General features: G+C 43.7%; 2 protein-coding genes across 2 annotated transcripts; one reads left to right on the plus strand and one right to left on the minus strand.

Moving 5' to 3' along the window:
* Window positions 1–17,483: 17,483 nt before the first annotated feature.
* On the plus strand, window positions 17,484–81,743 carry LOC147903648 (ubiquitin-conjugating enzyme E2 8-like). Its single transcript, XM_087400433.1, has 4 exons — window positions 17,484–17,697; window positions 17,955–18,082; window positions 64,237–64,341; window positions 80,881–81,743. Exons 1-4 carry the CDS (start codon window positions 17,628–17,630, stop codon window positions 81,022–81,024), a joined length of 447 nt encoding a protein of 148 aa, XP_087256559.1. The 5' UTR covers window positions 17,484–17,627; the 3' UTR covers window positions 81,025–81,743.
* A 52,871-nt stretch (window positions 81,744–134,614) lies between these two features.
* On the minus strand, window positions 134,615–135,037 carry LOC147903649 (uncharacterized protein At5g01610-like). Its single transcript, XM_087372962.1, has one exon. The coding sequence runs from the start codon at window positions 135,035–135,037 to the stop codon at window positions 134,615–134,617; it is 423 nt and encodes a 140-aa protein (XP_087229088.1).
* Between the last annotated feature and the right edge of the window lie 9,142 nt (window positions 135,038–144,179).

The following is a 144,179-nucleotide window of genomic DNA, read 5'->3' on the forward strand; positions in this document are numbered from 1 at the left end:
CTACAAAGAGGCTATGATGTGCGAGGATCAACGCAAGTGGGAGTATGCTATGCAATCAGAGATGAGTTCACTTATGAAGAATAATACTTGGGACTTGGTTTCTTTGCCACATGAAAAGAAAGCATTGCCATGTAAATGGGCCTACAAAATGGTGGTCACAGGTGATGATGTGCCTAGGTACAAGGCCTGTTTGGTCGCTAAAGGGTTCAAGCAAGAGAAGGGTGTGGACTTTGATGAGATATTCTCTCGGGTTGTGAAGATGACCATACTTAGATGCATGCTTGGACTAGTGGCATCAGAGGATATGGAGCTTATGCAGATGGATGTCAAGACAGCTTTCTTGCATGGGGATTTGCATGAGGAAATTTACATGGTGCAACCGGAAGGCTTTGAAGAAAAGGGCAAAGAGCATTTAGTTTGCAAGCTGAAGAAGAGTCTCTATGGTCTTAAGCAAGTGCCTAGAGAATGGTATCAGAAGTTTGATGCTTTCATTCGGTCCCAGGGTTTTAGAAGGAGTGAAATTGATCACTACCTCTACACTAAAAGGGCTAAGGATAATAGCCTGATAATCCTGGCACTATATGTGGATGATATGCTATTGGCTAGCAAGAATACTTATGAGCTAGATGCATTAAAGGCCAAGTTGCATGAGGCCTTTGATATGAAGGATTTGGGACTTGTAAGTCATATTCTTGGTATGCACATCACGCGTGATCGGAGTAGGAAACTCCTTTGGCTTTCACAAAAAGAGTATGTTACAAAAGTATTGCAGCATTTCAATATGGAGGGGGGGAAGGCAGTGAGCACTCCATTGCCTCCATATGTGAAACTGAGTCATATAGATAGTCCCAAATCAGATGAGGAAAGGGCCATAATGGCCAAGGTTCCTTATGCATCAGTAGTTGGGAGTCTTATGTATGCTATGATAGCTACTAGACCAGACATTGCATTTGCGTGGGAGTTGTTAGCCGGTATATGGCTAATCCAGGAAAGAGGCATTGGGAGGCAGTTAAGTGCATCATGAGGTACAAGAAGGGTACCAAGGAGATGTGCATCTGCTTTGGTAGAGGAGACATGCGTGTACTTGGGTACACAGATTCAGACTATGCAGGGCATGTGGATAGTAGGAGATCCACTTCTGGTTATGTGTTCACCTTTGCAGGTGGTGCAGTGTCATGGATGTCTCGTGCACAGAAGTGTGTTGCTTTGTCTACTACAAAGGCTGAGTATGTTGCAGCCATAGAGGGTTGCAAGGAGGCTATATGGCTTGATCGGCTAGTGGGAGATTTGGGAATTCATACAGGTGTACCGACATTGCATAGTGATTCCATGAGTGCTATTCAGCTAGCACGGAATCCGGTCTTTCATGCAAAGACCAAACACATTGAGGTCAGGTACCATTTCATCAGGGAGGTACTTGAGGACAAGCGCATAGAGCTTGTCAAGGTTCATACACATGATAACCCTACAGATATGCTGACAAAGAGTGTACCTAGTCTGCGGTTTGAGTATTGTCGTGTATTGATGGGCATTGGATAGTATGCTCACTGGTTGTTCTCCCTTAAAGGCACATTGTCCTTTAAGTGGGAGGTTGTGGGGGTTAAAGGTCACTGTGCCTTTACCCCGCTTATGTACAATACTCAAACACATATATAAATGAATGAACAAGAAGATTAGGGTGGTTCTACACCCACCAAAACTTGTGTGGCTCTCTGTCTTTCTCTCTCCTCCTTCTGTTCTTGCTTCCGTTGAGAGCACTCTTAGTTATTGACCCGAACTTGCAGTGCAAGGCATTGCTTTGTAAGGTGGTGGTGAGGGGACTCATGCCTAGGCAGGAACCTTGGAAGGATTTCTTTTTTGGACGCATTTAGGCTTGCACACCAACCTTGGGAGATGATTGGGTGGACAGCCTTCGCTGGATTTTCACTTCAGCCCCTCTCAGATCTCCTGCCTCTCCTCTCATGACTGCCATCCTAAAAGCTTGGGGGAGCTTCAAGAACACTCTTCGAAGGATTCCACCTTCTACCGTCGAAGAGATTGATAGGCAGCCAATCATTTGGAATGATAGTATTCTTAACGAGCATGCCAGACCACTGGGCACTTCCCATTACATGCAGTGGTGTAAATGGGAGAGAGGCCCCGCCTACACAGTAGGCACTTGGAAATCTTTTATCAGGCTACCTGAAGATTAGAGACTGCAGTTCGTGAGTCACCTCAGAGGGGTAGCATGCAAGATTTAGCAAATAGATGCAGCCATCCTGGTGGAATGGACAGTTGAGTTGACTATTACTTCCACCACTTGGATGGGGGCTTTTTCGAGGACATCAGTTCCTTTACAGGTGATCGCTCTCCGAGGTCTCGAGAAAGACGCATTGGTCTTTGATGTTGGGGATGGAGGTTTACTTTCTACATCCAAGGATAGCATACTTCTTGAGGTTGCCTTTCAACCTGTCAGGATTGCTGGTTTTGTGGACCATGGAGCGGGCTTGCAGTGGTACTTAGACCCCGACCCTCTGCTCTTGGCCTTGGGATCTTGGAGGTTGTGGTTATATGGAGGTGCACCTATTAGGTGCTTACAGTGGGACCCAGGAGAGTGGTAGTGGATAGATCATGGGCACCGAGAGAGGGGGATTCCCTTCTTTTGTTTCACGGTTGGTAATGCCAGGATATTTCAGCTGAACAGTAGGGGTTGGATTCCCTGCAGAGCCCCCCATTGGGAAAGATTCTTCATCACTGCAGATTTGCATAGAACTTTTTGGAGGAGGCTCTGGAAATCCCTCAGAAATAGAAAGATCACTCTTTTCTTTTGGCTTTCTATTCATGGAGGGATTGCAGTGAACCTGTGGAGATCACGATTTGGGGCTGATGATTCTTTGTCAAGGTTTGAGTTGATTGATTATCACAATATATAGTAGGTGGCTTTGTCTCATCAAATCATATAACTTCACATGCTTTTGTTGTGAGAGCTCTATATTCTACTTCTATTGAGGACAAAGAAATTGTGGGTTATTTATTGGTAGATAAACAAGATAAAGTACCCTAAGAAAATTGCAAATCCTTGTGTTGATCTAATGAAAAATAGTGTCTAGAATTGACATCAGAGTATGTAGCAATAAGATACCTAAATATGATCAAGAGTGCCTAGAAAAGACACCAAAGATAGTACTTTTCCATGTGCGAAACCATGGTTCAAGCTAATCCAAATTGGATATATATTGACCAATGTACGAAGCACTAAATATAGGTAATTTCATGCTCTTCGGAGCAAACTTAGTTGGATAGCTATCTATCCCCCTAGGCTTTTGTAGAGTTTGTTCTCTAGTCAAAGTGGCCTAAGCATTCACTAATGTGCATTAAATAATCTAAAAATTGATGCAAGGTACAATGTGCTTGAAAAATGATGATGTTGCATTCATGTGCACATGCAAGTGTGTGCTAGTAGAGGAGTGTGCATATGGAGCACTATCTTGACATGGTAGTGTCTTACACATGCAGAATGAAGATTGTGCTTAGATGGCAGTGTGCATGTTGTGCTAAGGTGAAAGGACACTAATTGGATACTGATGTAGACTTGTTGAGGTAGTGGATAAGTTGATCATGTGCTAGTTGCTTGCCATGTGTGATTTTAAATTAGGTACCTAATTTGTCATGTGTCAGTCATAGGGTGGCTTATCCCGTTCTACCATGTGTCTCTTTCTAAGTGGGGTTTGATGCCCTTATTTGCCACGTAGCTGGCCCATTTGCCACATGGCAGATGTTGACCTTGTGGATTGTGGTCTGTGAAGAGGCAGTGCATGGAGTTTGCAATGTTGAAGTTGGTGATGAAGACTGTACAGTTGAGGAATGGAGATGGCCATGTGATCAGTTACAAATGTTGTGCGATGGTAAGGACTGCACGAACAACACACGAGATTGTGGTAGACGGATAGCTCTCGTTGGCTGTATGAATTGAGATCGTACAAGCTTGGAGCTTTGTGTGCTAAGGCTTGGATAGATTTTGTGGGCTGTCAAGGCTACTAGAGTGCTGCTCGAGGCTAGGAGGAGATTGGCAGCGAAAATGATGTTGTCTCCCTCTGCCATTCTTGGTGAGCAGACTTGTTGGTTATAGGAGTAACTCTTGTTGACGTCTGATGACCCCATGAGGGCCCTGCCTTGTGGCTTGATGTTAAACAAATTCGTCTCTTCAATGTGTATATAGTCTCATCCCGGCCAACATTTTTGCCGCTCTTGGTGAGTAGACTTGTTGGTTATGGGAGTGACCCTTGTTGTTGGGTGTGTTGAGTACAATCCAAAGGATCGATGTCTGCTGACGCTACAAAAATTATTCTCTTCTTCTTCTGCTATGCACGAAGAAATAATTACTCTATCCTAAGACATGATCATGTGGGTTGACGAGTAGCTCGTTGTCATTCTGCAGAGGAGTCAGTGTGACATTGCCTTTGGGACTGTAGTCAGGCGAGGACTATTTGGAAAGGGGTTGCTCGGATACTCAGTATCTTTCACACTTTCCCTTTCTTCATGACTTGGGGCTCGGTCACATGGTTATCTCTTACTGGGCCCCAGGTGTTTTATGAGGGTGAGCCTTCTTCTTGGGCACTCTCGGTCTGCCGGCAAGTGATAGAGCCCTGCTCTCTGCAGGATGTACCACTTACTCCCTTCAGAGCTTCTCATGTTTTAGTGGACACCTCTTGGGAGATTTTGGCTAGCATTTCCTCTTGGCACATTTGGAGAGCCAGATGTACTGAGGCCTTGGATGGCACCCAGATACACCCATCACAGGTGTTCATAGTTATTTGGACTGACACGGTTCACACTTTGATAGCCATATGGGCTAGCATGCAGGGCTCTTCATGGGCAGCCTCTTCTAGAAGGACTATATTTCTTCGAGTCTGGAGGGGTTCTCCCTTTTCCTCGGAGGTTTCTACTGGATTGAGATGGCATTATCAGCCTCAATCCTTTCTTTTTGGCTCTTGAGCTTTTCGTGCATTGCATGATGTATCCCGTATGCAGCTTGCTCTAACGGTTTTTCTTTAATACTTAATAGAAGTCTCTTTTTGCCCAAAAAAAAAAAAATCAATCTCAGTGAAATACTTCATCGCTCCGGCCAAACGGTCTATCAAATCATCAGAATGAGGAAGAGAATATCGATTCTTAATTGTCACTTTATTCAATCATTTATAATCTATTCACATTCTCCATGAATTATCTTTCTTCTTTCTTAAGAGGACAGGTGCTCCCCAAGGTGATTTACTTGGGCGGATGTAGCCCATATTCAGATAATCTTGTAGCTATGAAGCTAACTCATCCTCCTCAAGGTGGCTCATCCTATAAGGTGGAACACTAATAGGTTGAGCCCCAGGTACTAAATCTATGCGATGGTCTACTTGGGCGGATGTAGTCCATATTCAGATAATCTTGTAGCATTGAAGTTAACTCATCCTCCTCAAGCTGGCTCATCTTATAAGGTGGAACACTAAAAGGTTGAGCCCCAAGTACTAAATCTATGTGATGGCCTACAACCCGCTTTGGAGGTAAACCTTCCGACAGTTGAGCAGGGAATACATCATCCAACAACGTTCTCAATTCACGGTGTTCAAACACACTTAAATCATTTTTGTTAGTAACAGAAACAACAAATGAAGAAAGCAGAATCAAAACACACTGATACACATCATAATGAGAAGTGTTTATTATATTCCGAAGCTGCATTGCAGATACAGTAGGTCCCTGAGAAGAGGGAATATTATCACACTGAATACAAAATTAGGTGTCCTTATCCAAAAAAGAAAGGGTATGCTCTTTCCATCTAATCCGAATATTGTGGGTTTCAAACCACTCTATTCCGATTAACAAGTCCACATGTTCCAAGTGCATGACATAGCATGTAAGAGCAGCTATGTAGTCTTGAATCCAGATAGAAAGCGCTTCGATCTTGCGATCCCAAAATTGCTTCCCAGTTGGAAGCTGCATCTCGTAGGTGTGATCGCTAGGTATCGTGGACAACCCCATCTTCCGATTAACAAGTCCACATGTTCCACGTGCATGACATAGCACGTAAGAGCAGCTGTGTAGTCTTGAATCCAGATAGAAAGTGCTTCAATCTTGCAATCCCAAAATTGCTTCCCAGTTGGAAGCTGCATCTCGTAGGTGTGATTGCTAGGTATCGTGGACAGCCCCATCTTCTGCACAAGTTTATAATTAACAAAGTTGTGAGAGCTACCTGGGTCAAGAAAGTGGGCAGGTAATGACATTTAGAGAAATACTTGTCATCGAAACTTGATTAGCTCCCTTAGCTTTGGTACCTGGACCCGCATGGAGCTTCGGTCCCAGTGCTTGCATCTGGTTCTTGCACTTAGGACAATCATTCCTAGTGTGGTCCCACTGCTCTCATATGAAGCAATGTCCTTCTTCCTTTAGCTTCAATGTACGAAGGAAACAGGCACGACCATTCTTCGTCTGAGTCGAATGTTTCTTGGAGGCATTGTCTATAGACTTTGACTCCCCGGTACCAGTGGTAGACTGGAAGAACTTCCTCTTGTTCTTCCCACTCGTGTCAGCAACTATGGTTTCCTTTGCACTGGCCATGGTATCATCATAGATGCGCGTGTAATTCATGGCCCTCTTGCAAAGTGGTACACTTGTTGTTCTTGATCTGTAACTTGTACAAGTCAAGCAAACCACCCACAAAGAAACCTAACAAGGTCACTGGATCCATCTTTGTAGCTCTGGTCTGCAAATCCCGAAACCTCTGAAAATAAACCTTAAAAGTTAGATTCAGCTTGGACATATCGAGGGCTTTGAGCTTGCCTACGATATCGTAATCTTTCTCCTTTAGAAACTCTTTCCTTAAGACCCCTTTGAATTCTATCCATGTTGCAAGCTTGGGTTGGAGTTCCTTCCACCACAATAAAGCCTTTCCTGACATAAACCCTGCTGCAAGCTGTATTTTCTTGACATTTGGGTAAAGGTGAAACTAGAAGTGTACTTGCCACTTGTGCAACCAAGTGTCAACAACTTCCTTGGTATGAGACTTCTGATCTTTGGGAAAAGGATCTGGAGTGATGTTCGGACCTAACACTGAAGCCATGGCATCCACATGTGTGAGTGCCTGAACAGTGCTAGTCAAAAGTGTGAGTGTTGTCTGAATCCCTTGAAGTTGTTGTGTCAACCCCATTTGATTCGTGTTAATCTGCTCAAACTTTTCATCGAGAGCAATGATGAATTCACTGAAGACTTTCTTCGTAATTAGATCATCGTAGAGACCTTGGTCATCCTCCACATGGTAGTTCATATCCTGGTCTCCCATCGAAAGCTCGAGGTCTACGGAATCAGCCATGACTGAAATCTGATCTGAAAAGAAGATAGGCTAGAGAAGAGAAGCAAGCAGGTGGCCTCGGAGCTAGGAGGTAGGAATGAAGTGAAAGCTAGCCAGAAAGGAGGCAATGGAAGAAGAGAAAGCTGGTCCATGGAGAAGGTAAGCTGGCTGTGCTGAGCTGATGTGGCAACTCAAATTCTTGGACTTGGGATTCCCCTCCTGGCTGTCTGTACGAAGTGCTGCAGCAGGCCGTACAGGTGGTCTGGCTCTCGAGCGTGAAGGTGTAGAGGGGCTGGGATGCTGCGCAATTTACAGGCTATGGGAGAAGGCAAATCGGTCAAACTAGTAGCGGGAGAAAGGCTTTTAGTAAAGCCCTACTTTTCCAAAAGCTCACCCTCCAAAAACGGAGGGATATGCTTTTTGAAGCCTCCAAGCCCCCCCGAAAAGCAACTGGCCTAGATTGCGATCTAGCCCTATCCTGCTGCACACCTTCCTGCGCTCCCCTTCTACCTACCATCACAATCCCTGAGCAGCTAGCCGATGCGCAGGGTCCCCTTTGGTTTGCCCCAGTAGTGCACTCTCTCCTGACTCCCTTTTGACGCCTCTACCCGGACCTCACTACTTCCTTCTAACTACACCTCTCTCCATCTCTCTCAACCTATCACTTCTTGCAACGAAATCACCCTGCACTCCCTCTCTCTCTCTCCTTCCTTCTATCCCAATCTAATACCACTTCCCTTAATCGATGAACCAGCAGACACTTGTAAGGTTTGAACATGAATTTCGAAATTAGGGCATACCTGGAGAAAAAATTGTCCAAAGTTCTCGCAACCAGAAGTTCCTACCTCAAGAGTTGGCTCTGATACCAATGGACATGACCCCAACACTCCTGAAACCTCTGACTTGCAAGAAAACACAAGAACACACCAAACGTGAGGAAATTGAGCAGGCTGCTCACCACCCAACCATGACATCTACGGGATGCAATCTCGAAAAGCCACGAGCTGACCTACTGGCATGAACTCCCAACAAGATCCTAACCAGCCTGGTGTCCCATACCACCAGGTGGTGCTATGAAGCTTGGGATCTGCTGTTGGGCCTTGGGCTACACTATGATGTAGGCGCGTGTCCGTGACTCAATCCAAGATCAGACCTAGCACCTGGGAACGAGACTTGCTCCCATCGGCTCCTTGAGAACTGAACCTTTGGGCCCCTTATATAGCCCCTTATATAGACTTGAGCCCCAAGCGTCAAAAATAGCAAAGACCTCTAACTGGTTCATACCCTTGCCACTCAACCCGAAAATCAAGCCTGCCTAGCTCTAAGCCTCCCCAGGCTACCTGAGCTAGTCTTGTGTACCCAGAACATGATGGATACCCATCTATGCACATGACACTGAATATGGTGATGAGGAGGTTAGGAGGCTACAAGCCCTTCACACCTTGCTGTCCCACCCTTCAAAAAACCTCCCTTCAAATCTAAAAACAGCCTTCAAAAGTCTGCGTACCTTCCTTGACTCCCAAACAGTCCACTCCAATCCTCCTCACGAACACCTCCAAAAAATAGCCCTACTGCTCCTCTCTGTGTGTTGGTTTAACACTCCCTCAACACCTTGGGTCTCTAGCCATCAGTAGCTGTGATACCATGTGAGAAGTGCAGTGGAAATGAATGGGAGTGAAGAGAGAAAGAGCCAACCTCACACACATATAACAAGAAAGGCGAGCAAGAGATGAGAGAAACTGCAAGTGATCTCAGGAAAAACCCCCAAGCAGTGGGGAAAACTTATGCTATAAAGAATTGCTCAAGGGCTGCTCAACCCTACTGAAGAGATACCATACTGAGATGGCTAACAAGTGAGGTAGGTGGGCTATAAATAGACTCCCACCCCCTCCAGGTTGGTTGGAATATGTGGGACAACCCACTATCCTAAAAGGGCTGAATGCACCTCCTAGGGGACTGACCCCCTCAGGCTGGCACTTAGTCCTAAAGGGCTGTCTCAAGGGCTGACTACTGGGCCAGCTACAGCCCTAGGTGGCTGACCACCTACTGCTCCATGTGGAGGCTGCCAAGCTGCTCTACAATGGCTGGAGCCTTAGCTCTAGGCCCAACTAGGCTGCACTACCTAGCCGACCCATTCCTGCCTCATATGAGGTTACTGCACAGCCAACCCCCCCTGCCTATAGGCCGATCAACAAGCCTAAGTGGCTGACCAAGTCAGCCCCCTTAGCCTATAAAAGGCCTCATAGGGGAGGGACTGTAGCAGAGGAAAATGGCCTGACAAGCCCCCAAGGTTGGCTTGGGTAATGCGTCTCCATGTGAGCTCAGAGAAACCTCTCTACCTTACTCTACCCTCATGGGGTGGGCATGCCCACAACAAGGCCCTCACTTAGTCTAACTAGCCTCATACTGGGCGGGCACACCCACAACACTGGTCCTCTCTCTCTAGAGTTGCATCAGGAGATGTTGACCTCCAACACCCTTGAGGGTTAGGGTAGGGCTTTCCAATCCTCTTTCCTTTTTAGCACTAGGTTAGTTCTTATCCACTATATGAGACAGTGTGTTGAGATTGATCCTCAAACACTTCCCTCAAAATCAATTAATGTGTCTCCCTGTGAGCCCGGAGAAACCTCTCTACCTTACTCTACCCTCGTGGGGGTGGGCACACCCACAACATTGGCCCTCTCTCTCTAGAGTTGCATCAGGAGATGTTGACCTCCAACACCCTTTAGGGTTAGGGTAGGGCTTTCCAACCCTCTTTCCTTTTTAGCAGTAGGTTAGTTCTTATCCACAATATGAGAGTGTGTTGAGATTGATCCTCAAACACTTCCCTCAAAATCAATGTCCTGAAGTGCACTATATATTAGTTCTTATCCACAATATGAAACATGGTGTTGAGATTGATCCTCAACACGTTCCCGCAACATTAATGTCCTGAAGTAGGCCTTTCCTCAAGCTGATGATTTTAGATTTTGAAGAGTGGCTGACCATTATTGCTTTTTCATGTCTCCTTAATGGGAACGTCCCTCCTGAACCAGCAGTCTATTGGTGTAGAATGGTAAAAATGTATGCATCATTGTCTTTGCTTACACAGTGCTATAGTGTAATATCTCCATTGAGCACTATTTCATGGATGAAATGCTCTCTAACTTCAATATGCTTTGTCTTAATTGATATATGAGCTCAAGCTCCAGGTCTTGTGAGCTTTGAGCTCCTTGTTGAGTGCTCTCAAGAGCTACTGCAAGCTTTAGAGAGCCCTCAATGAAAACCCTAGGGAACTAAGTGGTTGGCAGGTCATCCCCCTAAGCAAAGGAATCACATAGAGGCCGAGACTCGTCGAGCAAGCTTGTGGAGGTCATAAAGTATCGGAGGAGCTCATTGAAGTCACCGGCTCAATGATTGTTCTCAACCTGTGCACTTTGAGCTCTCCTTTTTCAAAGCAAAGGTCCAAAAAGGAATGCAACACTCTCACATAGAAAAGCACTTTCTTACTATGAACTCACAAGAAACACATAAGCTTCAAGATGCAATATCTCTTCCACCGAAGCTCCAATCAAGGAGTTCAATGAAGCTCTCATCTCCTTTGCACAATGACATGAAAAGCTATAGCAATGAGCAAGAAGAAGGATGCCTCAGCGGAAGGCAATCTGCTCTAATACCATTATAGGGAGTGTCATGACAAGAGAAATGATTATTTAGTTAATTAATAGTTATTAAAACCTTATTATTGCTAGGCGCCAATTTCATAGTGCGGTTATATGTTCATATTTATGATTGATCAAGCGGTGTAAATAGTACCACTAAACTATGTAGATTAGTAATAAAGATGTGCACACACGTATCTAGGTCCTAGGGGCAATTGGAAAGGGAAGGGTGCATTAGAGTGCAATAAATGGTAGGTACATGGGTCATAGAATAAGGGTAGGTGTAAATGGGAAGATGGAACTTGAGTGATCTCAAAGGGCATTAATGAAACTATATCACCCTTCATTGTGAATCTCACATAGCATTCTCTCTCCCACCTTGCATGTAGGTCGAAATAGAAACAAGTACTCTCATGAGGGTGCTCTTCCTCATTGGAGGGCCAATCGACATTCAAATTCTGCATGCATCACACACATTTGCATTCTTGAGAAGTGTGGTTATTCACATTTGATTTCAGAGCGGTGACAATCCAAGTCTGGGACAGGAACAGAGGAGTGAAGGAACGAGCAGTAAAGGGAGAGGAAGGTAGTGTGCAGGACAGGCAGAGATTGACGTGAAACAATGGGAGAGGAGAGGCACGGTCAAGCCTGGTAGCCATGATGGTGGGAAGAGGGCAGACGGCATGCGAAGGCAGAGGCAGAGGCAAAGGTGCATGACGCGAGCAGCGACAATGACCTGAACCCGTCTGAGGGCGATGGACCAACAAGCAAAGCGTCTGTGCTGCAAACGATCTTTGCATTGACGAAAGAAGAAACAACGCATATGCGCTGCAAATAGCCCGTCTAAACAACCCTTTTTGTTCTTTGCCTCCAAGCCTTGAATTTCATGGGTCGAAGGTAAGGGCCTTCTTTAAAAATCTTGCTCTCGGATGGGGAATGGGGTGAAACCCCCCCCCTTCCCCCCATGTGAATGTACCCTTACAATCCTTAAACTGTGAGGAAAAGAGACCCCCCGTTGTCCCCAACGTAAAATTTATCCTAAAGTACTCCAAAAATACATATAAAAATGGATTTGGAGGGTGCACTTTCCAAAAATACTTATCAAAATTAATTTGGAAAGTGCACCAATCCAAAATCAATGAAATACATGTTATTGTCATACACTTAGATTCAAATACCTACATTGCACGTAGGGACCTAGTGCTAAAAACTTCAATCAATTAGGTGTAACTACTAAGCATAGTAGTTAATTTCTTGTTGATTCATTGTTAATTATAACATGAGAGTGATCATAAACTAAGATGCATATAATTCAACATTTCAATGTTCACCCTAATCCCCTAATAATACAAGTAGATGTATCATCTACATTCAATTTGTACTATAATTGCAAAGTGTTTCTTTGCTATAGTCCACCTTGATGCATAACCATGATGCAATCTAGTCCACCTTGGGGACAAGCATCTTAAAATCTATTATAAAGTCATTACTTAGTACACCATCTAGCATTACAACACGTAGCATTGGACTTCATAAGCTTCAATGATCCCTTAAATATTTTTTAGGAGCACACTGTAATCATTTGTATGAACCAATGTACATAATAATATTGTCATGTTTTGGAATAACTACACTTTTATTTGGATTGACCCCTCGTAGTTCTCTCTCTCTCTCTCTCTCTCTCTCTCTCTCTCTCTCTCTCTCTCTCTCTCTCTTTGCCAAGACAAGGCCAGAGATCATAATATTTGTGAGGATTCTGAGACTCGTGCCATAGTAAAAGATTGATTGATATATTAGGTATATATAATATACGAGTCTTGGAATGGATGCAAGCAATCATGTGATAGGTGCTATCCTTATCCAAGGTGGTCAACCTATTGAATTTGAAAGCAAGAAGCTGGATAGTGCACACTATAATTATTAAGCTTATGAGAGGGAGTTGTATGCAATTGTCAGCAGTTGAAAAAGTGGTGGCATTATTTGTATGGTGCCCACTTTAAGATAGCCTTTGAATCAAGAGAGTATCAAATGGGTGTCATCTCAAAAAGAGTTAAACGGTCGTAAATCTTGCTAGGATGACTTACTCTAGGAGTTTGACTTTGAGCTCAGGTATCGCAAAGTTTGGTCCTACATAGTTTGTTGACATATTGAGTCATGCACCCACGGTTAATGAGTTGAGTTTTACTCAACTGAAGAGTGATTTATTTGAATCACTAAAGGGTAAGTGCGAAGCTAATCCGCATCATTCCTAGGTGTGGCATGTAGGGATCCTTCATACTTGGCATCTACTTTAGAGCAAGTTATTGATGTTGGCCCCGATCATGAGACAAACATGTCCACAAAAAGTGGTATGTCTCAACTTGTGTCTTTGGACACTTCATTAACGAGCGATTAAAAGGTTCAGTGGAACAAATTTTCAATCAAAGACAATTACTTACTCTACAAAGGTAGAGTATATGCACAAGTGGACTTGACACACAACACCAAATTCTTTATGAATGTCAAGATCATCTAGGCGCAGGTCATCTGAAAATACGAAAGACATATGCTCTGATTAAAATGTAGTCTTATTGGTCTAGGTAAGGATGTCCAAGATTATGTTATGAAGCATCATGAGTGTTAAACCAATAAGGCTAAACATCTTTAAAAAGGTGGCCTTTTGAGTCCAGTGAAGGTTCCCGATGGAAAGTGAAAAAGTATCTCTATTGACTTTATGGTGGGATTACCCAGAATGGACAAAGGCCAAAATTTGGTATGGGTAATCATGGATCAATTGACTACAATGTGTCGGTTTATTCCATTGAAGAGTACAGTGAAGACACTAGAGTTGGGCTATATCTTTGTTGAGAATATATATCCCTCATATGGCTTACCTATTGATATTGTAAGCGATAGGGATCCACAGTTTAATAGCCACTTTTGGTGGATAGTGTTCAAGCGACGCTCAGTTAAGTATGAGTACTGGGGACCATTCACAGAGTGATGGGATGACTGAAAGAGTCAACCAAGTTCTCAAAGATATGCTTTGTGCATGCGTGAGTAAGAAACAAACCAATTGGGAAGTGTATCTTCCTCTATTGGAGTTTGTTTATAACAATTTAAAGCATTCAACTACGGGGTATAGTCCATTTATGTTGATGTAGATTTCCAACCTCGAAGCCCATGGCATTGGTCTCAAGAAGGAGAAATTAGGTAAAGTAAAAGACTTTCTTCAATATCTCAATGAGATATTGAACATAGCCAAAGACAAGCTTAGATAGGATCAGAATCATGCTGACAAGATTTGTCATCAAGTGACCTTCAAAGAGGGGGAATAAGTTTTGTAAGGGGGCTTGAGCATTTAGAATCCTCAAACTCAAGCTCAAAAAATCATTCAAATCTCACAGTTACTCATTTCTTCTCTCTTTCCTCTCACAACCAATACAAAGAAGATCTGAATGAGTAGATATCCCTTTGAGAAAGCATATCTTTTACATCATGGCTCCAAATGGAGAGCTTGTTGAACTGAAGCAAAGGGGATATCACCCTCTATAACATGTGGGAAGAGAAAGACTACAATGTCTCATTAAAGGCAAAAAATTCAATGGAATGCATCATGGAGTACCCTATTGGAAGCCTATGCTTGATTGGAAGGCAAGACAATTACAAACTCTACACCTTCTAGCTTTTAGTACAAGCATAAGGTTGGAAGGTTCTAATACCATGTGAAAATGGAGGGGAGAGAGGAAGAGAGTAACCACACAAGCCTACAATGTACATCTATATTTTAAAATGAAAAGAAATGGTGTTGTATACATGGATTCCCTTAGGTTAGGGTTAAGGTTTTTGTCCCTTATCCCCTATGCCTTTTTAGTCACTATTCACATAGAATGATGTTGAGATTGTCATCTCCAACATAGATTGTACTCAAAGCACGACAATGCAAAATTTTGTGACATAGTAGTTGACGAGGAATTAAACTTTTAACTTGGTTAGCTTGATTGTATCTGCCTATGAAAAAAGGGGAGATCGGTGGGCCTTCCCCTCTCTTTTCTTTGGGGGGGTTCTTTAAAAAAAAGTTTGAGAGCAAATATTTTAAAAAAAAATCTAGGCACATATACATACAAAAAAAAACATCTAGACACATATACATACAAAAGAGGGAAACAATCATGCAAAAACATGTATACATGCTCTCTTGCATGCATAGATTTTATGAATGACCCCCTGAGATATAAATCCATGTAGGGGTTAAGTGCCCTTAAAATACCATATACAAATTATTCTCTTGCACTCCCTAATTGTTCTTAAAAATTGGTATCCATCTCCATGCAACACTTACAACCCCAATTGTTGCAACCCAATCTTCTGTCATGCATTGCATTGCTTGGCTTAACTTCTTATCCTACTCCTTAAGTCCTTTCTTAGACCCTTAAGTATTTTCTTATTTTACTCTCTAAAAGCTTTCGTTAAACCTTTAATCTATTTTTGCAACACTACTCTCCTTATATGTGGGAGAAGTGCACACTTGAGCTCATTCCTTTCATGATTGGATGACTTGAAGATCCTAATTCCCAATAGGGTGATGCACTATACTATTGTGCAACACCTACACATATGTCCATAGCCAACAATAGAGTGAACAATGATAGAAATTTATATTGTTGAACTCTATACCCCACTACTTTGGGCATTGGTACGTAGCAAGGAGAGAAAAGAGTAGCAATTTTGGGTATACAATGGAGCTGTGGCAAAATCGAAGATTAATAATAGCTCACATATTGGCCACTAATCGATGACTATGTTGCCCATGCAATATATCTACATAGTTGAGCTATATAATATTAAATGGGGCTATATATCTACATAGTGGAGCTATATATTTGATCTATGGGGCTTTAGCTCACAAAGTGAATCATATCATTGGTGGCTACATATCCCCTACATATCAACCATGGTGAGTTAAAAATTAGAAGCGTTAACTAGGAGTGTGTATGTAGTTTTGTCCTCGCCATTACTCCTTCCCTATCTCTTTCTCCTTTCCTCTGCCTAGACGTGTGTTAACTTGTACAAGGTGGTGGTAGATTCAATAAAAGAAAATAAGTAATGGAAGTGAAAATTCAAGCAAAGAATGAGGAAAACAGAAAGAAGATTCAAAAGAAGAAAACAAGAGGAAGCTAAAGCTAAAACTAAGATTGAGCAAAGAATGAGGAAAAAAGAAACATGACAAAAAGTGGCCTTAAAAATAAGTAACCAATCTTATACTATAGGTAATGACATTGACGTGAACCATCCTTGGGTGGATGTATACGGTGAAGGGAAATCCCACAAGGCATTGAATGTAGGTATGAGCCTCAATGTCGAAGCTTGAGGTATTTGCGTAAGATGTGGTAGATAACGATAATAAGGTTGTTGAAGTTGGCTCTTGATGAGAAGAAGTAGATAAAGATGTGTGTACCGAGTCCCTCTGAAGCATTGAGGGTGCCCACCAAGTTGAGCTAACGTGGTAAACATGTCCACTGTGCAAACTTGATAGAGTGGCCACCATTGCCAACCCAAGCTCGGGCATAAGCCCAGTGTGTAAACTTCCTAAGAGCAACTCCCCACACCAGCTAGTGGCGCTGGGGAAGCCTCACTAGCAGAACATTTTCATAGGCCCATGGCTGGAAAATGCTGAGAGTTGTAGTTTCTTGGTGGTGGAATGCTGGCATAGCTGCCTAGGAATTCCTAATTCCTACCCAGCATTCGACTACTCGACTGGTTGAACCTGTTGGATTGGGCATTATGTTTGAAACTGCCTCCTTTACAGCCTCAAGGTGTCTTTGTTGAAGTTTGGATGAAGCTAGGTGCCACTAGCTTAGCGTGTTGCAAAGCGGTGCAACAGGGAGTAGATTCCATCAATGGTTGGCAGTTTGACACGTAGGCACACAATTTGTCCCGCTATGGTAGTTGCCCATCTAGTAGTCTCCCTAGCACTTGGGGAGCTGCTCTAAGAGCAGGGCCACATGAAGACTGCCAAACCTCCAAGTATGGCGAAAAAAATAGTTGCCAATTGTTTGCATCTATCAACAAAATTTGAAGGCTTGGCCACCTGCACTATGAAACGGATGTGGGTCTGCCTGGGCAGGGGCACACTAGTGTATGCAAAGTACTGTCTTGAGCGTGCCAAAACTCCCATTCCTAGAGAATATAGGTCCAATGGTGGGGGGAGGGGGGGGTTGGCACCATCCATACCTCGGTCGCTCAGCTGGGTGTCAGTTCAAGGCTAGTTATTAAGGTGGGCATGCAAGTTTGCATCTCCGTTCAACATCTAAAAACCACCGTTTTTAGTAGCGAGGTTCTTTCTCATTTTCATGTGGCCAAGATTTCAAGCACGGTAGATCCGGTTTCCCTCCAAACTGCGGTGCATGTGGCCATGTGCTAAGGCCACGGCCAGCGTTGGGCCAAGTCAGCCATTGCCGGCGTTGGGCCAAGTCAAGGTGGACTCAACGAGAGAGTTGAAGAGGGCCAGTATGGAGTTGGTGGGCTAAAAGGCCAACTTGCACTTTGAAGTTTGATGTGATTTCAGCCCTTATAGCCTAACTTGAAAGCTCATCTCGTTCTTTTGTGTTATCCCATTGCCCCTTTCTTCCTGGTCCTCATCTTGCTCCCCTACCCTTCTTTCTGCCTCTTGCCCTACGCTGTGCCTTTCCATGGCCTCCAAACGCATCCTCAAGGAGCTCAAGGATTTGCAGAAAGATCCTCCCACTTCCTGCAGCGCTGGTAAATACTCTCTAACCTCTGTTGTCTCTTGATTTGCCATGGAGTGTCTCCTTACGTTTTCCGATTTTCCTTGAAGTTATCTTTCTCCTCTACGTGTGGTACGACGTATTCCTCTGCCGGCTCGCGGTCGGATGTGGTTTTAACTGTTTCATAGTGCAATGGCTACCTTACGGCGTCTCATGTTGAACGGATTAAGCGGTATCCATGAGCGCTTCCTCGGATTTTTCATCACGTGAATTGTTTTGCGTACGTTTCAGGTCCGGTGGCCGAGGATATGTTTCACTGGCAGGCGACAATCATGGGCCCTACGGATAGTCCGTATGCGGGGGGCGTGTTCTTGGTGACAATTCATTTTCCTCCAGATTATCCGTTTAAACCTCCTAAGGTATGGAGTATCCCCGACCTTTTCGCTTCTAATAAATATTTATTTCGTGGCAGTTTATACTGATCGGGAAAACGTGTTTTTTATCGTTGAAAATCAGCTGCTCCACTTCTTGTATATTGTATATGAGAGAGAGAGAGAGAGAGAGAGAGAGAGAGACGTAGTGTACTTGACCACATCGTCAGCTACGACGTCCCCTTGTCTCACACTTTTGTGAGCAACGCGTTGCTCACGCTTGTGGTTATCGGAAGTACAGACTACTCAATATGGTTGATCTTTTTTGATTGCGAGGAAACTCACGTTTGTCTGATCAAGAAGCCATTACTGCATGGGTCACAGCCCGAAGCCTGCGGACTGAGTAGGGTGCACATGTGAAAGAGCCTGCGTTTGTAAGACAATACATACTTGCCTCGATCGCTAGTGTTTCACAGTAGCAAGACCTTTTTATTAGCACTGGCTCTCCTAGAGACAGTGCTTTAGGATCGACTTGAGGCGAAGTTTTGTGATTATTTGTAGTTTTTTTGGAAATTCCTAACCTCCACTTTTGGATGGGTGCTCGCTTTTGTTTGGAATAGAGTCACTTGTTTCTAAGTATTTGGGGGCACTATCCACATGGTTTGAAGCTATAATTTTTTGTTTGTTTAGATGATTTGGGGAGGTGAGAGATGTTTCACATATGTACATATGCAAGTGTATGCATGCATACTTGGGATAGCTCCTTCTAAGCTGTGTAAATATGTGTGAATGTACTTAATTGGTCCTATTGTTGGTGCAAGAAATGGATTAGAGGTACAAAAGCCCTTGTGCCACTCCTTGTACTATGCTTATTTGCGTAGTAGTAAAATTTATCAACAGCTCATTGAAATGAAAGACAAGGAGAGATCATCCTAGGGCATTTGCATCGACACCTTTGCTAGGGTGCCCTTGGGTGCATGATTGGCTAAGCATAGGGGTCATGAAGCACCACCGAAAGTTTACTTTTTACATACGTGCCTGTACCTACAAGAAATTTATGTTGTGATACCCATACTTTATATGCATGTACGTGTTGATATATAAAATGCCTTTGATACACACACATACATATAGACATGCTTGCCCACATGTCTCTGACTTGAACTCGCGTCCTCACAACCCCTGCCTCTGTGAGTAATTGTAACAAAAGAGGCACTTTAGTATCCTTTTAGCTAGCTTTATACTTTGTACCTCGTACCCTAGTCTTTTAAATTGATGCCATGTGGCACCAAAAGACAGCCCGTACCTTCTCAACCTCCACTTCGAACAGCTCCCAAAAAGCCTTTGTAGCTTGCTGGTTCCAGGTCCTCTCCACAGCCCATGTCTTCTTAGCCAACCTTTGGCTCTGATACCATGTGAGAAGTGCAGCGGTGCTAAGCAACCATGGAGAGAAGACAGCAAACACTCACAGAGCACAACTGAAAACAAGAGAAACCAAGAGAGAGTTGGACAAGGATTTCAGGGAAAACTCTTCTACTGCTGGAGAAAACCTCTACTGAACTGGGGAACTGCTCACTGTTGAGATGCCTTAAGTGGGAGGGGGGGGGGGCCCTATTTATAGGGTCACTCCCTGCCCCAATAGGAGGTGTAGGTTGCCGCCAAGGGGCCGACCCTGGTCTGGAGAAAACCGACCAGGTGGATCGCCAAACAAGGTGCCACCTAGGTGCACACGTGTGGCCTAGTGGAAGCCCCAAGCAGGCTGGTAGTGCCTCCAAACAGGCCCTGAAGAGGCGCTGCAGATCCCTGCACCCTCCTGTCTACTCCACGTCGTATGGCCAAGACCCGGATACGCTGGCGAACAGCTCCGAGCAGGTCCGTGTACGTGCTGGCAACTGTGGTGAACCCCCTCTGCCTCTCCTGGGCAGGCAAACCCACAATAAAGGTGTAGGATAGCTGCCACATGGCAGCCACGCATTGGATGCACCTAGTACAAGGGGCTCCACTCCCCTGCTCCTAGCCACGCAAGCCTCCTTCAGCCCTCAGCAAAAGGCCGGCGGGATTGAAGGAGGATCTACCCATTTACCTCATTTATACCAAGGAAACTTCATTACACTCTTGCATATGGGATTTCTCCCCAATATTCCACGTTATGATGAGCGAACGGCTCGCGATGTTGTTTGCCCAATATGCAAGAGGGACAGAGACCTTGGCGAGTGCCGACGTTAGGGAGGCCGAGGACAAGCTGATCACGGAAAGCACGATGAAGAGCATCAATGTGTAAATGACCAAACTGATAATGCCAAAGGTCGCCAAGAGAGGTTCCTGTAAGTGAGGGAAGGGCAACAAGCTTGTAGATACCATTAGTAGAATGGCCAGTCCAAACCGGCTGTCCGGTGGCACGATCGCGGATGGTGACAGAGGCTGCTTCAAACTCAACTTTCATATCGTTTTGACAAATCTGATGAACCGAAAGGAGATGAAAGCCGAGAGACGGAACATAAAGAACACGAGAAGAGTGTTTACCCCCTTTGCCATCAGGAATAATATCAAGAGAGCCCTCTGAATGAACAGGAATAGAGTGCTTATCGCTGATGCAGACACGACCAGAATGAGGAGTGAGATCCTGGAGCAGTGAGGAGGAGGGGGTCATATGCCGAGAGGCCCCACTATCAACAATCCATTCACGAGCATCGGAGCTATGGAGAGCCAATGACTCTGCTGCAGGAAGGGGGACCGAATTCAAGAGCTCAAGGTGAACAAATGCAGGAGTAGGGGTAAGGGAAGCATCAGTCGCAACGGCCAGAGGTGCGTCAGCTCGTTTGTGTTTGCGGTAGGGACAATTGCGCCAATAATGGCCAGGAGTGCCACAGTGATTGCAATTACCTTTGGGAGCAGGATGGTCACTGGAGGGATCTGAAGGAGATGAGTTATTGGCAGAGGACGGGGCATTCTTGGAGCGTGATTTGGGACGATGGGCCACAAGAGCCTCAGAAGAACCATCAGAGGTTTTAGTGAATTGTTCCTCCTGATCCATCATCATGGGGACAAGTTCCTCCCAAGTGATGGTGCTGAGGCGGCCAGAGGTAATAAGAGAAGAATAGAATGCTGCATATCGACTGTCAGTAATAACATGAGATAAGAGAGTAATAGCCATATCTTCGGAGGAGATAGCCTTGCCTGCATGGAGGATGTCCTGATGCATGCTCTGCATTTTGTTGATGTGGTCCCGTATGGAAGGAGAAGTAGTTGGATCGAGGCGACGAAGCTGAACTTCCAAGGAAATACGTTTCATGGGAGTGACGCGAAGATACATGCCATCAAGAAATTCCCAAATAGCACGTGCAGAAGTAAGATGCTTGATATGATTGAGAACCCCTGGTTGACAATTGAGAAAGATGAACGAGCGTACACGAGCATTCAATTTATCCCAGATAAGAGAAGCATGTGGCTCCTCCTCAGGTGACGGACGAGGGATCCCGGGATCAACAAACTCAACAAGATCATAAGATTCCAATACAGACGCCATCTGAATTTTCCAAAGAGAATAATTGGTCCCATCTAACTGCCGAGCATCTGGAAATGTAGGAAGAGTGGGAATACGTACAGGCTTGTCAGACTCTTGAAAGAAACTGGACATAGGGGATACGCGAAGATCCGGAGTAGAATCCTTTGTTTCATCAGCCATAACTGAAACCAGGGAATGGACAGCAACAAGGGGCTGAAGAGAACGGGGCTGGTGAAAAGATCAAGGTCTAGAACAGGGCTGCCGATAGGCAGCAAAAAAAAAATATTTAGGGAGGGGAGAAGAGAGCTTTGTAGTCAGTGGGAAGGAGAGTTGCTGACGAGGACAAACTTCTTCAACTTCATCAATATAGAAGTTCCCATATCAGAGAGTAACCTGGTGCTCTGATACCATATTAAAATGGCAGCGGAAGATGCAAACAAACTGAAATTATAGAGCCACACAGAGAACACTAGAGATAACAAAATGTATCACCACTGATCTGCTGTAAATCAGCCCTTAAACCAGGGCAGCAACTGAAATACAAGATATCTTGAATAAGATAAGAAAACAGGAGCTGCAGGAGAGGCTGAACTGAAGCAGAGAAAAAGGGTGGGACACAAGAAAGCTGAAGCCTGAGAGCACGGAGGCAGGTGAAGCCTGAAACGAAGAGGCAAGGGCCTGGAGTGAAGAGGCTAGAGGAGCCTGAACTGAGGAGGCAAGAACCTAGAGAAGAGGAGGCTGAAGGAGCCTGGGTGAAGAGGCAGGAACCTTGGAACAAGGGAACTGTAGAGGCCTGGAGCGGGGAGGCAAGAGCCCTGAAGAGGCAAGATCTGCTGCGGGAGTGTGGGCAGCCAACTGAGCAGGTGAGAGGGGGCTCTGAGGGGATGGTCAGGAGCAGGCTGTATGCTGGAGCCTTGAGGAGCTGCAAGAAGTGATGGAGGAAGTGAAGGGAAGGAGGCCCTTTTATAGGGCAGGCGAGGGGGGGAGTCGGCCAGTTTGGCTGGACCGACCAGCCTGGTCGGTCAGGCCAACTGGGCCGACCAGCTGGTCGGCCAACCTACCCCCTCTGGCCCCCTTGCTGCATGGGGGCTGGTCGGCTGGCCACTCCTGGAGATGCTGATTCTCAACATCACCTGCGCATCAAGGGGCCTCAACACCCCTTTTAATATTCACATATCCAAGGTGCCACCATGAGGGGGGTTAGGACCACACACCAAGGCTCTTATTTCCAACAACCCCCCATGGGCCTAACCCCACAAATATCGAACTGCCAGTCAACGTATGCTGCACACCCACTCAGGGCCCGAACAGCTAATTATGCAGTTGCCCACTAAGGGCCCAGGCCGCCAATCAACAACTGCACAGCTCACCGACGCAGGCCATCAATTCCCATGTCAGTCATCAAACCATAGACAGAACACATGAGTCATCACTTCCCACGTGTGCAGCCGCAGCCAGAGAATCGCGCACAGCAGCTTTCGTAGGCAGTTGCCGCTGTCACATCAGAGACCATGAAACGTCGTGCAGATGCCACGTGTTCACAGCATAGTCCGCAGGCCGCCGTGCTTTGATACCACTGTAGGATAGCTGCCACATGGCAGCCATGCATTGGATGCGTCGAGTAAGGGGGTCCCACTCCCCCGCCTCTTGCCAAAGGGAGACACAAGTTGGATTTAGGAAGACCCCTTAAAGCATTTAGTTTAGAGCAGCTTTTTCATCATGTTCATTTGTCAATATCATGGCTTATTGTAGTTTTGATAGCTGTCTTTGTTGGAAAGGTCACCTTCCCATCTGTAAGCCCCCAAATGAGGAGAGCGTGGGGGAGGGAGACCTAGGGCAGAAGATGCCCAGAGAAGAGAGAGAGAGGGGGCTGCCACATGGGCAGCACCTCACAAGAGAAGAAGGCTGCAACAGATGGCGCGAACTATAGTGCAGATGGCGGGGCATCCAAGTGATGGAGCAGGCCTGCAAGTGGGCAGATCAGAGTGGCGCAGCAGAGGCGGGACAGACCAGCACATGGGTCGGCCAGGAGAGAGGCTGGTTGGGCTGCTTTGAGGCAGCCAACCAGGCCTTATATAGGGCTGACCTAGGGGCTGTCCCTTGCCTAAATTGGAGGGCCAAATGCCCTAAAAGTGTGGGCCATAAAGGCCTAGTATTGTGAGCCCTTAAAGGGCTGGACCAGCAGCAGACTGGTCGGCCAGTATGAGGCTGCCTGGTCGGTTTTCTCAGCAGGCCTTAGGGCCTATATAAGGAGAGGCTCTTGGTCTCATTTTAGCATCCAGCAAGTCAGCAAACAGAGGAGCAGCAGGAGCAGCAGAAGCCTGATCTTTGGGCCTACATCCAAGAGGCAAAGCAGGGCCAGAGTTGCTGCAGACTGAGCTCACTTGGGGCTGAGCCTAGGCTGTCTACTAGGGCAGCAAGGTGCTGAGATCTTTGGACGGAAAGTCTACTTGCGCTCGAGGTGGAGCATGCGGGCTCGAGTCTAGAGATAGCCAGCTGATAGGAGAAGGACCTTGTGGTAAGATCAGAGGACCACACCATTGGTGGGACTCTGGATCTATCTCTCTTGTATTGTGTCCATAGTTTTGGACGGAAATATATATTTTGGTGGTTTCTCTATCTGGCCGGTTCATTGTCTATTGATGAGTCTGCACATCTATTGAATGCATATAAGTAAAGAATTTTGTGATTCCACACCCACACCGCACACTGTGTGAGCTCCTGGGCATTACTATAAGTCTTCCGCTGCATGTACCCTTTGTTGGGTATTTTCTAACATGGTATCAGAGCCCAAGTAGGAGGCTCACAGGTGTGGGAGCTTGAAGGCAGGGACCTTGCTGAAGGACGACCCTGATTCAGAAGCTCTTGGGAATCGACTTCCACGACTGAAATTGAGTTTGGTTGACTTTGCTGTGTGGTATAAACAGCAGAGATGTCAACCTCTACAGCCTCTTCAGTCCCTGCTTTCCCTTCCTCCTCCCCAAGTTTTCTCTCTTTCACTTTCCCTAACCTTGGAGAGTCTGGGAAAGTGGACGGGACTAATTACCCGATCTGGAAAGTGAAGATCCGGAGTCATTTAGTGGCTCGGAAGTTGTGGAAGCTGACCACGGGAGTGGAGTCGAAGCCGGAGGACATGGTGGACAGGAAAGGGGACATAGTCATGGCAGTAGACAGAGAGGAGCTTGAAGCTTGGGAAGACAGAGATGCCCATGCCCTGGCAATAATCATAGGGACTACGGTGGACTCCATTCTTTCACATATCCAGCTGGCCAAGACGTCAGTAGAGGTGTGGGCCACATTGAAAGATTTGTACGAGATGGACAACACCTCCCGGATTTTGCTTCTTCAGCATCAACTCTACAATCTTGATATGGAAGGAGGAGATACGGTACATAGCCACTTGACGAAGGTCAAGGTGGTGAGGGATCAGCTGGCAGCAGTTGGTCAGAAGACAGACTCATGCCATTTGGCCTTGATGGTAATGAGGAGACTACCTCGGAGTTTCAAGAGCTTTGTTACGGTTGTGACAGCAAGACAGAGGACCAAACCTCTGACGTTTGAGGAGTTGGGTCCATTACTGCTACAGGAGGAAGCTCGGGAGAAGCTCTACAATGAGGACAAAGACGACAAGGCGATGCTGGCGAAGGATTCCGCTGGCAAAGGAAAGGGCAAGCCTAACAGTGGCAAATCCAAGAAAGATGACTCTGACGACGAGGGGACTTTTAAAAGGAAGCAGAAGAAGAAGTGCTTCTATTGTGATACGCTAGGACATTTTGCAGAGGACTGTAGAAAGAAAAAGGCAGATCAGAAAAACAAAAAGGAGTCTGACTCAGATTCAGAGGGAGAGGTCAAAGCAAATGTGGTAATCAGAGAGTTGTTCTTGGTAACATCACCGAGTGTTACCGAGGTCAGATATATTGATCCAAAAATCACAGTGAGGATGTCTGACATAGAGATGTGCGTCGACAAGGAGTCAGATGCCTTTGTGAAGGTGAAGGACAGCATGGAGCGCTTGGTACCTTCCAGGTGCATGGCTGTTGACACTAACACGAGGGTGGATTCCATGGAAGGCCCTGGGGTCTCATGGTCAGACGGATGCTGGAGTTCAGAAGAGGACAGTACAGGATTACACAGGCGCTTGGTGGGTGCCTCAATGAGAGTTTGCTTTCAGGGCAAACATTCAGGCAGTACAACAGTTTGGTATGTACTTGATATTTTGCATTTGAGTCTTTATAGTATGCTGTGGAGAGACTCTGCTCTTCATTTGTCTCAGGTGATACGAGATTGGAAGGAATTGGCCTTCTTCGAAGGTAGAAGGGGAAGTATTGGTGCTTCTTCAAATCTCGGACGCAGATTGCTAGAAGGTGATGAACAAAGAGTACTGAAGCCAGAAGAGTACCTGCTTGAGAACTCAGCGAGAGTTCATGGGCCAGGTTATCTGGAAATATTCATTGGTTGCAGACCTTGCCAAAGGAAGGACGGGTTGAAACAGACCCTTAGAGCATGGTGCTTGGAAGACTCCAGGTTGTTCACTCATTATGAGGGGGACGACTGGAAGATCGTGATGGCTGGATTGCTCGAGTTCGAAGGCGGGAACGTGACTGAAGGAGGTGGTGCCAGGAGGTGCTACCAGAGATGGACCTTTGTACCAAGATGGTGTTCGGAAGCGGAACCAGATTTGGTGGAGCAGGAGCCACTGGATGAAAAGCCAGGAAAAGATTTCGACATCAAAGAGTTCCAAGGAGTTACTGGAGCATCGTCATCGACGTGTTGGCATTGGGCCGAGATGTGTCGGTGAGAGGGGGTGTTGGAAAGGTCACCTCCCCATCTGTAAGCCCCCAAATGAGGAGAGCGTTGGGGAGGGAGACCTAGGGCAGAAGATGCCCAGAGAAGAGAGAGAGAGGGGGCTGCCACATGGACAGCACCTCACAAGAGAAGAAGGCTGCAACAGATGGCGCGAACTATAGTGCAGATGGCAGGGCATCCAAGTGATGGAGCAGGCCTGCAAGTGGGCAGATCAGAGTGGCGCAGCAGAGGCGGGACAGACCAGCACATGGGTCGGCCAAGAGAGAGGCTGGTTGGGCTGCTTTGAGGCAGCCAACCAGGCCTTATATAGGGCTGACCTAGGGGCTGTCCCTTGCCTAAATTGGAGGGCCAAAAGCCCTAAAAGTGTGGGCCATAAAGGCCTAGTATTGTGAGCCCTTAAAGGGCTGGACCAGCAGCAGACTGGTCGGCCAGTATGAGGCTGCCTGGTCGGTTTTCTCAGCAGGCCTTAGGGCCTATATAAGGAGAGGCTCTTGGTCTCATTTTAGCATCCAGCAAGTCAGCAAACAGAGGAGCAGCAGGAGCAGCAGAAGTCTGATCTTTGGGCCTACATCCAGGAGGCAAAGCAGGGCCAGAGTTGCTGCAGACTGACCTCACTTGGGGCTGAGCCTAGGCTGTCTACTAGGGCAGCAAGGTGCTGAGATCTTTGGACGGAAAGTCTACTTATGCTTGAGGTGGAGCACACGGGCTCAAGTCTAGAGATAGCCAGCTGATAGGAGAAGGACCTTGTGGTAAGATCAGAGGACCACACCATTGGTGGGACTCTGGATCTATCTCTCTTGTATTGTGTCCATAGTTTTGGACGGAAATATATATTTTGGTGGTTTCTCTATCTGGCCGGTTCATTGTCTATTGATGAGTCTGCACATCTATTGAATGCACATAAGTAAAGAATTTTGTGATTCCACACCCACACCGCACACTGTGTGAGCTCCTGGGCATTACTATAAGTCTTCCGCTCCGTGTACTGTATTTTCTAACAGTCTTTTGATTTAGTTCCTCTCCTTAGCTAATCCTTTATGTGACGTAATATATACATTGAGGGGTGAAGCTGGCAACCCTTGCTCGAAATTCATGGATATCTAGAGAAGAAACAAACTCAACCACAACTTCATCAACATCAAATCTGTCCAAGAAGTGAGATTGAACCCATCTACATTGGACCTTGGCCTTACAGTTGAAGTGGCTAGCGTTGAGCACTCCATCAGCAAACAATGTTGCCAAGCCGCTCAAATTAAATTCTCTGAAGACTATTCCTTTATTGGTGATGTACTTGTTGCTGTGAATGGCTCAAGACCCTAGGAGAGTTCTCTATGGTCTTGAACAAGATGTGTATGAAGTTTCTGCATGCTGGAAAACAGGTCACATGTATGGGCTTTAAACCTCCTAAGTTGATAGTCATAACTTCCACAAAACTAGCCAGGGAGGGGGTTGTGGACTTATGCTGTTCACTTAGCTAAAACAGAGGACAGCAATGGACTGTGGATGGAAGACAAGGATATGCAGGAGCTGCTGCAGCAGTTTTCAGATGTTTTTGCTGATCTTCCTCATCCCGTACCTCCCAAGAGAGATGTGGATCATGCAATTGACCTTGAGCCAGGGTCAAAACCAATAAATAACCACCTTATAGGCTTTCAAGGGCTGAAAGGGAGGAGGTAGCCAAGCAAGTCCAGGAGCTTTTGGATGGGGATTTCTGCACACAGTCAGTCTCCTTTTGCTTCCCCTGTTCTCTTGGTTAAGAAGAATGATGGCTCTTATAGGATGTGCATTGATTATAGGGGCTGAATAAAATGACTGTGAAGAACAGGTTTCCTATCCCAAGAGTGGATGATTTACTTGATGACCTGAGAGTAGCCAAGTACTTTACAAAGATTGATCTAAGGCCAAGCTACCACCAAATAAGGATGGAGAAGGATGAGCAGAAAACTGCCTTTAGAACCAAAAGTGGTTTATATCAATTCAAAGTGATGAGACAAACTGCTTTCAGAACTGAACGTGGTTTATGTCAATTCAAAGTGATGGCATTTGTCCTCACTAATGCTCCAGCAACTTTCCAAGCACTCATGAACAAGATCGTACAGCCCTATCTCTGTAGATCTGTCCTAGTCTTCTTTGATGATATACACATTTACAGCAAATCTAAAGAGGAGCACCTAATGCATGCAAAGCAGGTCCTTGAAGTCTTGAGAAACCACCAACTCTTTGCCAAGGCAAGCAAGTGCTTTTGACATTGAATACAAGATGGGGAAGGAGAATGTGGTGGCTGATTCACTCTCTAAGATGTGGGCATGCACTCTATCCTCCATTATAAAAGTTTACAAGGATTGGATACATGGAATTTAAGAGGGATACCTTTCAGACGTAGTAGCTGCAACCCTATTTCATGACCTGCAGGACCAAACGGCCTTGACCATCCAGTTTACAAGCCTAATAATGGGCTGATTTGGTTCCACGATTGGATTTACCTCATTGAAAACTCAGTGTACAAGCTGCTGGTGCTTCAGGAGCAGCATTCATCCCCATGGTTGGTCATGCAGGGCTATTGGAAACCTATGACAGAGTGAAACAGAGTTTTTATCGGAAGGGCCTTTGGAAAGATGTATACAATTATGTACAGTGCTGTAAGCCTTGCCAGCAAAACAGGGAATTAAACCTTAGCCCAATTGGTCTACTCCTGGTAAATAGACACATATCTCCATGGACTTTATCACGGGTCTACTTGTGACTCCTAGAGGCTGGAACATCATGTATTTTTGGTTGATAGGCTCACAAAGGCTGCACATTTCATTCCTACCAAAACTTAGTATTCAACTTCCATGATTAGTTGCCAATTTATGGAGAATGTCTTCAAGTTACATGGGTTGTCACAGGAGATTGTGAGTGGCCATAATGCCAAGTTTCTCAGAGTCGTGCTTACACAGAAGCGTGATTTCCAGTCTAATAACTTAATAAACTTAGAATTTTAGAACTTTAATAAATTCCACATTAAAATACCACAACTTTAAATGCATTCATACCAAATACATCCACATAGCAATAGAAGATAAAAGAGGTAGAGACAAGTGGCACCTGACTAGGTGAGAATGAGGCTGCTCCCTGCAACTGGGTTAACCCAGTTGTTTTTTTAATGTACTCAATGATTCTTAGCCTCACTATAATGGTAGTACAATTCTTTGGACAAAACCCCATCTAGGAAATCTAGAGTTCTAGACCCAAGACCTAAATATAGGACTATTACAATGATCTTCCTTTTCAAATTGGGACTGAGATGTACATATCATTGAGAATCATCCAAGAAAGTAACCACTGGAAGCCCTTGGCCCGTGACCAGGTGGAGAAAATCACAGAAATGGTCTTGGTCCTCCTCCTTATCCCTTAAACACAGGAAACTCAGATTCCACCCATTAGGGTTAGTATAGAAACCTTAGACTCTGGAAATATCAATCTTTTCAACACAAGCAAAACCCTATCTATCTAAAAATAAAAAAAACCAGCTTAGAGATAAAATCAAACACCTTAAAGATCAATCAAAAGTGAAAGATGATTTTGAAACAATGGAAAAAGAAAATAGCTCAACCATCAATCGCACCTTATAAACTAAAGGTTAGCTGCTAAAGAGAGAAGGTGCTGCTAGAGAGAAAGCATCTAGAAAGAGAAAACATCTAGAGAGAGGAAATATCTTCTAGAGAAAGAAAGAAAGAAAGTTTATTAAAGTCTTCGGAAGACCGATGGGTCTATGAGACTGTGAAAATCCTGATACAACGAGTTGTGGTAGTGAAGCTACTAAACGAGCATCCATACCAATGCAAAATGCAAAAAATGCAGAATGGCAGTACTAAGTCCTAAGTACAACATAGTCATGTCGATGGTCGACTATATATCAATCTCAGCATCATCATCAATATCATCATCATCCCCAGCAACAGCAAGATATCAGGATGGATGAGGCAGTGGAGGCATGAAGTCGGCAATAGAGTGCTGTCGGCCACTCAGAGGTGCGGTCCTGGCACGTCTCCTGGTCGTAGCTCTGCGTTTAACCAGGGCTACTGTGACCCCCGTCGGTCGGGCTCCGACTCTAAACAAGGAGGGGATGTCTCCAAGTGTGCTCTGTGTGTCGACCCTCTGTCTGAGCTGTCGGGTCACGGGCTCCGGGTCATGGTTATGTCGAGGCCTCGTCTCGTTGGGGTCCATGTGATCTAGTTGAAAGAACTCCGTGATAGAGCTCTGAGAGGGATCAATCGAGGAAGAAGTCTGCTCCTGTCTCCGTGCTCAGATTATCCTCTCGCGGTGTCTAAGTGCCTCATGAATGAAACTTGCCAAACACTGTTGGTCTGGGTAGGAGAGGAAATGGGCTAAAATCCCATAACTATCTCTGAAGAGGCAGTGGAAATGTCCTCGGATCTCATAGTACACAGGACACCTGAAGATGAAATGCTCCTCTATCTCAACCTCCTGTATGTCACATAGTGTGCATATGCGTCGCTCCGTGGGTAGTCGCTCTGCTCTGTTGCTCTTGATGCGAAGTCTGTGTGAAGAGACTCGGAACTGCCCAAGAGAGATCCTCATCGAGTGGGGTAGGTGAATCTGTGTGTATCCTGGTGGGTCAATGAAACCCTCCGCTGTGATATGTAAGAAGTGATTTCTGTAGAAGCTAAGCTTCACTGGGAGTTCACTCGGTTCCAACCAGGTCTGAAAAGTGTGTAGTTGTAGTAGATCCTCATGGATAACCTGGTTGACCTTGTGTAATAAGAGGGGAGAGAACGGAGCATCCATGCTATACTAGAAGGGAGGTAGTCTATCCATGTGGAGCCCCAGTCGCTCAAACCATCTCTCTATACATGCATACCAGCACCTCTGATCTCCTCCTGCTGCAAGCGCCATAGAAGAGGATAGAGCTATCCATGGTAGCCTGTTATGCCCCGAGGTATAATCCCCATATTCCCTAACTCAGTACAGATATTTAATGATCTGAAATGCAGCATCTAGCTGTAAAGGGTGTGACCCAAACTCAGCCTGAATGATCTGGTGAGAAATGGATGACTTACCACGAATCATCCGTGATAGCATGAGAACTTGTAGCCGCTCCACACGGGCCCACTCTGTATCCGACAAGTCTGGCCCCTAACAAGGACTGCCGTACATCCCCGCTGGGCGAGCCAAGGAGTCAAAAAGCAACCCCTTGGTGCGTGGATCCTGAAAGTGTGAGCGGAAGCACTGCCTCTCTAGCTTGGCCAATGAGGCATACCCTCTACTCAAGCGTGCTTGCATTGCGGGTCTCATAGTGAAGCTCGGTCCAGAGAAGATAACCCCAAGATAAGTGTATGATGAAACTATCTCAACAGATGACCCCGCAAATGTGAACTGCCCCTGACGCATGATGGCTCGAGATGTAGCATGAGAACTTGTAGCCGCTCCACACGGGCCTACTATGTATTCGACAAGTCTGCCCCCCCAACAAGGACTGCCGTACATCCCTGCTGGGCGAGCCAAGGAGTCAAAAAGCAACCCCTTGGTGCGTGGATCTTGAAAGTGTGAGCGGAAGCACTGCCTCTCTAGCTTGGCCAATGAGGCATACCCTCTACTCAAGCGTGCCTGCATCGCGGGTCTCATAGTGAAGCTTGGTCCGGAGAAGATAACCCCAAGATAAGTGTATGATGAAACTATCTCAACAGATGACCCCGCAAATGTGAATTGGTTCTGACGCATGATGGCTCGAGATGTATTGAAGATCATGACCTTGGTTTTACCCAGGTTGACCTTCAAATCATGAGACTCACAAAAGGACTGTAGTGCATCTAGTGTCTCTGAAGCCCCTCTGCTGAGGAAGACAAGAGAGCCACGTCATCTGCATAGAGCAAAGTCTGGATCAGCGTGCCCGCAAGAGAGTAACCTACACCCCCCTGTGTCTGCATCACTGTCTCAAGCTCGTCAATGTAGAGGCCAAACAAGGTAGGCGACAAAGGACACCCTTGTTTGACCCCGATGGTACTCATGATCTCGTCTGTCCACCCGGATCCTGTTCGAACTCTGCCAGAAACTCTCTCGTAAAGTGCCATGACAGCCCAAATGATCTCCTGGTCATAACCCAAGTCTTGTAGGCGCCGTATGAGATGGGCTCTCGGGACCGTGTCAAATGTCTTGCGAAAATCCACAAAGCAACAATAAACCCTCTGCTTCCTTGACCTCGCCTCCTCGATGATATATCTGAGCGTCAGAATGTGGTCCATAGTTCCATGATCACGTCGGAATCCGGCCTCTCCTGCTGCTCTGAGTCCTCGACACTCTGCAAGTCTGCTAACGTCGGAGTCAAGTACTGATGCATAAATCTTGGACATGACATGTCCAATCATAATGGTCCTGTAGTTCTCCGGGCTCATGGGATCCCCTGCCTTGTGGATGGGTGAGATAGTGCTAATGGTCCAAGTGTGTGGAAATCCCAAAGAAACCGCTTCATTAAAAAGCTTTGCTAAGATCGGGGCTAGGAGGTTAATCCCATATGCAATGAACTCAGTGCATAGTCCCTCGTGATCCTTTGCTCGACCATTATGAAGTTTCATTACAACATCCTTTACCCCTCCTCTAGTGAAGAGGGTGCAGGATGTGGGACGAGGCATGTGTGAGAGGCTAGGGACTAGCTGATTTGGGATGTCATAAAGTGTGCGTGCATAATCAAACCAGATCTGGGTGTCAGTGACTGGCGGAGGGGACCGTCCTTCTAGAAATCTCCGCTAGAAGTCCTTAGAGTTGTTACTAAACAAAATGTTCAGTAGCTCCTTCTCGTTTCGACGAACGAAGTCTAGTTTCTTCCTCCGTACCGGTCTACGGTATTCACGTAGCGTATCTGGTGCGCTTGGAAGACTGTTTTTGGTTTCGAATCTGAGTTGACGGCATAAGGCCTTACACTCATCATCGTACCAACTATTACAGGGTACGGTTCCAGGGGGTGGTGGGCGGGTGGAGCGGGTGGTGTGGGGAAAAGTGTGAATGGCAGCCTCGTGTAGTGAGCGGGTGACAAGGGCAGCACGATCCTTTAAAAGGGGTATGAAGTCAATATAAGCGAGAAGTATGTACAGACGGCCAGAGTAAGAAGGTGAGTGATCCCAATCAAAGCGTATATCGTGGTAGGTGGAGTAAGCACTGAGTGGGGTGAAAGGTGCTGTGCGAAGGGAGGTGGAGATGCGAAAGAAAAGGTATGTATGATCAGCCCCTAGGGGGAGAGGTGCTACAATGAAGTCAGTAATGCGAGATGTGAAGACAGGGGATCCCATGATGTAATCAACAACACTGGAGCCCCCCCCCATGTGGAAAGCATATGAAACCACCTGAAGCGGGCCATCTGTCAAGACCATTATAGATAATGAGATCATGTATTCTGCCTAGGTCTAATAGGACCTCGCCTGTCAGCCGAAACCCGTAGCATACCTGCCTCCTCAAGGTCAACATCTGCCAGTAGAGTGGAATCATCTCTGAAATCAAGAAGTGGTACATGACGGGCCCTTGTCCTCGCGTTGAAGCCCCACATCGGGAGGGGGCAGGTGTCCTACAGGGGCCTGCAAGAAGTCCTCCCTCTCGTACCACTGTCCACTTCCCCTCCTTTCGGGCCTGATCCCGTTGTTGCAGCAAAGAGCGCCTCTCCTCAACTTGTGGAGGTGTGAGGTCCTCATCCATAGAGATCGTTGGTTGATCTCGAAGGACTGACCTGCGTCGTAGAGCTGAAAGTCATGCCTGAGTGTCATGAAATCGTATGATCTGGGGTTGCTCTCGGTTGGGATCTCTCCCCACCCGCCATGCCCTCTCTATCTTGTGCTCAGCCGCACCCAGGGTAGCGGTCACGAACGCAGTCGCATCTACCATCGGTGTAGCCTCAGTGCATGGGATCCCGCGTACTCTGATGTTGAGAGTCTTATTGGCTCTCTGCTGCTGCTCCATGAGGGTAGCCAAAACGGTGACCCTTGCGGGTTCCCGTTTGGCCACGTCAACCCATCTGGAAGTCTCCTCAATAGCAGATTGCATGCTCGCAATCTGTGCCTCGACCACCGGGGTACTCCCTCGGGTAGTGTGTATGGCTGTGACCTCCTGTCGGAGCTGCATGATATCCTGTCTGAGTCCCTGAATAAGACCCGCCTGCTCCCGAATGGCCCTAGCCTGCTCCTATATGATGTGGCTCTGCTCCTGGTTGAAGCGGACCTGGCTCCGGTGCGAAGCGAGCCAGCTCCATCTCACGCTCACGGAAACTATGTATCTCCATGAGTAGGGTCTCACAGGCCTCTGGTGTGTCAGTCCACCCATGTCCATGCTGAAACTGTGGTGACTGTGGCATGAAAGAGTGGGACTGAGTCCGAAAACTGGACGGTGGCTGAGTGAGGAACGGAGATGACAGTGGAATGGATGAGGCAGTCCCAATGGGGTGTGGGAGGGTGGGCTGACTGAGAGGGAGAGGGGAGAGTGAAGCGTAATGCGGCACAGTGTATGACACCTCCGAAGTAGGGGTCATAAGCTGTGCGAGAGCTGTAACAAGAGAAGAGGGAAAGGGAACAACAACCGGCGCCATGGGCATGAGTATGTCACTGATCGTAGATGTAGATGGAGCTGAGATTGGAACTAGAGCTAGGCCTGAAGCGGGGACTGAAGTCGAAGTAGAGATAGAGATAGAGGGAGCTGAGGTTGGAGCTGAAAACGAAACTGTCACTGTAGTGGGAGTTGAGGTTGAGGTTGAGGTAGAGATAGAGGCTGAAGAAGCTGAGGCGGGTCCTACCTTTGCCTTGCTGTTTACGCCAAGTCCACTTCGGTTGTAACGTGTGTTTACATCCTCCAAATTAAGTTGTGTTGTTTGCTTTTTGTTGTTGTTGTTATTTTCGTCTGTCTTGGCTTTGTCCCCCATTCTCTTGGGATGCGGGTGCAAATCTTAGTGTTAGTGTTCAGCCGGGAGCGGGAGCAGGAGGAGCGAGGGGAGTGAGAAGGGGGGTGCGGGTAGCGAGAAGGGGGGTAGTGAGAAGGGAGGGAAGGAGGGGGCGGAGGGCGAGCGCGGGCTGAGGGGAGCGAGGGGTGGCTGAGGGGAGTGGGGGGTTGAGCGGGAGCGAGGAGCGAGAAGGGAGGGTGCGGGTAGCTGCAGCAGCGCCGAGGGAGGAGCTGGAGCAGGAGGAGCAGTGCCAACGGAGGGGCAGAGCAGGGTGGGTAGGTAGGCTGGGCGAAGGGAGGTTGAGCGGAGCGGAGGTGGAGAGGCTGAGCGGTTAGCAGGGGCTTGAGGCAAAGAGGCTGAGCGACGGAGGTGGAGAGGCTGAGTGATGAGGGAGAGTGACGGAGGGAGGGGCTAGCGACGGGAGAGGGAGGCTAGCGACGGATAGGCTGAGCGGGGAGGCTAGCGACAGAGAGGCTGAGTGGAGAGGGGCTAGCGACGGGAGAGGGAGGCTAGCAAAAAATGAATCAATTTTGAGCTTCCATACTTAAAATTTTGAATCCTACGTCTGTTCAAGAAAAAACATATTTAGAGAGAAAGGAAGGTGTCTAGAAAGAGAAAACGTCTTCTAGAGGAAAAACGTCTAGAGATAAGGTGTCTGGAGAGAGAAAGCATCTAGAGAGAGAAATCATCCAAAGAGAGAAAACAAAACCTGAAAATAAAGAAGCGATTGGTCAAAATAGAGTAGCTCGTTTGATCAAGATTTATGTGCACTAGAGAGATTGAAATAGGGCGGTCAAGTTTGTAGCAATAGGGTCAAGAGTGGGCATGAAAAATCAGCAAGAGGATGGCTGGAAATAGTGCGACACGGTAGCAAGAGAGGCGGGAGGAATAGGTGATGTGCAACAACAGGAGGAGTGGGTGAAATATGTGATGGATGGGTAGCAGGAGCAGGTTGAGAGATAGACATGGACAACATGAGAGAAGCAGGAGAGGTAGGGATGGATGGGCAGTAGGAGAAGGCTGAGAGATAGGCGATGGTAAGCAAGAGAGGCTGAAGTGCAAGGCTAGGGAGGAGCTTTGAATGAATCTGAGAAGAAGACCGGTCCTTAATTTATAGAAGAGCTAGGGGAGAAAAGAGCAAACTCAAAAGCTAGGGTTTGTTGAATAGTTCCTGGATGAGTTTGGGAATGTTCTTGGAGTCATCTAGGTATATATTTGAATAGAAAAAGCTTTTACAAGAATAGGAAAAGCTTGGAGAAAAAGTCAAAAGCAGAAAAGCTCGACTCTAAAAAGAATAAAGCTTAAATCCTAGAAAAGCAAGAAAAAGGAAATAACTTTTAATAATTTAACTTTTTATTGTATACCACTCTACCCATACACAATAATTAATTAATCTAGGGGCCTAGGACTCGGAACTTAAATGGCTTAGATCTAGCTCGAGACAACTCGGAATTCTATCAAACAGGAACCATCTTTTAGCTCTCGGAAAGCCTCAGAAACTAGATACTTGTGGATTGGGTTTTGAGATCACTCCAACTCACAAGACTATGTGATCTAGATCTGTCCTCATTGACTAAGCATCATAGCCTAACACACCAAGGCTCACCCCCAAAGCCTATGAAGGTGTTAGGAGTAGAACAATCGGGTATGGAGAACCCTTGTGGGTGTGCGAAGCGTCATCAGTCTTATACGGCATGTTGGTAATTCAATATCGGGTGGAGGGTGATCTGGTAAGATAGTCATTCGACTCGTAACTTCACTAGTGTGAAGTCCACCCCATGCACTAGCTTTCGACATCTTGTCAATGGATGTGACTATGATGGATACTGAAGATCCATGGCCATGTTGAAGATGGCAAAGAGAGAGATTGTGTTGAAGACGGTAACAAAAGACCATACTAAAGATGGTAAACGTAGGCCATGTTGGAGATGGCAAACCAAGACCGTACTGAAGACGGTAGATCACACAGAGGGCGATAGAGCCACGCCGAAGTTGATTGGTCGCGTTGAAGGAGATAGATTGCATTGAAGGCGTGAGAGCTTTGATGTCCGGAAAGGGTCACACTGAAGGTGACAATGGAGATATCATGCATGGTGATCAGCCATGTAATGAGAGACTATCGTGAGATTGAAACTGCACTATGTTGTGTTTTTAGAGGGTGAGTTTGGGAATGTTCTTGGATTCATCTAGGTATATGCTTCTGCCGTATTAGCGGACCTGCAAATTTCACCTTGTGAAGTTCTCATCCAAGTTGCGGCATGCCGGTATTGCGATAATTCTTTCTATCTTAAATGGTGAGTTGCCCTATCAGCTAGATCTAGATGCTCATTTGGGAGAGACTAAAATGAAATCGTTTAGACTTCACAAGCAGTTGAAGCTTGAATGAAGAGATTTTGGAATATTTTTTGATTACCCTTCTCCTTTAGTGCTAGCCTTCGTCATGGCTGAGTCTTCCCTTCACCTCCGGAGTGCCGACAGAAACTCAGTACGAAGACTTTGTATAAATGGATGCTCAAGTATGTGTGGGTGTGTGGATTTGTATGTGTGAGAGCGTATTTTTATACTATGGTCTACACCCACTGTTGGGCGCTGATGACATCAGTGGGGATGTCATAGTAGCTAGTCCCTGCTATGCGTGATGGAGTTTATGGTTTTCAATCTTTCCACTGTTTTATTTTTCTGTTACAGTGACTCTTCAGAATTTGGCAAATTCTTTTGGGTGGAGAGGGCTGTAACAAATGGGAACTTTAGTATCCTTTTTAGCTAGCTTTATACTTTGTACCTTGTACCTTAGTCTTTTAAATTGATGCCATTTGGCAGTTTGGGGGTACAATCCCACAGCTAAAGTTGTAAATCTGCCTGGCTTAGTTTCTATAAGAGGCACAGCCCCCCCTTTGTAAGGATAAATACACTTTTACTCTGCCAAATTGGAGCTCACTCTCACTAACTCCTAGCTCTAGCTGAATTCAATAAGGAATTAACCCTTCTCTGTCCTTGTGCAGCCCCTCAGAAGTCCTGTTGGTAAGTCCAGCTGCTGACTTACTCCCTCTTCCTCTCTTCCCCAATTCTAAAAGGTACTTTCCTGTTCATTATTGTCTTGTACTTTCTTCCTACTTCAGCAAGTGAATTTCTTGCTTCTAAATGGATTGAATCTAGCCTAGGAAAGTGCAAAGTAATCATTTCTATCCTAGGGCTTGAAAGGGTTAGTCTAGGGCTGTCTAACTAGGCTACTCCAGTGGGGAGTTAGTCAAAGTTAGAGGCACTTACTTTGTCCTCATTTTACACTAGACTTTAGCCTTTTAAAGACATAAACACGTCCCAATACAAAACAATAAATTCTGTATCCTCCCCTAGGCACCTATGATTTTTAAGATTCCTGAAGCTTGTGGAATCCCCCATTTGCCTTTGAACTCCATGTTGAAGGGGGTGAAGGGGAAGGGAAGAGGGAGAAGAACAACAGGGAGAGGGAGAGAGAGAGAGAGTGACACTCAAGATGCGGGTGTGAAGTGATGAGCCACACCACAAACTCATAGGTTTTATTAGGATTAGGTTTTTCCCCCTATGACTGTCTTAAGACAGTCATAGGTGTCATATCTTTAATAAAGGGGTGGCAATGTGCCTTTACCCCAACAACCTCCCACCTAAAGGCCAATATGCCTAAAGGGGAGAAAAGAATAAAAATTACAGCAATATACAGTTACTGTATACAAGACCATAAAATAAGAGTGGTCTCATCCTAATCCCATGATGTGGCGGCAATGTGCAAACCGCTCTGTAGGCAAGCTCTTAGTGAGCGAATCTGCAGGATTATCATCAGTATGCACTTTCACAAGCTCAAGTCGCTTGTCTTCCAGTACCTCCCTGATGAAATGATATTTCACATCTATGTGCTTGGTCTTTTGATGAAAGACTGGATTCTTTGCTAACATGATAGCACTCTGACTATCACAATGCAAGGGAAGAGGGAGAAGAACAACAGGGAGAGGGAGAGAGAGAGAGAGAGTGACACTCAAGATGCGGGTGTGAAGTGATGAGCCACACCACAAACTCATAGGTTTTATTAGGATTAGGTTTTTCCCCCTATGACTGTCTTAAGACAGTCATAGGTGTCATATCTTTAATAAAGGGGTGGCAATGTGCCTTTACCCCAACAACCTCCCACCTAAAGGCCAATATGCCTAAAGGGGAGAAAAGAATAAAAATTACAGCAATATACAGTTACTGTATACAAGACCATAAAATAAGAGTGGTCTCATCCTAATCCCATGAGGTGGCGGCAATGTGCAAACCACTCTGTAGGCAAGCTCTTAGTGAGCAAATCTGCAGGATTATCATCAGTATGCACTTTCACAAGCTCAAGTCGCTTGTTTTCCGGTACCTCCCTGATGAAATGATATTTCACATCTATGTGCTTGGTCTTTTGATGAAAGACTGGATTCTTTGCTAACATGATAGCACTCTGACTATCACAATGCAAGGGAAGAGGGAGAAGAACAACAGGGAGAGGGAGAGAGAGAGAGTGACACTCAAGATGCGGGTGTGAAGTGATGAGCCACACCACAAACTCATAGGTTTTATTAGGATTAGGTTTTTCCCCCTATGATTAAGACAGTCATAGGTGTCATATCTTTAATAAAGGGGTGGCAATGTGCCTTTACCCCAACAACCTCCCACCTAAAGGCCAATATGCCTAAAGGGGAGAAAAGAATAAAAATTACAGCAATATACAGTTACTGTATACAAGACCATAAAATAAGCGTGGTCTCATCCTAATCCCATGATGTGGCGGCAATGTGCAAACCGCTCTGTAGGCAAGCTCTTAGTGAGTAAATCTGCAGGATTATCAGCAGTATGCACTTTCACAAGCTCAAGTCGCTTGTCTTCCAGTACCTCCCTGATGAAATGATATTTCACATCTATGTGCTTGGTCTTTTGATGAAAGACTGGATTCTTTGCTAACATGATAGCACTCTGACTATCACAATGCAAGACTGGCATATCTCCTGTAATGCCCAAATCTCCCACCAGCCGAGTAAGCCATATTGCTTCCTTGCAAGCCTCAGTGGCTGCAACATATTCAGCTTCAGTGGTTGACAGTGCGACGCATTTTTGCAACCGAGACACCCATGATATAGCACCTCGTGCAAATGTGAAAATATAACCGGTAGTAGATTTCCGGTTATCTGCATTCCCTGCATAGTCTGAATCTGTAAAACCATGCACCAATGCATCCTGCCTACCATAGCATATGCACAAGTCTTTGGTACCCTTGAGATACCTCAAGACACCTTTCACTGCTTCCCAGTGCCGCTTGCCTGGATTTGCCATATACCTGCTGATGACTCCCACCGCAAAAGCAATATCCGGACGAGTGGCAACCATGGCATACATCAAAGAACCAACTGCAGATGCATACGGAACCTTGGCCATTTCAGCCTTATCATCATCTGATCTGGGGCTGTCCTTACTGCTGAGTTTTAAATGTGGAGGCAACGGGGTACTAATAGACTTCCCCCCCTCCATTTTAAACCTCTGCAGTACTTTGTCAATGTACTCCTTTTGTGACAGAAACAAAAGTCCCTTGGACCTGTCACGAGTAATCCGCATGTTAAGAATATGGTTTGCATCACCCAAGTCTTTCATATCAAAAGACTTATGCAGTTGTTTCTTCAAAGCACTAATCTCCTGCTGAGATTTGCTGGCAATCAGCATGTCATCCACATATAGAATGAGTAGCATCAAACTGCCATCCTTTGCCCGTTTGGTGTACAAGCAATGATCGGTCTCACACCTATGATACCCTTGGGACTGCATGAAGGCATCAAACTTCTTGTACCATTCTCTTGGTGCTTGCTTGAGTCCATACAAGCTCCTTTTGAGCTTACACACAAGCTGCTCTTTCCCTTTAACAGCATATCCCTCTGGCTGACTCATGTAGATCTCATCATGGAGATCTCCGTGAAGAAAAGCAGTCTTCACATCCATCTGACATAAATCCATGTCCTCACGAGCAACAAGAGCTAACACTGCTCTCAAAGTAGTCATCTTGACGACAGGGGAAAAGATCTCATCAAAGTCAATGCCCTTCTCCTGCTTAAATCCCTTGGCAACCAATCTGGCCTTATACCTCGGTAAAGCATTTTAATCCACTTTGACTTTGTAAACCCATTTGCATGGCAAAACCTTTCTGCGTGCAGGTAGCTGCACCAAGTCCCATGTATCATTTTGAAGTAGGGAGTCCATTTCTGGCTGCATGGCTTTCTCCCACTTCCTTTTCTCTGTTCTTCCCATAGCTTCCTTGAAGCTGGAAGGCTCACCACAATCTGTCAGCATAATAAAATCAGCCACATTGTTGGCTCCTGGAACAAACCTGTCAGGAGGCCGTTGTACACGGGTGCTCCTCCTAACAAAATGTTCCGGATTAGGCTGCTGTCCAGCCTGTTCGTCATGCATGACGGGTGGCTGTACCACCATATCTGGCTGTTCTACAGCCCCATCTGCTGGCATATGCAGTGGTGCATCATTGGCAAAATTATCTGGCTGATTTTCAGCCTGTATACCCTCTTGAACAGGGTTATTTACAGCAGCCTGCTGCTGCATATTAATAGGCATTCTTTGCTGTCCGACATCATCATAAACAACCCTCCTGTATTCCACAGGTTGCACGGGTTCTCTGTGTACACAATCCTCTTTAAAGATGACGTCATTGCTGCGTATAATCTTCCGTTTGATGGGATCCCATAACCTGTACCCCATTTCACCTTCGTCACCATAACCCATGAAGATGCATCTGAAAGACTTTGGCTCCAGTTTGGTGCGCAGTTCTTTGCGTATATAAGCAAAGCACTCGCAGCCAAACACACGTAAGTGCTTATATGAAGGTGGCTTGCCAGACCACACCTCCTCTGGCACTTTCAACTCCAAAACCTTGTTTGGCGACCTGTTAATAATGTGAACTGCTGTTTGCACGGCTTCTGCCCAAAAGCCATAGGGTAATTCAGCATAAGACAACATACATCGAACCTTCTCCTGAATAGTTCGATTCATCCGCTCACTTACACCATTTTGAGATGCATTATGAGGGGCTGTGAGTTCTTGTTTAATGCCCTTAGCTTCACAAAACTGTGCAAAAGCATGTGACACATACTCACCCCCATTATCGGATCTGAGGCATTTCAGCCTACGACCTGTCCGATTCTCAACCTGAGCGACAAACTTCTTGAAAGCATCTAAGGCATCGCTCTTATGCTTCAAGAAATTGACCCACACTTTGCGTGTGGCATCATCAATAAAAAAGTAATAAAATACTTTGCACCCCCTAGTGATAACTGTGGCATCTCACACAAATCAGTGTGCACTAGATCAAGCGGTGCTCTATTCTGGGGAGTTCTCCTCTTATGAGGAGTCACAGAATGCTTGCCAAATATGCAATGATCACAAGTAGGCAAATCTGAAAAAGAAAGAGACGGCAGATAACCCAAACGTGACAGTTCTTGCATTCCTTTAACAGACATGTGTCCCAACCGGCTATGCCACAATGAAACCTTTGGCAGCTCGGTTATGGCAACAACATGATTACCCACTCTGGAAACATAAAGAGGGTACAAGGTATCACTCTTATAACCCTCAGCCACTACAACCTGGCCATCAGTAATCACCCATTTGGAATCCCCAAATGTGGTGTTGTAACCACTGTCATCCAACAAACCAGTGCTAATCAGATTTTTCTTGATTTGCGGCACATGGCGGACACCATCAAGCATAAATATGCGTCCATCAGGGAATACTATCTGTATATTGCCAATCCCTGCAATCTGACATGCATAGTTGTTCCCAAGATGAACAACTCCATGAGTACCTGTGTAGGAAGTAAACCACTCCCTATGAGGAGTAACATGAAAGGAAGCACCTGAATCCAAGAGCCAGGTGTGCATGTCATGGCCATCAATAACCAAAGTATGTGCAATTACAGCAGAAGAGCATAAAACATCATGTCTGTCACTGTCACTATCCTCTGCTGCAACATTCACTGCATCCAAGTCATTTGCCTTGGCCTTGGCTTTGCCTTTGCTTCCACTGCCTGCATCCTTTGTTTCAGCCTTCTTGGCTTTCTGATCCCGTATGAACTTGAAGCACTTAGACTTCACATGTCCCTTCTTGCCACAATAAAAGCATTCAATATCCTTTTTGCCACGGGACTGACTGCGGGATTTGGACTTACTAGCAGATCTCCCCTTCTGCTGAGTCCTGCCTCTATCCTGTACCTGCAAAGCATTTGAAGACTTGCTGCTCGCATTATTTTTCCTGCTCATCTCCTCCATAAGGAGAGAGCTCTCCACATCAGCATACATAAGAATGACATTTGAATTTGACAGGGTGGTCTTGAAAGTGTCCCAACTCTCAGGGAGGGTACACAAGAAGAAGGTAGCCTTGAACTCCTCATCAAGATTCAAACCCTGTGCAATCAGCTGTGTAAAGATGGCATTGAACTCACTCAAGTGTGAGGTCATAGTTGTACCTTCCTTCATGCGAAGATCAACCAGCTTCTTCAACCAATAAACCTTACTGGCTGAACTCTTTTGGGCATACAACTCTGCTAGCCTCTGCCATAGGCCATAAGAGGTCTTTTCAGCCTGAACATTGAACACAAGAGTATCAGAAATAGTAAGCATGATAGCTGCTCTTGCGGACAAATCAAGCTCTTCCCATTCATCATCTGCCATGTCAGATGGCTTGACACCCTTCACCCTTATGGGCTTAGAAATCTTCTTTAGCAGAAGTACATTCAAACACTGTTCTGCCCATAATGCATAATTGTGTGCTCCTTCCAATTTCTTTATGTTCAGAATTGAAGAATCACTTCCCCCTGATGCCATATCAGATAAGGAAAGTACCTGAATTCCTGTAAGTCAAAAAATGACTGAATAAAGTTCTGATTTCTCAGAAAAAACCTGCTCTATCAAGAGCCAGAAGCACTCACAATAGTGCTGTTTTTTTACTGTCAAAAGAATCTGCAGCAAAACAGTAAATTTCCCTCCAGTTACTGTACCTTCTGACACACTGTACCGTGCTCAAATAGGCATAAAACAGTAATTTCAGAATGCTGCAGCTGTTCCACAGGTGCTTTAACAGTGCATCATCATCTGATGAAGCATAAAGCACTGCTGTCCTGATCACTTCTCTCACCTCAGATGAGGTATTGCACTGCTTTTATATGCATAAACCACTTGTCATACACTGTGTTGTTCACTGTAAAAGAGGCTCCAGACACTTCAGCCTGTCATAAACCTGCAACAGAAAATGGGACAAATCCCAAGCAATCACCCTTCTGTCAAGGGGATAAAAGGCATCTGAAGGTCTCAAACAGTAACCCAAGTGCTCTCAAGCAAAATCTGGGCAAAAGCCCCTTGATTTGACACCTGTACCAAGTGAAGAACACCTCAACACTGAGGTAGCATACAAAATGTAGCGCTCTCCTGGCACTTTCACCTGACAATGCAATGCATAAACAGCCCTGTGTACACAATAACAACACAGATCCCAACGTACAGACACTGAAGAGAAAATCTTTTGAGCACTGTCAACGATGGACAGTTAGGGACCGAGTAAACTCGATGCGCCCTGGCCAAGCGTGGCTCAACTGAGATTTTCAAAAGGTGTCGTACACAAAATGTGACCTGCAAGAAATGTCACTGAGTACATTGCGGAAACAAGACTAATGTGGGCTCCCTGGCTCCACACTGCCTCAAGGCATACACTGCATAAGCTTCCACGCAAAAGCCCTTTGAAAATGTCACCCAAAAGCTGAGATTTGCACTCAGCAAAGGCATAAAAGTCCTCTGCAAAATCAAGGCATTACCTTCCCAAAACAAGATAACTGTGCAATCAACCACACACTGTGGTACTGGTCACCTCAAGCACGAGGGAGACGAAGGTACTTGCTGTACTTTCAAAACACAGTTTTGAGAACTAAAAAATGATCCTGAATGAAGAGCAGAGTGCTCTCTCTCCTTCTCTTTTTCTCCCAAAAAAAAAACTGATGTACCTGCTGTACTTTTGTACCTTTGTACCGGCAGCACTGTAGTACTTGCTGTACCTGTGTACTTGTGCAGGGTACAAAAAAAAAAATCGAAAAAAAACAAAAAAAGCCTTCCTTGACGCAGATCCCTGACGCTGCTCCCAATCGAAAGAAAACACCTCACTGTCGTAGTCTTTACGGCGGTCCGTACAGTACGGTCGACAGTACGGTGTCCGTACGGCTGTACGGACGACCGTACATCCGTACACGACTGTACGGCGGGAATAGGCTCGAAGCCCAGCTGATGCCCGCGCGTTGCCTGCGCCCACGCGTGCGATGCCTACGCCCACGCGCTGCGTGCGCCCACCCCGCGCTGCTGCCTCGTCGCCCCGCGTTGCTGTCCCGCGCTGCAGCCCTAGCTGCTTGCGCTATGTCAAGGGCACAAGTCCCAAGGGAGGTAGAGGGTATGGTAGGCAGGGGTAGAGAGGGAAGAGAGGCTGGCTCTGATACCAGTTGAAGGGGAAGGGAAGAGGGAGAAGAACAATAGGGAGAGGGAGAGAGAGAGAGAGAGTGACACTCAAGATGCGGGTGTGAAGTGATGAGCCACACCACAAACTCATAGGTTTTATTAGGATTAGGTTTTTCCCCCTATGACTGTCTTAAGACAGTCATAGGTGTCATATCTTTAATAAAGGGGTGGCAGTGTGCCTTTACCCCAACAGGGGGTTACATCTTTACACATTAAAACACCTTTTGGCTTAAGGTAAAATTTAGTGTAACGTATTTTTCCCTCGGTTACCAAGGATGAATACATGCTTGGCAGATGGAAGTAAAAAATGTCGCAAAACCACAGCATTGTCATGTATATGTCTCGTCTAGCCTCAAACGCCTTTTTGGCTTAAGCTAAAATTTAGTGTAACTTAATTTCCCTTGGTTACCAAGGATGAAGACATGCTTTGCAGATGAAAGTAGAAAATGTTGCAAACCTCCATTTGTGTAACTGTATATATTTCAGCATTCTCATTGATATGTCTTGTCTTGCTTCAAACCTTTGAAGGCGGAATCCATCCACCCGTTCCCCAAGTACCTTTGCACAAGCCTTCAGTATCACACAATGACCTTCCCATTTTACCAAAACGTTCTTATCGAGCCAATGATCAAGCTGGCTATCATATTGTAAAACCAAATCTCCGTCCTCACTCTTCTGAATGAACGGCCCTTTTCTGTGCTTCACTTGAAATTAAGTCTTTTGCCTTTGCTCATCTAGCTTTTGCAAAATAAAAAGTCTAGCTGTACATGCTTTTGCCAGATCTGTGTCATGCTTCATTGCCATCCTCAAACTAAGGTAATTCGAATTCAATTGGCAAGATAGCTTTTGTTCCATCTACCAAATGGAATGGAGTGAAACTTGTAGCCACCTTTGTGTAATATAATAGGCCCATAAATCTGTAGGCAACCATTTCTCCCATTCTTTTGTACTGCAGAGTGTTCCATAGATCTTTTCTACCAAACCATTACATTGTGGACAGTATGCTGGTTGACTTGCTGACTGCGTTTTGCTTCAGCTTTCTGGCAGTGAACAGTCTCAAACACAGCGCTTTTTTGACAGGCCATCAGTTCGCTGTTAGGACTGTCCATTGTATACTGTTCACTCCAGATTTTGTTGCAGCTATCTAGCAGTTTGGAGATTCTACAGAGGAGCTTTGAGGAAGACATGGCAAGTGGTGTTGATAACTGAATTCAAGTATGATGCTCTATGGCATAACTGAGCTGATACTGAAATGTCTTGAGCACTGATGTGCTGACCTGAAGTGGTGATGGACACTAAATCCATAAACAATGCACAGTGGCATATATCTCCTGATTGAAGTGGAGATGTAAGAAGGGCCTCATGCTAAGTGCTTATGTGCAAATCTGCATGAGCACAATGGAGAGGCTTTTGGATGTCCGAATCGGAATTGTATACTGGTATGTACCCTTTGATAACCAAAGGACATAGCATTTTCTCTTTCCACACACAGATTGTCATTCAGAGTCCATTGAAAAATATGATAGTAGTATGTGCATGTATGAGCACAGTGCCTACGCAGCAAAAGTTTGCTTAATGAGTGTACCTTAGATCATGTACATTAAAACTTACCATGTTGGAGGTGTTGGCACGCTCTGTGTTAGATGGAGCGCGGAGTTGGGGGGGGGGTCCCAATCCCACGATTCCTAGCCACGCATGCGTCTCTTTCCTCCCAAAAGGTCCCGGAAGGGATGAGAGAGAGGGTTCAATTGAGCCTTTTATATTCAAGACTCCCAAGAGGGCACATATGCATATGGGATTATTTCCCATTATATCCACGTGTCGACAGTGCGCAAGAAGCCCTCTATAATTCATCAATTAACCATGCCAAGTGGTGAAGGCCACCACTTCCAACACCCCCCTATGGACAAAACCCAAGGTACAATTGATCAAACCAAAGGCGACCCCCAACCAAAGCAAGGAGGGGCCAACCAAACAAGGCACATGGGACAAATCAAAGTCCATGTAGCCAACAACAAATATCAGCCTACACGGGTAGCTTGTAGCCAAAGCCCATGGGAGTCGAATCACAGTCAGTGCCTTCAAGAGCCGCTGTCGCCGCCGTCGTCGTAATAAAGTCACAAACAATGCACCGCCACGAACAGTTAGTCTCTATCACCGCATGCAGTCCGTAGGTTCAATCCTACTCTGATATCATGTTGGCACGCTCTGCGTGTGCGTGTGCCAGGTGTCAGATGGAGCACCGAGTGCAGGGGGTCCCAATCCCTCCCCTCCTAGCCACGCATGCCTCTCCCTCCCACCAAAAGGTCTCGGGAGGGATGAGAGAGAGGGTTTAATTGAGCCTTTTATATTCAAGGCCCCCATATGCATATGGGATTATTTCCCATTATATCCATGTGTTGACAGCGTGCAAGACCCCCTCTATAATTCATCAATTAACCATGCTAAGGAGTGAAGGCCACCACTTCTGACACGACCCCAGCACTTCTGAAACCTCTGACGTGCAAGGAAACACAAGAACATAACAAATGTGAGGAAACTGAGCAGACTACTCACCACCCAACGATGACATCTATGGGATGCGATTTCGAATCAGGAGATGTCCCCTCTGAGCCACGAGCTGAGCTAATGGCACGAACTCCCAACCAGATTCTAACCAACCTGGTGTCCCATACCACCAGGTGGTGCTGTGAAGCTTGGGATCCGCTGTTGGGCCTTGGGCTACGCTATGATGTAGGCGCACGTCCGCGACTCAATCCAAGATCAGACGGAGCACCTGGGAACAAGGCTTTCTTCCATTGGCCCCTTGAGAACTGAACCTCTGGGCCCCTTGTATAGACTCGGGCCCCCCAAGTGCCAAAAATAGCGAAGACCTCTAATTGGTTCGTACCCTTGCCACTCAACTTGAGAATCAAGCCTGCCTAGCCCTAAGCCTCCCCAGGCTACCTGAGCTAGTCTTGTGTACCCAGTACACGTCAGATACCAATCCGTGCACATGACATACTTCCCCTCCTCTAAGAACTCACTCCTGAGTTTGCTAAAAAACCCAGGAATGTCCTCTGGAGGTTCTGTAATGTCTCCCATGCTGCATCCTCCTCAACACGATCCTTCCACTTGATCTTGTATTCCGTGATAGTTCTATTACGAATTTGTCTTTTACGAAATTCAAGAATATTCTCAAGCTCGTGTGGAATAAAAGTCAAATATGTAACTTCTATTATTCTTGAGGAGAAACAAGTTAATCATCCGCACCTAGTAACTCTTTCAGTCTACTGATATGAAATACTGGATGTACTTTAACATCAGGAGGCAATTCTAGTTTATATGCAATTGGTCCAATTCTTTTTATAACCTTGAACGGACCACAGGGGGATAACTTCAGAACCAAACCAGTACTTAGGCTCTTGGATTCCTTGGGAATACACAAATATACCATCGTTCCTTCAGGGAACTCTCTAGGTGAACGATGTCTATTAGCATAAAATATGTCCTGATCTTGGGCACTTCTAATAGATTCCTTGGCAAACTGCAACATTTCTTGCATGTCTTGCAAGAATGTCTTTGTAGCAGCATTTTGGATTCCCTTTAACCCAACCATAATTGATGACATAGGTTGAGACCCATACATAAGCATAAAAGGATTGTAACCAGTACTCGAATGCTTTGCACTGTTATAAGCAAATTCTATTGTAGGTAGATAATCTTGCCATGAAGATTGTCTCTTAGAAACATATACCCGAAGCATATCTTCAACCAATTGGTCGACCTTCTCTGTATTGCCATCAGTCCCTATCCTTGACTATGTCAGACGGCAAACCATACAGCTTAAACAAGTGGTCCACAAACTCGTGAGCCAGGTGAACCGCTGAAATAGTTGTTATAGTAGGTAAGAATCTAGCCATTTTTGTCAGACGGTCCACTATGACGCAAATGGAGTCATGACCCTTGCGCGTTCTAGGTAAAGCGGTAATAAAATCCATAGAAATGCTTTCCCATTTATTACCCGGGATTTGCAATGGCTGTAATAAACTTGCGCTTCTAAGGCGTTTTGCCTTAGTAACTTGACAAACCCAGCAACCCACCACATAGTTTTCAATAAATGCACGCATCTTTGGCCCATAAAAGGTATGCTTCACAAGAGACGGAGTCCGATGTATACTTGGATGCCCAACACTAGGAGCATCATGACACTCCCAGAGAATCTTGGATCGAAGATCCGAAACATTTGGCACACATATCTTTCCATTCCGGAATAGCAAGCCATTCCTAATCATCCTCTGACCTCCCGTCGCCTGTACCGTAGGTGGCGCAATCCCTGAGTCTTGGTCAACCATGGAGCTCCCATCTTGGACTTTTTGCCAATAAGAATTGAAATAACTATCAGTTGTGCAAAGCCCTCTCAAGGATTGAATTAGGTCTGAGGATATTTCCGTAAATGACGAAGCATTTACAAACTTAACTCGACTTAAGGAATCCGCCACACTATCATCGAAGCCTTTCGATAACGTATTTCAAAATAAAAATCTTGCATTAATTCTGCCCATCTAGCCTTTCTTCCCCTCAATTCAGACCCGTCGCACACATACTTGATTGAATGGTGATCGGTCAATACAAGATACTTCGAACCATACAAGTAGTGTCTCCAAACCTTCAGAGCATACACAACTGCATAGAGTTCTTTTTTGTAACGGAGGGTTACTTTTACTTAGGCTTGTAACAGAGGGTTACTTTTACTTGGGCTAAGCTTAGGCTAAAGTTAGTGGAAAGGCCTTTATTGGCTTGTAAGTGTTTGTCCTTTCTTTAGGGGATACCATAAGTTGCCTCGTGGCATCCTCGGAGGTAATCCCATAAGCAATACTGCTTTGTACTCACTTGGGCCATACCTATATAAGGGCTTTAGTTGTACTTGGCATTTATTCATGATTTGTACTTCATTACTGAAATAGAATACACAGCAAGAGTTTCATTACTCAGCTGAATTCTAAAAAGGATTGATTCCTCCTGTCCTTGTGCAGCCCCTCACAAGTCTGTTGTAGGTCCAGCCCATGACCTTCCACTCCTACCTTTCTCCTAAAACACAAGGTACTTCACTACTCTAGCTTTCCTGCATATTCTACCAAATTTAGTGGTGTTTACTGTCAGTTAGGAGTAGTCCTGTTGCATTGGTATTAGAGCACTTTTCGTGGGAATTTGTGGGAAAATCTTTGTCCAATCACTTTGAAATTTGGAGCATCTACTCTTGAGCCTATGGCCTACCTCTGTGCAAAAATTCAGCGCCAGAAGTGCTCTCTGTTGTGATCTGCCACGTGGCAGGCTCTGAGAAACCCTGATTTTTGAAGTGTTCAGAATTTGGGGCTTCTTGCATCAGTGGAAAGCCCTTGCTTCCCTGATGATTTCTATGTATGAGAATCCTAAAATGGTGGAGGATTGAGTCAACATGGAAGGGGATTTTCTCTCTGGTGCAAGAAAGTGAAGAAAGTGACGATCTGCTGTTTTCCTGCACCAAATTAAGCCATTCTTGGCTTGATCTGTTCGTCCTAATCTCTTGAGGCTGCTCCCTAAGTCTGGTGGTGATTTGAGACTGTTTGGAGGAGTTATGAGCAATTTCGATCGGCTGGCATGGAAGAACTGCTGCGAATTTCAGATGTACAGCTCCATTTCGGGTCAGCTTTAGTGCATATGGTCGCCTAGCTCCATGGATGCAACTGATAAAGTTTGATATCGATCTGGTTTTTTGTTACTTAGAAATTCACAATTCAGTTGCAACAGCTAGCGTAGGATTATTATTTGCCAAAGGTTCTAGCAATTTCTCGCAATTCAGGTGTAATGTTACGAATTTCTACTCCTGATTGGCTCTATGGTTCATTCTTAGCGTAAGGATCGCCTAATCAAGTGGGAAATTTCAAGTTTTCTTTTAGAAAGTTGACGTGCGAAATTAGGGCAAGACTAGCATTTGGGGCTTTTGGTATTGGTTGATCTGCTACTCCTTGGAAATTGAGCTATTCTTGATTAGGGCTTAAGACAATGCATTTACTCTTGATTTGAGTCATTAAAGATGCTTGTAAAGAGGTCTACGTGTCAAGCTAGTAAGCAGCCTATGGGTATCCTCGGAGAAGGAAGCAATTGATGATCGAGCTGTATTTTCTGAGCCCAATGATCCTCATGTTAGCAATATTCAAGGGGATTTGGCAGCAACTCCTCATGTACAAATATCCCTTAACTAGGAGCAGATTATAAAGAGTTGTATGGATATAATGCTATAGATATTCAAGGAGTTAACTAATAAGATCAAGACCAATAATCAGAGGATTGACCAAAGGATGCAGAACATGTCTGCCACTCTTAATAAAAGGTTTGACCAGTTCAAGAGAAGCCAAATCTATGATGGGAAGAGACCTGTGGATCCCCAAATTGATGAAGACTTAGGTTCAAATGATGATGATGATGATCTTGTACATGTAGCTGACCCCGTTGGTTTTATGGCTTTTGCCTGAAGAACCTATCTCTCTAGTGGAGTCACAGCTCATATGGATAAGGATTCAGCACATGGTAAGACTCCTAATAATAACAGTTGAGCAGTTGAAGAGTTGTGTCAAAAATTCCAATGAATATAAGTTGCTACCAGCAGACCTTAGGGCAGCAATGACATTCCAGCAATATATACAAACAGTTAAATCTATTGAACCATAAGGATCTGTTCATCAAGACAAAGATATGAAAGACAAGATTATACTTCCTAAGTTCAAAGGTGATTCTACCTCTTCTGAGGAATTGGAGGAATGGCTCAGCAAAATGGATGACTACTTCATTCTATATCCAAAGGGTGATCAAGGTAAAATCAGATTTGCTGTTCTTCATCTTGAAGACTATGCCCACAAGGGTCAATTTTTAATGCTTGGGATGAGTTCAAGGCTGAAATGTTTAAAACTTTTATATCTCCTTTTACTAGAGGTCAATATATTTGTAAGTGGTATGATCTTACTCAGCAAGGATCAGTGAAAAATTATATCAAACAGTTTTGGAAATTGGCTCTGTTTGTTCATGGTATTGATGAAAGAATTAGTATACTCAAATTCATCCATGGCCTACACCCTAGTATTGCTTCTGACGTTGTAGCTCAAAAGCCCAGTTCTCTTAAAGAGGCCATGTAGTTGACAAAGCTTTATGAACCCAAATACAATTGGAAGGAGAAGACTTTGGGTATTGGTTACTTTGGAACTAAGCCTACGGTTAAAGGTGTTCCCAATGATGAAAACAAACTTGTATGCTTAAAGGTGTTCCCAATGATGAAAACAAACTTCGTGCACGTGCTATAACTCCTATTTCTAGGTTCCCCACAGTGTATGGCAGTGGCATGGGACAGCCTAAGGTTTACAAGGCTACAGATGTGAACTCATCATTTAAACCTACTCCAAAGGATGATCTAGTGATAAAAGAAACAAGTTGGTTAAGCAGTTATCTCAAGCAATTATTGATGACAGGAAGAAGAAGAATTTGTGCTACCTTTGTGGTGAGAAGTGAACCCGTGAACATAGGAATGTGTGCAAAGCTAAAACAAGAGCTAAGTTGAGCATGATTCTAGAGATTGATGATGATTTATCTCCTAAAATTCTTGCATCAGAATCTGAATTCCACGAATATCAGGACTGTGTGAATGAAGGCCTTGATGATGATGAGGATCATAGTTCCAAAAAGGGGACTACCTTTCCCTTTGATCCAGGTGGTTTTTCAATCTGTGATACCATGCTTATGGATGATAGTTTGCCAAAGCGCCCAAATAGTTCTAGACAATGGAACATTGAAGTTGTTGAAGGTTGTGAGGATGAGATTAGAAATTCTAATGGAAATGATGCAGTTGATGATGATGAAGTGTATTGGGATACACAATCAGTTTTGTACATCATATCTCCTGATGTTTTTATGGGCTGCAAGGGCTCTCAAACCCTTAGGTTAAAAGGAACAATCAATAACAGACCAATCCACATTTTGATTGATAGTGGGAGCACTCATAACTTCATTAATGCGAAGACACTTCAAACAGTGAGGTTATGTTCATCCACTTTAGATCATGGGATCAAAGTTGAGGTGGCTAATGGTCAGCATTCCCACAGTGAGCAATATTGTCAGGCTGCTCAAGTGCAACTTTCTCAAGACTATACTTTTCATGGAGATCTAATTGTCTTGGAAATGGGACCTATTGACATTGTCCTTGGTTGTGAATGGTTGAGAACCTTGGGAGATTTCTCTATGGACCTTAACAGGCTGTATATGAAGTTTATGCATGATGGTAAGCACATCACCTTGATGGGTCACCAATCTCCTAAGTTGTCCTTAATTTCTGCAAGAAGAATGGCCAGAGACCTCAAAAGTGTTTGTGGAGTCTATGCTATTCAGTTGACCAAGTCTCAAGAGTGTAATGGGTTGTTGGTGGAGGATAAAGACATGCAATCTCTATTACAGCTATACTCTGATGTATTTGCTGATCTCCCCAACCATCTTTCTCCCATGAGAGATGTGGATCATGCAATTGTGTTGGAGCCAGGATCTAAGCCAATTAACAAAGCTCCATACAGACTTTCTAAATCTGAAAGAGAAGAGGTGGCACGGCAAATAAAGGAACTCCTTGACAAGGAATTTATTACACATAGTCAATCACCCTTTGCCTCTCCTATGTTATTGGTTAAGAAGAAGGATGGCTCATTTAGAATGTCTGTTATTTACACGGATTTGAACAAAATGACAATTAAGAATAGGTTTCCTATCCCTAGAATTGATGATCTACTGGATGAGCTTAGAGGGGCAAAGTACTTCACAAATATTGACTTAAGGTCAGGCTATCATCAAATAAGGATGAAGGAGGGAGATGAACATAAAACTGCCTTCACGAACGTGGGCTTTATCAATTCAAAGTGATGGCATTTGGTCTAACCAATGCACCTGCAACTTTCTAGGCCCTAGTGAACAAGGTATCGTAGGCTTTCCTCTATAAATTTGTGTTGGTATTCTTTGATGATATATTGATCTACAGCAAAACAAAAGAAGAGCATTTCTTGCATGTCCAGCAAGTATTGAGGACACACCAGTTGTATGCCAAATCAAGTAAATGTACTTTCATGGCTGAAGAAGTGGAATATCTGGGCCATATTGTCAGCAGTAGTGGCATTAAGGTGGTTCCCAGCAAGGTAAATTGTGTAAAGGATTGGCCTATACGTCAGAATATCACCCAGCTGAGAGGTTTGCTTGGTCTAGCATCATTCTACAGAAGATTTATAAGGCATTTTGCCAAATTGGCAGCTCCTCTCACTGATCTTCCAAAAAAGAATGCTTTCCAATGGTCTGACAGTGCCAATAAGAGCTTTCAAGCATTAAAGGAGGCATTAACTTCAGCACCTATCTTGGTATGTCCTGATTTCTCTCAAACCTTTTATAATTGAGGCTGATGCTAGTGGAAGGGGTATTGGAGCTGTTCTAAAGCAGAGTCATGGAGTTATTGCCTTTGAAAGTCGGAAGTTGGATGACAAAGAGTCAAGTTTCCACATTTATGACCAAGAGATGTTGGCAATACTTCATGCAATCAAAAAGTGGCACCACTACATCTATGGCAGCCATTTAAGGGTCAAGACTGATCATAAGACTCTCAGATATTTTCTATCTCAGTCTTCTCTATCACCCAAGCAAAGGAGATGCTATCCATTGTGCAAAACTATGACTTTGACATAGATTACAAGATGGGCAAAGAAAATATTGTGGCAGATTCTCTTTCCAGGATATGGGCTTGTACTTTGTCATCTATTACTGAGGTTTATAAAGATTGGATCCATGGCATTCAAGAAGAGTATCTCAATGATCCTCAAGCAGTTGCTACGTTCCAAGACTTGCAAGATCCTGACTGTCAGCAATATACCAATTTCAAGTTGCACAATGGGCTCTTGTGGCATAATGATAGAATACTTACTGATGAAAATTCCTCCTATAAGCTGCTAATCTTGCAGGAATTTCACTCATCTCCAATGGCTGGGCATATAGGCCTCAACAAGACGTATGATAAGGTAAAACAGAGTTTTTACTAGAAGGGGCTTTGGAAGGATGTTCTTGCTTATGTACAAAGCTGTAAGCCCTGTCAACAAAACAGGGAGTTGAATTTGAGGCCAGCTGGTCTACTACAACCTCTGCCCATACCTCAAGGTAAATGGACACATATCAGCATGGACTCTATTACAGGTCTACCAGTGACCTCTAAGGGTTGGAACAGCATATTTGTGGTTGTTGATAGACTTAATAAAGCTGCCCACTTCATTCCTACTAAGACCCAATTTACAGCTTCCAAGGTGGCTAAGCAATTCATGGAGAATGTGTTTAAATTACATGGACTTCTTCAAGAGATTTTGAGTGATTGTGATGCTAAGTTCATGGGGCATTTTTGGCAAGAGCTAACTCCTATGGATGAAGAGGGCCAGATTGAGTATATACCTGAAAAGATCCTTGGATTTAGAGATCATGCGTTGAGGAACAAGGCCTACATGGAATATTTTATCAAATGGAGAGGTCTACCTGATGAGGAGTCTTCTTGGCAGCCATCTACAATTGTGGAGCAGTACCCTCATTTGCTTAGCTGAATTCTATGTCCAAAATTGCATCTTTATGGGCAGATCTGATTTTCTTTTGCTATATGGCACATATGGATATGTTGCAGTCAGCATTCACTATTTTTTCAGATCAGCATGTCTCTCACTGGATTATATGATCAGATCTGTTATATTGGACAGCACAGCTCTTCCACCCTGTTGCTTTCATGCTTGGGAATATTATATGATCCATTTACAGATCAGCATGCCTACAGGGAGGTATTTGACTGAGAAACTTCATTGCTCAGCTGATATGACCAGAATTGAGCTATTCAGGTTTACAAGGAGAATTGTATATCCAGGGTACAGCCTTTTTAAATTTGAGGAGGGAGGATTGTAACAGAGGGTTGCTTTTACTTAGGCTTGTAATAGAGGGTTACTTTTACTTAGACTAAAGTTAGTGGAAAGGCCTTTATTGGCTTGTAAGTGTTTGTCCTTTCTTTAGGGGATACTATAAGTTGCCACATGGCATCCTAGGAGGTAATCCCATAAGCAATACTGCTTTGTACTCACTTGGGCCATACCTATATAAGGGCTGCAGTTGTACTTGGCATTTATTCATGATTTGTACTTCATTACTGAAATAGAATACACAGCAAGAGTTTCATTACTCAGCTGAATTCTAAAAAGGATTGATTCCTCCTGTCCTTGTGCAGCCCCTCACAAGTCTCTGTTGTAGGTCCAGCCCATGACCTTCCACTCCTACCTTTCTCCTAAAACACAAGGGCATATTCTACCAAATTTAGTGGTGTTTACTGTCAGTTAGGAGTAGTCCTATTGCATTTTTCTAGTGTGGGCCAACGATATTGGGTGTCGTCTAGCTTCTTACTTTCAAAAGGTCGGGTAGGATCGGGTAATGCAAGAACGGGTGCTTTCTTGATAGTTACCTTCAAGGTTTCAAAAGCCTTGTTCAATGTATCATTCCAAGAGATCGGCTGGGTAGACCTACGTCCACGACCTTTCAATATGCTGGTCAGAGGTGTTGTGATGTGAATAATCACGCACAGACTTCCATAGAAAAACCGTGAATCCTAGGAAAGAACGAAGCTGTTTCACAGTCTGAGGGATAGGCTATTCTAAAACCTTCTGGATACGATCCAGATCAATGCTAATACCGTCATTAGAAATCTTGTGTCCTAAGTAAATGATATCCTTCATAAAGAAGTCACATTTACTGATCTTGGCATAGAGCTTATAATGTCTTAGTATAACTAAGATAATCCGGAGGTGTCCAATGCGATCCTCTAACGTTCGGCTATATATCAAGATGTCATCTAAGAACACGACAATGATTTTGCTAAGAAAATCTCGAAACAAATCATTCATCATTTGTTGGAAGGTAGCGGGAGTATTGGTCAAACCAAGAGGTAATACGAGAAACTCGTAGTGGCCATATCTAGTGCGGAATGCGGTTCTATTTATGTGTTTAGCATAGATACGGATTTGGTGATAATCCGTACGTAAATCAATCTTAGTGAAATACTTCGCTCCGGTCAAACGGTCTATCAAATCATTGGAACGAGGAAGAGGGTATTGATTCTTAATTGTCACTTTATTCAATCGTTTATAATCTATACACATTCTCCACGAATTATCTTTCTTGTTTCTTAAGAGGACAGGTGCTCCCCAAGGTAATCTACTTGGGCGAATATAGCCCATATTCAGATAATCTTGTAGCTGTGAAGCTAACTCATCCTCCTCAAGCTGGCTCATCCTATAAGGTGGAACACTAATAGGTTGAGCTCCATGTACTAAATCTATGTGATGGTCTACTGCTTGTTCTGGAGGTAAATCTTCCGGCAGTTGAGCAAGGAATACATCCATGAAATCATCCAACAATGTTCTCAAATCACGGTGTTCAAACACTGTGTTTAGCATAGATACGGATTTGGTGATAATCCGTACGTAAATCAATCTTAGTGAAATACTTCGCTCTGGCCAAACGGTTTATCAGATCATTGGAACGAGGAAGAGGGTATTCTTAATTGTCGCTTTATTCAATCGTTTATAATCTATACACATTCTCCACGAATTATCTTTCTTCTTTCTTAAGAGGACGGGTGCTCCCCAAGGTGATTTACTTGGGCGAATATAGCCCATATTCATATAATCTTGTAGCTGTGAAGCTAACTCACCTTAAGCTGGCTCATCCTATAAGGTGGAACACTAATAGGTTGAGTCCCAGGTACTAAATCTATGTGATGGTCGACTACTCGTTCTCGAGGTAAACCTTGCGGTAGTTGAGTAAGGAATACATCCATGAAATCATTCAACAACGTTCTCAATTCACGGTGTTCAAACACTTTTGTTATTAACAGAGACAACAAATGAAGAAAGCGGAATCAAAACACACTGATACGCATCATAATGAGTAGGGTTTATTATATTTTGAAGTCGCATTGCAGATACAATAGGTTCCCGAGAAGAGGAAATATTATCACACTGAATGCAAAATTGGGTGTCCTTATTAAAAAAAAAAAAAGGGTATGCTCTTTCCATCCAATCTGAATATCGTGGGTTTTAAACCACTCTATTCCGATTAACAAGTCCAGATGTTCCAAGTGCATGACATAGCACGTAAGAGCCGCTGTGTAGTCTTGAAAAGGATAGAAAGTGCCTCAATCTGGCGATCCTAAAACAGCTTCCCAGTTGGAAGCTGCACCTCGTAGGAGTGATCGCTAGGTATCGTGGACAGCCCCATCCTTTGCACAAGTTTGTAATTAACAAAATTGTGAGAGCTACGCGGGCCAAATAGAATGTGAACTCTTTGGTCCCTTACTTCTTGATAAACTCGAAAAAGATCATGGGAACCAAATAACGAATTATTAAAAGTGCAATTACAAGAAGTGGGTAGGTAATGGCATTTACAGAAATACCTGTCATCGAAACTTGATTAGCTCCTTTAGCTTTGGTACTTGGACCCGCATGGAGCTTCGGTTCCGGCGCTTGCATTGGATTCTTGCGCTTAGGACAATCATTCCTAGTGTGGCTCCGCTCCTCGCAGATGAAGCAACGTCCTTCTTTCTTTAACTTCAATGTATGGAGGAAACGGGCACGTCCATTCTTCGTCTGAGTTGAGTTCTTCTTGGAGGCGTTGTCTATAGACTTCGACTCCCCGGTACCAGTGGTAGACTGGAAGAACTTCCTCTTGTTCTTCCTACTCGTGTCGACAATGGTGGTTCCCTTGGCACTGGCCATGGTATCATCATAGATGCGCACATAATTCATGGCCTCTTGCAAAGTGGTACACTTGTTGTGCTTGATCTGTAGCTTGTACGAGTTAGGCAAACCATCCACTAAGAAACCTAACAAGCTCATTGGATCCATCTTTGTAGCTCTGGTCCTCAAATCCCAAAGCCTCTAAAGATAAACCTCAAAAGTCTGATTCAGCTTGGACATATCAAGGGCTTTGAGCTTGCCTACGATATCGTAATCTTTTTCCTTCAGAAACTCTTTCCTGAAGACTTCTTTGAATTCTATCCATGTTGTAGGCTTGGGTCGGAGTTCCTTCCACCTGAATAAAGCCTTCCCTGACATATACCTCGCTGCAAGCTGCATTTTCTTTTCATCTGGGTAAGGGTGAAATTGGAAGTGTATTTGCCACTTGTGCAACCAAGTGTCAACAACCTCCTTGGTACGGGACTTCTGATCTCCGAGAAAAGGATGTGGAGTGATATTCGGACCTAACACTGAAGCCAAAGCATCCACATGCATGAGCGCTTGAAGAGTGCTAGTCAAAAGTGAGAGTGAAGTCTGAATCCCTTGGAGTTGTTGTGTCAACCCCGTTTGATTTTTATTAACTCGCTCGAACTTTTCATCGAGAGCAGTGGTGAATTCACTGAAGGTTGTCTTCGTAATCAAATCATCATAGAGACGCTGGTCATCATCCGCATGGTAGTTCATATCCTGGTCTCCCATCGCAAGCCCGAGGTCTACGGAATCAGCCATGACTGAAATCTGATCTGAAAAAGGAGATAGGCTAGAGGAGAGAAACAATCAGGTGGCCTCGGAGCTAGGAGTTAGAAATGAAGTGAAAGCTGGCTAGTGAGTAGATGATGGAAGAAGGGAAGGCTGGCCGATGAAGAAGGTAGGCTCGTTCGATGTGACGATCAGCTCGGATTCCTGGACCCAGGACTCCCGCTCTTGGCTGTCCGTACAGATATCTACAGTAGGCTGTATAGTGTATCTGGCTCTTGAACGTGAGGACGTAGAGGGGCTGAAAGTTTGCGCAGTCCACAGGCTAGGGTAGAAGGCAAGGTGGCCGAATTAATAAACGGGAGTGCAGGCTTTTAGTAAAGCCCTGCTCTTCAAAAGCTCACCCTCCAAACTTGGAGGAATGGTGCTTTTTTAAGCCTCCAAGCCCCCTTGAAAAGCACCTAGCCTAGATCACGACCTAGCCCTATCCTGCTGCGCACCTTCGTTCGCTCCTCTTCTACCTGCCATCACATCCCCTGAGCAGTCAGCCACACAGGGGATCCCCCTTGGGTCACCCTAGCTCTACGCTCTTTCACAACTCCCTTCTCACTCTACCCGGACCTCATATCCCCTCCTAACTACATCTCTTGCAGGCCATCACATGTTGCAACGAAATCACCCTTCTTACTCTCTCTCTCCTTCCTTCTATCCCAATCCAGTACCACTTTCTTTAAACGATGAATGAGCAGTCACTTGCAAGGCATGAACATGAATTTCGAAATTGAGGCATACCTGGAGAAAAATTTGTCCAAAATTCTCGCAACAGAAGTTCTTACCTCAGGAGTTGGCTCTGATACCAACTAACACGACCCTAGCACTCCTGAAACCTTTGATGTGCAAGCAAACACAAGAACACAACAAACATGAGAAAATTGAGCAGGTTGCTCACCACCCAACCATGACATCTATGAGATGCGATCCCGAATCAGGAGATGTCCCCTTCAAGCCACGAGTTGAGCTATTGGCCCGAACTCCCAACCAGATCCTAACTAGCCAGCTAGGTGGTGTTGCGAAGCCTGGGATCTACTGTTGGGCCTTGGGCTACGCTATGATGCAGGCGCACGACCGTGACTCAATCTAGGATCAGACCTAGCACCTGGGAACGAGACTTGCTCCCATCGGCTCCGTGAGAACTGAACCTCTGGGCCCCTTGTATAGACCATTGGTTCGTATCCTCTAATGAAGCCTGCCTAGGCCTAAGCCTCCCTAGGCTACTTGAGCTAGTCTTGTGTACCTAGTACACGTCAGATACCACTCTGTGCACATGACAACTTCCAACAAGAGGATCTGGGCTAGAGAGAATGGAGTCCACAAGAGATGACTATGTTGTATTGCAATGAAATTGAAATACATACATGTGTATCCCTTAGGGTTAGGGTTAGGCTGTGTCGCTATTCCCTATCTCAATGGTGCAATTTACACCATTCTCACTAGGTTTACCAGCTCTAGGGTAGTCGACCAGACTGCCAAGTAGGCCGAGTAAGAGTCATTAACCTACCACATGACATGCCAATTGGTCTAGCTCACTAGGTTGGTTGGATTGTCAGTTTTAAGTCCCATTGGCCCCATTATTAGGCTGTGCTTTCCTCATTTGGAGCTTACACCTGCAAGACTGAACCTGTGCTCGAACATAGAGGACATTTAGCAGTGGATCTTTGCTTCACTTTTACTACGATGGGGCCGATATGATTTTCCTATACTTCTATCTCATTCTCTTAAGATAGTGCCAAAGAATTAGTGCTTGAAGCTTGATCTATTCATAATATTTATGTATTATAACTCTTGCTTTTTTTTTTCTATTTAATCCTTTTCCAGGTGTATCTAAGTTTTCAGATTATTATATAGGAAAAAGAACGATCTAAAATACAAAAAATACTATACCTCATACATTGCTCCTCTCCCAAGGTCATAAAACTCAGCCACAGCTTTGAGTAGTGTGTCCTTCGAATGTGCACTCTTGTTTTATTCAAATGGATGGTCAAGGATACTTGTAGTGGTGCTTGCACCTTTCTATGTTTCTCTTTTTTATGAGATTGAGCATGTATTAGCTTAAACGTGCATTTTAAAAGAAATCTGAGGTGTGTCTTTTGTAATTTTAAACTTTCCATGGTTATTGGCCCTTTTTAATGTTAAGGCCTCCTTAGGATTAAGTGCATGTAGAGGGTATTCCTCATTTCAAGGGAAACCACTGATACTGGCAAGCGGAGTTTTCTATTCTAGGATATGCGTTTGGTTAAGTTATTCGACGATCCTATATCTTAAAGAATGGCTGGCTTGTATACTTGGAGTGTGACCAAGGAGCACCAAATAGGGCCATACAACCTTGCGTGGGTGGTTAACTATGGGTTAACTCTTGGGCTAGTGCGCGATAAATGCATTTACTTTTTTGAGGCATTGTGAGAGAATTGCAATAAAGATCAATGTTAGAATATGTGTGTGCCAAGAAGCACATAAGCATGCAAGTGTGTTTCTAGATCAAGAGAGGTATAGAAGAGTGGTATGATGAGAATATCATGTCATAAGAAGAGAGTGATGTGAAGGATTTTGATTGGATGAGGAAAATTAAGGTGATGATCTTGTGAGGGTTATTTTGAACAAAGAATAAACATAGAAGTGCATTCAATTTACCTTAAGCAATTAGTCCCTTAATTGGAGATGTCTAGTTAGCCTATGTGGACTTTGGTTAAAAATTCTGGTCTCACATAAAGCACTCTTTTGTTTGCTAATGGAAGATAGTTTGATCATGTTGACCGGAGTTAACTTGTTTAATTTGGTTGACGTTTAGGTTCACATAAGTTGACCAAGGTAAGAAGATTGTTCATATCTTACCAGAGGTCTAGGTGGCCTAGCTTTACGAGTTTTGGCTAGAGTAACTTTGTTTGACCAAGTTGAATGTGGATTTCACCCCATTTGAGGCAACCTCATTTCGCCTCATTAGGTTGCCTCATGACACCCATGGGTACACCCCACGAAGAATAGGGGGCGGCAACAACACTTTTGGACATGTTCTAGAGGCACTACGACCCCTAGTTGATCTATGGAGCTTAGATTACTCTTGGATGACACATGATAGGATTAACTCTTGGCAATGGATTGTATTCCTACAGCTTTCTGTTGGAGTTTCGACATTAGGCCTAGGGATGTCACACCTCTTGATCCCATATCAGAGTTGTTTTCCTCTTGATGTACTTTTGACTTGGTCTCGTTGGCTTTTGGAGATGTTAAACCAGCCCCCCCCCCCCTTCCCCTTTTTGTGTGTGTGTGTGTTGGCTGTATTCAGCCTCCAGCTCTTCTTCCCTATCTCTCTCTTTTTCCCGTTCTGCCTCGCCATCGCAGTTCAAAAATTCTGAATTTGTAAGATCGGATATATTCTCATGAAGGGATATATATATAGCTAGACATCCGCCTTTTCATGTTGGAGAGGTAGAACACATATTGGGGTTTACTTGCATGTTAAACGAGTAGAATATATTTACTCTCTTTTGTCAGTTGATGTTTAGTTGTTTTCTAGATCTTTAATGCCTTCAGGATGAGTCATCAAATCAAAAGCACATCTGTGAAACTCGGTCTCGTCTTTTCATTTGGAGGGATAGAGCACAAATCTGCTGTTACTTGAAGGTTGAATGATAAGAATAGATTTACTGTGTTTCTTTAGTTGACATTTTTTGCTCTTTGCATCTTTAATACCTTCACGATATGCACTGTATATAAGTATGGATCAAAAGAAAAACTGTGTTTTGTGCTCATTTAGTAGCTTTTTTTGAATGGCCCCTCCATGCCTGCTGGTCTGGTCTCATTTACTTGTGCATCTGTTGTTAATATACCAGGTTGCCTTCAGGACAAAAGTATTCCACCCAAACATCAATAGCAATGGCAGTATTTGCTTGGACATACTGAAAGAGCAATGGAGCCCAGCCTTGACAATTTCAAAGGCAAGACTGTACTGTCTTTGTTTGTAAATGGCAGGAAGAGAAACATCAGTAGCTATAGACATTTATACATGCATCTTTAAGTATGGGGTTTCAGGCAAGAAATACGATATGTATTTTTAATTTAGGTCTAGCATAACATAAGAATAAAACATAACACTTTAATCAGCTGAATAGTCGTACGTGTTGTTTTCAAGTATTGAATTTGAGGCAAGTATTGTGCTTTGAGATTGATTCATCAGGTGAGTCGAGCATGAAGTAATTTAATCTTGGGCTTTGGAGGCATGATAAATGGTGGACAAATTTTGATCGCATTTCTCCTGAAGTGCCATCTGTTCCCTTGATAGAAATCAAGTATAATGATCTTTCTAAAAATGTATGATGCTCATGTGTTTGGATGTTTAATATATGGGCATGTTTCAACCACTTTTGGGTAGGATGAGGATACCTGATAAAGCTAGTTCTGCCACATAGGATGGAGCTAATGGTTTGTGTGTGTCATGTACTTCAATCCTTTCTATTGTGCTTCATGGGTGCACGACAATTAGGCAAGGAAATCCAGGTTCTTGCAAGATCTCAGGGGTATGTTGAGTGTTAAGTCTTCTTATTCTTTTTTTCCCCAAAAACATAAATTTTTATTATTGCTGGAAAAAGCCATCCATACAAATCAGCAAGCCGTTAGGCGCTGATGGTGGATACAAAGAGCAGCCAGTTTTCAGAGAACCCAGCTCACATCTTGGGAATATTTTAAGCACCCCCAAAAATGCTTTGAATGAGCCAAGGCTCTTACTTATATAGGTATAGAGTGTCCTAGGTGTTTCAATCCTAGGACTATCCTAATTGTACCAAAGGTACCTCTTGTCCTATTTGTCGTTGTTGGAAAGGTCACCTCCCCATCTGTAAGCCCCCAAATGAGGAGAGCGTGGGGGAGGGAGACCTAGGGCAGGATGTGCCCCAAAAGAAGAGAGGTGGGTACCTGGCTGATCTGCAGGAGCATAAGGCGGAGCAGAGGACAGCAGTAGGGACCCAAGAGAAGAGACCACGGATGACATCAGCAACAGTATGGAATAGTATAGAGCTGAGGCGCACACGTGGCAGATCAGGAGAACAGGGTAAACAGGTGCTGACATGGCAGGTCAGCAGCGCAGGTGTACGGGGCTGCATGGGGCCTGGTAGAGCAGCAAATGGGGCTGCCAGTGGGCAGTGGCATGCCTTATATAGGCTGGGCCCCTGCCTTGATTGGAGGGCCAAAAGCCTTAGAAGTGTGGGCCAAAGGGCCCTAGTCTTGTGAGCCCTTAAAGGGCTGTTTTGGGGCAGACTGGTTGGCCCAAACAGACCAGCCAGTTGGCCCATTTAGGGCTGGCTGGTCGGTTAGTTCAAGGGGCCCTTGGGGCCTATAAAAGGAGAGGCTTGTGGCCTCATTTCTTATCCAGCAGCCAGCATTCCAGGAGGCAGAAAGGAGCAGCAGGAAGCCACCCTCTGGACCTATATCCAGGAGGTGAGAGGGTGCTTGAAGGGCTGCAGACATAGCCAGGAAGGGGCTGGACCTTGGCTGTCTTCTAGGGCAGCAAGGTGCTGAGATCATCATACCTTTTGGAGCAGCCATTCACAAGCAGGTTGGAGTAGTGGAACAGGGACCTGTGTGCTGCAGACAAAGCTTGGCAGGGGCTGCCCACCTAGCCTGATTCACAGGCAGTAAGGTGGAGAAGAACACACTGGACGGAAAGTCTACAGACGCTGGAGGTGGAGCACGCGGGCTCGAGTCTAGAGATAGCCAATAGATAGGAGAAAGACCTTGTGGTAAGATCAGAGGACCACACCATTGGTGGGACTCTGGATCTCTCTCTCTTGTATTGTGTCCATAGTTTTGGACGGAAATATATATTTTGGTGGTTTCTCTATCTGGTTGGTTCATTGTCTATTGATGAGTCTCCACACCTATTTTATGCACCTAAGTAAAGAAGTTTGTGATTCCACACCCACACCGCACACTGTGTGAGCTCCTGGGCATTACTAAAAGTATTCCGCTGTGCGTACCCTCTGTTGGGTATTTTCTAACATGGTATCATAGCCCAAGTAGGAGGCTCACAAGTGTGGGAGCCTGAAGGCAGGGACCTTGCTGAAGGACGACCCTGATTCAGAAGCTCTTGGGAATCGACTTCCACGACTGGAGGACTCTACCCTTGCGAAGAGGAGGGTGACTCAGGTTCAATCAGGTGCGTTTAAAGTTTGCGGTCCACGTTATGTGGAGATGTACTTTTGTTGCAAACCTTGCCAAAGGAAGGACGGGTTGAAACAGACCCTCAGAGCATGGTGCTTGGAAGACTCCAGGTTGTACACTCATTATGAGGGGGACGATTGGAAGATCGTGACGGTTGGATTGCTCGAGTTCAGAGGCGGGAACGTGACTGAAGGAGGTGGTATCAGGAGGTGCTACCAAAGATGGACCTATGTACCAGGATGGTGTGCGGAAGCGGAACCGGACCTAGTGGAGCAGGAGCCAGTGGATGAAAAGCCAGGAAAAGATTTCGACACCGAAAGGTTCCAGAGGACTATGACCAGGGGGTTACTGGAGCATTGTCATCGACATGTTGGCATTGGGCCGAGATGTGTCGGTGAGAGGGGGTGTTGGAAAGGTCACCTCCCCATCTGTAAGCCCCCAAATGAGGAGAGCGTGGGGAAGGGAGACCTAGGGCAAGATGTGCCCCAAAAGAAGAGAGGCGGGTACCTAGCTGATCCGCAGGGGCATAAGGCAGAGCAAAGGACAGCAGTAGGGACCCAAGAGAAGAGACCACGGATGACGTCAACAACAGTACGGAATAGTACAGAGCTGAGGGGTATTCAGCAACTAAACAATCCCCAATTTATGGGGCAATCTAACAGCTCACAGGCCAGCCAAAAGGCCAGCCACCTCAGCCAAACAAGTGGCCAGAAAGACCAGCTGGTCTGGCCGACCAGTTGGCCGACCAGCTGGCCGACCAGCTAGGTCTGGCCTATAAAAGGCCCACACTCCTTCTGACAGGACAGGACCTGCAGCTGCTCCTCTTCTCCGCCATCCTTTGCTGCAGCCCCGCCTGCTCCATCTACCTCTCCTCTTCAGATCTGCTCCTCTTTGCTTTCTCTCAGCCTCTCCTTCCTGCCTCGTGGCTGCTCCATCTTCTCCTCCAGATCTGCCCCCATCCTGCTCCAGATCTGCTCCTCTGCTCCTTTTGCTCCAGATCTGCCCCATCCTGCTCCAGATCTGCCCCCCATCCTGCTCCAGATCTGCTCCTCTGCTCCTTTTGCTCCAGATCTGCCCCATCCTGCTCCAGATCTGATACCATATAGAGAAACGATAGGGTTTGCAGTGGAGCGATCAGAAAATAGACAATACTAAGGCACAACTGAAGAACGGAACTCAGAAAACATAGTGCCTGTCGGTAATATGAATATCTGAATACAAGAACCTCAAGCCGGTGTGTCTCAAGGACCGTGGCTGAGGTGAATCAGAAAGATGATTCCATGTAGAGAAACAGTAGAAAAGATAGCAGCAGAGGGAGCCAAACGCAGTCCGATGTGTAGCTCGATGATGACGAAGAAGATGAAGGGCTAGAGCTGCCCTAGGAAATGGCTGAAAACCAGCATGCTCTGAGAAAGGAACCTTCAGGCTATCTGGAATAGCAACATGATGAAGAAAAGGAGCAGATCTAGAGCAGGAGGGGCAGATCTGGAGCAGCAGAAGCAGAGGGGCAGATCTGGAGCAGGATGGGGCAGATCTGGAGCAGAAGAAGCAGAGGGGCAGATCTGGAGCAGGATGGGGCAGATCTGGAGCAGAAGGAGCAGAGGAGCAGATCTAGAGCAGGATGGGGGCAGATCGGAGCAGATGAGCAGATCTGGAGCAGGATGGGGGCAGATCTGGAGGAGAAGATGGAGCAGCCAGGAGGCAGGAAGGAGAGGCAGAGAGAAAGCAGAGAGGAGGCAAAGAGGAATTTTTTAGAACATCTCTTTCATCGAAGACCACATCTTGGCTAACCAAAACTTTGTTTGTGCGAGGATCAAATAAGCGATAAGCTTTGGCTTCTACTGAGTAGCCAACTAGAAGTAGAAGTTCAGCACGAGGTTCTAGTTTACCGCGAGTATGATTGGGAGTATGAGTGTACGTGCGGCATCCAAAGATGCGAATATGAGAAATAGAGGGTCGGTAGCCATAGAAGGCCTCAAAAGGCGTCATGTTCGGGATGGGCTGAGTAGGGCAACGATTAAGGATATAAACAGAAGTATTCACAGCTTCTGGCTAGAGACGTTCAGGCAACTCAATTCCTTCACGAGCATGGTATCCAACGCCATCTTACATCTCCAAATTCGCCCCTCCAGATCTGCCCCCATCCTGCTCCAGATCTGCTCATATGCTCCTTCTGCTCCAGATCTGCCCCCCATCCTGCTCCAGATCTGCTCCTCTGCTCCTTCTGCTCCAGATCTGCTCCTCTGCTCCTTCTGCTCCATATCTGCCCCTCTGCTTCTTCTGCTCCAGATCTGTCCCATCCTGCTCCAGATCTGCCCCTCTGCTCCTCCTGCTCCAGATCTGCTCCTTTTCTTCATCATGTTGCTATTCCAGATAGCCTGAAGGTTCCTTCCTCAGAGCATGCTGGTTTTCAGCCATTTCCTAGGGCAGCTCTAGCCCTTCATCTTCTTCGTCATCATCGAGCTACACGGAGGATTGCGTTTCGCTCCCTCTGCTGCTATCTTTTCTACTGTTTCTCTACATGGAATCATCTTTCTGATTCACCTCAGCCACGGTCCTTGAGACACACCGGCTTGAGGTTCTTGTATTCAGTTTTTCATATTACCGACAGACACTGTGTTTTTTGAGTTCCGTTCTTCAGTTGTGTTTGAGTATTGTCTATTTTTTGATCGCTCCACTGCAAACCCTATCGTTTCTCTATATGGTATCAGAGCCATGGTGAGCTAAAGACCCCAGATCTCTGGTGATCTAAAGATCTTGCTTCTTCATGGAGGCCATAGGTACATGGAGCATCACTCTATGAACATATCAGTTTCCTCTTCATTCCGCTGCGCACTAAGGGAGAGAACTCCATCTTCTACTCCCATCCCTCCCTCCCTTTCAGAACTCCATCTTTTACTCCCATCCCTCCCTCCCTTTCAGAACTCCATCTTCTACTCCCATCCCTAACTCCTTTTTCGGTTTCCGGCTTGACACTCCCCATTTCTTTGAAAGAGGGGGTCATGATCCTTCACCTTTACCACCATCGGCATCGACTTCCAGGATCTACAAGTTCTCCCTAGGCGGGACCCTTTCTGTTCAGATGTGTCTAGATGACTGTTGTTTAGAATCTTCTACCTGCATGGAGGCGGGGATAGACTCCTCTCTCCCGAGGTCCAAGATCGGACACACATTGGCTCACTGTTCAGCTCCGACCTCATTGGATTATCAGTACTGCTATGACAAATTTGTTCTTTACCTTTGCTCTTTCCTCCACCTTTCGGCGGTGAGAGGGGGTGGCTTATTCTCTCAAGCTTCACAGTGTTCTTATGTCTATATGGTATCATACGTGTAACTCCGACACTTGAGGAAGTGAACAATTCCCTTGCAAGGGCACTCCTCTTGTGATCTTCTCTTGGGCATTTCACAGGGATAGCCAGCACCACCATCGACATCCCTACACGAAGCTCCCAGCACACAATGTTTGCCCCTCCAAATTGGCAATTGAGAGGGGGTATTCAGCAACTAAACAATCCCCAATTTATGGGGCAATCTAACAGCTCACAGGCCAGCCAAAAGGCCAGCCACCTCAGCCAAACAAGTGGCCAGAAAGACCAGCTGGTCTGGCCGACCAGTTGGCCGACTAGCTGGCAGGCCCACCGACTAGCTGGCTGACCAGCTAGGTCTGGCCTATAAAAGGCATCTGCCCCCACACTCCTTCTGACAGGACAGGACAGGACCTGCAGCTGCTCCTCTTCTCCACCATCCTTTGCTGCAGCCCCGCCTGCTCCATCTACCTCTCCTCTTCAGATCTGCTCCTCTTTGCCTCCTTTCTGCTTTCTCTTTGCCTCTCCTTCCTTCCTCGTGGCTGCTCCATCTTCTACTCCAGATCTGCCCCCATCCTGCTCCAGATCTGCTCATTTGCTCCTCCTGCTCCATATCTGCCCCCCATCCTGCTCCAGATCTGCTCCTCTGCTCCTTCTGCTCCAGATCTGCCCCATCCTGCTCCAGATCTGCCCCTCTGCTTCTTTTGCTCCAGATCTGCCTCATCCTGCTCCAAATCTGCCCCTCTGCTCCTCCTGCTCCAGATCTGCTCCTTTTCTTCATCATGTTGCTATTCCAGATAGCCTGAAGGTCCTTCCTTAGAGTATGCTGGTTTTCAGCCATTTCCTAGGGCAGCTCTAGCCCTTCATCTTCTTCGTCATCATCGAGCTACACGGAGGACTGCGTTTCGCTCCCTCTGCTGCTATCTTTTCTACTGTTTCTCTACATGGAATCATCTTTCTGATTCACCTCAGCCACGGTCCTGGAGACACACCGGCTTGAGGTTCTTGTATTCAGTTTTTCATATTACCGACAGGCACTATGTTTTCTGAGTTTCGTTCTTGAGTTGTGTCTGAGTATTGTCTATTTTCTGATCGCTCCAATGCAAACCCTATCGTTTCTCTATAAGGCGCACATGTGGCAGATCAGGAGAACAAGGTAAACAATTGTTGACATGGCAGGTCAGCAGCGCAGGTGTACGGGGCTGCATGGGGCCTGGTAGAGCAGCAAATGGGGCTGCCAGTGGGCAGTGGCATGCCTTATATAGGCTGGGCCCCTGCCTTGATTGGAGGACCAAAAGCCCTAGAAGTTGTTGGGGTAAAGGCACATTGCCACCCCTTTATTAAAGTTAAGACATCTATGACTGTCTTAAGACAGTCATAGGATAAAACCTAATCCTAATAAAACTAATGAGTTTGTGGTGTGGCTCATCACTTCACACCCGCACATTTGGAGTCCTCTCTCTTTCTCACTCTCTCCCTCTTGCTCTTCTTCCCCCTTCGGGCCCTTCAACTGGTATCAGAGCCTACCTCTCCTACTCTCCCTACTCCACTCCCTACCCTAGCCTAACCACCCCCTCAACGAACTCCTCAACCTAGCATGTGTATCAGGGCCAGGCGGCGCTGCTAGCCGCTACAGCTGCGAGCAGGCAGGGTGGTAGCGCATCGAGCAGGCAGGGCGGCGGCGCATCGCGCAGGGCAGGGCGGCACAGCAGCGCGTCACTTCGCAGGGGGCAGCGCATCGCGCAGGCGCAGGCTCCTTTCGCGCGCCGTACATCTGTACGGCTGTACATCCGTACATCCGTACGGACGGCCCTGTGCCGTACAGTACAGACTACTGTACTGTACGTTGACAGGCCCTTCAACTGAGTAGGGAGCTGCTTCCGATTTTTGCGGCAGGGAGGGACATTTTTTTTTCGGGATCTGTGTCAGAGGATACTTTTCTCCTTGGATCTGGCTTTTGCACAGGTACAGCAAGTACGAAAGTACAACAGGTACATTTTTTTTGGGGAAGAAAGAGAGGAGAAAGAGCACTCTGCTCTTCATTCCTCTTGACTCAGGATCATCTTTCAGTTCACAGAATTGTGTTTTCTTGAAAGTACAGCAAGTACCTTCATTTACCTCGTGCTTGAGGAAAAGAGAACCACAGTGTGTGGTTGATTGCACAGTTATTTTGTTCTGGGAAGGTAATGCCTTGATTTTGCAAGAGGACATATGCTTTTACTGGGTTTGAATCTCAGTTTACAGGTGAGCAGATCATAGGGCTTTTGCCCGGCAGGTGATGCTTTGTATGCCTTGAGGCAGTGTGGTGCCAGAGAGCACACATTTGTCTTGATTTCCGCAGTGTTGAGGTGACATTTTCTTGCAGGTCACATTTCTTGTGCAAAACTCAGAGAACCTCAGTTGAGCCACGCTTGGCCAGGGCGCATCGAGTTTACTCGGTCCCTAACTGTCCATCGTTGACAGTGCTCAAAAGGTTCCTCATTGAGTGTTTGTACGTTGGGATCTGTGTATGTCATTTTTACACAGGACAGTATATGCATTACACTGTTGGTTGATTTTGTCAGAGAGACTTTCATATTGCATACTACCTCAGTGTTGAGGTGTTTTTCACTTGGTTCAGGTGTCAGATCAAGGGGCTTTTGCCCAGATTTTGTTTGATAGCACTTGGGTCACCGACAGAGATCTTCAGATGCATTTTATCCCCTTGGCAGAAGGGTGATTGCTTGGGATTTATCCCATTTTCTGTTGCAGGTTTTGTGACAGGCTGAAGTGTCATTTTTTTTTGGGTGTTTGCCAAGTGGTTTATGCATATTAACTCAGTGCAATACCTCATCTGAGGTGGGAGAAGTGATCAGTACAGCCAATACAGCAGTGTTTACAGCAGTGTTTGTGCCTTGTCAGCTGATTATGCACTGTTAAGCACTTGTTGAGCAGCTGCAGCATTCTGAAATTTCTGTTTATGCCTCTTTGAGCACAGTACAATGTGTCAGAAGGTACAGTATTTACAGGGTCATTTACTGTTTTGCTGCAGATTTTCCTGACAGTAACAACTAGCACTATTGTGAGCTCCTGGCTCTTAATACAGCAAGTTTTTTCTCAGAAATCAGAATTTTTATTCAGTCTTTTTACTTCCAGTGAGTCAGATACTTTCCTTATCTGATATGGCATCAGGGGGAAGTGATTCTTCAATTCTGAACATAAAGAAACTGGAAGGAGCACACAATTATGCATTATGGGCAGAATAGTGCTTGAATGTACTTCTATTAAAGAAGATTTCTAAGCCCATAAGGGTGAAGGGTGTCAAGCCATCTGACATGGCAGCTGATGACTGGGAAGAGCTTGATTTGTCCGCAAGGGCAGCTATCATGCTCACTATTTCTGACACTCTTGTGTTCAATGTTCAGGCTGAAAAGACCTCTTATGGTCTATGGCAAAGGCTAGAAGAATTGTATGCCCAAAAGAGCTCAGCCAGTAAGGTTTATTGGTTGAAGAAGCTGGTTGATCTTCGCATGAAGGAAGGTACAGCTATGACCTCACACTTGAGTGAGTTCAATGCCATCTTTACACAGCTGATTGCACAGGGATTGAATCTTGATGAGGAGTTCAAGGCTACTTTCTTGCTGTGTACCCTCCCTGAGAGTTGGGACACTTTCAAGACGACCCTGTCAAATTCGAATGTCACTCTTATTTATGCTGATGTAGAGAGCTCTCTCCTTATGGAGGAAATGAGCAGGAAGAATAATGCGAGCAGCAAGTCTTCAAATGCCTTGCAGGTACAGGATAGAGGCAGGACTCAGCAGAAGGGGAGATCTGCTAGTAAGTCCAAATCCCGCAATCAGTCCCGTGGCAAAAAGGATATTGAATGCTTTTATTGTGGCAAGAAGGGACATGTGAAGTCTGAGTGCTTCAAGTTCATACGGGATCAGAAAGCCAAGAAGGCTGAAACAAAGGATGCAGGCAATGGAAGCAAAGGCAAAGGCAAGGCCAAGGCAGATGACTTGGATGCCGTGAATGTTGCAGCAGAGGACAGTGACAGTGACAGACATGATGTTTTATGCTCTTCTGCTGTAATAGCACATGCCTTGGTTATTGATGGCCATGACATGCACACCTGGCTCTTGGATTCAGGTGCTTCTTTTCATGTTACTCCTCATAGGGAGTGGTTTACTTCCTACACAGGTACTCATGGAGTTGTTCATCTTGGGAACAACTATGCATGTCAGATTGCAGGGATTGGCAATATACAGATAGTATTTCCTGATGGACGCATATTCATGCTTGATGGTGTCCGCCATGTGCCGCAAATCAAGAAAAATATGATTAGCACTGGCTTATTGGATGACAGTGGTTACCACACCACATTTGGGGATTCCAAATGGGTGATTACTGATGGCCAGGCTGTAGTGGCTGAGGGTTTTAAGAGTGATACCTTGTACCCTCTTTATGTTTCCAGTGTGGGTAATCATGTTGTTACCATAACCGAGCTGCCAAAGGTTTCATTGTGGCATAGCCGGTTGGGACACATGTCTGTTAAAGGAATGCAAGAACTGTCACGTTTGGGTTATCTGCCGTCTCTTTCTTTTTCAGATTTGCCTACTTGTGATCATTGCATATTTGGCAAGCATTCTGTGACTCCTCATAAGAGGAGAACTCCCCAGAATAGAGCACCACTTGATCTAGTGCACACTGATTTGTGTGAGATGCCACAGTTATCACTAGGGGGTGCAAAATATTTTATTACTTTCATTGATGATGCCACACGCAAAGTGTGGGTCAATTTCTTGAAGCATAAGGGCGATGCCTTAGATGCTTTCAAGAAGTTTGTCGCTCAGGTTGAGAATCGGACAAGTCGCAGGCTGAAATGCCTTAGATCCGATAATGGGGGTGAGTATGTGTCACATGCTTTTGTGCAGTTTTGCCAAGCTAAGGGCATCAAACAGGAACTCACAGCTCCTCATAATGCATCTCAAAATGGTGCAAGTGAGCGGATGAATCGAACTATTCAGGAGAAGGTTCGATGTATGTTGTCTTATGCTGCATTACCCCATGGCTTTTGGGCAGAAGCCGTGCAAACAGCAGTTCACATTATTAACAGGTCGCCAAACAAGGCTTTGGAGTTGAAAGTGCCAGAGGAGGTGTGGTCTGGCAAGCCACCTTCATATAAGCACTTACGTGTATTTGGCTGCGAGTGCTTTGCTCATGTACGCAAAGAACTGCGCACCAAACTGGATCCAAAGTCTATCAGATGCATCTTTATGGGTTATGGTGACGAACGTGAAATGGGGTACAGGTTATGGGATCCCGTTAAACGGAAGATTATACGCAGCAATGATGTCATCTTTAAAGAGGATAGTGTACACAAGGAACCTGTGCAACCTGTGGAATATAGGATGGTTATTTATGATGATGTTGGACAGCAAAGAATGCCCATTTATATGCAGCAGCAGGCTGCTGCAGATAACCCTGTTCAAGAGGGTATACAGGCTGAAAATCAGCCAGATAATTTTGCCAATGATGCACCACTAGATATGCCAGCAGATGGGGCTGTAGAACAGCCAGATATGGTGGTACAGCCACCCGTCATGCATGAAGAACAAGCTGGACAGCAGCCTAATCCGGAACATTTTGTTAGGAGGAGCACCCGTGTACAACGGCCTCCTGCTAGGATTGTTCCAGGAGCCAATAATGTGGCTGATTTTATCATGCTGACAGATTGTGGTGAGCCTTCCAGCTTCAAGGAAGCTATGGAAAGAACAGAGAAAAAGAAGTGGGAGAAAGCCATGCAGTCAGAAATGGACTCCCTACTTCAAAATGATACATGGGACTTGGTGCAGTTACCTGCAGGTAGAAAGGTTTTGTCATGCAAGTCGGTTTACAAAATCAAAGTGGATTCAAATGCTTTACCGAGGTATAAGGCCAGATTGGTTGCCAAGGGATTTAAGCAGGAGAAGGGCATTGACTTTGATGAGATCTTTTCCCCTGTAGTCAAGATGACTACTTTGAGAGCAGTGTTAGCTCTTGTTGCTCATGACGACATGGATTTATGTCAGATGGATGTGAAGACAGCTTTTCTTCACGGATATCTCCATGATGAGATCTATATGAGTCAGCCAGAGGGATATGCTGTTAAAGGGAAAGAGCAGCTTGTGTGTAAGCTCAAGAGGAGCTTCTATGGACTCAAGCAGGCGCCAAGAGAATGGTACAAGAAGTTTGATGCCTTCATGCAGTCCCAAGGGTATCATAGGTGTGAAACCGATCATTGCTTATACACCAAACGGGCAAAGGATGGCAGTTTGATGCTACTCATTCTATATGTGGATGACATGCTTATTGCCAGTAAATCTCAGCATGAGATTAGTGCTTTGAAGAAACAACTGCATAAGTCTTTTGACATGAAAGACTTGGGTGATGCAAATCATATTCTTGGCATGCGGATTACTCGTGACAGGTCCAAGGGACTTTTGTTTCTGTCACAGAAAGAGTACATTGACAAAGTACTTTTGTTTCAAATGGAGGGGGGGAAGTCTATTAGTACCCCGTTGCCTCCACATTTAAAACTCAGCAGTAAAGACAGCCCCAGATCAGATGATGAAAAGGCTGAAATGGCCAAGGTTCCGTATGCATCTGCAGTTGGATCTTTGATGTATGCCATGGTTGCCACTCGTCTGGATATTGCTTTTGCGGTGGGAGTCATCAGCAGGTATATGGCAAATCCAAGCAAGAGGCACTGGGAAGCAGTGAAAGGTGTCTTGAGGTATCTCAAGGGTACCAAAGACTGTGCATATGCTATGGTAGGCAGGATGCATTGGTGCATGGTTTTACAGATTCAGACTATGCAGGGAATGCAGATAACCGGAAGTCTACTACCGGTTATATTTTCACATTTGCAGGAGGTGCTATATCATGGGTGTCTCGGTTGCAGAAATGCATTGCACTGTCAACTACTGAAGCTGAATATGTTGCAGCCACTGAGGCTTGCAAGGAAGCAATATGGCTTACTCGGCTGGTGGGAGACTTGGGCATTACAGCAGATATGCCGGTTTTGCATTGTGATAGTCAGAGTGCTATCATGTTGGCAAAGAATCCGGTCTTTCATCAGAAGACCAAGCACATAGATGTGAAATATCATTTCATCAGAGGGAGGTATTGGAAGACAAGCGACTTGAGCTTGTGAAAGTGCATACTGATGATAATCCTGCAGATTTGCTCACTAAGAGCTTGCCTACTGAGCGGTTTGCACATTGCCGCCACATCATGGGATTAGGATGAGACCATTCAAAATTTATGGTCCTGTATACAGTAACTCTATATTGCTGTAATTTTTATTCTTTTCTCCCCTTTAGGCACATTGGCCTTTAGGTGGGAGGTTGTTGGGGTAAAGGCACATTGCCACCCCTTTATTAAAGTTAAGACACCTATGACTGTCTTAAGACAGTCATAGGATAAAACCTAATCCTAATAAAACTAATGAGTTTGTGGTGTGGCTCATCACTTCACACCCGCACATTTGGAGTCCTCTCTCTTTCTCACTTTCTCCCTCTTGCTCTTCTTCCCCCTTCGGGCCCTTCAGAAGTGTGGGCCAAAGGGCCCTAGTTTTGTGAGCCCTTAAAGGGCTGTTTTGGGGCAGAGTGGTCGGCCCAAACAGACCAGCCAGTCGGCCCATTTAGGGATGGCTGGTCGGTTAGTTCAAGGGGCCCTTGGGGCCTATAAAAGGAGAGGCTTGTGGCCTCATTTCTAATCCAGCAGCCAACATTCCAGGAGGCAGAAAGGAGCAGCAGGAAGCCACCCTCTGGACCTATATCCAGGAGGTGAGAAGGTGTTTGAAGGGCTGCAGACTTAGCCAGGAAGGGCCTGGACCTTGGCTGTCTTCTAGGGCAGCAAGGTGCTGAGATCATCATACCTTTTGGAGCAGCCATTCACAAGCAGGTTGGAGCAGTGGAACAGGGACCTGTGTGCTGCAGACAAAGCTTGGCAGGGGCTGCCCACCTAGCTTGATTCACAGGCAGTAAGGTGGAGAAGAACACACTGGACGGAAAGTCTACAGACGCTGGAGATGGAGCACGCGGGCTCGAGTCTAGAGATAGCCAACAGATAGGAGAAAGACCTTGTGGTAAGATCAGGGGACCACACCATTGGTGGGACTCTGGATCTAAGATCTAGTAAAAAGAGCCTTCCTCTAGCCTAAGCTTAACGTAGATGCCGAACTCTATTTTCGAAATTGTCAACGAAGCTAAGCGCTTAAGACGTGGTGGCTTGTTGCATCCTTTGGAGATACCGGAAAAGAAATAGTAGAGTATGTCTATGGACTTAGTTGTAGGATTCCCAAAGTTGTAGAAATAATGCAATTTGGGTGATCCAGGATCGACTCGGCTCACCAAATTGTCACGGTTCATTCCTACAAGAGAGAATATTTCAGCCACGCAGCTTGCTCACCTATTTGTAGAAAAGTTGTTTAGCTTGTGTAACTTACCGGGTGACATAGTCATTGACAGAGATGTTAAGTTTTCGGATTATTTACAGAGGGTTGTATTAAAAAGATCAATAAAGCGGACTACAAAATGTGTGTACTTGATGGTATTCGAGTATCCAATCTTTCATGTCCATAGGTCGAAAGAGAGGAGAGGTTCGGTGCAGCAAATGATCTAGCCTTGCAAGATAAACTTGTACAACTTAAGAATCTAACCACTTACAATCGGAATGTCTTATGAATTATAGGGACCGACAACTTAGGAACACACGTGTTCGGTTACATGAAAGGATTGCTTCGAATAGGTTAATACTTGGAAAAGTATACATTTTTCGAAGCTTGTGTCTCAGTTCTCTACCTAAGGAGGGGCAGAATGGTATGTCCTTACTTGGACATAACGTGGCTAGTGTTACAGAGGTCACATTGACCTACAATCATGTATCCTTAACCATACAATTGTTAAAAAATACCCAACAGAGGGTACGCACAGTGGAATACTTATAGTAATGCCCAGGAGCTCACACAGTGTGCGGTGTGGGTGTGGAATCACAAACTTCTTTACTTATGTGCATAAAATAGGTGTGGAGACTCATCAATAGACAATGAACCAGCCAAATAGAGAAACCACCAAAATATATATTTCTGTCCAAAACTATGGACACAATACCCAACACTAGATTGTTTTGACATTTATACAAGATTCGAACATCTGTATCTCCTACCCTGTAATACATGGACTTCAACCTTTTGGAAAAGTAGAGCATTCTGAACAAAAGACTGTAATCTTGCTACCAAGAGAAGCATCTCCAGTTTGCACATATGTTCGAAGAAATCATGTTTGGGATAAAGGCATGTGAAAGAGTCATATTGGTCTGATGAGTGACTATCACGAGATAGAAACTGCACTATGTGTTGTGTTTTTAGAGGATGAGTTTGGGCATGTTCCTGGATTCATAAATATATGTGTGTGAATTGGTCTCGATGACGCAAAGTAGATTCACACTACCAATTTTACTTAAGGCATCAGCTACCTTGTTCCTAGACCCTTTTGCCATAACGAATCTTCAACCACAGGGCCTTCCTGTCCCTAGATAAGAAGTGTTGTAAAAATATAGAATAGTTATCCAAGTAAACTACAAAAGGTGAAACTGCACATTGTGTTGTGTTTTCAGAGGAGTTTGGGTTGTTCTTGGATCCATCTATATTTTTTTTCCTGTCGTATTAGTGGACATGCACATTTGACCTCATGAAGTTTTCGTCCTTCCTGCAGCTTGCTGATATTGTGATAGATTCTTTCTATCTTAAGTGGCGCATTGCCCTATCAGCTAGATTGTCAAGCATTTTTTGCTTAAATGCTTGTTTGGTGAGAGACTAAAATGAATTTGGATAGTCTTCACAAGCATTAGCTGAATGAAGAGAATGTGGACTATCGATTAGCCTTCTCTTTTAGTGCTATCCTTTGTCACGGTGGCTGATTCTGCCTTTCACCTCCAAGCATTAACAGAAACTTAGTTTGAAGACCTTTGTATAAGTGGATGCTCAAGTAAAGTATAACAGATTCTTTCTATCTTAAATGGTGCGTTGCCCTATCAGCTAGATTTAGATCTAGATGCTCATTGGGGAGAGACTAAAATGAAAACATTTAGACTTCACAAGCAGTTGTAGCTTGAATGAAGAGATTTTGGACTACCTTTTGATTAGCCTTCTCCTTTAGTGCTAGCCTTCATCATGGCTGAGTCTGCCCTTCACCTCCGGAGTGCCGACAGAAACTTAGTACGAAGACTTTGTATAAATGGATGCTCCAGTATGTGTGGGTGTGTGGATTTGTATGTGTGAGAGCATGTTTTTATACTATGGTCTACACCCACTGTTGGGCGTTGATGACGTCAGTGGGGATGTCATAGTAGCTAGTCCCTGCTATGCATGATGGAGTTTATGGTTTTCAACCTTGTGAGTGACTATCATGAGATTGAAACTACACTATGTTGTGCTTTTAGAGGATGAGTTTGGGAATGTTCCTGGATTCATCTAGGTATATGTGTGGATATGTGTACACACCCACCATTGGACACTATGATGTCGGTGGGGATGCCATAGTAACTAATCCTGCTATGCACGATGGACCTTATCGTTTTCTACCTTGTGAGTGGTAATGAGATTGAAACTGCACACTGTGTTGTGATTTCAGAGGATGAGTTTGGGTTGGGCATGTTTCTGATTCATCTAGATACATTCACAAAAGTAGAAGCATACAGATAATGACTCCACTGATTCAAGATGTGAATAATAGGCTAATAGCATATAGCTCCTTTCAAACCATTGTGTGGGCTGTGTTTATGGGTAGCATTATCAGGTTTGATACCTATTAAGTGTGGTTTGTGTACATATGTACCTACACTAATGCGTGTAAGGTGGGTCTATGTGGATGATTTGGGATCAATAATGGCTAGGCTTATCTTTCAGAATATCAACCAATTGCATCCTGTTCTTTATGTGGCATTTTACATGCTGGCACATTTCTTAATGCTTCTGTTGTTGATTATGGACAGGTTCTGCTTTCTATCTGTTCTTTGCTCACTGATCCAAACCCAGATGATCCATTGGTACCTGAGATTGCTCATATGTACAAGACAGACAAGCCAAAATATGAGGCAACAGCAAGAAATTGGACCCAGAAATACGCCATGGGGTGATATTATCCTCCTGGACGTTTGGGTATGCCACTTGTAATTAGAACAGAGTACTAAAAACCATTCTACTATGTTGTCTTTGTATTGCTGCTCTGCTTTTGAAAATTACGGTAGGAGGTTTCAACATGTGATCCACAAATGAAGAGGGTTACATCTTCTGTGTGCTCACCATGTCCTCAGTTAGGATATCAGCTATCCTTATTGGATATACAGAACATGGTGAGTGGGGTACTCTGGCTGATGAAAGTAAAAGAGAGCATAAGTGTACTATGTTATAAGGTCAGACAGGCTTTGCATTTGAAGCTTGACATCTGTGATCATGGGAGGGTTTCAAGGTGCAGGGTTTTTTATTTTGTCTATAAGAGTTTTGAAGGTAAAACCACTGAGTATTTCTTTTATACCAGAAACTTCCAAAAAATGCTGGCTGCATCCAATTATGAAATGTCTTCAATGTGACATCAATGTTGGATTTAATAGTTCTAGTGATGGGGTTGGTGTTAGACTGTGCTTACAAGCACATCATAAAAGTTTCCACACTGATTCCTCCTCTTCAAGTAAGCAAAAGGCTTCCAGGGGAACAGGGATGCGGTGTTTCTTTTGTTGCAAAGGATAGGTGTTATGACATAACATAAGCCCAGAACGTTGGGCCAGGGCGTCATGTATTGAGTGGACCACCTGTTTTACTGAATGATTTCGAAGAATTCGATATAGCCTTTCTAGATTGCATTGTGCACAGACAGCATGGTATTTGAGCTTGTAATTGTTTCACATGCTTGTGAATGATAGGGGAGTTCTAGTGCTTTTGTCCCATATCTTTCTTACAAGTTTTGAGTTTGTATTTCATACTAAATCTAATTCAATGAATTCCCCTTCTATCTCCTTTCTTTTAATTTCTTCTTGAAAGTTGTCTTTCCTAGTGTGTCTGCTCTTTCTCCCACTCTGTGTTTGTGTCATTAGCTCGTGTAGTATTCTTCAAGGGTCTATGTGGGTTTAATATTCTATTGTATAGATACAAATTTGTCTTATTTGAGGGTTGTGTGCTTGAATCTATAGTTTCTAGCATTTACAGGACACTCTGGGTTATACCTTTATGCAAGCAGCTTTTTTTCAAATATCCTACATGTTTAGCAAGATAGTAATATGAAGTCAAGCTATTAAAAGGTTGTACTTGGAGGTAGAGTTTACTGATTTTTTAGCTGTTGGTAAAAGCATTTCCAAGACACCTTCTCAGCCAAATATAGCTTACGTTGTGTTTTCAAAGGATGAGTTTGGGAATGTTCTTGGATTCATCTAGGTATATGCTTCTGTTGTATTAGGGGACATGCAAATTTCACGTCGTGAAGTTTTCGTCCAAGTTGCGGCCTGTTGGTATTGCTATAATTCTTTCTATCTTAAATGGTGCGTTGCCCTATCAGCTAGATTTAGATCTAGATGCTCGTTTGGGAGAGACTAAAATGAAATCCTTTAGACTTCACAAGCAGTTGTAGCTTGAATGAAGAGATTTGGACTATTTTTGATTAGCCTTCTCCTTTAGTGCTAGTCTTCGTCATGGCTGAGTTTGCCCTTCACCTCCGGAGTGCCGATAGAAACTTAGTACGAAGACTTTGTATAAATGGATGCTCAAGTATGTGTGGGTGTGTGGATTTGTATGTGTGAGAGCATACTTTTATGCTATGGTATACACCCATTGTTGGGCGTTGATGACGTCAATGGGGATGTCATAGTAGCTAGTCCTTGCTATGCGTGATGGAGTTTATGGTTTTCAATCTTATGAGTGACTCGCGAGATTGAAGCTGCACTATGTTGTGTTTTTAAAGGATGAGTTTGGGAAAGTTCCTGGATTCATCTAGGTACATGCACATTGTATAATCATTAGAGGTTATGTATGTATTATCTCATTTCAAGTGGTAAAAACTCTAGCAATTCCAAGTCATGGGATGACCACTTTTGTTGTTTGTGTTGTCCATTTTTTCAGAGACTATTTGCATCTGAGTCCTATTTCAATTGATTAATTTATTACTAAGCTTAAAGACACACCCTATTGCAGTAGCTACTTTCATTCGTGCCAATTCTTGCTCTTGTTTGGCTCTCGCCTGCGCTCCCTCCTTACTCTCTACTCCCTTCCTTTGCCTCCTTCCTCAACCCCCCTTCTCGTAGTCCTCACTCCGCTCCCCTTTCCTCCCTCCTCTCCCTTTGCTGAGCCAGAGCTTCCCTTCTCGTCCCTCCCTCCTCACCCTCTCACTTCTCCCACTCCTCTCCCTTCCCCCTACCTTTCGCTCAACGTCTTCTTCCTTCTCTTGGAGAGCCTTAACAACCCCCTTGCCTTGGAGGTGGAGAGGCCTTCACAGCCCCTCTTGCCTGCACTGAGCACTCTATAGCCCCCCTCCTTTTATGCCCGGGGACCAAGGCAACAGAAACTTTTGGATTCAGAGGCTTTTGGAAGAAGCCTCTGTTGTGCCACCGTCGTAGACTGTTGCGCCACCTCCATAATCAATCTTACCTTAATTGACCATCGTTGCTCGAGCTTACCTTAATTGACCACCGCCCCCTCCCCCCACCCCAAAAAGAAAGAAAAACAGAGATTAATTAATAGGGTGAGTTTTTCTCGATGGGGGGTCTTGTTCTCTCTTAGACTTGTTGCCTCTTCAAATGGGGGGTCCTATTCTCTCTTAGACTTGTTGCCTCTTCAAATTGATGTCTAACATGGTATCAAGCCTTCTTGTAAGGTCCACCCATGCCCACGTAGGCGCGTGCACACACACACTTCTCCTTCGGTCGGCCTTGAGAAAACTTGTCATTTACTCATGTCATATAAAAGAATCTTTTGATTGCCCATACACAATTGGTAGGAGGGAAGTAGATGAGAATACTAAAGGATTATATAGGTTTGAAAACATGTCCATAATATTGATAAGTAGATTGAAAAATGGAGACACACATATACAAATACCCTTTCCCTTGCTTGGCTCCTACGTGAGAAAATGTTTTATTACACCCTTTTAGTGTATGCAAGGTTAATATGCCCTACCATATGATGGTATGGGCTTAATTTATAAGATTATGGATAGATAATCTTCACTTTACATTCCTTTGATACTATATATATAAAGAAGAGAAACAATTGAACCCCCATATACATGATGCATATTATAAAACAATTAATACAAATTAGTGGGAGAACCCTAGTTGAGGAGACCCTTAGATGTGGTAAATAATTGAAAAGTACAAGAGAAAATCCTTTATATCATGGAGTTTTTTTGGAGATATGTTTTATTTGGGATGTACCCTTGAGTAACTAATTCCAAAAAGGGCTTTCATACCCTCGAGGTATATCTAAGGTTTTACTAGATCTGGTTAGTGTGGACTTGCCTAGTACGAAAAGCCAACTTGTACTTAAGAGGGGAATAATACATGAAATGATAGGTTGGTTTCTCCCTTAATAGGGCTCGGCTACTACCTATACATGATGATATGAATCATATATTGGTCCATGAGTAAGATTAGCTAATACTATGTGACTTCGCAAGGACAATTATATATAGATTATGTATGGCAAAAGAATTTATAATACACTATTTAAAATTTATAATATCCTATTAAGGTTATGCATAATATTTAAACAAATATGGAGACGAAACAATAAAGTCTATGTTGTGAGAGACTTCTCCTTGTATCCCGTAGACATTACCTGAGAATGGGGGATAACCTAAGACCTATTGGACCACCATGGGTGCTAGGGAGGCAAGGACCTTATTTTGAGCTATTCAAATTTAAAAATTCTCAAACATTGTTTAAATAAACACTCTCTTTGAATTTTCCATGCATGGCACGTGAGTAAATAAAAGTTATTCTTCACGAGACTTATTCCATATTTATGTGTTTGATGGTCATAAAACTTTGCAAATATATTTAAATAATAAGTCCCTTATACTCACAAACATTTATAATGATCGGGCATCATTTGTGTAGTGGTACATGCACATTTTTGACCATGTGTATTGCAAAAAAATTGTGAATTGGCATGCTCATGGGACATGCACTTGTTCTAATTTTCAAGCATGCATGCTACACAAGCGTCAAAACAAATGTGCATCAGGTTGCTTACACCATAGGTGTATGTTTTTTATCATCACAAAAATTTGCAAATACTTTTTAGTGAGTAAGGTTCCTATACTCACAATGATTCATATAGTGGGACATGCACCTTCTCTTGCTTTTGAACATGCATACACTTATACCATAGGTGTATATGACTAATGATCAAGAAACTTTGCAGAGACCTTTCAATGAGTAAGGAAATTATACTCTCAAAGAGTCATAATATTCAAACATCATTGGTATGGTGGTACATGCACATTTTTCTCACTTTCAAGCACACATTCTACGCTTTGTTAAAAAATCGTGAACCGGCATGCTTATACCATACATGTATATATGGTAGTCATTAAGAATTGGAAATACCTTTAAATGAGTAACAATAGTTTTATATGGATTGGACATCATTTGTATGGTGGGACATGCACATTTTCTCATGTTATCATGCATGATGTATAATTACCAAAAAATTGTGCATCAAGATGCTTATCCCAGACCTTTATATATCCAAAAATCATGACAATTTCGAAAGGTCCTTAAAAAATTAATTCAATTATATTTACAAATATTCATAATGATTGGACATCATTTGTTTGGTTGGACATGAATATTTTCTTGTTTTGGAGCATACATTTTGTAGATTGTCCAAAAATTGTGAATCGCCATGCTTATACCATACATGTATGTATGATACGACCATAAAACTTTGCAAAGACATTTCGATGAGTATGAAAATTCTACTTTCAAATTTTCATAAGGTTTGGACATCACTTTGTATGGTAGGTTATATACACATTTTCTCATTTTTGAACATGCAAGTTGTGTAATTGTAAGAGATTGTGTATCGGTATGCTTATACCATAGCTATATATTGTAGATGGACATAAAACTTTCTAAGTACCTTTCAACAAGTAACTTACTCATAATTTCAAGATTTCATAAGGATCACACATCACTCTATTGTGGGACATTCACATTTCCTAATTTTCAACCATGGATGTTTCATTATAGTCCAAAAATTATGCATCGGTATGCTTATACCATACCTCTATGTATCCGATGGTCACAAAAAATTTCAAATAACTTTTCCAATAAATAATTACCTTATACTTGAAACAATTCATAATGACCAAATATTAATTTTATTTGGGGACGTGCACATTTTCTCTTTTTCGCCATGGATGATGCATTACTATCAAAAAACTGTCAATTGGTATGCTGATACCACACCTATATGTATCTAATGTCACAAAAATTTTCAAAGACCTTTCAACAAGTAATTTAATTATATTCATAAAGATTCATAATATTTTGACATCATTTGGTGGGACATGCACATTTTCTCAATTTACTTCTGCATTATGTGCAATTGTCAAGAAATCATGAATCGGCATGCTTATAGCATACATGTATGTATGGTATGGTCACAAAACTTTGAAAAGAAATTTTAATGAGTAATTTTTTAATACTTGAAAAGTAATATCTGAACTTCACTTTTACAGTGGGACATACACATTTCCTCATTTTCAAATATGCACGATGCATAATTGCCAAAAATTGTGCATCGATACGCTTATACCACAGGTGTACATTGTTGATGGTTACATAAATTTATATAGACATTTCAATAAATAAGTACCTTATACTTTTAAAGTTTAATAAGGATCTCACATCATTTTTATGGTGGGATATGCACATTCCTCATTTTCAACCATGGATGCATTAAGTCAAAAGACTATGCATCAATATGCTTATATCATACCTTTGTATATTCCATGGTCATAAAATTGTGAAAATAATTAGATGAGTGATTGACTTATACTCACAGAGATTGAATTTCAACCACACAATATGTACAGTTGTTGTCAAAAAATCTTGAATTGGCATGCTTATACCATACATGTATGAATGGTATTGCCACAAAACTTTGCAAAGACCTTAGAACGAGTATGAAATTTATAATTGCAAAGTTTATAATGTATAGACATCATTTGTAGGATGGGACATGCACAATTTCTCATTTTTTAACATGCACAGATTGTAATTCTAAGGTATTGTGCATCAATATGCTTGTACCATAGATGTATGTTGCCAATGATGTGAAGATTTCTAGAGACACTCAAATGATTAAGACCCTTACACTTTAAACTTTCATAAGGATATCATATCATTTTTATGGTGAGACATGTAGATTTCCTCATTTTTAACCATGGATGATGCATTACAATAAAAAACTATGGATCGATATGCTTATACAACACTATCTATCCAATGGTCACAAGACTTTGCAAAGACCTTTGAATGAGTAATTATATTATACTCCCAAGTTTTCATAATGATCAAACATAATTTTTTGGGTGGGACATGCACATTTCCTCATTTTTGACCAAAGTTTCATAAGGTTCATAAAAATGGTGGAGCTCTTATACTTCCTCAAAACTCATGGTGGTGCAAGGATTGAAGGGGTGGAAAATGGGGCTCCTTAAAGCACCTTTTTTTCCATGCCTTACTCCTTCTCCCTTGAGGGGACATGGGATGACAACCTTGGTGAGAAATATAGGGGAGGGAAGGGGAGGGGAGAGGAGAGGAGAGGAGAAAGGGAAAGGGAGGAAGGTAGACAAGGGGACCGAAATAGGGAGAAGTAAGGGAAAGGGAGAGGAGGGGAGAGGCAATTGCAACTCCGTGGAAAGGGAGGGATGGGAGAGGAGGAAAAAGGGGAGGGAAGGAGACTGGAGGGGGAGGATAGGAAGCAGGCCATAGGACGGAGGGAAGGGAGAGAAGGGGAGAAGGGAGGGAAGGACAGGGAAGTATAGCAGTGGCCATAGATATCCAGGGAAGGGATAGGAAGGAAGAGGAGAGAGGAGAGGGGAGGGAGAGTAGTGGAAGGGAGAGACGGGAGGGGAGAGGAGAGGCTAACCCTAACCCTTGTCTCTATTATTTCTATGTAATGGTGAGATCTCCATTCATTTACTCATTTCATTCTTTGGCAAGAGGAAAGAAGAGAAACCAAGCATTTGTGCAACAAGTGATCATAGAAGTCCACATATTTTTAAATTTAATTTATTTATCTTGATTTCTTATTTCTTTTAAATTGGATTAATGTTGACATATAGAGTAAGAAGGGAAGAGAGGGGGAGGAGAGAGAGTAAGTCACAACCATGAAAGGAAAAAAAAAGGAGAGGGGAGACGGGATGTAAGGGAGGGTGATTTTCTTTCATGGACATGGAAGGAGAAGGGAGCAAAAGGGGAGATGGGATGTAAAGAGGGGTGGTTTGCTACTACAGTCACATAGGAGAACAAAGGAGGGGGGGAGGGGAGAGTGTAAGGAGAGATTGGATGCCTATGGGATGTAAGGGGGATGGTTTGCTAAGGCATCCAAGAAGTGGAAGGGAGAGGAGGGGGGGTTTCCATTTTTTGAGTAAAAATCCCTGTGAGCGACGAGCGACATGTCAAAGAATATAGCCAAAAACACTGTTCTTGGACCTAAATGTAGTACATCATGTCACTAATATTATTCCAAGGAATATGTATATTTAGTATTTAATTATTCAATTTGAGGGAGACTTTCATCGCAATATGTTTAAAACACATGTACCAAACCCAACAATATTGCAAGATAACAAAAATATCAAAGAGCTAGCAGTTAAAAATGTCAGGGAATCTTTCATTGTTTTATGTTTAAAACAGAGAGAGAGAGAGAGAGAGAGAGAGAGAGAGAGAGAGAGAGAGAGAGAGAGAGAGAGGGAGGGAGGGAGGGGGCGGGAGGGAGGGAGAGAGGGAGGGAGGGAGGGAGAGAGGAGAGAGAGAGAGAGAGAGAGAGAGAGAGAGAGAGAGAGAGAGAGAGAGAGAGAGAGAGAGAGAGAGAGAGAGAGAGAGAGAGAGACGAAGGCTAAGATTCAAATGCTTGTCTATTACTTGTCAATTCCATATATATTGTAGGATTGAGGGATGGGGGTATTCAAGCTATTGTATCTACCAAATATTTGTAATACTAAATGCAAGCACATATATTTGAAAATCTTTATAGCTTGGCAAGGGCATGGTCAAATGCCAAAGTACAAGGTGTGTGAGATAATGGACCATCTTTTTGCTTGAGCATTGGGGGATGTAACATGTCAATTGAAATGTTAGCCAAAGGAACAAATATAGCCTTACCATCCATGGAGAGTACAAGGTGATTTATGGATGACCCAATGGAAGAAACCATGAGCTTCTATTTATAGGAAGAATGCAAGAGAGACAGGATCAACAGGAAAAGTGACAACTAGCACCCTCATGCATTTTATTGAAATGGCTAGTGGGGTAGAGAAAAACAATGACCTTGCAAGCTTGAAGGTAGGGCACAAATTGAACTAGTACACAATTTGCCAAGTTCCAACATGTATTCTTGCAGTATGCACTTCCAATTACCAGCTCTAATAGTTCATGGACCATTAGAGGGGGAAAGTGGAAGGAAGGGTATATCGGGTGTAGGTTATCAATGTGCCAAGTCTTAGACCAACTGTGTCATATGTTGGCAAGAGAAGTGATCATGATGATGCACATGTCTCCTCTAAGGGTTATCTCCTCTACCTTGGTTCATGCATATGCCAAGAGGTTTCCACCCCAGAGGGGTTTGTTTCTACCAAGGTCGGGTAAAGTGTTAAATCCTATTTTCTCCTGTTGATGAGGATTTTTAGCTAGAAAATTCAAGGCATTAAGGATAGAATAAGCGATGAATGTGATGAAACAAGCCATGTGTCAAGCAATAGGCTATTCACATGACTAGGAGCTTTGGTGTGTTAGTCCGTTTTTTAATAAAGGTAGCATCCATGATATGTTGATGTTCACCATCCCTTATTTCTAGAATATACCAAATGGGTAAGACATAGAAGTCCTAAAGAAGAACCTCACTCAAATTGGCATTCTCTACTCATTAAGTTGTGAGCATGATTGTTTTGCTAGCATGCACTTCCTGTCGATGCTAATATTGTAAGGGCAATGAGAGCAATGCATGAGTGGAATTTCATACCAAGAAGTTTGAACATGTACAACTATATCTTGGATTTCACAAAGGATGGTACATTAGTGCAGGTAGGAATTATTAACTGGGGAAGAGTCCACACTTTGACATATGACCAAGATATGATTTATGCTCTCCTACCTAGGTTTCCTTAGAGTTTAGTATCAATTGTAAGCATGACTTCATATCAACACTATAGGCCTCATCAATGGTACCAACCCAGTCTCACTAGAGGTGCATCCCCTTTGAAGTCACCTCCTCCCTCCAAGGTGAACAATGGGCCTAGAAATATATCACCCTTGTCCTCTCCTCCTGTTAGTGGATGAGAAAGAACCCAAAAGGCCCTGTCACTAGTTGTGAAAGTGGCCCACTTTATGCAACCAACCTATGCCTTCAAGGTACTAGGAAGTGGTTAAGGGCATGACCAAAGATCCTCAATCTAGTTCTAAGGATGAGGAAAGCACACCTTAGTTTCTTTCTAACAAGTCCAAAATGGTGAGGTCTGCAATGGAGATGACGACCCTAGGATAGAATAGGGATAAGGAGGTGCAAGCAGCACCTTCCACTCTCCCCCTAGGAGGCACAGTTCACACAGATAAGGAAAGGCCATTGAGACATGGTACGGCACAAGAAAAAGGGAAGCAAGTGATGATGAAACCATTCCATGAGTCAATGGCTAGACCTTCACATTTACACCTTGGACCTTGAGAGAGGTTTGAACTTCGAATAGAAACTCGGAGTATGAGGTCACAAAAGACTACTACCCAACCCTACTCCTTGATGGACGATTTGATGGAATTTAGGCCCAACCTTAACTTGCATCAACTTTGTCTGTTGTCTCCACAGATTATGCACCAAACCATTGCATTCTTGAACCGCATGCCAGGGGGTCAACAAAAGGGACCTCTTCTCTCAAGGCAAGCCCGCACTAGAGGAAGGACTGGTTCATATCGACACCGGAACACTGCTTAGCATGCTCTATGCTCACTTGTGGAACAAATCCCCATGTCCAATGTTAATATTAATGGGGTGAACCTGAAGGATGTCTTCCTTCATGGTGGTGTAACTGTGTGCTACAACATCTTGGTTTGAAGCTAACAAGTGACATCTATTTCCAAGCCTGCATGGATGATCAACATAGAGTGAAGCCTGTGAGAGTAAGCAAGGGTGTTAACATGAAGATTGCCAGTGTGACATTCCCAACTTTGTCGCCTTGGATATGATTGGAGATCAATGAACATATCCTTTACTTCTTGGCAAAAGATGGTTGACACTGAGTCATAAACAATGACAACAAAATCATGGAAATGACAAGTCAAATCCATTTTTGGAAAAAATCCAAAAAATATACTTCATTTGAGACATTTTAAAAACTAGTACTTTTATGAAAAAAGAATGCATAAAATATTACTTATATTTTACTCCAAACCCAAAAATGTCTAATATTATCAATTGAAAAGAGTGTTCTTTACTTTAATTTGAAAAACATGATAAAAATTACAAAGGAGAAGAAACTAGTTCCTTCAACTAAGAGAGTCATTACACTTTTTCTTTAAAATACCAATAGTTTTTGCCTATATATTTTTGACTCAAATCCATATACAAGAATTTCTACATCCTGCAAATTAAGCATGTCCACACATTGATGAGTTCCTTTTTTTATTCTTTTGTTGCATTGTTTAAGCACCTCTAGATCATACGTTCTCTTAAGTGCATTAGTTGAAAGAAGTTTTTATCAATTGACTTCCACATAAGTAACAACATTGCGCTCATGGATTTTTTGTATCGATATACATTTCTAAAATATTTGTTGCACATAGCATGCTATCCACAAATTGATAGTTGGTAAAATTGATGTTACTTTAAGATCTAATATAATTTGATGAAACACTTTTACATTGGGCTAATGCATTGTCTAACAAAAGAACTTTTCTTTTTATTCAAAGTTGATCAAATGGTTGAATTTTAACATATTTTGATATTAAGATGGGTAGGTATATATGGAGTCCATGACCATAGAAAAGGTTTATTCAAAGCAAACATATCTGTAGATTTAGATAAAAATCCAATGATTCAAACGATCAAATTGTAAAAGGTCATAACTTCTACAAGTTATCATTTCACTCTACTTCAATCTATTGGTTCGATTGAGAGCTCTAGCCTTTGCAAAAATATAATTTTTAGTTTAAAAAGGCTAGATTTGAAAGCATGAATATGAAAGCCATTTTATTTTTGAAAAATTGATGAAAATTTGGGTTACAAACGTGAAGAGAATAAAATTTGTGTCTAAAAAAAGGAAAACTTTTATCAAAAGAATAAAATTTTTATTCAAAAAAAGATGAAATTTGATTTATGAATGAACACAATTATCGGGCAAAAAACTTTGTCATGTTAAAATTCTATCGATGAAATTTTTCCTTTGACAAAAATTTCAATCTGTCGATAGAAATTTCCTTCCGTTGATGAAATTTGGGATTCTAGAATCCAACAAAATTTCTTCAATCAATAAAATTTGGGATTCTAGAATCCCACTTGATTTTGGAATCCTAATTTCCATCGACAAGGGAAAATTTTCATCAATGGAAAAAACTTTCCGTTGACGAAAAAAGAAAATATGTTAACATAAATTTTTTGTTAATGAAAGCTTTATGTGAGGAAAGTTTTGCCTTCTAATGGAATGAAATTTTCATTCATTCATGTTTGAAATTTTCCATTTTTTTGGATGAAAAGTTTGTTTCATCGATATGAACATTTCTATCCGTTCAACTTTATCAACAACAAAGTGGACTCTAGAATCTAGATTTACATTATTTTTAAAAATGATAACTGTTTTCATCTTCATGATTCATCTTTAGATCGAAATAAAGTAAACCCTTCAATTGTATTACTCACAATCGTCTAAAATTTGACCATATATATATATGATTTTCTTTCTACATCTATCAAAATATTTTCTTTGGGCAAGCCCCTTCTTTGGCTATGGACTACATATATGTACTTATATTAACACCAAATATATGATCTAATTCAATGACTTGGATGAACTTTGATGATTGGGATGAAGTTTTTGTAGAAGAAAAAGCACATTTTTGTGATTCTAAGTAAATAATGTATTATAACTTACTTAGATGCATGAATTATTAGTAGTTTCAAAGAATATTAGATCGTATCATTGATGTTGTTTTTTTCAATTTGTCATTTGACATGAAAATTATAAACTTTTTCATCTTTAAATTAGCAATATGTACATTTTTTAAAAGAAGTTTGAAACTATGCTTATTTTGTAATTTTTATAAAAATAGTTCTCATTAAAGTCTCAAAAATATTGTAAAATTAATCAATATTTAAGACTAGTGAAAAATCATAATAGCCTATTGCAAACAATTCATGACTCGCCTGTTGGTTGTGGTTAGCAAAGGCCATTCCGGTCAGCTGATGAAGTTTGGTTGCCCTTAGGATCCACATCCCTAGAAATAGATATGGTTATGGAAAAGGAATGGCACCTACCCTTAGAATTAGGGGAAGAGGAGTTGAAGAGCAAGATGGAGTATAAGAGGAGGGGAAGAGGAGCATTGGGCTCTTAGCGATTGGCCTATTCGAGATGACCAAGATGGCATAGAATAACCATAAGTTGTGGAGGGTTTCAAAAGCTTGAACTACTTGGTGGATCAAGCTGTCCTAGAAAAAGATGAAGGTTTTATCTTGGATTGGATGGGGGCCTTGGCATCCTTGTCTATTGATATGGTAGAAATAAGTTCTCTAGACTATGATGACCAACCTCAAAGTGAGGAAGCAGCAAGCCCTAATACATCTCTGTCTCCTCATCTAGATGAATTTACCTATCATACAATGCGCTTCGGTCTCTACAACAATCCTCATGTACAGGAGGATGGTATCCACACAACTATCTAGGAGGTGGTGCAGAGGTCACCAGGGTGTCCAAAGCAAATGAGTAGAATGGTCCAATGTTGACACACAACATGGGTGGCACCAACCCACAAGTGGGCCATTCCACAACCATAGAAGATGAGAACACTAATAGTACCATGGAGAAAAGTGGTAGGGAAGAAAAGGAGGACAAGGAGAGTAACAATGAGTCTGTGTTGAAGTAGGGCATGTTTATAAGATGACCAAATTTACCCACAAGCATATGGTGTGAGATATGACTCCTCAAGGGACACATAGAACTTTAATGCATGATGAGAGAGGTAGTGGGAACCAAAAGAAGTAGGACTAACTAGATGGAGTAGTTCACATACACACTAGAGTCAGAGCTTTGTCAAGAAATGGGCAAGCCCACCTTGTGCATGAAGAGGAAGATGGACCTCACCTTACTTGACTTGTACCCATTTGAGGCAGATCTCACTATGATAGAAGATGAACCTGGAACCATGTATGAGGTAGAAGGACTACCATTTCATAGAATGCTCAAGCAAGCTCAAAAAGGTAAGAGGAAGTCATCCTCTAATGCCCCTTCTACATCTCAACCACTTCTGAAGATCACTCTAGTATCCTTCCCACAATCCTAGTTGCAGGAAGTGAGTAGGGCCTTTCCCCTCAAAGAGACTCCCACACATGTAAAGTTGGGAGAAGGGGAGACCAGCCACCCCACATCCACAAGCATGCCCCAGGTGGATCATGTGGTACCTCAATATTGGGATGAAGGATGAACCTCTACATTTGAAGGTAGCAATTTGGGTCTGGGAGCATGAGTATCTTCTTGTTGTTGCATTAAATAAAATTTTCCAATCTTTGCTTGGTCATACAATGATCTAAAGGGATTCTTAGCTGAGTTCATGGAGCACCGCATCGACTTATATCCAAAGGCAAAACTAGTGACCAAAGGACCATATTGCATGAATCCCAACTATGGAAAGGTAGTCCAAGTTGACATCCATAAAATGGAACAAGCTAGGTTGATATATCCATTGAACTAGTTTGAGTGGATCAATGGAATTGTAATCATTCCCAAAAGGGAGATGGGCAGGTGTGTCTTGACTATAGGATTTTAAATGCCACCACAATGATGCCTTTTGGGCTATGCAATGCACCAAAAATATTTCAATGCCTTGTCACCAATGAATCTTTTCCAAGAGAATATTTGGAAGTTTTTAAAGGTATTCTTAGATGATTTCTCAACATTTAATGGTAAGAATTTCTCTCATTTCAAAGCTGTTGTACAAATTAATCAAATCAATAATTTGAGATGGGTCTTTGATAAGTGAAGAGAAGCCCGGTTGCACAAATGCTTCTTTGTAGCATTGTGAGGGGTTCTTCTTGGCCACAGTGTCCCAGCTGAGGGAATGACCATAGACCCAAGCAAAGATTGAGGTGATATTGATCTTCCCCATTCCTCGCACACCCCAAGAAGTTAAGTCCTTTTTGGGACATGTGGATTATTATCTAAGATTCATCAGGTTCTATGCTGACATAATGGTGGCCTTGATTCATCAGGTTCTATGCCAAGGATAGTCCTTTGTCTAGTCCACACCTCAGGGCTTTGAAAATCTCAAGGGCCATCTAGCATAGATACTCATCCTATGGAAATCCCAATGGTATGAAATTTTTCATGTAATGTGGATGTAACTGGGATAGCTATTGGTGCAATATGGCCCAACCAAATGAGTGTGGGGGTTAAAGGTCACTGTGCCTTTACCCTGGTTATGTACAATACTCAAACACATATATAAATGAATGAAAAAGAACTGAGTCATACAAATAGTCCCAAATCAGATGAGGAAAGGGCCATGATGGCCAAGCTTCCTTATGCATCAGCAGTTGGGAGTCTTATGTATGCATTTGTTAGCCGGTATATGGCTAATCCAGGAAAGAGGCATTGGGAGTTGTTAGCCGGTATATGGCTAATCTAGGAAAGAGGCATTGGGAGGTAGTTAAGTGCATCATGAAGTACATGAAGGGTACCAAGGAGATGTGCATCTGCTTTAGTAGAGGAGACATGCATGTACTTGGGTACACATATTTAGACTATGCAGGGCATGTGGATAGTAGGAGATCCACTTCTGGTTATGTGTTCACCTTTGCAGGTGGTGCAGTGTCATGGATGTCTCACGCACAGAAGTGCGTGCTTTGTCTACCACAGAGGCTGAGTATGTTGCAGCCATAGAGGGTTGCAAGGAGGCTATATGGCTTGATCGGCTAGTGAGAGATTTGGGGATTCATACAGGTGTATCGACATTGCATAGTGATTCCATGAGTGCTATTCAGCGCACGGAATCTGGTCTTTCATGCAAAGACCAAACACATTGAGGTCAGGTACCATTTCATCAGGGAGGTACTTGAGGACAAGCGCATAGAGCTTGTCAAGGTTCATACAGATGATAACCCTACAGATATGTTGACGAAGAGTCTACCTAGTCAGCGGTTTGAGTATTGTTGTGTATTGATGGGCATTGGATAGTATGCTCACTGGTTGTTCTCCCGTAAAGGCACATTGTCCTTTAAGTGGGAGGTTGTGGGGGTTAAAGGTCACTGTGCCTTTACCACGGTTATGTACAATACTCAAACACATATATAAATAAATGAAAAAGAAGATTAGGGTGGTTCTGCACCCACCAAAACTTGTGTGGCTCTCTGTTTCTCTTTCTCCCTCTTCCGTTCTTGATTTTGTTGAGAGCACTCTCAATGAGGAGTAGCAACAGGACCTACCTATGTACTTTGCCACAGCAAACAACTCAATGGAGTAGAGAGAAACTATAGCCCCAATAAACACAAGGTCCTGGGCATGGTTTATGCCATGACAAAGTATCGGCATTATCTCTTGGGCAGTAAGTTTATTATCTCACTGATCATCAAGCTCTCATTATTTGTTAAACACACCCACCCTTGGGGTTAGATTGAGTAGATGGATGCTTCTTTTTCAAGAATTTGACTTTGACATTGTAGTGCAAGCAAGAAGGTTGTATGAAACTAAAGATCATTTGTCCAATCTCTTCAAGGGAAGCAACAACAAGGGTTGAGGATGAATTGCCCTTTGCGGTCCTTTTCGATGTCACAGTGCTAACGTATGAATGCTTGTTTGCTATCGGCAGCGCTGTTGCCCACCATGGTATGCAAACATCTTAAAGTTGTTGTCCATGGTTGAGTTTCCTAAAGGGTTGCCCCAGCATAAAAGAGGAAACAGATTGTTCAACCCCTTCAAACTGATTGCTGGGCAGTTGTACAAGCTGGGCAAATACCACATCTTGAGGTAGTGCATGCTACCTCATGAAACACAACCATTCTTGAAGAGGCTCACTTAGTCATGGGGGGGAGACATATGGGTCTAGAACCAATTGCTAGAAAGATAATGGGAACTGGGTTTTGGTGGCCAAAACTATCCTAGGATTGCTACATCCCTATGTAGAGATGTGATCCATGCCAATGAGCTAGACCCAATCCTACCAGGCATGAGAACCTCCCACTTAAGTCATTCAATTTAGTGCTTCCCTTCTACAGATGGGGTTTGGATTTTGTAGGCACCACAAAGCAAGGAAACCAGTATAGTTTGGTTGCCATCAACTATGGAACCAACTGGGTTGAGGCCAAGGCAGTGACATGCATAGCCCAGGTGTGGCTACCTTCCTATATGATCATTTTCAATTCGAGGTTTGGGTGCCCGATGGAGCTAATGAGCGACCAAGGCTCCCATTTTCTAAATAGCATTATTGCCAAGTTAGCGGCACAGATGCAAATCATTCACAAGACATCCACCCCTTATTACCCTGGTAACAAAGGCTTGGCAGAGAGTAGCAACCAAACCTTTGGCGGTTTCATGCCTCGATTTCTTGAAAGATTGGGATGTGTTACTCCCAACAACTTTATTCACATACCAGACGGCCTATAATGCTAGTATAGGGTATTCACTGTTTGAATTAGTGTATGCCTTGAGGCAGTTATGCCATTTGAGTTCCACATGGAGGCCAATCGGGTGATGGCCGAAATGGATAATGACTTAGAAGCCTGAATCCTTGAAAGATTCTAGGATCTTGTTGCCATAGAGGAGCACTACCAAGAGGCCATCCTTGCTCAAGAAGTGTGGTAGAATAGAAAAAAGTCATGGCATGATTAGAATCTCAGATAGAGAACATTCCAAAAGGGTTATTTGGTCCTCTTATATTCTAGTAAGTTTCTGAAGCACAAGCCCAAACTTGTCAATGGTGGTTGGACAAGCCCTCTCTTTATCACAAAGATTATTCCCAGTGGAGGTTTTACTTGGCTACCTTGGAGGGAAAAATGTTACCAGTGTCCATGAATGGCTCATGGCTAGAGAAATATCATGCTCATTGAGATTCTCTCCATGGATGATGATTGCATTTTATTTTATTTGGATTCTTATTTAACCCAAAAAAAAAAAGAAAGAGTGCATTTATTTCTATATCCCTACCAAGGTTATGTTTTTTTGGAGGGAGATAAATAAAGTGTTACTATGGTTTTTTTGGCTAATATGGAAATAATCAGCAACATACAGAGGTTTTGATTTACTTGACACCTAGTAGCTTGGATAGCTGTCTTGGTCTACCTATGACAAGGCCCTTGGTGTCCCCTTAGATTTTTAGTTTGGGGGTCTGGCACACCTCTGTTCTCTTTACCCTTGGTTCCTCCTTGTTCACCACTCTACCACCCCTTGTTCACCCCTTGTTCACCCTTGGTTCTCCCTTGTTCACCCCTCGTTCACCCCTTGTACACCCCTTGTTCACCTCTTGTTCACCCCTCTGTCACCCATTGTTCATTCACCTCTTGTGCACCCCTCTATCATCACCACTTGTTCACTCCTTATTCACTCCTTGTTCAACCATTCTTCACTCCTCGTGTTCCTCTTGTTCACCCCTTGTTCACCCCTCCTGGAGCCTCCACACATCCACCACCACCACCACCACCTCCTACTCGACTTTTATCCAGCAACAAGTAGTAGCTCCTAGATCTATCAATATTGCATGTCTTTCTTTCCGGTTTCATGAATTTTGGATTTGGAAGTTTTGATGTATTTTCTTTTACTTCTACTTATTGTATGTAGACCATGGTGTGTTGTATATAGATTATGGGCTTCTTTCAAGATCTAAGGCTATGAGCTATGTTTATTTTGGTTTTGGAGCTATAAGGCTATGAGCCATTTGCCCCCCCAGTTTTGGAGATGTAAGGCCACAAGCCAATTTCCTTTTAGTTTTGGAGATGTAAGGCTTAAATCCATTTTTATTAACTTAATTTGTGCTTGTAATTTTATAGCACAAACCATTGGTGTCAGTCATTCATTGAGACAGTGAATGATAGTGGTTGGAGGAAGCTATTGTACTTATATTGGTCAGGTTGGTCATAAGGAGTCATACCATAGTCACAGCTTGGTCACGCCTTGGTCACACCTATGTCACACCTTATTCCCATCTTGGTCACTAGAGAAACATGTCAAAGATGGCCACCTTGGTCACACTTGGTCACACCTTATTTACATCTTGCCCACTTGAGCAACATGTCAAGGATGGTCAGACCTTGGTCACGCTACTTGGGTCACACCTTGTTCACATCTTGGTCTCACTGGAGCAACATGTAAAGGATGGATAGACCTTGGTCACACCCTAGTCACATTTCGGTCACATGAATGGCATGATTGGAGTGGTGCATGAGTAGTTACAAGACTAGAGCAATACATGATGAGGACATGACTAGAGAAGTACATGATTGGAGCAATACATGCTGGAGCATGTTGAGGGTGGACCGACACTTGGTCAAAGCTAAGCCGACCCATGCTTAGAGCAATACATGATGAGGACATGACTAGAGAAGTACATGATTGGAGCAGTACATGCCAAGGGCATGTTGAGGGTGGACCGACCCTTGGTCAAAGCTGAGCCGAGCAAGGCAGTACATGATTGGAGTAGTACATATCGGGGGCATGTCGAGGGTGGACCAACCTTGGTCAAAGCTTAGCCGACTTTGGTCAAAGCTTAGCCGACTTTGGTCAAAGTAAAATATTGTCACACTAGACTGCAGTACTCAAGGGAGCATAGGTGGTACACATGGTGGTGTACATGGGAAGTTGTGCTACCAATCGAGCTCACCACCAACTAGTGTTAGGTTCACATGGAGTACTTACCTCACCAACTCGAAGCAGGTTGGGGAGTGGTAGAAGCCATCAAGCGTCAAAGCTATGGAATGGCTAAGGAGATAGGAAGACAACCAATAGGAAGTAGGGAAGGGGATTTTCAGCCAGGAGGAGCCAATGAGGGGAAGGTGAAGAGAGGCAACAAGAGAATTGGGGGCATTCTAGCATAGACACATCTAGAATCAAGCATAGAGCATGAGTTGATGTAGGGAGATTGGAGTCAAGAGCTCACCTAGTGTATCTCTTCTTTGGTGTATCTGCCATTTGGTGTAACTCTGATTGGTGTTTGATTCATTCCTCCTAATGAACTATGCATCTTCCCATCTGTGCTCACTACTCTAACACTTCTTCCCGCTATGTTCCCCTCCCTTCACCTGGTATAATGGACCCCGTGTCAGAGGCTTGAGTACTATCTCATTCAAGTGGAAGGTTGGCTCTTGTGAGACCGTGCCTGCTTCTGTGTTCTTGTCGATTTACCACCCTCCCAAGAATTTTTGCACTGCTTTGCCCTTTATAACTTGCACATCATTTGCACTGTTGTCCATTTTATGCTCATACTATACTGTACTTGCTCCCTCATTGATAGCATAGACACTTGCACCATCACTGAGTAATCTACTACAACATCGCTTACGAGAAGTCATTCATAGCTTCGCATGCACACCTTTATTTCCTATTTCACACACTCTTGCACCTCACACCAATGGCCTTAGGGCCTTAGGCCTTTGGTAACACCTCTAAAAGAGATTGGACATTGACAATTTTAAGTTTTTTTAAAAAATATTCACTTATAAGAATCCTATGAATTATAATATGTCAGTAATTGAGTCTTTTCTAAACAAGTGCGGAGCTATGTAAGGTGTAATTTGTGGGTTGATACAAAGCTAGCAATGACAAAATATGTAACCTACATATTTATGCTATTTCATGCTTTATAATAAATGAAATCCATAGAGTATGAAGCTAGGTATACTATAATCTAAACTTGTTTGGCAATTTGTAGAGTGTAATTTGTGGGTTGATACAAGCTAGAAATGACTGCAAGCTATACAAGTGGCTAGAATTCGAACGAGATATTATATGCCAACATAAGCAAGCCACAACTGGCTCAAAGTCAAGATATTTTATATCCATGTGTGAATTGTAACTGGTCAGCATAAGTGAACCCCCAATAACACAAGCACTAATATATCTATTTTACTTATGTGTGAGTTGCTACATGCAGCACTAGTGAACCCCTAACCAGCATAGGCACTGCTGTATATAGATTTTTTATATGTGTGCAGTGAGTGGTAAAGGGACTAGTATATATATATTTTTTGCGTGAGAGTTCTTACATGTCGGCATAAGAGAACCCCCAACTAGCACATAGTTTTTTCTTAAACAAACTACTAAATGTTTTATAATTTTTATAAAATAAATTAATTGTTACTATTGAAGGTAAGATATTACTACTATTTTTAACAAAGGACTTAAAAGTCCAAGCACATAAAAAAACATACTACTATTTTTAACATTTATACACTATATGAATTTTCAAAACGTTTAAAATTTATCAACCAACCAACCAAAACACTATGTTCATGAAACTTGTATCTAAGCATGGGTAGATACTAGCTAGCAAAAGAGAGCCACTAGATACTATCAAACTTTACTGGAAGCTTTCTTTATCTCTTTTTAGCCCCTTCTTGGCCTTTTTGATACTCCAGGGTGCACTAGAATGTCAGGGATGTGAATACTACAATGGCAAAAACTATATTATATCCTTAAAGTATACCACGATGTAAGAATCATACCACATAGTATAATGAAATATACCATCAGGTAAATAAAAATACCACATGATATGCTCGTAAGTTACCATGTGGTGTTATGATTTACCATGAATTGACCGCCTATAGCTGGTCCCAATAAAAAATGATTATTGTGTTGAGATATCAAGCTCCACTCGTTATATGCTAGGGTGACCGTTGTGCATTTATGTCACCGACTTATTAGCTACAGATGCGGTTGGTACACTGCCCATGAATAATAGCTGGATGACAGCTATCCTTATCTACTCTAGTTCGTGGATCAGTTAGTATGCCACCTTAGTTAGCTGAGTTTTGTTTGACACCCACATATAGGGTTCTTCTATTTTCTTTGTACTTGAGTTCTTTTGGCTTGCACAACTAAGGAGAGGAAAACTGTTTTCAGCCTCCACCTTTGTGTGTATTCCCCCATTGTGTATTTGAGAAAGCCGTAAGTAAGACTCCTTCCCTCTCTCCCACTATCTTCACATGGTATCAGAGCCTGGTTCGTGGTAAGGAGCTCAAGAAGGCAAACCAAGTTCGCGGTGTCCTGGTAAGACGACCAGTGTTGCTTTCCTTTTTCGAGTTTGGGAGAAAATCTCTGCAAGTAGCACAGCCGAAAGTGCAAGAGTGCACTGTCTCAGATTGAGACGCCCTTCACGGTGTGGCGAGAGGGCAGTATATGCTGCGGGCAAGGCCAAAGCCCTCGGTAACTTTATTTTTTTGATTCGAGGCCATTTCGAGGCCCGTTTTGAAGGTAGAAGTTCTTTGCAGGCACTCAGAAAAGGGCTCGGTTTTTGCTGTGCGACCACTGTTCTATAGGTCGATGAAAAGTTACGACAGAAATTGCATTGTACGCCTGTGCGCAGAGATACTGGGAGTTGCAAAATCATCCTTGTTGCCTGTTGATGCAAAATCGTCACTAGGAAGTGACTGTGTGGTCAAATACCACTTTCATCAGTTTTGCAGATTTGCCTGTGTGAGGCAGAAGCTGTGTTTTTTGCAGTGACAATTTTTTGCAGTGTTCTGTAATGGCGTCTGATTCTCTTTCATAGATTGTCACTGAAAAGCTTGACAAGAATAACTTCCAAGCATGGAAGTTTAGAATGACGAATTTCCTTATGGAAAAAGGCTATTGGGAGTTCATTACAGGAAATGAAGAAGAACCAGTTCTTCCTAATGTTCCCAATCAATAGGAAATGCAAGCATTTAAAGGATGGCATGAGAGAGCCAGAAAAGTTATGTATTGGCTGTCTATCAGCATTTCGAATTCTATGATTGTGCATATTCAAGATGCAAGTACGCCAAAGGAGGCATGGGATACTTTGGCAAAAATGTATAGCACAAATACGCAAGCCAAGAAAATGTAGCTCAAGCAGGAGTTACACAATGTGTGTAGAGAGAAAATATGAGCATCAATGACTACCACATGAAGGTGAAGAAAATTGCAGATGCACTTGCTTCCATTGGGTCACCAGTGGAAGATGATGATCTAGTTTCTGTGACCTTGAATGGTCTAGGAAAGGATTATGCACAGTTCCGGACATCCATTGCCGTCCGCGAAAAATTTCTTGATTTTGAGGAGTTGTTTGCTCTTCTAATTTCTGAAGAACATAGAAATGGGGGTGCATATTCTTGAGGAGGAACTTCAAAAGAAACTGTCTTCTACTCAAATGTTGGAAGAGGTAGAGGAGGCCGATCTAGAGGCCATGGTAGAAATCAGAATATGCAGCAAACTCAAGAAAACCAGTCCTATGGAGGAGGACGTGGTAACTCTAGAGGCAGGGGGAGCCAAAGAGGCCGTGGTGGATGGCAGAGAGGCCAAAATACAAACAGCAATGTTGAATGCTACTACTGTGGTAAAATGGGTCATATGGCTAAAGACTGCTACAAAAAGCAGAATGACATTATGAATGGAAAATTGCAGCAAGGCAATTATGCATCTTCTAGTAGACAGGGTGATGACAGAAATGAGCATCTATTTATGGTGCAGCACATGACCAATTTTGTGACAAGTGCAGAAGAAAGAAATGATGTGTGGTATGTTGACTCAGGTGGATCAAACCACATGACAAGTCATGCAGAATGGATGTAGGATGCAAGGAAAATAGAAAGACTAGGATTTGTGGAGACTAGTGATGATACTGCACATCCTATTGTGCAGATTGGTAAAATTCCTTTGTCTATGCAGGTTGGGAAAAAGAAATACGTGTCTGATGTATTTCATGTCCCGAACATCACCAAGAACCTGGTTTTTGTTGGTCGAATGGTTCAGCAGGTCTTGTAGGTCAGATTTAATCCTCATGGATGCTTTGTTGAGGATATGAAAAATAACAGTCGCTTGATAGAAAAAGGAAAGAAGAAGGGTAGGATGTTTACCTTGGATGCGGACATGCCTGAATTGAGTGCAGCAATGTTTGCACATGGGACCGGTGTAGTTGCAGATATTGATATCTGGCATAAACACATTGGTCATGTTAATGTACAGTGACCTAAATCAATGCAGGCCCAAAATATTGTTGCAGGATTGTCTAAATTCAAGGTTGTAGAAATGCATAAGGTTTGTGAAGCCTGTCAATTTGGAAAACAGGCAAGGAATCCATGTCCTAGGCATGTTCAAGAGAGTAAGAAGCCATTGGAATTAATCCACTCTGATGTGTGGACTACTAAAGTTGCATCTATTGGAGGCTTTCATTATTTTATCACTTTTATTGATGACTACAGCAGAAAAGTTTGGGTGTATTTTATGAAAAAGAAAAGTGAAGTGTTTGGGCACTTCAAAGCTTTTAAAGCTATGGTTTAAAAAGAAACAGGCCTACAAATAAAATGCCTAAGGTTAGATGGAGGGGGAGAGTACCTCTCAAATGAGTTTGCAAGGTTCCTGTAGGAGCATGGCATAAAGCAGCAATATTCATGCAGTCATACCCCACAGCAAAATGGACTTGCAGAAAGGAAAAATAGGCATATTGGAGAGGTATCTCGGGCCATGCTAAATGAAAAAGACCTTCTAGATTATTATTGGGCTGAAGCAGTTGCAACAACAGTTTACATAATGAACAGGACTCCCACTATAGCAATACATGGCATGACACCAGAGGAGATGTACACTAGTAGGAAACCAGATATTTCTCATTTGAAAATTTTTAGTCGCATTGCCTATGTTCATGTGCCAGATGAGTTGAGGTCCAAGTTGGATCCAAAAGGTGAGAAGTGCATCTTTATTGGTTATTCTCTATAGCAGAAAGAGTATAGATGCTATAACCCTTCTACTTGTAAGTTTACAGTGAGCAGAGATTGTTTTTGATGAGATGAGCAGCTAGCATAAACCAGTAAATGTGATGATTGATGTAGATGCACAAAATGGTAATGCTACATAGAATTCACAGTAGCAATCACAAAATATAAGTGGACCTACAGTGTCCTCTAGCAGTGGTTCACATACTTCGCCATGGATAGGTAGATTGAGATCAGGAGAATCTCCTCAAAGCAATGCAGATAGTGGTATGCAGGTATCGCGAAAAGGAAAAGAGAAGGTAGATCAGCCCATGTTTGATGTGAATGCAGGTCACTCTTATGTGGATGGTGAATCCAGTGGCTGAGAACAGAGCATTGATGATGAGTTGGGTATTCCTTCTATTGTTACACCTGGAGTAAGGAAGATAGGGATGTTTTGAGAGCACCTGGAAGTGAGCCTATTTTGCACAGGCCTACTAGAACTAGATATCCTATGGATAGGCTAAAATATGATGGATTTACAGCCATTCACTATGCCTATATGGTCAAAGTGATACAGGAACCAGAACCCACTTCTTTTGAGTAAGCCATGGGAAAAGAAAAATGGGAGAAACCATGGATGAGGAAATGGATGCCTTGGAAGCAAATGCTACATGGGAATTGGTGCCTTTGCCTAAAGACAAGAATGCAATTGGCTGTAAGTGGGTTTATAAGGTCAAGCACAATGCAGATGGTTCTGTGAACAGATACAAGGCAAGATTAGTTGTCAAGGGGTATGCACAGACATATGGCATTGATTATGAAGAACATTCAGTCCGGTTGCAAGGATGGCAATCGTAAGAGCAGTCATTGCTATGGTTGGATCAAAGGGATGGTCTTTACATCAGATGGATGTAAAGAATGCCTTCTTGCATGGTGATTTGCAAGAAGAGGTGTTTATGGAGCAGCCACCAGGTTATGTTCATGCTGTTCATCCTGAGTTTGTTTGCAGGTTGAAGAAAGCCTTGTATGGCTTGAAGCAAGCACCTAGAGCATGGTCTGACAAGATAGGACAGTATCTTGTCACTATTGGATTTTAGATTTCCAAGGCAGATTTCTCACTTTATGTGAGAAAAACAGAGAAAGGTATTATGCTGCTTGTCATTTACGTTGATGATTTGATCATCACAAGTGATACTGATGAAGATATCCTTCATGTGAAAATGCTATTGAAGCAAAAGTTTGAGATGAAGGATTTGGGAGAGCTGTGTTATTTCTTGGGCATTGAGGTGATTAGATCACCAAGTGGGATACGGCTCTTGCAGAGGTAGTATGGATTGGACATGTTGTCCAAATATGGGATGACAGGCTGTAAGCATATTTCACTTCCTTTGAAGCAGAATGTGAAGCTGAGCACAGATGCAAGTGAGCTTCTGGAAGACCCTACTATGTACAGACGCATAGTAAGAAGTTTGATTTATATGACTATTACCAGGCCAGATTTGAGCTATGCTGTTGGATTGGTAAGTCAATTTATGCAGGCTCCAAGGAAACCGCATTTGGATGTGGCTAGACGCATACTCAAGTATGTGAAGACCACATTGCAGTATGGACTATTTTATGAGGTTGGGGTTCAGATACAGTGGCATGGATACACTGATGCTGATTGGGCTGGTGGTATTTCTGATAGATGATCTACCAGTGGATATGTGTTCTCTTTTGGGAGTCCTGCAGTCACTTGGAGTAGCAAGAAACAGCCTACAGTTGCCTTATTGAGCACAGAGGCTGAGTACAGGGGTGCAGCAATGGCTGCATGTGAGGTAGCTTGGTTGCATAAGCTACTCTATGTTATGCATCAGTCTACAGATGGGCCAGTTGTCATTCATTGTGACAACATGAGTAGTATACACTTGGCAAATAACCCAGTCTATCATGCTAGAACAAAGCACAAGAGGTGCATTATCACTATGTGTGGGAGAAGGTTTTACTAGGTCTTATTGATCTAGTTTATGTCAGCACAGAGGATCAGGTAGCTGACATATTCACAAAGGCATTGGGCACAGAGAAGCTGCACAAGTTCAGAGACCTTCTTGGTGTGTAGGAATTGGGATTGAGCTCGAGGGGGAGTGTTGAGATATCAAGCTCCACTCGTGATATGCCAGGGTGACCGTTGTGCATTTATGTCACTGACTTATTAGCTATAGATGCGGTTGGTACACTGCCCACGAATAATAGCTGGATGACAGCTATCTTTATCTACTCTAGTTCGTGGCTCAGTTAGTATGCCACCTTAGTTAGCTGAGTTTGGTTTGAGACCCACGTATAGGGTTCTTCTATTTTCTTTGTACTTGAGTTCTTTTGGCTTTCACAACTAAGGAGAGGAAAACTATTTTCAGCCTCCACCTTTGTGTGTATTCCCCCATTGTGTATGTGAGAAAGCCGCAAGTGAGACTCCTTCCCTCTCTCCCACTATCTTCACATATTGGCCGTTTCAAATTGCTCTTGGGCCAATTAAAAAACATTTTAAAACGTTTTTTTCAAATGCTTGTTTTAAATCCTCTACAAATCTCTGCACTCCAACCCTAGTAAAGAGTTTAGTATATTACACAAGGACAAAGCACATTGATATTAAAGCATTTGATTTATAGAAAGTCCTTAATGTTGATATCACACTAGAACATTGTACAAGCAAAGATAATGTTATAGGATGTGAAAGGGTAGAAATGGTAGTCCTTCTCCAACCCCAAAATCATGTTCTTGAGGAAAAGCCTACTTCATGATGCAGATTTTGAGGGAAGATGTTGAAAAACAATCTCACCATCGACTTGTGAATATGTGAATGTATAATGAAAAAATGTCTTTATGGGCTATATGGAGGTGAATAGCCATTAGACCCAAGACGTTTTGGATATACTTATTTTGTTCATAATACAATTTAGCGTAGAGCTAGCTAAGTGATTTCTTTGTCTTCTCCTCTACATTTCACATTAATGTGTGAGTGCTTTATCTTGTACATACTAACTACACATTCAATCTTGTCATCACTACACACTAATTTTTAGGGTTCTTGCAAAGCTTTATGCAAGTTCCTAGCCTAATTAGCTAATTTATCCTCTCTAATATAAAAAGCTAAGCTACAAATATCTTGGGGACATCATTATAAATTACTTGGCCAATATATTCAAAAAAACATTTGATTAACGACCACATTAACTTTTCTTCAACTTTATTTATTGGATATCCTTGCAAAAATGTAGGACTTCCAAGCCAAAACGACTTGTTGTGAGTAGAAGCAAGGGGGATATCACCTTTTGTAGCTCAAAGATGCACTCTACTAACTCTAGTGTGAAAGCCACATTGTATCCTCTAATGCACAAAGTATTGGTATACCAACATCATGTATTGGTTATCTATTAGGGTGGAAGCATGGTTGGGTGGATCAAAAGTAGTGCCCTAGGCATGCTATGCTATGTGCTACATAGCATGGTGTATTGTGTTTTTGAAGAGATGGTAGCATCTTAGACATGATCAAAGGCACATGTACATGTAGTGGTTTGTCAATCATGAAGGCTTTAGGCTAATGCATTTAGGGTGATTTGAATTTTCATATCCAAAATTGGTCTTGGTCTTATCTAAACCAATGTGTCCAACCATTGGTGAGCTATGCATCTCTTCCAAAATTAGTTGCTTGAAAGAAGAATGACGGACCAAATATACTCTATCCATATACCATAAAATTCCATTCTTCAAGGAATATTGAGGGTAATCTTTACATTGTGTGTCTTGGAGAGCCATGAAGATCTCAGCTGATTCTGGGTACCCCAAGTATTACTCCTAAATATCATGAATCCAATCCTTGTACATAGTGGAAATGGCATAGCATTGACATGACCATAGTCTAGATAATGCATCAGCTATAACATTCTCCTTTACCCTCTTATATTCGATGTCAAAGTCATAGCCTTCAATAAATTCTAACCACCTCTTTTGCTTTGGAGTTTGAGTATTTTGGTACAGAAAATACCTCAAGGACTTATGATCTATCCATACTTTAAAGTGACTACCATATAGGTAGTGGTGCCACTTCTTGATTGCATGTACAATAGCAAGCATCACTTTGTCATGAGTTGGAAAGATGTACTCTTTATCACTCAGCTTCATGCTTTCATATGCAATGACACCATGGCCTATGTGAGGACAGCCCCAATGACCTTCTCACTTGCATCAGCCTCAATCAAGAATCAGGGCTTGCCAATATTGGAGCTATTATGAGTGCTTTCTTGAGGTCATTAAAAGCTGACTGAGCTGAAGGGTTCCAAGAAAAACACCCTTCTTAACCAAAATTTTAAAAGCTACTACTCTCTTAGCATAGTGTCTAATAAACCTCCTATAAAAAGATGTCAATCCAAGGAATCCCCTATGCTGAGTGAGTGTAGTAGGTATAGGCCCGTTTAGAAGGATCAAATGAGATACCATCTGGAGTGAAAATATGTCCAAGATACTCAACCCTTTGAACCATGAAAGCACATTTAGAAGGCTTGGCATATAATTGATGTAACCTGAGAATTTCTGACACTTTGGCATGTTGGAGATTCTCCTCTGCAGTCTTGCTGTATATAAGTATGTCATCAAAAAACATTAAGGCGAACTTGAAAAGATAGGGGCCAAGAATTCGATTCATCAAGTATTGAAAAATTGCAGGATCATTAGTGAATCCAAAGAACACTTTGAATTGATAGTGCCCTCTTTCAGTCCTGAAGGTAGCCTTGAACTCATCTCCGTCCTTGCTCCTTATTTGGTGGGATCCTGACCTAAGGTCAATCTTGGAAAAGTATTTGGACCCTTTGAGTACATTAAGCAAGTCATCAACCCTTGGAATTTGAAATATATTTTTGACAGTTATCTTGTTCAACTCCCTATAATCAATGATAGCATGAAAGTATCATCTTTCTTCTTGACCAATAAAGCTGGAGATGCAAAAGGTGATTGACTAGGGGTGATGAATCCCTTATCCAAATGCACTTGGATCTGCCTTGCCACCTCTTCATTTCCCAATTTGGACAACCTATATGGAGCCTTCTAAAAAGGTCTAGATCCCTCTTCTAAATGTGTAGCATGGTCCACATCTCTTTTTGGGGGAAGACCTGGTGGAGGGTCTCTAAATATACCTTGATATTGCATCGGCAATTCTAGCATGTTGTATCATCCACCTTGAACATCTTGCCAGATTTTTGAGTGCTCTCTTCCTCAAGCTTTAGGGCAAATATACTAACTTCCTTTTTGAGAAGCCTCCTGAGTTTCTTGGCTAATATTATTTGCAATTTATGAGATGGAATTCTAGGTAGACAAACCTCCTTGCCCATGTCTAGTAAAGTCATGGTCATGTCTTGCAAATTCATTGTAAACCTTCCTAGGGTCCTGAGCCAAGCACAGCCAAGTATTATGTCAATAGGCCCCAAATCCAACGCAAAGAGATTAATAGTACATGAGTATTCTGAGAAAAGCTTATTGATAGTAACATCAGGACAGACCCTTTGACTTGTGGTAAAGGTGCCATTAGCCATGCCTAGCTTTAGCTGTGAGGTAAATCATCCATTGGCAACCTCAAGGAATGGATAGACTTTGAGTTTATGAAGCTATGAGAGCTTCCACTATCTAGTAGAATGTAGGAATCTCTGCTCTTTATCTGGTCCTTAATCCTAAAGGCTGTGGGGCTGCTCATCCCCGTCAAAGCATGGGTGGATATTTAATACAACTCTGGCTGGGTGTCCCACAAAACCTCCTCATCACTCACAATCCCATTACCATCAGCTTCCCTACAAGACCCGCAGCAATCAAAAGATGCCTCAAGATGGTAGGAACTAGGATGACCTGCTGTTGTAGAGGAACTATGTATCCGCTATGACAAATAAGGCATCGAAGTCTAGAATCTAGAGCCATTTAAAGCTCTTAGTTCACCATGGAAATGTCCATCTGGATTGAAGACATGATTCTCATATAATAATTCATCTTTCCTTTGAACCTCTTGCCCACAATCATGAAACTCCTCTGCATCTCTGAGGAAGACAACTCATCTTCAGAATTTGAGATTTCAATGATCATGCTCAACTTACTTGGAGTTGACTTGGCCTTACATGACTTGTTGTGGTCTGCACTCCACTTCTCTCCACATTTGAAACAGAGCCCCTTCTTCCTCCTTTCATCCATTACAGAGTAGGAGAATTGCTTATGAGCCTCCTTCCTATTCATATAATTTTCAGGGAGTCTATTTGCAGATTTAGATTCCTTGCCCAGGGTATTAGCCTTTGAACCTTAACAGTATGATATTTTGGAATTACCTCACTTGAGGTCCCATAAATTAGTTGAGAGGGCTTAGTATCCAAATGAAAATTCTCTTCATCCATGGTCTTTGTCCCACAATAATCCATGATAGATGGCTTTTGGAAGGTCCCAATCCCAATAGACTTCTCCCTAGGATTGTATTTGGGCTCATATAGCTCAACAAGGTGCATTGCCTCATCCAAAGACCTGGGTCTAGATGCCAATACATCTGAGGCACCCATGCATAAATCTGGTCATCCTCTGCTTCTCATCTTCCCCCTTCACAAACAAGGAAAGCTTCCAAAACTATTTGATGTAGTGTCCAATTGACCCAGTTTGGACTAGGTCATACCATTGACACAAAAATTGATCAACAAGTAGAGGGGAGAAGAATGTAATCACCATTTCATGTTTGAATTCTTCCCATGTGGCCATAGTTGGTCTAAAACCACTGTCTACTTCCTTAATTTAAAGTAGTCTTCCAGCTTACTTCTCCATTCCTACAACTCATTGGATGATTTAGACTCCCCTTTGAACTTCTACAAGACAATCTTATCCTTGTAGTCCTTGCCCAATCTTGACCTTGTCCCAACTTCTTCTGAATTTCACCTTGGGTGGCCTCACAAATTGAGTAAAGGTCATGGCTTCTCTCACCTCACGGTCTAGTTGGTTGTAGGCAACATTGTTGAGTCAAGAATTCACCTCTCCTAAGGGAGGCTTGATACACTTTGGATGAGCTAGGCACATCATTAAGACATGTCCCATGGGATGGACTAAACTTTGAACTCCTTATTGAGATATATTCCTTGTAGGTACATATTTCAAAGATTGTTGTGGGTATGACTTTCTAGCATCAGCCATGAATTCACTCCTACTTGGGTGAATTCCAGCCTGTCCTAGTTCCATAGGCTTCTTAGGGGGATCATCATCCTTGGAATTCTCCTTACCCTTTGGCTCAAACCTACTACTCACTTAGTTCACATCACTTTGCATGTCCTCAACAACTGAGTGAAAGCATGTCAAACTTGACCTTGGAGTCTCTTTTCACAACTTCAACCCTTTGTTCTAGCAGTGAGGTGAGTTGCCCTAGCTGGCCAAATAACTTTTGTTGCTAATCCATAAGCTGCCACATCGGTTTTCTCTATTTGTCCATCATTTGTCCTTGTTGCACCAACATGATTGCCATGAATCCTTTAAAATACAGATTGTCCTTGTGGTGAGGGAAATTGACTGGTGATTGGTTAGGCGATCTTCAAGGACTTGCCTCTTCTTGCCCATAATCACTAGCTTGAGCATATTCCATAGGTGCCATTGCTTCAACTTGTTCCATTAATTGGGCTTTCTCATATTCACCTTCAGGTCTGAAGTCCCTGGTAGACTTCCTTTGTTGAGAGTTCATGCTCAACATCATGTGATCATGTGTGCATAGCACCATCACGTGATCATATGTGCATAGCACTAACCTTATAGAGTGCTATAAAGGAAAGGGTTAGATCCCCTAACCCTAACCCTAAAAGGGTTTGTATATATTCTATTTTTTCAACTAATTCTAGTGTACAGTTAGTCATTTGTGGTGTGCTCTCTAGCTGTGCCCTCTCTCCTCATCTCCACTCTTCTCCTCTCCCCTCTTCATATTTTGTCATGGTATCAGAGCTCCCTTGTCTTCCGCTGAGACATTGAGATTCTTGAGAGTGTGAGAGAGATTGTGAGATTGAGAGTTCTCTTGAGTGATTGTGAGATTCTTCCGTTCACTTCCGTTGAGAGAATTTCTGTCCATTGAAAGAAATTTCCGTCATTGTTCTTGAGAGATTTCTGTCATTTGAGAGAGTTTATTTGAGTGTTTCTTGAGTTGAGAGAAAAAGAGAGTCCTCCAACTGTTCTACAACAAGCTTGTGGAAGAACTCCAAGCCAGAAAGATCAAGCTTCCAAGGAGACCTCAACAGCAAGCTTCTACGGTCTTAGTTCTTCTTCAAGGCGCACCTTCAAGCTTCAATGATCTTAGCTTGGCAACTCACGAGCTCCTAAAGCTCATATGATCTTAGCTTGGAAACCGAAAGCCTTTGCAAGGCCTTCCAAGCTATAGTGTTGTGTCAACTGGCGGACCTCCAAGCTCCTACGTCAACGTGTCTACAAGGTGACCGTCGAGCAGATGAAGGCTCGATACTCCTTGATAGTTGCGACATACTCCTGAGTCTTCAAACAATCACGGCTCGCAGCTCCTGAGGCGCAGCCAGCAGCTCCCGTCTTCCAAGCGACCCTGCATCAAAGCTCTGGCATTGAAGGCTCACGGTTAGCCAGCAGCTCCCGTCTTCCAAGCGACCCTGCATCAAAGACCATCGACAGCTCTGCCTAACGGCCTACACGAAAGCTTCCAATGTTGCGCCATCAACAACAATAGCCGCTTCTCAACGACCCGATGCCAAATCTCATCCTTCAAGAGTCAAGGTGGCGGGTAGAACAGCGATGGCCAACACCTATGAGCTTCTCGTAATCTCCAACGTCCCTAACGAAGGCACTACAATAGCGGCCAGCCTACAATGCACAACGCCATAGCCAAACGAGCCCAAAGCTCTGCTATAGCAATGGCTTCCATAGCTCCAGTGCAAGCACACGAGCTGTAGCCTCCAACTACTATCATCGACGACAGGCTCCATCTAGCAGCCTTGCAACGAGCAGTGCCTCTGACGAAATCGCCTCCTAAGTTGAACTCTGCCCATCGTGCCGCTTCAATGCCAACGCTCCCACAGCCCATCTCCTACAAGCAACATCTACAGCAAGCCTAAACGGCCAACCCGACCAACGACAGCTGTAGCTCCTGCGCCATCTCTGACTATCGGGACCAACGGACTCCGAGAGCTCCCGTCAACACTCCAGCACTAGCACCGATGGCTCCTCTCTGCGAGCTCCCTCGCTACCCGCGTTGCTCATCAACGAGTCTCTCGAAGCTCGCCTCCAAACGGCCGACGACGGAGAAGATGACGGAATCTTAAAGATTCCGTCAGCATCTTGCGAGGATTCTGGCCTTACGAAGCTAGGACCATAGGCTCCCACGTGGAGTCCTTATCCACGAGACACGTCATCACCTTATCTCCAATTGCCACATCATCAACCTATCCACCTGCCATGTCAACACTGCCATGTCATCATCGACTGCCATGTCATCACCGACTACCACGTCACCACCGACTGCCACGTCATCAGTGACACGTCATCAGGCCATGTCAGCACTGCCACGTCAGCTCTGTCACGTCATCAGGCCACGTCATCAAGCCATGTCATCTGTGCCACGTCATCAATGCCACGTCATCAGTGCCACATCATCAGTGCCACGTCACCCTGTTGACATCATCTGTGCCACCTCAGCACTACCACCTTAGCAATCCAGTCAGCACTGACCCCTGCAGGCACAGTCCCTTGCCAGGCACACTGTGCACACACTGCATGTGCACACTCCTGCCACCTCAGCACAGAGCTTCACTGGCACACCTCTTGCTAAGCACAGTGCCACATCATCACTGCATGTGACTCACAATGACACATCATCATTGAGCACCATTTGCACTCCTTTTGCCCCTCCACCTAGATCAAGTCATATCTCTTGATCCAGGAAGAATTTGAGGGTGCTCCAAAAAGAAAAGTCGCTCAATTTTTTGTGCTCTACGCGCTCGTTACATCACGTGCACATTTCGGTGCAAGTTACACTCACATTTAAGCCTCGCCGACAAAACCACTTCCTTCACGCACATTTGCCTCTACATCGACGCATCTGACCCAGCACTTAAAAAGAACAAAGGAAAAGGAATCATTTGCTGCTCTTTCATCGTTTAGATCTAGATCAGAGTAGACTAGATCGCCATAGAGGGGATGCTTTGAATTCCCCAAGTTGCCAATCTACGCCATGCCCGAAATTCCCGACTAGTACCTACTCGGAGTCAGTCCATACGCTCACATCCGATTTCACATCATTACATTACCTGAAACCTTACGTTCATCAGTTCAGTGTGAGCAGACTTCAGAGTTCAGAGGCATTGCAGATTGATTCAGTGGGCAGATAGCACTTGATTTCACACACACATGCCACCATTGTAAAGCCTATTTGGCTATCTCACGGCATCGTGCACATCATTTTTCAGCCTTGTAAAGCCTCTTGGCTATTCGCGGCATCATTGCCACAAGCCTTGTAACACAGGTCAGATCTTATTTACTGCAGTTCTATCTTCACCGACGGTACAAAGATTTCACTTGGCATCTTTAGTGTATTTGCAGTTGATTCATACAGAGTTTTTCAGGACACTTTTGAGTACATTGTTTGCACCATGTCGACTAGCAACCTCAATCTGGAGGCATCTGCTAAGTTAGACAACTCCAATTATGGTACATGGAAATACCGAATGGAGACCATTCTTGTGCTTCAGGACAAATGGGAGTATGTCGATGGATCTATACCTAGACCATTGGCCGATCCAGCCACCAGTAGCTCTACTCCATCTGTTGTCATAGCACCAGCAATGGGATCTACATCGGGATCTACATCTACACAAACAGTGTCCACACCAGTAGCAGATCCTGCCATTGCCCGAGCTCAAGTAGAATGGGATAAGAAAGACAAGTATGCCTATCACCTGATCAAGCAGAATGTGCAAGATGTCATGCTTGGATAGCTCAACACAGTCAAGACATCAAAAGAAGCATGGGATATGTTCGCAGCTCTCTACGAGTCCAAGAACACATCCAGGATTCTCACCCTGAGAAACCAGATCAACCAGAGTTTCCGCAACAGCAGTGAAACCGGTCATGCTTATGTACTCTGCATCAAAGACTACAACAATCAACTTGCAGCAGCAGGAGAGACTATGAATCCTGCAGAAATGATTCAAGTAATCCTGAATGGACTAGGAGAAGGATATGAGAATCTAGTCCAGAGTATTGCCATCCAACGGCAAATTCCAACACTGGAAGAACTTCAGTCAGTTCTACTTGGTGAAGAACTCAGGACTCAGGCCATTCAAGCACGTAAAGGTCATTCTAATGATCAGGCATTCACAGCTTCAGACAGAAGCAGAGGCAAAGGCAGAAACAGAGGTAGATCATATCAGAAAAGTGGTCATCATCAACAAAATCAAAGTCAGAATCAGCATCAGCATCAGCAGCATCCTCAGCAACATCAAAATCAGCAAAGAGGAAATCATTCCAACCGAGGAAGATTCCAAGGACGAGGGAATGCATCCACCAATGTGTCAAACATTCAATGTAACTATTGTCACAAGTTTGGACACTATGAAAGAGATTGCCGCAAGAAGCAGTATGACCAAGGCGGTCAATCCAGCAATAATCGAGGGAATTCCCGAGGAAGAGGAAATCATCATGGTGGACATTCTAGTCACAGTCATTTTGCAAATGAACATGGCAATATGTTCCTTGCAAGTGAGGAATTGCATCAGACTGATACAATGCACCTAGACACTGATTTCAATCCCAAAGAGGATTTTAGCTATCAAGTCGACCAAGTGGAACAAGATCCTTGGTACATCGATAGCGGTGCATCATCTCATATGACAAATCATCAGGAATGGTTCACAGAAATGAAGCCATTAGAAGGTCAAAAGAATGTCATCTACACAGCAGACAATACACCGAATCCGGTTCAAGGGACAGGTGTTATCCCTATGAACAATTTCATTGGTACAAAAGGATTAGTCAAAGATGTGCTCTATGTTCCGAAGCTCAGCAAGAACCTTTTGTCAGTAGGTCAAATGACGGAACACAACTACAAAGTCATCTTCGACGGTGATGAATGCACTATCAGAGACAAATCCAAACGAGGTCAGCTAGTAGCAAAAGGTGTCAAGGAAGGACGCTTATACAGGATGCTAGCTACAGTACCAGATAAGCATGCCATGTCAGCTCAAATGCAACAGATGCCACTATCCGCAAAATGGCACAAGAGATATGGTCATGTCAACTTCAAGTACTTGTTAGATCTCCAGAATCAAAATATGGCAATTGGGATTCCGAAGCTACAGTTTCTTGGAAAAGTTTGCGAAGCATGCTGTTTCGGCAAACAAAAGCGAACCAACTTTGTCAGAAGTACCTCTCATGCACGAGGTATTCTTGATTTGATTCATACAGATGTATGGGGTTATGCCCAGACCCGCAGCATCAATGGTTCACTTTATTACTTGACCTTCATCGACGACTACAACAGATATTGTTGGGTCTACTTTCTGAAAGAGAAATCTGAAGTGTTTGCCAGATTTCAAGAATTCAAAGCCATGGTAGAAAACCAGATAGGCAGAAAAATCAAGGTCATGAGATCAGACAGAGGAGGTGAATACATGTCTTCAGCATTCATGAACTTTTGCAAAAATCACGGCATTCAAAGACAATTCACATGTGCAGATACTCCTCAACAAAATGCAATAGCTGAAAGGAAGAATGGGACTTTAGCAGACAGTGCTAGAGCAATGCTTAGTGAAAAGCATCTTCCGAATCAGTATTGGGCAGAAGTAATAGCTACAGCTAACTACTTGCTTAATCGGCTTCCTACTGAACCGATACAAGGTATGACTCCTTATGAAGCATTCACTGGACACAAGCCATGCATTGGGCATCTCCGCATATTTGGTTGCATAGCATATGCCCACATACATGATGATCATCGCAGGAAATTGGATGCGAAGTCACGCAAATGCATCATGGTTGGCTACAGTGAAGAAAGCAAAGCATACAAATTGTATGATCCCATCAACCGCAAAGTCATTATCTCCAGAGATGTAATCTTCGATGAGGAATCAGAATGGAAAACCTCACCTACACAGGAGATAGAAGCATCGACTTCACAGTCATCTACAGAACAGGTTGATGAAGAAGAGCAAGAATTGCCAGCAACACCACAAGCAGTGCCACAGCAGCTCAGACGGTCTACTAGGGAAAGCAGACCACCAGCCAGATTGACATATGCTCATACTCTCTACTACAAAGTTCAAGGGGAAGATATTACTATTGCACTTTTGTACGTAGATGATCTCATTGTGACAGGAAGCAAGGATAGCTTCATCAGAAAACTAAAACAAGACTTATCTGCAGAGTTCGACATGAAAGATCTTGGACTTATGCACTATTGTCTTGGAATTGAGTTCTGGAGAGATTCGGATAGCACATTCATGAGTCAGCTCAAATATGTTGATAGTCTCCTGAAGAAGTTTCATATGGCAAATTGCAAGATTGCAGCCACTCCCATGGAACAGAGTTTGAAACTTACTAAAGATTCAGAAAAGCCTACAGTCAATGACAGATACTACAGGCAACTCATTGGATCTCTTATATAATCACACGGCAAGATATTTGTTATGCAGTAAGCTCACTAGCACAGTTTATGGCAAATCCAAAATAGTCTCACTGGAATGCAGCCAAAAGAGTCTAGAGATACATCAGAGATACAAGATAGTTTGGGATAGAATACAGAGGAAGTCATCCACGGTTGCATGGATACTGTGACAGTGACTATGCTGGAGATCATGAGACCAGGAGATCGACACAGGGATATGCATTTTTCCTTGGTCAAGGTGCTATATCATGGTTGTCAAACAAACAGCCAACTGTTTCTTTGTCTTCGACTGAAGCAGAATAATATAGAGCACTCACTACAGGTGCATGTGAGGCTATATGGCTCAGAAGACTATTGTCAGAAACAGATTACTTTGATGAGTCAAAGCCAACAACAATATACTGTGATAATCAATCGGCTCAAGCATTAGCCAAAAATCCAGTATATCACTCCAGAACAAAGCACATTGATGTCAGAGAGCACTTCATCAGAGAAAGAATGTTACTTGGTGACATCACACTGCAGCATTGTGATAGCAAAGAAAATGTTGCAGACATCTTTACCAAACCACTCGGTAAAGAGCTATTCGAGAAACACTGACTAGCTCTTGGTTTGATGCAGAGGAAGGACATTCCCATTAAAGGGGTGTGATGGAATGTAATGCTCAGTCCTTCTTCGATTCCCCAGAATCATCATCTTGAGGGAAGGCCTACTTCATGATGTTGATCTTGAGGGAAGGTGTTGAGAGTTCACGCTCAACATCGTGTGATCATGTGTGCATAGCACCATCACGTGATCATATGTGCATAGCACTAACCTTATAGAGTGCTATAAAGGAAAGGGTTAGATCCCCTAACCCTAACCCTAAAAGGGTTTGTATATATTCTATTTTTTCAACTAATTCTAGTGTACAGTTAGTCATTTGTGGTGTGCTCTCTAGCTGTGCCCTCTTGGGGCCATAGACTATTGGAACAGATTATCCCACTTCCCAAGACTCAGATCCTCTTAGAATGAAGGCTATTTGGAGCTGATTATTAGAGCACTATTTAGAGCACTGTTTAGGGCTTGTTTAGTGCACTGTTTGAACATAAACTCTTTGTGTTTAGGTCCCTTTTTGAATGCTCAACCAAGGGTTCAGGAGAAACCGTGGGCTTGTGAGGATGGTTGGGATCCAATGGTTTTCATCTCTCAAATCATAGCCATTGGATTATGGACAATCTAATGGCTATGATTCATTCATAGCTTGGAGCATTTAGTGATGCTGTATCCTTGCTTGATCCAATGGTGTACACAAACTGTCGCAGCGAAAAACTGCTCCCTCTTTACACATGGAAGAGGCACAAGGGAGAACCTCTTCCCTGCCAATTATGCAGAGTCCTTGGATTGCTACTTGCATCTAATGGTTGACAGCAGGCACGATATGCACACCCTTAGATGGGGAACTAGAATCTAGATCAAAGAATCCACGAAAGGTGCTCTATGCAAGCTCTTGGATCTACTAGAGGATTGATGGTGGTAGATGCACAAAAGTGATAGAGCCAATCTTGCCTTTATAGCCACTCTCATCCATTAAATATGCTACTGGAAAACAAAACACAAAGCAAAGTAACACTCATACAAAGTCTTCATCTCTACACACATTAACACTCAGTACATCTTCAGGCCACATGTCTTGGGGAAGCCATTCTACTTCAACCCACTCCTCATCATTCCCATGCACTACCACTGGCCAATAATCTCCATGAACCAGGGAAAGCATAATCTCAACATGAAAATCCTCCAACAAGATGCCAAGAAAATCTGCCCCAAGCTGAAGAGATAATACCATCATTTACTTTAACTGTATCTGTAGAAACAACTGAAGTGAAGATTTTAGTAGGATCAAGAGCGTGTGGGCAACTTGCATAGATAGAGCATGAGTCTAGAGCATGTATCCTTGACACAAGAACTCCAAACAAACTGCCACAAACTGACTGAGAGAAGACATTGAAGTACACAAGAACCATGATTTTAAATGCACAACACACTGAAGATTTCAAATCTGCATAATTGCCATTGACTCCCCTATGAATCCCATGCTAATATCTCCCATGACAAGATCAATCATGAATAGCCCGAGACCTCTTTGTCATCATGTGAACTAACTGCCTCATAGACACCATCCTTCTTCTATGCTATCAAACACTTACAAAAAGTTCTTTGACTCACACATGGCCAATACCAGCTACCTGTGCACCAAATTGTCTGTGACCCATAGCTCCTATGTTGTCTCCTTTCTTGGAACTAGCCTACAGCTTGTATGCAACCAATCACAACAATGAGCCCTTCTAGTCTCACACAAGACTGCTCATAGGAACTCATACATCTTCTGTCAGCAAACCATTACCTTCGAGAATTACCACAAGCTCAATGCAAGAGCGAGACACCATCTGCCTTCTCAATGTGACCAACAAACGATATCTTGTGAGAGAAGCCCACATTAGCACACCGTGAGGATATGGGATCTAGCCAATGCTAACACATACTCATCAACGAGACTTTCTTCAAAGGACCCGTCTATCTTTGCCACAATTTACTTTAGAAGTGCACCTCAGACTATACACCATATAAGTCATAAGGTGCTAGCTATAACCAGCAAGCAACCCATTAACTATACTGTCTGCCACTCATGAGCTCCCAATGGAATCACATAAATCTGAGGTGAGCCAAGCTCTCATGTCGCAGCTCACCATCCCAGGAGTTCCTCCATAGCTGAGGTCTCTATAGCTAGTACCCAACACCCGCCTAGCCAATGGCCTCTCTGTCCTCAGCCTCGGAGCAACTGCATGCTCACTTGAAGACTAGCCAAACCGTACTCTCGTTGCAGCACCCCCGTTGCTCCTCTCTTCTTCATGGGATGAAACCCAACATTGTGGCTTCTCTCTTGCTCACACAAGACTGCTCATCGTTGTCAAATGCTCTCCCAGTCTGCACAGTAGTGATTCCACAGCCAAGTCCAAAAGCCCCCTGCAAGAGCAACAACCCCTCCTTCTAGCCCACTATAGGCACCATCTACATGTACATGCCAACACATCAGAAGGACCTAGAGCTAGCCCATGTACCTCATGCATGCACATGGTTTTCAGAGATAGAAGAGACCTCTCATACCTTTCCCTTTTTCTTGCTCCTCCTTGTTCAGAGCCCTTGCTACAGCTCACGTCTCACCTTAGGGCTTAATGCTATTAGTTGAGAGAGCATGATGCTCAAAGACCGATGAGCAAGGTCCTGAACAATCGAATAGTCCTCTTGCCCTGAGCCGATGGGAAAATTGGAGGGCGACCACTTACTCCTGTGAGATCTTTTAGTCTTCTCTATTAGTGGGTCTACCATCTCAGCATCTGAGGGCTCTGAGAAGGACACCTTCTTCCTAGGGTGGCCCGGTCCATAGTTTGGAGAGGGGTCCGAGGTGGTACTTCTTTTCCTGAGGTCAAGGATCCCTATGTCAGAATCCTCAGTGCCTGACTCACTTAGAAGATTCACCCTTGGAATATTGGGGCATTCCGTGCGATAATGCCCTTCTGGTGGCACTCATAGCACACAACATTGGCACGTTCTCTTGGAGGGTGATTGGATTAATTTTTGATGCCCACCATCTCAAGCTGAAGATCATTCAGGGCCTTAGCTAGGTCATTGACTCCGAGTTCCTTAGCAAGAGGGGCCGGGGGAGTAGGAAGGTTGGGGGCTCATGGGCGAGGCTGGGGAAATCTTCCAGGTGGAGGTTGAGGATATACTCCTTGTTGAGGGTAAGCATCTAAGGGAGGGCCATACATTTGAGGTGGAGGTGGTATATACATCCTGATGAGGGGTGGGGGTATGCCCCTGAGTTAGAACCCCCAGGTCGTTGTTGCAAGAATTGAGGGGGTTGCGGAGGGACAATTGTCTTCTTTAAAGCGGGGTCAGACTAAACTTTATCAAACTTTTGAGCAATCTCATGTGCTAGCACCATAGTTTCTAGATTTTCCCATTTAAGCTTGAGGTGGAATTCGTCACTTGCTCCTACTACAAGGTAGCCCAGCACATGCTGATTCATTCCAGCTCAAAATCTGGCATTGTCCTTCTATGTGGTGATTAAATGGTCTAGGAGCACGGCCACTTGATCCACATATCGACGCGCTGTCTCACCTTCTGACAGCTTCAAGTTTGCCACCTGCAGGTACAAATTCTCCGGCTCCTCTTCTTTGCTGAAATACTGAATCATCACTACTATTAACCTTGGCCAGCTTTGGCGAACGTCGTCGGCTTGCTTCTCATACCACACTTGAGCCACAAACCCTCTAGAAATGTGGGAAGAACCAATAGCCATCTATCTTCAGTAAGAAAGTTGAGAGAAACACAACGGCGCTTGAAGGCCACAAGATACTCATTTGGATTTTCTTCAACCCATCCATAGAACATGGGAATGTCAGCCATGCTTGGAAAATGGAAAAGAGAGATGAAATGAGGCTTATCTATGGGCAAACAATGGAAAGAGAAAGCTTGAACTGAAAATCAGATGAAGATACATGTGATTGAAAAGGGAGAGGGAGAGGTGAGAGTCAATATACTTCCCTCAAGGAATTCAAACTTCCCGCTCTAAAATTCAAACTTCCCTCCCCCATTCCCCCATTCCCCATTGCCCAATCCCCCTTCCCCCCCCCCCCCCCCCCACCTTCCCCTTCCCCTTCCCCCTTCCCCTTCCCCCCTCTTCCCCCTTTCCCCCCATTCCTCCCCCTCTCCCCTTTTCCCCCCCTCTCCCCCTCCCCTTCTCTCCCCTTTCACCCTCCCCCTGCCTTTTCGTCCCCCTCCCGCTTTCCTCCTCCCCCTTCCCCCCCCCCTTTCCTCTTCTCCATTCCATTAATTTCATTTCTTCCCTACCCTCCCCAAGATAAAATTTTAAGGGCGAGTATTTTCCCAAAGATGAATTTAGGAGCTTATCCAAACTAGTGTGGCTAATCTTTCAATCTTGAAATTTGATAAATTCGCTCAAAATTAACATAACTTTATCGTATGAGGTCCAAATTTAGCCCTCCAAGTACTCAAATCAATCGGCATAAGCCATCTAAAGTCATCTATAGGATAAGAATTTTCAAATTCCAACTTATTAAAAACCTGTAAATGAGTTTTAATTATACTTAAACCAAATTCATAGGCTAATATTTGTAACTCTATGCTATGCCCTAAATCCTAAACCCTGATCCCTATATCCTAAAGCCAAATTCCTATACCATAAACACTATTTCCTATAACTGAAACCCTAAAACGTACACCTTAAACCCTAAACCCCATTCCCCCCTTTCCTCCCTTCCCCCCTTCCCCCCTTCCCCTTCCCCTCCCCCCATTCCCCCTTTCTCCCATTCCCCTCCCCCCCATTCCCCATTCCCCTATCCCCCCCTTTCCTCCATTCCCCCGTTTCCCCCATTCCCCCTTTCGCTCCCCCCATTCCCCCATTCCCCTCCCCCTACCCCCTTTCCACCCTTTCCCCTCCCGCCCCTTCCCATCCGTCCTTTCTCCTTTTCCCCCCTCCCCCCCCTTTACCCTTCCAGTTTAGTTAATATTTCAAACTTGGAATTTGATAAATTAACATAACTTCCTCGTATGAGACCCAAATTTAGCCCTCCAAGTACTCAAATTGTTCGGCATAAGCCATCTAGAGTCATCTATATGGTTAGCATTTTTAAATTCCAACTTACAGAAAACGTGTGTAAAGTATCGTGCCCATCAAGTATGAGCACATTCGAATGACACACCTCAGATTCTCATAGCACTAGTGAAAAATGGTGTTTGTTGGCGACTTTGACCATCCAAAGCATATACGATGGGTACGATAATTTACATATGCCTCAACATAGGTTGGATTCACATGTGTAAAGTATCATGTCCATCAAGTATGAGTGCATTCTTATGACACATCTCAAATAGTTTCTTTTGGCGGTTGTGTATATTACTTGAAAAACAGGGTGGACATGATAATTTTCAGGTGGATGGTGCTATACAAAAAGACTAGCATGGGTTTTTGATGAGTGTGGCAATATGTGTCTTTTTTCTTTGTCAGTCTCATAGTACATACTTTTTAATGCACTAAAATACAAAATAAGTGTGATATGGCCTTGGGCTTTTTGGTTGAATAAAAAGCAATGGGTAAATCCAATGCCAACATGTCCCAAATTTGGTATATTCTATAATAAAGTACAGGCTCTACCAAGCTTGTAAAGATATAAAGCAGGAGGCTGGAGCATAATAGAACAATCAAACGGTGGAAAAGAGCAACATCTTCTTTTATGTCTGGCAGTAATAGAACACGTTTCTATGTCGAGCATGAAGCCCCTTTTTGTACTATGACTATATCTTCTCTATCTAGAAATGTCTTTTCAATTGACAAAACATTTGGTTGGGTTTGGCATCAAGCGCCTGAAATTAATACAAGTACACCATTTGATTGAGTGGACTATATGTTATGCTTGTACATCTTGAGGTACACCATGTGATATCTAACTAAGAGCCATGAAGCATGATAGTTGAAGTGGTAAATGCATGAACATGTAGTGGTTTTAAAGCTCTTAAAATATCCAGCTTCGAGCACATGCCATAGGCTTTAAAATGGGAGGAGAGACAGTGAAGATTTCCTAGCACAAATGCATCTACAAAATAGAAAGATAGGTAGCACATGCAACACCTCCCATCCCCTCAACTATCCTACTTAGAACCATCAATGATTCAGAACCCCTTCTTCTGCCACTCCCATAGTGTAACATTGAAGACCAATCCTCACCAAAGTAAGGCGGTTGGATTTCTTCACAACTTGCCCTAATTTCAACACAGACTCCAATGGTGGCTCCCCAGGTATGGCCCTTGTGCCTCTTTTTCTCTCTCGTTGTGCAAATATGGAAGTAGCTCGTGATGCTATGAAGTCCCCCATGAAAATCTGAAATGCACGAGCTATGAAGTCCCCCATGAAAATCTGAAATGCCATGGCAGTGTTGCTTTGTTTGACGAGCTCATCTCTCCGATGGATAGGTTTGAGTAAGTTCCCCCTTTTTGTCTACCTTCATCTATCCACTATAGCAATCAATGCTCTCTTGCACTAAATCTTTCACTTGTTATCATGGATAAAAGAGGCGTTGTACAGTTGCCCTGTTTCACTTAAAATCCGTGCATATTTTATTCATCATTCAATATATGGTTTTCCCTTTGGTAAGATGATGAAGTGACTCGATATGCTTGCTGTCCTTGATTCAAGCTCGATATATATTCAGACACAAGCGTAGTAGTAACTATGATAGTTCTGGAAAATGAATCCACCATTAGTATTCGGGATTTATAGGCCTGCGCTAGTATTTGGAATTGATTCCCAACATTCTTAGCCTATAACATAAATGAAGATTTAGTAGATATGCTCTCACACAATGCTCCTGTGATTAATGATTATGGGAGGCGCAATAGACTAGGAATTGATGATGGATTCGTAGCCACAAATGGACATTCAAATCATCCGGTGTAGGTGCAATTGGGTTGCTGAAATTGTGTATAAGCTTTGCTGGTCATTGTACACAATCTCTCAAAGGTAGATACAATGATTGGTCATAAGAAAAAGAACATGTTTGGGACTATACCAAGACTTTTTGTAACAATAGGAAGCTACAATTCCCTTACAAAAGAATCAATATATGATTGAACTATGGAAAAGTCCTTGCCTTCTCTCGATATGGTTTGCTATTCTAATGGATTCAAAAACATGAATTGAAGTTTGGTTTGTTGTCATTTGAGTACATACTTTCTCAGGCTCAATCTTGAATTTGTGAAAGGGACCTTGACAATTTGTTGGAAACTTACATGGGCTTTTGCTGTATATAAGATTCCTCCAACACAAGATTGGTTAGGCTTGGGTACACCAAAAATTTTTGGTAAGTCCACGGATTATGATCAAGCTGAGTTGAACATGGAATTTCTGATGCCTCCAAGAGACTAAATTGTTGAAGTAAGTTTGGTTGTAATAAATGTTTCCTTTTCTTGAAAAGTCCACAACATGTTGTAAGCAGCAAAGACATCCCAATAAGCAGTAGGATGCACAAGTGGATAGCCACTACTATGCTTGGTCATAATTTTATATTAGTAGAAGGTTTTCTTGCTTAAAGTAATTGGTTTCTTCTCTACCATACCATGAATAAATCTTGCTTCAATTCATCTTGGTCCTATGTTTGACATTAGGTCAATTACATCTAAATGAATGGGTAGCCTACTCAAAGAAGAAAGTGAGAATTGAAAGTGGAATGGTTGATCCCTTATACCTTCTTATAATCTTTAGCTACTTATAGAGCTGAACTGTAACATGTGTCAATGAATATTGATTGGGCTTCAAACTCAGACTTAAGAAGACTCTTGCTGGTTGGACTTATTGTATCATATGAGATGCAGTAGAGTAGGTGCCAAACTCAAATTCAGGTAAGCTCTTAAGTATACATTTTTTTTATATGACATGACTAGAGTAGACCCGAAATGTATGATTCTATTCAAAGTGGGACTATTGAATGTAAACACACACACACACACACACACACACACACACACACATTTCCCTTCTTTTGGTAAGAAAAAACCCCCCTAATTTTGCCTTGTATGGCCTTTGAAAAATCCCACTACGTCCCTATCACAATGATGGTGATAAACATAATTGCATGGCCTGTGGGCTTCACGGACATGCGGCTATATGTGTGGCAATCAAGCAATAAAAATGTGCTAGAAGGTTACGTGCAAATGTGTTGTGCCTAAGGTTGGAATATAGGCACCTTGGTCTAAGGTTGAAGGATTGGGAGAGTGGTGAAAAGGCAAAGGTGACGTGGCTATAATCAAAAAAGGTATCCATGCATGTGGCTACATAATAGAAGAGGGAAGCTTCTCGTTGATGAGGAAGCATGGTACATGGAGCTTGGGGTTGTAGGAGCATTGCAGAGGTGATCATGGGCTCACAGAGAAGGTGAAGGTGAGCTCAGAGGAGAGGGGGGGGGAACCATAAAGAGGGGAGCTCATAGAGGGATTCTGGGCTGGCATAGAGGTGTCGCTACTACAGGACGAGGAGGATCTTAGGGGGGGAAGGCCAGAGGTCGATGAGGGCTCCTTGGCTAGCTAGGGGGATGCGACAGTAGCTAGATGGAGAATCATGAGCTAGGCGATGGGATCTAGGAGAGGTTTGTGTGGGAGAAGGAGTAGATGAGGATCGCAATACGCTGATGGAGAAGGAGGGCGAGTTGTAGAGACAAGAGGGGAGCTTGATGAGCATTGGAGAGACTGTGGAAGCACCTCACAAAGAGCCGGCTGTAAGAGAATGTGTGTTGCTGAAAGGGGAGGAGCAGTTGGAGATTGGAGATAGGAGGAAAGTTTGGTGAGCTTGAAGAGGGGGGCAAGCTAGAAGGCCAAAAGGTTAGGGGTTGCCTTGGAGGGAAGCTGAGTTGAGGAGGCACGAGAACTCACTGGTGGGAGTTTAAAGAAGGACAGACTGTGCAAGAGTGGCTCGTAGTGGAGGGGATGAAGTTGAGAGATGAGGGAGTTGCAAGGGAAAAGGAAAACCATGAGTGACTGAAGGTCTAGGGAGGAGAGGTCATAGGCACGGTGGTGGTGGAGGCAGTCTAAGTAGAGTATGTGGGGAATCCGGCTAGAAGGTAAACGATTGTTTTGGAGGAAGAGCTACTTGGTTGCCTATGGGAATGACCCGAGAAAAGGAGAAGCCATCGATGGTGATATGAGCGGTTGTGCAAGGGGGAGCTTCTCGTCAATGAGGGAGGTGCGTATGGATAGCAAAGGAGCAAAGGGTGTGAGCTCGCGGGAGGGGATCGAAGGAAGGAGGAACCACGCAAGAATGGCTCGTAGTGGAGGGGAGAAGCTTGTTCCATGAGCAAGAGGACTATAGAGGGAGAGGCATCGCCATGAGAGGCAAAGGGATCGTGCTTGTGGATGGGTGATACGTGAACTCGGGGTGGTGAGAATCACTTGGAGGATTCCAAAGGCTTGGGAGCCGAAGGGAGCTCTGGAATCCGGCTTCTATGTGGCTAGAGGCTTTTTTTAAAGGCAGTCATCATTATGGTGAGGAGGAGAGCTGTGAGCAAAGGCACGCTGTGAGTTTGGAAGCTTTGAGACATAGATGGAGTCTCTATAGGAAGCTTGAAGACCATCAAGATGTGGGTGTTACGTAAGATCAGAATTCAAAGAGATGACTCCAAGTAGTCGATCATGGAAGAATCTCTAGGGGGGTCTGGAAGGACCTTGGAACCGGGAGTATATGAGCTTTGTGTGCTCTGTGAGTAGAAAGGAACGGCAGTGCTTGGATGATCACGTGCAGGAGATGGGTTGCATCATTTCTAGTACTTGATGTTGATCTTGGGAAGACATGATAAGATTTTTGACTGTGGCCACTTTGTGGGTGGTTGTCCGGTGAATTGTGGGATTGGATGTATTATGTATCTGAATGCTTTGTGAGCTTGAGCTCAGTCAGTAGGGGCTTGTGTTGGGCTATGTAGTCCACTAGTTTTTTTAAAGAGTTGTTTGGCTTCCATAAGAAATGTGACCAGAGTGTGAGATGTGTCCGGAGGTGACACGCACATGCACACGCACACACACACACACACGCACACGCACACGCACATGCACACGCACATGCACACGCACATGCATAGGCACATGCACACGCACATGCACACGCACATGCACACGCACACGCACACGCACATGCACACGCACACGCACATGCACATGCACACGCACACATACACTTCCCTTATTTAACCCCCCTTTTTTTCAAAATTTCCTATATTTTCATTTAATTAGTTATCTTGTCCTAATTTATCTTTCCTTTACTCCTTTTTATTTAATTTTCTAATTAATTAAAAAAAAGAAAAAACCAACCCCCCCCACTCACCGCATTTAAAAATCCTCTATCTTTTCTCCAAATAGCACTCAAATTAAGGCTTTCCCTAGAGCCACCTAAACTGCCCGCCTCTCTAGAATATTTATTAAACCCCCCCTTTCGAAAAAAACCCCCTAGATTGTTTCCTTTATCTCCACTATTCATCACCCTTTGGAAGTTGGTGGGATAATAAAAAAACAACCCCCCATACTTTCCTTTATGAAATAGAAACCCTCCCCTTTTTTTTCTATATTTTTTAGTATTCCTTAAAAAAGCCTCTCTTTTTTCCTTTTTGCTTCTTCTTTTGACCCCCCTTTAAAAAAAATATAAAGCATATATAAAAAACCCCCCTTTTTTCCTATATTAAATAGTTAATTATCTTATCCTAATTTATCTCTTTTTTATTTCCCCCTAGTTTTTATTTAATTTTTCTAATTAAAAAAAAAGATTTATAAACATCCCCTTCTATGACCTTTTTTTCCTTTTTTTATAATTTTTTTTTGTATTATTCTCTTAATCTTTTTTCTTTATATATATATTTTCATTATCCCCTTAAAAATTCTCTCCAAAAACTTCCCTTTATAATCCCCCTATAATCACTAATTTCTCTCACATTACCACTTTCAATCACTATATCTCTTATAACCCTTTATATATTATCCTTTTTTACCCCTATTCCTTATTTTTTCATCAAATTATTAAAAACCTTTTATATATTATTTCCCCCCCGCTCCCCCAACCCCTCCCTTTTTCGTCTTTTTTTTAATTTAATTCAAAAAAATACCTTACAAATTTACATTTACCCCCCCACACATCCCCCTAGTCTTTTTTTAAGATCCCTTTATGAATCGACCTTTTAGCACTAACCCTAACCATTTTCCTCAATGCCTCTACCCTCCGAGTCGCCTTTGCCCTCAAACATTTGCAACAAATGCGGAGGGAGAGACAACGCTAGAAAAAGTGCATCCTTGCCAAGAAACTAGCCTCAGAGGCAAAAGATGCACCGATTTGAGCAGTGCCATCAAAACAAAGAGCACAAGCTGTGGTTTCAAAATTGGCGGGAGCATTTGAGGCAAAAACATCAATCTCAGGTCCTCAATAGCTTTACCCTACACCCGAGGATTCATCAAGTGTCCACTCTTCCAATCCCCAAGAGTTGCATGGCCATGAGGTCATACTCTCTCACTTAAGGGATGGCCTTGACAATGTGAAAGGGGTGGATACTTCAGATAAGCTTGCTGTAAATAGGGCAAAATTAGCTATGTTATTTTCATATATATTAAACACAAAACAACTTGGGCACACAACATCAAATATGTTGTCCATTAGAAGGACCAATGTGATTCTAGAGATTGGCTATCCAGTGAAAGCAATGCAGCCGAATGTGGGAAGCTTGTTGGCATCAATTACTCTCGTAAATAAAAGGAGAGACTACCTAAGTGAGGAAGTCATTATTGCATTGTTTTGGTATAATAACACAAGAGTTTTTGCAAACAAGAAGGATGTCTATAGGCTGGAGATTGGATGCAAGCAACAAGAGGAGCACATCATACATATTCTTGAAACAACATAGGTCAGTCAGACTTCTAATGTTGTCTTTGGCTATCTTTTTTCCTCACAAATCATTATCCTAGTATATTTTCATTTGCATCTTATGAAATCTTAGGAGAGAGAGAGAGAGAGAGAGAGAGAGAGAGAGAGAGAGAGAGAGAGAGAGAGAGAGAGAGAGAGAGAGAGAGAGAGAGAGAGAGAGAGAGAGAGAGAGGCAACATTCCTTTCCAAGCCCGATGGTTCAACCATCATGCCAGTTCTAGTTGGTTGTAGCCATTTTTTGTGAAGTTTAGGGTAATGCACGTGACTATGATTGCATGCACTTCAAGGTGTGCTAATTATCTTTCCCATCGGATATGGTTTGCATGGTTGAGGACTACACCTCTTTGAGCACACTGCTCAAACAATGATACAACCAACCCACCTCACAGATAGAGCTCACACATGCATAGTGAGAGAATATACACTCCCAGGAAAAACAAGAACTCCTTAGCTCCAAAATCCAACTGAGCTAGCATGTAGGAAGCACCCAATGGGTTCCTAGGTTCATTCTAACTTTATCCATTCTTTCTACATTCCATTTAGATTGAGAGGAAGTGTTGAGAATCACGGTTCAATCACAAATGAAATGCTTGTTTTTTATTAGCTCCAATGGACATTATATCATATGATCAACACAGACTCTCAAAATTCTAATATGGGCATTTATGTGTGATGCACACGACTGGTGGATGCTTAGAATGTCAAAATTTTTTGGTATGCATGCACAGATTTTTAGTGCTCTTACACCTCACCCTACATGAGACACTAGTTAAAAAAAACACTTAAGGGAAATTTGGGAATAAATGCACCCTACCTATTAATATAAAGAGAATGCATAACATTACCCCTAATATAAATATATTTATGTAGGTTTCAAGAAAAAAAATACCCCTCATTTTGAACTCTCATGGTATACTTACATTTCTCAAGTGACCACCCCCCAATCCAATGATCTTTAGGGCCCGATTCCAAATCAAAAACCACAAGATGGAGGTGATTGAGTAATCCCAGCTGTAACTATCACTTTGGAGGGGCAAAAGGATGGCAAAGAAATATCCAAGGAAGGAATGTTCTAGGAGGAGGAGGATGAACAACAATACCAAACCCAAAAATTTCACTTCCCCTCTCCATAGCCTACCTAGCAAGCACCTTGATTGCTTCCTCCTAGACATGTAGTACTAGATGAGGGTATAAACACCCCTCTTTAACTTTGAAGACCTCTTTAGCCTAGAGGCAATTACTAGGAACTAAGAATAGCTTAGAGAAATAGCCATGGAGGCAGCTCATACCAAGCATCACATTGCTAACACATGGATACCTCCACATGCTTTTGTTCCACGAGTGCAAGGAACATGCATGGTATGTAAGGGGGATGAGGAGCTAGTGTGATGACATAGTTTGATCTTCTTATAGACATGGGAAAAGAGATAGATAGAAAGCTGCCCAGCTATAGACAGATGATGAGTAGCTCAGCTTGACCATGGCTACTTGTTGCACCAATATGACAAGGCCATGTGTTCCCTTAAGACAACCTGAGAAACCATAGCCTCCTAGAGGAAGCTATTGGTGCATTGGAAAGAGTGCATTAAGGTGCTGAGTGGAGTGTGAATCGAGCTGCAATAGAGTTGAGTAGAAAATAAAGCACTTTGTGAAAGTGTATCCAAGATCAGGCAAATTCCAGCTCTCCTTCAAGACTTAGACCAACCCTTGGAGCACCCATGTGTACCCCCTAAAAGAAATGAGTTGGATGATAAGGGTGACATCATGTGGCTAGGAGAACAAGCTTGGATCCTAGAGACATGTGGTATAGGAAAAGTGTAAGTTGATAGCTCAAGCACTGCCACAATAGTTCCCATGATAGTTGTAGCCAACTTAGTTACGGGCACTCCAGGCAAAGCAGATGCAAAAATTGTAGACCAATCTACTATTCAAACACTTTGCCTATTGGATCCCGAGTCAAGGACAAAAGTCATGTTAACATTAGCATACAAACATATCCCTTCCAGCACATGGACATAGAAACACAATCATGCAGTCATATGAGAGTCATTTTGCTTGGGATAAGGAGTCACATTTGGAGATAAAGTAGAGCTAGCCTTAGAATACACTTGATTAATTCCAGAATAGATCTGAGATCTCATAGGAGTGACCCACCTTTTCCTTGATATGTTTCTATGGAATAATGGTTTGAACAGCCTACCCATTCAATTTGGTTCTAGCAAGCCTTTATGGATGAACATTTAGATCCCTTATGGGAAATATTAGCCTATGAATGGGAAATAGGCTCTTGATGACAAAATATTTGGTTTGGCAACTTGATAGTAGAAGGATTTTATAGCGTAAAGAGGGGCCATAGCCCATCATTTACCCACATCTAACTATGTTACAATTGCCTTCTTATTTTGCTTAACTACTAAGATTAGTGGAGGAACTACTCAAGAACACTTTAAAAGAGTCAAATATATTTTTAGGGCACATTGAGAATCTCTATCAACCTTCGTATGATAAATGGATCTAGCCCTAATGCCAAATTTTGTATATGAAACAAGCTCAAAATTTGTGCTCAACGTGACATGGGAATGTAAGCTATGAGTACCGATTCTCCTTTAATTGTATTGTGCTTCTACATTAGGCTATCAAAATCTTGTCACATCCTGACTTCCATTCTATCATTAGGCATTGCCAAACATAAGTGCCAAATAATCTCGTGTGGCCACCTATACAAGCCATAGCTTTTTCAATGCAAAACAAAAAAGTCAAAGATGGGTTCTATGGTGAAACAAAAAGTCAAACCTTCAACCGGTGCAAAATACATTAAAATGTGGTTTTTAAAAAGCATCGAGTAGTTACCAAGAGGAACAAGGAACTTAGATTTATAAAACCAAAAACAAACGTGAAAAGTGAAGCACTCGTGTGGGGAGGTGTTGCACTAATTAAGACATCCCCTCTCCACAAGTAGATAGTTGAGGTTGCCACTTAAAAGAATAAAAGAACAATCTTAAAAGTTACAAAATCTTTGCACTCACTCCATGGATTCAATATACGTGAACTGATTTTGATTGTCCGACCATTAAGTTGACAAGATCAATCAAAACAAAGGAGGTCAATCTTTATCGTAGCCCCAGTTTGATATTCTGTGATCAAGCTTGACTCAGTGATGCCTAACGTAGAAAAGCTCCTTATTGGAACAAGCTACATAAGACCAAGCTGGGGATTTTGTATTCAGCATTGCAGGCCTTCGGGATTACTGCCCAGCTGCAAACGCTTCCGCCGGGAATGTCTTCGTGATTCCTGCGAAGCTCTTAAAGTTGATTTTGCCAGGATCAGCCTCGTCGACGGTGATCTCGCTCACTGGGGGCCATAGCAGGAGCTCTTTAGATTTCACGCCCTGCAGCTTTTTGATCTTGTTCTTCTCCAGGTAGCCTTTGATTTCGGTATCGTAGCTCACGAGCCTGCTGATTGACTTGAACTCGTGCTCCACTTGCTTCTTTTGGATTATCCACATGTAGCCCGTCTCTTTCACGTAGCCGATCTCAATCACCTCCTCCAGTGGTAGAAGACCCAATGGAAGTCCAAACTCCTTCAGGAGCGATACGGCTTTCTCCAAAGCCTCGGTGTGGCCTGTCCAGATGATGGCTCCCTCTTTCTCTGGTGGAGCTGCTGCCATCGCTGCAGAGAATTGAAATAAAGCAAGACGGCCAATGGCCTCGTTAGCAAACAGCGTATTAATGACACAGAAGATTCAAGGAAATGCAGTAGTTACACAATGTGCTTCCTGAAGCATCATCGAATTTCTTCGCCAAGCATTGTGGTGATTCTTCCTTCAAGTTCTTAGAAAGCAGGTATGCACACTTCCAATTCGTCTCCCCCAATCGATACTCCTCTTCCTTGCTTTGGCCTGGCCCTTTCCATCATACCTGCTCGCAAACAACCTCTATGCTAGTTTCTAATCGGAAGACGAACTGTCGTCAGTATCTTTACCCTTAAGGCTGCATACAATATGATACTCGTTTCTCCTTTATCTTTGCACCATCTCTCTCAACGTAGACAAAGCAGGCAATCACATCTAAATCAAGTCAATCTACGTTGTATTTCGTCACATACGGGGATGTAGCTCTATGCAAAACATCAACGATGACATGGATATAAACGGTAACATCATGATCGCAGAGAAAGGATTAAGCAGCAAAGCAGGGAAAGCACACCTGGGAGGTGGGTGGGTCGATCACCAGTGTTGCAAAAAACGGGAACAGAGGCTAAAGTGGGAGCGAGAAATCGTTGAGAAACTGAGAGGAAGCCCGGATATAAATACTGCGGATGAACTCGCATTGCCCACGTCCATCCGGCAGATGCGAGGCTGGCCCCATCGTAATGGCCGGATGGAGGGGGGGAATGCGAGGTCGCCCACCTCGTAATTGCCTTCGCGTAGCTTTGGAAACGAGGTGTGGGGGTCACTTGGTGAGCAACTCAGTTAGGCAGGCTTCACACTCCAAGGGTGTCTTGTTGCGGTGGCAGGATCCCATTTGTCAGTCAAAAAGTACAAGCCGGCTTTACCTCTGCCTCGGTCCGCATCTATCCGTCTAAGTATGTTCGGACTAGGATACTGGTTTCGTTCATCGAGACGAGTGTGAAACCCCCGAAATCTTCTTCCATATTCCATGAGTGGAGGTGCTCCTAAGAGAAGGCAAGCATATCTCTTTGCGAGAGCATGAGAGGGTTTACTCTCCCTGCCCTTATCATATGGGAAAGCTACTTCAAGAGGTTTGTGAGTCTAAGCATTACATCCTATAATATCTCTCTTATAGGGTCCTTTTTGAGTCCCAATTTTTGTAATGTGTGTAAACCCGTCTTTCAATCATTTGAGACTCTCTCTCTTATGCACACATTCTTATTGAACTCAACACAAAATTGGATATGAACCCATCAAGTGTTTCTTAAGTGGCTATAGTGAAGAACAAAGAAAAAGGAGTATGATTTTTTCCCGAGTTCAAACCCACGAGCTTATAGTTTAGATCTTGATTCCAATCACCTTTCATGATATACCCTTTCCTAGAGAAATGGTATTGTGCACGCTTTTGATGCTTCCACCCCATACCCTCTAGGTTTGTCTCCAAGGTTCGCACAAAAACTTACCAACCACGTAGTAGCAAAATAGAATACCAACATAGCATGTGCACCAAAACCACAAACCACAAAACACTACAGTTATGGTGTTGTCCTTGTCATACCACAAGTACATTCCTTCAAGCATATACTAAAGATGTAAAGCTACATATTGTAGTCATTATCGTATCCATGCTTCAAAAACAAGCAAACATATCATAGTGAAAGTGTTTCCGACAACATGCAATCTAACCACTACAATAATCAATTGAAAATAGCATAAAACCATAACATTAGAGATGTACCCTAGGGTATGGAGTCCCCACATACCTTAAGGACTACTACATGCCACCTAACCCTTGAACGAATGATTGGTGTACTTAAGGGTATTCAAGGATATTAATTTGAACTAAAAACCCTCCATCGCTAATGATATCTCCCCTACTTGCCAATTCAAAGTTGGCATCATTGGCCTCAAAACCAATGTGATCCCCACCTCTCTCACTATCATCTACATACTTGAGGCTTGCTCCCCTCCTTCTCATCATGATGTTGGTCTTCCCCCTTAATATCATGGAGAAGCTCTTCATGCGTCCCACTAAATCTCTCGACTCCAACATCTTGGCTAGTTGAAGTCCTCTTGCCTCCACTCTTATTCAAAAATGTAGTATTTTCCTCTTCCTCTTCCTCTTCCTCTAGAGGAAGAGTCTCTTGTGGTGCACTGCATCATGTATATACTCATGTTTGGCATGGTAATTCTCTCTCTCTCTCTCTTATAGCCCAAGAGGAGTCCTGACACTCATAAAAGATCCAAGGCCCAGTATAGGAGAGGCAAGCCACAGAACCCAAAGTAATGAAGAAAGGTGAGGAGGGAAATCTGTGTACTGGGTCTACTCCTGATCCAAATGTTCTTGGCCTGTCTACACTTCGAAAGGCAATGCTGAATAGATTCAGGAGCTAAAGAGCACTGAGGACAAGAGGGATCAGCTCCAAAGATGCTCTTCCACTAATTCATTGTAATCCCTCCATGGATAGAAGCCCAAAAAAAGAGAGTGACTTTTGTAATCCCGAGGGAACACTAGATTCCCTCCAAAAAGATCTGTGAATCTCCAAGATGTTATAGTTAAAAAAATTACCTCCCAACATAAAAAAAGAGCTAGAGAAGGCTACATTCCAAATATAAGTATATGCATGGTGTGCTATATACATTATAATGAAAAAGATAGATAGTATATGCATGGTGCATTGCGCCCTTGGTTAGTGTGAAAGGGGTCATGGTGGCATTCATTTGAGAGCACACATTTCCTACAATCATTGGATTCCAAGAGGCTCATGTGCATTACAATTAATTTCCCTTGATGCTATGAGACCAAGTATGTCTTGGTGAAACATATCTTACCATTAGTACATTCTAGTAGGCTAATAAAGTGCCCTTGCCACCAAAAGCTTAATTAAGTGTTCAACATTCCTTTCACTAGAAAAAGGGGTGACAAAGGGTTCATCCACCCTACCAATGCAAGTTATGATGATGAAGCCCAACAAAAGAGGTTTCAAGAGTTAATAAACCCCTTTGCTAGCAAAAGGGGTGCTAAGGGTTGCACGTCTCCAAGGACTCATTTTGAAACCATGAAAAATTAACATGATTTTGTTATCCCTTATGACCTAAGCATATTAATCTACATTCCTCTCTCTCTCTCTCTCTCTCTCTCTCATGTGTCCATTTTATCATAAGTTATAGGTACTATACAAAAGTATAATGCATGTGTAAAATAGTATCCTTTCACCCAAAGATATATGCAATATGCAAAACTCATGCAAAACTATTGTGTGTGTGTCACACACACACACACACACACACACACACACACACACACACACACACACACACACACATTTCTCTGACTATCACATTTAAAATCTCACACACACACACACACACACACACACACACACACACACACACACACACACACACACACACACACACACACACACACACACACACCCCTACTCATTCTAAAATGGCCTTTACAGAGGCACATAATAACCAACCTTGTTTATGTTGAAATTTGTTACACAAGCACAAGGCTTTCCCTCACTCTCTATAATTATATATGCCTAGGAGTTAAAACACATACAAACTAACCCAATTGGAAAATAATGTGTTATTATTAATATAAAATTTCCCCCTCCTCCCCCCTATGCATCCACATCATCCCCTATGCAATTGACCCCCAAAGACTTGGGTTCTCCCCCTTATTCTCTCTCTCTCTCTCTCTCTCTCTCTCTCTCTCTCTCTCTCTCTCTCTCTCTCTCTCTCTCTCCCTCTCCCCCCCCCCTCACACACACACACACACACACACACACACACACCCAAAATTTGTTTTAGTAAAATGTTTCTTGCACATGTACAAATTCTTATCCCATTGACCCCCAATCCCCCTTCTTTTTGTCCTTTCTTGTCTTTTCAAAACCTCCCTAAACTTTGCTCCTCTCGTATTTAATCTCTACCCTAACCAATCCTTAGTAATTAAAAAAAAAAAATTTAAATAAACCTCTCCATAATATTTCTAGTGTGATATTGATTTAACCCCTAGTTTATAATGCCCCTCAACCCTTTGTTTTGTTTTATTTTCTATTATTAACAAAAATCCCACTTTTTTAATTTTTTATTATCCCCTTTTGTCCCATGCCTTTAATTGTTTTTATTAAATTGCCTTAAAAAAAAAAACACCAAAACCCTTTTTCCATTTCATTTTTTACTCTACTATCCCCAATAATTAATCCTTAAACTTTACCTAACTCTAAGTTAAACCCCTAACACCCACCACCACTTCACTTACTAATCACGACTTCATTGCACGTGCAAAGTTCTTGTTTCACCTCTTCTTTGAAGTACTACTTCGACCTCACCCCTTGTTTTTCAGTTCACCCTCTCCAAAACTCCCTAAGCCTAACCTAAATCCCTTAAACCTCTTTTTCCTTAACCTAAACTACTAAACCTCCCAATCCACCCTTTGCTTCACCGCCCACGACCTTACTTATCATGACATGGTAAGCTTCCTTCAAGTAACACATGGATCTTGGCTGATGCCTTGACTACGTTAAAAGGTTGGTTGCTCATCTCTCTTACATATTGCTCTTCACCAACCTCACCTCTACAGACCTACTTGACTCCTTCGTTAGTCTTGGTTCTTTGTGGCTTCTCTACTTCGCCTCCCTTGATTAGCTAGTTTGCAGGTGCCTCATTGGTCTTGTGCCTTACTTCATGCTTTCACATTGCCCCTCCTAGCTCCCGTGCAGCTCCCTCACAGCTGCTACTTGCCCGCAGCTCCCTCACAAGCTTTCTATAAGGCAACACCTCGTTTCCTCACCTCTGTCTTCATAGTTCTCTCGTACGTATTTACTTAGTGAGCTTGCATTCTTGATATTTCTCTTTACATAAGTAGTTGAAAGAAGTTGTTTCGACACAATCCACTATTAACTCTGTGGCAACAAGGGCCAGAAGTGCAGTCTAGGACAACAACTATGAGAGCATTGTGTGTGTAGAGTAGCGGCAAAGCTCCGCTTGTAATATCTTGAGCTTGAAAGATGGTATGATAAATCTTAAAGGATGAGGATAGCCAAAATCCTCTCTAGAAAAGATCCAATCATACTTGCAAAATCAGGATCTACAGAGAGAAATACTAAATCTAGAGAGAGAAATACTAAAAGCTTACACTTTCGGAGGTCCCTCCACTTTGTGTAGAGACCCAAAAAGTCCCTCCACTTTGTGTAGAGACCCAAAAGGTCCCCCCACTTTGTGTAGAGACCCAAAAGGTCCCCCCCAAAAGTGGAGAGACCAACATGTATAAATATCTCTCAATGGAATGAAGCTCCCACTCTTTGGGGTTCAGTGTTCAAGCTCACTATTGTGTTCATGTGATTGATCTCCATTGTGTCCATGCTCTCTTACACTATTGTGTTCTAGCATGCCCTTACCCTTGCACTCTCTACCCTTGAACTCCCTCCTCCTCCTCCCTCCCTCTTCCTCCCTTCTCCTCATCCTCCTCCCTCATCCTTCTCCTCCATCTCCTCCTCCTCCCTCCTCCTCCTCCTCCCTCCTCCTCCTCCTCCTTCCTCCTCTTCCCATCTCCTTCTTCTTCCTCCTCCTTCCTCCCTTTTCCTCCTCCTCCTCCCTTCTCCTCCTCTTCCCTCCTCTTCCCTCCTCCTCCTCCTCCTCCCTCCTTCTCCTTCTCCTCCCTCCTCCTCCTCCTCTCTTCTCCTCCTCCTCCCTCCTCCTCCTCCTCCTCTTCCCTCCCTCCTCCTCAATCCAAGTTACCCCTCGACTCCGCGAAGGAGACTAGCTCTCCACTCCTCAACCTTGGACTCCTCCTAAACCGTGCAACCCCCTCTGAACCCTGGAACTCCTAGTTAACTCTCTCAACCCTGTCCCCATTTCTAACCCAGAAATCCCCTTCTAAACCCTTGAACTCCCGTGGAGGTGAGAGCCTCCATCAATCGTTATAATCAAGCCCTCTTTCTCATTCACGCACGCATGAGATCTGCTTTCCACGCTTTAGCCTACATCTCTCATCGAAACACGACCCAAGGACCTATGCTACACTTGTGAACACTATAGGTGACCAGCACCCTCAGAACCTGCACTTGGTTAAAACAGAGACAACATTTGGTACCGCTGTCGGGGAGGTTAGCGCTTGAAGTGAAAGCGGAGCACGTGCTTGCATGTGTCAAAAAAGAACCCCCTACAAAAATCAAGGTACATCCCTCAAGGCAAAGGAGTGAAAAAATGCTTCCAAATAATGCAAAAAGATAATGTTAACATACAAAATCACACTAATACACTAAACACCCAAAATTAACCCTTAATCCCTCCACATCCTATAAAAGCAACACCAACCCCTCTCATTTCTTTCCCCATACTTTTGCTAGCCACTTCCTTCTCCAAATTCCGTTAAGCCTTCATAATTTCCATCTTTCTCTATTTTTCGTCCTCCAATTTTCATCCACCATTTCCACCACCACCACCACCACTTTTTTTGTCAATCCCCCCTCTACCACCACTTTTTTCATCACCCGGGGGTCCATCTCCATCTCCATCTCTACCTCCCCACCACCTCCACTTTTTTCGTCCATCCCCCATCTCCCCCACTCAAGGTAACCATCATTTTCCCCTCCACCATCTCTCTACCTCTCTCTACACCGCATCTCCCCTTTTTCTCCTCCACCTCCCATTTCCTTCCCTCTCCCCACCCCCCATCTCCACCATCTCTCTACCTCTCTCTACACCCCATCTCCCCTTTTCCCCCTCCCCCTCCATCTCCCATCTCCTCCACCACCCCCCATCTCCTCCACCCCCCATCTCCATCACCCTCCACTCCACTATCTCTCTACCTCTCTCTATCCCCCACTCCCTCCACTCCACTATCTCTCTATCTCTCTCTATCCCCCACCTCCTCCACCCCCCATCTCCATCACCCTCCACTCCACCATCTCTCTATCTCTCTCTACACCCTCTACATCCCAACTCCCCTTTTCCACCTCCACCCCCCTTCTCCACCTACCCCCTCCACCCCCCCTTCACCCCCACCCACCCTATCTCCACCCCCATCCCCTCCTCCACCCCCCGTTCTCCACCTACCCCCTCCACCCCCCCCCTTTACCCCCTCCACCCCATCTCCACCCCCATCCCCCCCTTCACCCACACCTCCACACCCCCTTCACCCCCACCCACCCCATCTCCACCCCCATCCCCCCCTCCACCTCCACCTCTACCTCCACATCCCCCGCCCCCTCCCTCCATCCCCCTCACCCCCCTCTCTCTTTCCTCTGCCCCCCTTTTTTTCCCCTTTTTTTCCCCCCCTGTTCTCTCTCTTTCTCTCTCCTCTTTCTTTCCCCCCTCTCTCTGTTTCTCTCTCTCTCTCTCTCCTCGCCCCCTCTCTCTCTCTCTTTCTCTCTCCTCTTTCTTTCCCCCTCCTTCTCTTTCTCTCTCTTTCTCTTTCCTCTTTCTTCCCCCCCCCCTCTCTCTCTCTCTCTCTCTCTCCTCCCCCCTCTCTCTCTCTTTCTCTCTCCTCTTTCTTCCCCCCCCTCTCTCTCTCTCCCCCCTTTCTCTCTTTCTCTCTCTCTCTCTCTCTCTCTCTCTCTCTCTCTCTCTCACCCCTGCCCCCCCTCTCTTCTCCCTCTCTCTAATCTATCTATATAAGGCCCTTAAAGGGCCTTGGGGCTTGGCTGCCCCTGCGCCAGTCAGGCATGGAGCCGCGCGCTAGAGGAGGCGAGATCCACTGGCAATGATGCCAGTAGCAGTGGCGCTTGCCCGTCGCCCGACCACCCACCAAACCACCATAGCCACCAGGGCATTAAAGGCCCTCCATACCTCGTCCCCCCACCATTTTGCAATGCCTTGCCCCTCCTACATCTCGAAAAACCACCCCCCTCATTTGCACCCTTCCCTTGCTGCATCTCCAAATCCGCCGCCCGCCGACGTCCCCCTTCCTCAGGAGAAAAAAAACCTAACCTTAACCAAGTTTGGTTAAGTTTGATAGGTTAGGTTAGACTAACCTATGTTAGGTTAGATAAACTATAGTAAGATTAGGAAAACTTAGGTTTAGTTTAGTTTGATTCAAGTTAGGTTAGATTAATGGGATTCCAGTTAGTAACCTAACTGCAATTAGTTAGGATAGTTACTCTTACTACACAGTTAGCTTAACTAGCAACTAGCTTAACTTCCTTAGTTTAGTTAATCCATCCCAGTTATAGTTTAGGACCCTCACACCAAACTTAAGGCCAAGGGCCCCCCCGCAAAAAAAAAGGACCATTTTTACCAAATTGGACCCAGATTGATGGACTAGATTGACCCATAACTTCACACATGGAACCATTGAGCTATGGGAACTTTTTGCAGCCAATCCCACACCATTTAGGCATCCATAAAACATGTTAATTTGTGCCCTCGTGTAGGTGCCTTTTTTGCACTAATTTGCTCATAAGATTTTGTTGAGATCTCCGATTGACAATCCGTCTGCATCGGCATATTTTCCCACTCACGTGGAACAATCCTAGGCACATTTTTAATGCAACGGTCCCTATGACACTAATGCATCTCTAACCCCCCTAACCATTTTATTCTTTCTTTGGGAGTGTGTATCATAGCTGTTTAAAGACCAAATTGCACCCAGATTGAACCTAGATTTCATGCATGTAAAGATCTATTGTCACAATGAAGTTTTTCGAAGTGTTAATCGTCAATTTTGGGCTCCGGTAGTTGCCTCACATAGACATTGATTTCGACCCGCCGCTTGCTTCTTTTTGACCATTTTTGGGTCCACGAAGGCAAAATCATAATCGGACTTCGCAGTCATATGCACCCACTTGAAAGTCACAAATAGGACTTGTTTATGCACCTGAGATCAGGAAAAAGACTAGAACCTAACTACTTCCAGGAGCTTTCTTTGACCCTTGTCACTCTTCAAGAATTCAACCTCTCACCATCAACAAGCAGCATGGAAAATTGAAGAAGCAATAAGTTGTGACGATCAAAGTCCTTTAAAACACCTTAAAGAATGATGCAACTGCAACAACAACAATGGTAGATGACACTTTGGTAAATTGGAAATGCCAAAGTATAATGGACGAGGGGACCCCGCCAGGTTCCTTCAACTCTTCGACGGAGCATGTTGCGACCAGTCAAGAAACCAAAGTCGCTTGGT

This window comes from Dipteris shenzhenensis, chromosome 3 (assembly GCF_047967505.1).
Source record: "Dipteris shenzhenensis isolate YYH24624 ecotype China chromosome 3, Dip_SZ_1.0, whole genome shotgun sequence".
NCBI lineage: Eukaryota > Viridiplantae > Streptophyta > Polypodiopsida > Gleicheniales > Dipteridaceae > Dipteris > Dipteris shenzhenensis.

Bases quoted from the DNA above. Each gene is read 5' to 3' on its own strand.
- LOC147903648 (XM_087400433.1), top strand. From the start codon at position 17,628: ATGGCCTCCAAACGCATCCTCAAGGAGCTCAAGGATTTGCAGAAAGAT. The intron at 17,698-17,954 runs GTAAATACTCTC...CGTACGTTTCAG, and splicing joins TCCCACTTCCTGCAGCGCTG to GTCCGGTGGCCGAGGATATG. The intron at 64,342-80,880 runs GCAAGACTGTAC...GATTATGGACAG, and splicing joins CAGCCTTGACAATTTCAAAG to GTTCTGCTTTCTATCTGTTC.
- LOC147903649 (XM_087372962.1), bottom strand. From the start codon at position 135,037: ATGGCAGCAGCTCCACCAGAGAAAGAGGGAGCCATCATCTGGACAGGC.